The sequence below is a fragment of the Manihot esculenta genome, chromosome 2, assembly GCF_001659605.2.
Source record: "Manihot esculenta cultivar AM560-2 chromosome 2, M.esculenta_v8, whole genome shotgun sequence".
Lineage (NCBI taxonomy): Eukaryota > Viridiplantae > Streptophyta > Magnoliopsida > Malpighiales > Euphorbiaceae > Manihot > Manihot esculenta.
Genome location: NC_035162.2, coordinates 7,177,238 through 7,309,761, shown reverse-complemented (window position 1 = coordinate 7,309,761; position 132,524 = coordinate 7,177,238). Strand labels below are relative to the sequence as shown.

Below are 132,524 nucleotides of genomic sequence, written 5' to 3'. Positions count from 1 at the left end.
CCTCCCTAAAGTTCTTCACATCACTGTGCAGAAAACCACCTACCACCTTGGCATAGCTAATGAAAAGAGAGAAAAAGTATATAAGGCAGGATGACGCCTTAAACACGAGCAAATTCGCTAAGGAGGCAGGAGATAGAGGAAGCACTGGGGAGGATAAGAGACCAGATAGGCTGGAGAGGATGCAGGATTAGGGACCTAAAGCACTAAACAAACATCGATGGGAGAGGAAGGAGCAGAGACCTTACCAATCCCAAATCCCCGCGGAAATCACTCATCTGAATGTGTCCAGAGCTGAAGTGCTCATGGTGGTTCAAGACAAGAATTTCATACAGCAGTCCAAGTCGATGAAAGCAGAAGCAAACAAGAAGGATCCAGATAAGTACTACCAGTACCACCAGACTCATGGTCATGATATGAATGATTATTACCAGTTAATAAATGAGATAAAGAGGCTCATCAAGAGAGGACACCTCAAGAACTTTGTGAAAAAGCCGAAAAGCTAAAGACCACAGCCGAACACAGTAGGGAAAAGGCCTAAGAGACAGACTAGGGCACCATTGAATGACGGCTCCAGTAGAACTATCAATATAATTGTAAGAGGGACTAGAGGCCGTATGAGTCTGTGGGGGAAGAAGAGAAGCAGAAACGGGGAGGGGAGCAACACTGAAGTAATACAGATCGTGGAACATTCCCCAATGATCATCTCTTTTTCTCCAAATGATGCATAGGGAGTGCAAATGCCTCATGACGATGCTTTGGTCATAAAGGTCGTCATTCATAACTTTCGAATTCGAAAGGTTCTGGTAGACAACGGTAGCAAGGTGAACCTACTGCCCTACCAAGTCTTCTAGTAGATGAGTATACCCTATGAATAACTGGTTAGAGACCAGGCTCCAGTCAAGGGAATAGAGAGAACCCTGTGGCAGTGGAAAGAAAAGTAAAAGCGGCTCTTATCTTAGGGGAGCCACCCTTCTCCTGAACTCACTATGCAGTGTTCCTCATGGTGAAGCTACCCCTGAACTACAATGTCATTTTGTGAAGACCAATACTATATGACTTTGAAGTGGTGACTAGCATCCGATATCTGACCATGAAATTTTCAATTGAGGCAATGGTAGGTGTAGTCCGGGCAAGACAGTAGGAGGCCAGAGCTGTGTATTTGGGCACAGTGGAGGAAACAAGTGCCTAACCAGAGGAAGTAAACCCCTAGGTTATGGAGGCCGGGATGAAAATAAGGAGAGCAAGATAATAGATGCAGCACAAAATGCAAAGCAGTAAGTGAAATCAAAAGCGTAACTTTGAAATGGGTGAAGGTGAAGAGAAGACGTTTTGACAAAAGTATTTATAGAGTCACCCAATAATAATTAGAGTTTCAGGATTTACCCTTCATTAATCATGAAATAATTAATGAATGGGTAAATGGGAACTTGATGACTATTGGAACTCATATATCTAGGCTATGACTGAGCCCAAATTGGAAGGTCAGGCCGTAACCCATCAAAGGTCAATACATAGGTCCATTCTCTAGTGTGCAGTCCAGGTCTCACTCGAATAGGCCAGACGGGGTAAGGCTCAGATCCAAGTGAAGAAGGTTCAATCTAATCGACTTGATAGATCTACAGGACAACAGACCCCTATACATCTGGAATCGTGTTTATATAGTGTCGGAGAAAATTAAATAGCCGCCGGATAATGGAAAAGTACACAGCACGTCTGTACGTACAACCCCGTATGACAATGATAAGATGTACATATATAAAATGGCGGTTATACGTCACTAGAGAATAAAAGAGAAAAAAAATAAAAAAAAATGATATAAGCTAATCAGACCAAACTTACCGGAATACATCTTAAGTCTATTCTATTGGATTTCAGAACATCGGTTTAAAATGTTTAAATTTTAATTCAATATTATGAGTTTATTTTAAAAGTAAGAAATGTTTTTTTTTTTCTGAAAAAACAATTATATAACTACAAAATTCCATCTATTGCAAAAGCACTTGAAAATTTCCTCAACCCATATCATAATTCACATTATCAACACAAGTCACATATGAATGATTGAGAGCACATATTAGATTCCTTTCCATCACCAATCAAAATAGCGTAACACGTCAATAGAATGATGGAATTTTAAAGTTCTTTTTTTTCGGCCGCATAGTTTTATTTTTGATAAAAAGTCGAAAAGTTAATAATTTCAAATTTCATATTTTTATTTGGAGTTATTCTTAAATTATTATTAAAATATTAAATATTTTATTTCTTGAACCCAAAATATGAAGGAAATATTGAAAAATAAAAATAAATGTATATATAATAAAAACCATTATTAAAAATATAAATCAAAATAAATTGTTGAAGAAAATATACTAAAAAGATAAAGTGTTACTTTTAGTATTTGCTTCATATTATAGGATGGAGCCCTCGATTTCATTACTCGTAATTTTTTATTATGCCTATACCATTTAGAGAATAGCTAAAGAAGTAATAAAACATTATGTGGAATAATTTAATAAATTTTGAATGACTCCCAAATTCCACATTTATTGATATATAATAATTAATTTTAGTCATGTTTTAATTTCAAAATAATTTGTAAATAAATTATAAAGCTTTTAAAAAAATAAAGCAATAAAAATGAGGCTACTTAGGACAAATGCAGGTTCTGTCAGTGAGTGTCACTGGATAGGATTATATTGTCCAGGAGTGCATGACGTGCCATCCACAGTACAAAGGGAAGTAATCTTCTCGAAATGACAACACCAGACCACTTTTAGAATTTTTAATCTTATTTATTTTTTTATTTTAAAAAAAAACTACTTAATTTATATCAAAAATTAAAATTTTAAATTAATATATAATTCTATTATATTTCATATATATATATATTTTAATTTTAAAATATATGTATATAACTTGGTTAAAAAAAAAATACATGTACATAACCGGTAGAAATTTCCTTTTTTAAACCGTCCCTCCTCCCGCTGTGTTCGGGACCTTGGTATTCTAAGGAGTAGGGTCCACTCTCCACCTTCCTTCTGAAACGTCCATGTAATACGGTGTCGCCGTCTTTGTCTTTATGACGTCATATAGTTGTGATCTTCTTGGGAAGGGTTAAGCAAATCCTCACCGCCCATTTTGGAGATCAGGCGTCCTTATTATCCAAAACGGACATGCTGCGACTGATAGTGACTCTGCCTAGTGCCCACTCTTTTTTTTTTTTTTTTTTTTTTTTAATAAAAAAATAGTAGTTAGCAATAAAATTGAAACCTGATCTTTTATTTTGTACAATAAGGGAAAAATCTTCTGCAATGGTATATATATATATATATGTAACGATAGAAATTAAATGAGGTATGATTTGGGTTGAGATAATTATTTAGCCAAGGTTTTTTATTTGAAATATTATTTAAAAACTATATAATAAACTTTTGGTTGAACATAGTAAAGTGAGTGGAAAAGGAATATGTGAAATAAAGAAGAGATAAAAAGAGGATTGAAAGGTGAAAAATAAAGTGGATGAGGTTTTAGGAAAAGGTGGTTTGTTCTTTTAGGGCGGTTCATTAGCCCAAACGTAAAAATCATGCAGTAGAATCATTATACTACGTAAAATATAAAATTAATAAACTCGAGACATTTAAATAGTTTTTTTTTATTTTATTAATATTTTGAATATAGCATAGGTTCAGCTATGCTAGGGTTGTAGTTGATCGAAGGTTATGTATGAAAACAAAAAAAAGCCAAAAGGGATAATATTAATAGGAGCTGTGAAATAATAGGAGCTGGGAATTTTAATAAAATAATTTATTTTATATTATTAAATTTTAATTTAAAAAATAAAACATTTATGAGATTTGACAGCTTTCGTTTTAGTCCGTTACAGTATGTTGACTGACTTGTAATTTGAACCACTCTCATCTTGTCTTTATAACTGCTAAAATTGGTGAGCAGTTAGAACCTACTCTGCTTTTTTACTAATTGCTTCTATGCCTTTTTAAATTTTAATCAAATTAATTATTTAATTTTTATAATTATAAATTTTAATTAAAATATTTTTATATTTTAAAAGTTATTAATTTTTTTATTAAATTTTATTAATCTATTGATAAAATCATTACTCAAAGGAGAATTAGAAAATGTCAAAATTACTTTCAGTTAAATTCATTTATTAAATTTTAGTCTTTCTCCTTTTCTTTCTTTTTTTTTTTTTTTTGTTTTTCTCCTCCTTTAGGTGTAAACAAACCGAGTCGAGCCAAATTTTGAAAAGCTCAAATTTAGCTTGTTAAAATTTTTTCAAGCTCGAGCCGATTCGAGCTTTACTCATATCGAACTCGAGCCGAGTATTAAGAAACTCAAACTTGACTCGTTTAGCAAATGAACTTAAACGAGTCGAATTTTTATCGAGTTGAGTCGAAAATAGTTCACGAGTAATTTAATTTATTTACATGTATAATAAATTTTAATTTAAAACTAAAATATTAAAACTAAAATAATTTTAGTTAAATAAGTATATCTATAAATTAGCATGTAAACTTATAAAGATTAGTTTTTAAATCTTAATGATCTAAATATATGCAAGTTTAAGAGTTTAACTAAACTATATAGAGCTGAATTTTAAAAAATTCAGATTTGACTAATGAAAATATATGCAGGGTTTGACCTTATTTCTCTTATGATAGTAATTTCAGTTTACTTAACGAGACTGTTCACGAGTCTATTCGCAAGCCTGCTCATGAATTCAGAAACGAGCCGAGCTCACGAGCCTTAACGAGCCGAATACTATGGAGTTCAAGCTTGACTCATTTATCAAACGAGCCTAAAAATTAAGCTCGAACTTGGCTCGTTTAGAAATCGAGTCGAGCTCGGTCGAGCTTTTATTGAATCGAAGCTCAAATAGCTCACGAACGGTTTGGTTCATTTACGCCCTACCTCGCTTCAACCTCACCCACTTTTGCCCTTTCCAGCTCTCTCTTCAGGCTCACCCATCTCTGCCGTCCGATCTGGCCCTGTCCCGTCTCATTTCTCGCCGAATTCTCTATCTCTCCATTTGATACAGCCGCACGCATCTCTCCTCCCTTTCTTCGTCAATCGTTCCTATGCTCTTTACGGTGTTCACATCGTTACTGCGTTCACTGGTCCTGGTTGCTTCTTCACTCTTCTCCACTGCTTGCTCTGGTCCTCATTGCTGGTATTATAAATTAGTCAGCAATTTCCCTCACTTTTTACTCTCCGTCAATAAATCGTCTCCCTCCCTTCTCACTCTTGGTCGACAATTGCTCCCTTCTCACTCTTGGTCGGCAATTGCTATTTTTTGCTGGTCAGCGATGTGTGAGATTTCAAATGCAAATAGTGATTATTTTTTAGTTTAAATTATTTTTCTGTATTTATATTGAGAAATAAATATGAATAAATATATTTTTTAAATTGATGGGTTGTATTTTGCAAATTAGAATTTCATTGATTGTTTGTAAGTTTTATTAATTTTAAGGATTTTTTGTTAGATGGGATGTTGCATGAAATAAAAATTGACGGAATAGAGAAATTGGATAAGATTGAAGTGAGGATTACAAGTGTTCTAATACTGGGTTGAATTAGAGAATAAGGATCATTATAAGTATTTTATAAAAAATTAACAGAAGCGCTTAATAGTTTTTAACAGAAGGAATTAATAGTTGTGCTTTAAATTTCTGAGAGACATTTTAATTGCAACTTATAATTATAAGGATTAAGTAGTTAATTTTGCTAATCCAGAATCTCAGGAGTAATTTTTCCTTAAAGATATTATTATTATTATTTGAATTAATTGTTTTTTTTTAATTTTTGTAATTTTATCGAGTAAATTTATTTTTTTTAACAAAGACTGTTTCAGAGTGATGTGATTAGAGTAAATATTAAATCATATGTAATGGTGGTGATAATGGTAATGAAATTATAGATTTATAGTGGTGGGTCTGTGATAATTTTATTTATTTTATTAAATAATGGAAACGATGATGGTTTAATGAGAAATGAGTTTTTATTGTTTTTTAATACTTGTTCTCCGCCGTTTTTGTATTGAAAAAATTAAAACTCAATTTTATTAAGACTCGATAATTAAGTTTGTCTTATGTATAAGTTCAGAATTTACTTTGATAAATCGAATTAAATTCGAGTCTATGTATGAAAGAATTGATCCTATTTATTTTTTTGACTCGTGAGATAATAAATTTTATAAAATTCAAAATCATATTCACATGGTGTTGAATGTAATTAAATAGCTTATTTATAATAAAAAAAATACAATGAGTTCATAAGTATGATAAGAGTGGTTGTGGCAAAGAATACCAATACAAAATAATGATAAAAATAAAATAAAATAAATAAAATATAAATTAAATTAAATTTATCAAAATACACATTAATTTATTTTTTATTAAATTTTAGAATATTACTTTTCAAAATTATTATAATTTGAAATGAAAAATTGAAAATGGAGATCATAAATTTATCTTTTTTTATTCTCATTTATTTTTTTTAAAATGTATAATTTATTATGTGAATCAATGTTTCTTTTCAAATGTTAACTAACATATCTCGATTCTAATGGGTGTTAAAGAGAATAGTCAAATTCCATTCCATTTGAATTTCTAACAAATAGAAAGACATCGTATTTAAAATTTTATTTATAATATATATAATCTTTATTGGTTTTGGAGAAAACGGAAAAGCGAAAACGACAAATTTGTAATTGGAAGGGGCCCCAACTTCTAGCCTAACAAAACAATGAGAGCTTTTTTCACATTGAAATTATTAAAGATGAGAAATGGGTAGAATATTCAGTCAAATTGGCGATGAATTGATGTATTGATATAAAGAGTTGCTTTTGTGGAATTAGGAGTCCTTTGGGTTTGAATGTGGAAGATGAATAAAGACGTTAAATACTCCTAGTAGTGGAAGGCACTGCTCTTTTGACTTACCAAGTGGCCTACTCATTAGATGGTTTCCCCTTTCATCAATTTCTATATTTTCTGAAAACTAAATATCACTGTCCATTAGTCGTTTTAGAAGACAGCAATCACAACTATTAAACAATGAAATCATGACTTGTGTTATATACACCCACCCACTTGTGTTATAATATTAGATACTCGACTAGATTAGATTAGGGAAAACAACATAAAATTTAATAGTGATTGATGTAGAGACCATTCTCTCTTGATAGTGAATATTTTGATTCAGAGAGATTAAGCTTAATTTTTAGTTTTGTTATCAATTTTGTAAGGAGTGGAACTCAATGAAGTAGTTAGGATCCAAATAAGAGGAAAGCTCACCCTTTCCCTACAGCCAGTAATTTATTAGCAGTTGTAAATACAAGTTCGACATGATTTGCAGATGCTTAATATCGACATTGATGAAAACAACAATTATCACAAAAAATGCCTACTCTTACAACAATTTTATTGCATCCACATGTTTAATTGTTGTCTCCTCGTTAACCATGGCCACTTCTTCAATGAGCAAATGCATCAATAAACACGAGCTTTAGGCGGGAATGACTCAATTTCATCATCTAATGTATTCATGTGTACTGGCCTGTAATCGAGTCGTACCTTCACATTCTCCCAGTATCTGCAAATCAAATAGAACAATGCGGGTTGAATGCAAGGATCATAATCATCTGAAAAGTTTACTGCCCATATCAAAAAATTTCACTGCCCTCTCTAGCACTAAAGCTAAATACTAAAATATTCATAAGCCCTTTTCAGATTCCTAAGCTTGTTGGCCAGATATAACCACCTCTTCCCACTCCCCAATACTAGAGGGTACACGGCAATAGATTTAATCCACAAAATAAAACGCAGGAGCTCATAATACAGGTTTAAACATTGTGGGAAATGGAACTAATCAATTTTCCAACAAAACAACATAATTATGCATTCTAACATAATATATTACATCTTAAACATATTAATTGGAAAGCTGATTTATTTTTCTATCTCACAGCATCATTCCTATTTTGCTTGACCTGCTATTTATAATTTGAGAAAACTTCCAATATCAAATTTATATCGACGTGATGGAGACCCTACTTTACTCTCCAAGGCTTCACCCTATAATACAGATAAATTTAGATCTTAAAGACACATATAACTTTGCTCGCAATAGATGCATGTCACCAAGCATGAGAGCTACCACTTACCCCAAAGTATGCTTCATCCAATTTTCATCATCTCTTTTCTGCAGAATCAGAAAAAATTAATTTATTTCAAGAAAACTGGCAATAAATAGAATATTAGTATCTCATAAATAGAACCAAACTCACAGTGAAGTCTTCACGGGCATGTGCCCCTCTGCTCTCCTTCCGAGCCTCAGCAGAGTGCATTGTGATACAGGCATTTATCAAAAGGTTTTCTAATTCAATGGTTTCTATCAAGTCAGAGTTCCTGTCAAAACAAACCAGGAAGTAAGCTTATCTGATAGGCCAATCAAGAAAATAGTTAGAACATTGGCATCTTCAATAACAACGAACCATATTAGACTGCGATCTTTCAACTTCACATCATGAAAGCTCTCCCATGCTTTGTCAATCAGCTGACAACCTGCAGTAGCAACAAATTAGGAAGAAGCTGCCTTATAAGATAAATACGCTACAATAACCAACAACTGATTAAAGATTGTAACGGTAGTCAATGTAAATAGAAAAGCATAGAAAGAAGAGGGTAAGAGGGGATGGAGAGAGGGGGAGTAAAATAATGGTACAAACAGCACCGATGGAACTCCAGGGTCAAAACAAACTTTCAGTTGTTGTAAAGTAGCATACCTTCTTCCAATGTGTCTTGTGTACGGAAAACAGCTGCATTATTTTGCATTATCCTCTGCATATTTAATCGGATTTGTGAAGTTGGCAATGATCCATTTGAATTCCTCAGTTTGTCTAGCCACACAATGGTCCTCTCTCCAGCATCCTTTTCCAAAGGCTTCTGTTTTTCCCCTATAAGTTAGAGAAAGTCAAATTCCAAGCCTTTTTTCTTCTGATAATTTTTTTTTCATAAAAAAAAAAAGATTCTTTTAGTTCATCAGCTGAAACCTGGTCTATGGATCTCTGCTACTCGATTTGCACAAGCTCGACCAAAAACAACAATGTCAAGCAGAGAATTTGCACCAAGCCGATTGGCACCATGAACAGATGCACAGGCTGCCTCCCCAGCAGCCATTAAACCAGGAACTACAGCATCGGGATCATTGCCTTTAACAGTAACCACCTAAAGAATGAATAAGCACAAATTTTCCAGGGCTTGAAAAGCAGGTGAATGGTGAGTTCCTTATACACATTTGTCTCAATTGATCAATGGAACGTCAAACCCAATGCTAACCATAAAAGTACTGCTGGTGGTAAGAGATTCTGACATATGTGACTCACTACTCACCTCTCCATGGTAATTTGTGGGAATTCCACCCATATTGTAATGCACAGTAGGCAAGACAGGGATGGGTTCCTTTGTAACATCCACACCAGCAAAAATGGCAGCAGTTTCAGAAATACCAGGAAGCCTCTCTTTTAGTACATCTGGGGGCAAGTGGTTTAAATGCAAATAGATATGGTCCTTCAAAGGTCCTGCCAAAAATTGAGATCAAACTTGGTTTTAAATGCTAGAACCACTATCGGTACAAAGCATGGGTAACCATGAGCATGAATATTTACTGCTACATTATTACTAAACAAATAAATTTTCAGTTATGGAAACCATAGATATGAGCAATTAAAGAAAGGCCCACCATCAAATCAATGCTTTAGGCAAGCTTACACAATAAGTAAAACAGTTAATAACTACATATCTCATTGCTAACAAAAAGATAGCACAAAATTGCCTGCATGCAAGATGAAAATATCTAATTATGGGAGACAGTCGTACCTACACCGCGGCCCTCCCGAATCTCCATGGTCATAGATCTTGAAACAACATCCCTTGATGCAAGATCCTTGGCTGTAGGAGCATATCTTTCCATAAATCGTTCACCTTCACTGTTCCTAAGGATACCACCTTCACCACGAGATCCTACAAGGTGCAGAAAAGACTAGTAAGGATGTTTTTCAACTTGTGTTTGAATTGTCATCAGAATTAATTATTGAAGCTGGAATCCAGATGGTAGTGTTCCTGTGAATTAAAAAATAATAATAATAACCTTCAGTGATTAGGCAGCCAGCCCCATATATGCCTGTAGGATGAAACTGAACAAACTCCAAATCCTGCAGAAGGAATATCAAGAATTAAAAAAAAAGGTCTAGAAAAGAAGATATCTATATAAACTCTCTTCAAGATTAAGTAGCACAACAAACCTGGAGAGGAAGCCCAGCCCGTGCAACCATAGAATTGCCATCTCCAGTGCATGTATGAGCTGAGGTTGCCGAAAAGTATGCTCTACCATAGCCCTAAAGACCCAGAATAAAATACAGATTGAAATAGAATAACCTCACTTCAAGCACTACAGTAATCTGAAAAACATTGGGCTACAAATATAGTACCCCTGTGGCCAAGATAGTTGAAGCAGCAAGGAATCTATGCAACGTCCCATCCTCCATATTCAATGCAATTACTCCTTGACAGCTACCTGAATATCAGGAATCAATTATCTGTTAATTTTCCATACACAAAGCCTCCAGGTTTTGACTGCAATAATGCCTTGGACATCAAGCATTATCCAACAGGTTTTTTAAAAGTCCTGTATCATTCTCTAATTAGATCATACTACAAATAAGCTGATCCTAAAATTAAATCATACTACAAATAAGCTGATTGCAAGTCATATCAGTATACATACCATCAGTATTCATTAGTAGATCCAAAGCAAAATATTCCACAAAAAATTGTGTATTGTGTTTCATAGCTTGGCCATAGAGAGTGTGCAAAAGAGCATGCCCAGTTCGATCAGCAGCACAAGCACAACGATATGCCTGTCCACCTATACCAATTACAGCATTGAGAACCCCATGTTAGAAAGCTACTGAAAAATCATCTGATTCAATTATTGGCATTCCAAATTTCAAGTTCCTTTCACCTTTTCCAAAATTTAGACTCTGACCACCAAATGCACGCTGATAAATTCGTCCATCTTCTGTTCTGGAAAATGGCAGCCCATAGTTCTCAAGTTCAATTACTGCCTTTGGTGCCTCCCTACACATGTATTGAATAGCATCCTGATCACCTGTAGATGTATCTTTGGCCATCAATGCACAACCAACAAAATGGGGAAAGAATTCAAACAAAAAGTAACTCATCTATGCAGCAGCATATGAACTGAATGGAGTCAATATTCGAGTTAGCACAAGCTATGTTGCTTGAAAATACAAAGAAACTTCAAATTGGGAAGTAAAGATGGCAGCATCCTGTTCCAGAGAGTAACATTTCAATAATAAGAAACCTCAGTAAGTCCATAGGTTCACTGTGCTTACATACCACTTTACCTCCTAACTTACAAAGAAGATAAGTTCAAAGGAAGAAATTTTCAGTAAACCATCTAATCCAACAAAGCAAACTAATTGATGTATGGCCACATCTCAATTTCCCACTTTCAATCTGTAAATGCCCATCAAAATATTTGAGTTCCAAGCATGAACAACCAACTTACCTAACCAATCACTTCCCTTGACAGTGTCATACATGTGCCACCTCCAATCATCTTCTGTCATATTTCCCAGAGCTGCATTGATTTCTCCCTACAAAATTTTCCCCACGCTTTTAGCAAGATATATTAAACCCAAATATCACAGGATTTATAAAGGGTCACTTAATGGTTTGGCACCAATGATGGTTAGATATGCAGTTACGATGCCCAATCCAACAGATACATAGTTACATCTCACAAAATCATAGCAAACACAGAGAAAATATGCCCTTATGATCCCTGATACGATATAATAACTCCACTTCATAAGATGTTCACACGTCTCCTAAGACCTTATCCAAATCCGCTTGGCAGGGTCAAGGAAGAGTCAAATAGACAGAGCTAATAAGTTGACCGAGTTAGTAGGTCAGCAAGCAATCAGATATCCCTTATACAAGTCAACCCCATAATAAAAGACATGTCATCTTATATCATTTATTGGTCTTACACTGTAAACACTCTTTAGCTGAAATACAATGTCAATGCTGACGACTGTCTTACTAAACAACTTATCTAGCTAGCTAATTATTAAATAGCTAACTGTCCACCAAAAATGATTCGTATGGATATGGCGTGCCATACTGACAACAATTGAGAAATGCCAACCCTAGCAATGATCATCGAGGATATTCAAGGAGGAGAGTTCTTGATCCTATACTTTTAGGGATAATCATAGGGCCTCCATATGAGATCCTCATAGTTTGGTGCAAAAAGATTATTTATACTTCATGTACTAGGTAAGAAGACATTCTTAACATTCCCCTGTTCCATAATTCTATTCCTTGAGCATTCATTTTCTTCTTCCTCCTCATTTACTATCCTTGAACTTACTCAGCCATCGGAGTGCCTAGTGCCATAGGCCCACCGGGCCCTCTAACCCTTGTTATTTTGCAGGACTAATAAAGGACCTTGCAATATCAAACAGCATCAACTACTATTAATCAGATTAAACACCACAAATGCACATGCTCTTGTAAATTGCTATGTCTCACTATGTCAAAGAGCACCCAATTCAAATGATATCACGGGGCATAAAACGATGAATAAATTTTTCAATCAAAACCATCCACGTAGACATGCAATATGCATAATGATGGATTATCCAAATTTCTACCTGAGCTGCAACGGTGTGTGAACGAGTTGGAAAAAGCTTGGTAATGCAAGCAGTGTTAAATCCATGTTCTGAGAGTCCTATGGCAGCTCTCAACCCAGCACCACCTGCTCCTACCACAACTGCATCATATGTATGATCAACAATTGTGTATGAGGATCGTCCACCAGTCTGCTATATCATATCACGAAAATCAAAACCAAATATAGCTTCGTAACAAAACTAAAGCAGACAATAGTGTCAACTCCATAGGAAAGACACGGACATCTACAACAAAACAAGGGAGTAAGGACGGCAGAATTATTCGATACTAAGCAGTAATCTCGGTTTCCTTCAATTGCCAAAAGCTCAACTCTACAGAACCAACAAACATAATAGAGTAAGTTGATTTGCGTTCACATTCGCAATTGCGATCAAATAGAAAGTTGACATTCCTATCTTTTCCAACGTCTTCTCAGCCTTCAAACATAAAAACAAGCAGAAAGGGAAAAAATCTATATTTGATGTTTTTTTTTTCAAGGCAGACCATTAAAACCCTAAATACGAGCTCAAATCAGAAGTCAAGTCGAATCACAAAAGAGGAGAAGCTGAAAATGAATGAGACGACATACGGATTCAGTAGAGAAAAATCTGGAAATGTGAGATCCAAGAGAGTCATTAGAGAGCGGTTTCTTAGAAGAAAAAGAGGAAGGAACGCGAAGACCACGAGCAACGAACCGCCACATCTCTGGACAATTTCTCTACGCTGTGTTTGCTAATGGAAGTAAGCAGTTGGGTTAATGAATAGTGTAGTATGTAGGGTATTGGTTTTAGCAGAGAGAGTTGAATGGAAGAGCTAAAGAGCAAGAGGCCTAGTGAGCCAAGCGGAGGCTCCCTGACCGATGCGCGCGACTCGGCTATCAGTTAAGACTGCCCCTGTGCTTGAGACGATACTACGGAAATGCCACACCACCTTTTTATTTATTATATTTAAGTCAAATAAATCTTTAATTTCTAAAACGCTTATTGGTTTAAAAGACTGCAATTTTACAAATTTTAATATTTATAATTTAAAATTTTAATTTAAAATTAAAAAATATTAATTTTTAAATTTATTATAATCATAATAATTTTTTAAATTGATTTTGATTAGATTTAAATTAGTTAATGTGATACATATATATTATTTTTATAATATAAATAATTTAATTAATTTGAATTAAATTTTAATTAAAATTTTCCACTTTTAATTATTTAAAATTTTTATTTAATTATGAAAAAATTAAGTATTTTAATTATATAATTTAAAATTTTTATATAATTAAGAGTTTAATGTCTCAATTAAGATATAATTCTAATTAATTAAGATTTTTATTTAATTATAAAAAAATTAAATATTTTAATTATATAATTTAAAATTTTTATATAATTAAGAGTTTAATGTCTTAATTTTAATTAATTAAGTTGTTTATATAATAAAAATATCGTGTAAGTTAATTAAAATTAATTATAATTATAATAAATTTAAAATTAGAAATTAAGACTATAAATATAAAAGTTCATAAAATTATAATTTTGTTACCTAATAAATCTTTCTAAAAACATATAAAAAGACACATCATTATTTCAAATTTTAAAATAAAAAATTACACTATTCAACTTTTAGAAATAAATAAAAAAGGTTGTATTATAACTTTAAAAAGATAATATGTGGGGATATATTCTTTAAATTTTAAAATACTTGTTTATTTTATTTTAATAATAATAATAATAATAGTAAAAATTTTAAAAAAACTTTATATACTACTTTAAAGACCAAAATAAACTCTTTGCGTGGGATAAATTATTTTGTAATAAAAAAGTAATTATTTTTTTAAAAAATAAAACTTCTAAAAATTTAAAAACAATTACTTTTATTACGAACATGATGACTAAAGGGAAAGAATCAATGTAATTGAAAATTTTGCATTTTTAATTTCTAACGTTGGGTATAAGTTATGAAATTTAGTTCATGTGTAGTCTAAAAATAACCTTTTCAAAATTAGTAAAGCTTTTCAGTCGTTACCCTTTCTACCCAAACAACCTTTTCTTTCCATCAACCTTTCTTCATTCTCACACATACTCGATTTTATTTTATTTTATTTTTTTCCCTGTTTGAACAAGAAGAAGACAATTGGCCCATAAGGTTTGTGGTAAAGTCTATGGGCTAGTTGATGGGCCAAACCCAAACGGATTGACGGATAACATGTTGTTGATGGCCCATTGATTTTTTATAAATCTAAAGCAAAAATTAGGTTATGAAGATAGCGAAGGTAAAGCTTATAATAGCCACTCTTTATTAGAATTGTTATATTTGTTATTATTGATTATTTATAATTTTTTAAAGAAACTAGAATAGTAACGTTGCCAAAAAAGAAATGAGAATAAACTTTGATAAAATGCATAAATGGGAAGGGACAATGAATTGACTATTCATAGAAGGAAAAAGGAAATTAAAAAACAAACAAACACACACTCTTTAGTCTCCACAGTATGAATCATAAATACAAATAGACTATTCAAAATTTTGTTGCAATTGCTCTTTATTTTTCAATCCTCTATCTCATCTTTTCCTCTCTTTTTCTTCCCCACAAAGTGGTCACCAAATTGAATTTCATTATATTACTCAACAAGTATTTGCTCTATTTATGAGGTCGAGAATTTTGAGAGAAATACAATTTAGAAAATTATTAGTAAACGCGTATCATAATTGTGTGATACACATGTATAGTATCCTAGCAATAAATTCCTAACTAAATTCATAGTTTCTAGATAGAAAATACCAAGGACGTGCATCATACTACAAAACATGAAAAGAAAGGGCGAGGGAGGCAAATGGGTAGCCCCATGAAAAGCCTAATTGCCTAACTAAAACTGGGCCTACTGTACCCCTTGCTCATTTGGGTGAGAGGGGCGAGTCAGAAGAAGACAGCCCCAGTTGAGCTCCCAGAAAACGAAATAATTGCCATTTGCTCAAACATTTGTCTCTCATTGTCGGTAATCCATACAACAAATAATTTAGAGCAATATTTAATATACGATAATGAAGGGCGTGGCATTAGGTAATATGAGAAGAAAAATGACAAAAAGAAGGAAACAGTTAATTTAGGTTGAGTTGCAGTGTGTGTGTGTTTAAGAGTTTGATAAGAGAGCCCACATTTAAAGCCACAACGTGCAGCTTCCCAGACCATAGGGTGAGACCATCCTTGACAGATACTTGTTGCCATAAAAATCCATGAAATCATTGAGAAACAACAAAATAAAACCACCTTGGAAAACGAAAGCAAACCTAACAAGGAGGTGTTGGTTGGCTTGGCTCATACACCTCCCCCCGAGCTAGCTCTCTCTTATCTCCTCTCCACCTTAATTCTCATATTTTATCAAAAATCATGGTCTCACATACACAAGCTTTTCTTCTTATTACGTATCTATATTATTATTATTAAATTGGGTTGTTGTTGGCCTTATCCTCCACCATTTTCTTGGTCTAAGTTGCTGGCTTTAAATGTTTGAAAACATAATTTATGAAATTTCCAAAAAAAATATTAATAAAAAAAATAAAGTTTAACCATATATTTCTGAATTAAAGTTGTAATTTATTATTATTTTTTAAAGAATCCAATCATTCACTGCAGACTGTTGATGGGAAACACCTGACCAAAAACAGTAAACTAAACCAACCTTAGTTAATACATAAGCTTTCCTATACATGAGGCTAAAGAGAGAGAGGGAAAAAAAAAAAAGTAACATTTATTATCACATTTAAAATTATATTTACCATAAGCTTAAGGATGCACATTTCTAAATAACATGGGCACGTGATTTTAGTTACTCGTATGGAGATAATTATGCATGGCCACGTGATTTATTTCATGCAAACTATAAATAACATTAAGTAGGCGATTGTTAGTTGAGTTTCTAAATGATTGGCTTAATTATCTATGGCAATTATGGAATATAGAATTGCATATGTTTTTCATAATTTAGTAATTATTTTTTCTTAATACCTTGATCGATGTCGAATGTGAATTATTGAGCTAATACGTCACATTTTCATAAATGAATATATATTTTTTAAAATCAATGGAGCATCTAGGTTGAAGAAGATTGGAAATTTGGAACTTTGCTAAGTACTCGATGTCGGCTTATAGCCGAATAGTTTGAACAAAAAGGACATGAGATAGATCACATATTCAAATTAATTGATTGCTTTTTAAGTCATTAGGGTTTCTACTTTGCTTTTAGCAATAGGACGTGTCAATAGAATACAGATATTATGGAGTTGGGAAAAAGGCAGAACAAAAAGAAGACAAGTACCCAATTATTAATCGAGCCAACCAGACAAATTGAATCATCATAAGTAATTAAGGCTCCAGGGAGGAATAATGTTACGTTCTCTATGCTACTAATTAGTTATTAGTTTAGTAGTTGGTATGGCAATAAGACAAAGATTCTCAGTTCATATATATATATTTCTTTTGTGAGTTTATGTAATGAAAAAAGAATTAAAATATATAAACTAGATGTTACTTCTATAATTTTTATTTTGTAGGTAATTAAGAATTTAATAATAATATTTTTCTTATTGCTTAAAATGAAAAGACAGTAAATACTTTTTCGTTTGTGGAATTTTTATTAGGAAATAAGAAAGCAAGTCCTGAAGAGGAAAGGAAAAGATGAATAATGAAATAATAAGTTGGGGATGACCCACGAAAACAATCTAAAGATATGCAATGCATGGGTCCATTCTCACCCCCACAAAATTAAGAAACCAAAAATCCTTGTTTTTTTTTTTTTAAAGAAAAAAATTTCAACGGGGGAGTACGAAATTTCGAAACGGGAACGACAAAACAGCCTTTATTTTGGCCCACAGTTTCGTTTCCATATTGTGCACTGCCTAGATCCAAAAGCATCACTTTCCTACAAAGTGGCATTCACCCAAAGAGACATGAGACCCTCTGGGGCTGGGGCTGGGGCTGGACAATGGTTAGGGACTCACCATCACCATACTCATCCTTCTTTCTAATTAATTCATTCTCTTATTTATTTATTATTAAACACCATAATCTAGTCTGTTTGAAGATGTTAATATAACATGTGAATAGTTGCAGAGAGGCAAGGAACTCTATAAATATTTAGAGAAGCATAAAGCAAATAATATTGTATATAAATGAAGAATTGCTCTCTAGTTCCACGTTAACCATGGAGGATCCAAAGGGAGAGTAAGATTTACAGTGCAGATAGAGAGAGAGATCGACCTGGATTCTAGTATTTGTGTACTTTGAATTTGTTCACGTGAGCTGCTATATATAAAAACATCAAATGAAAAAAAGAACTTATACACTAAACCTTTGGATACTCCCAAGCCCACGGGACTCAAAATCTTCACATAAATATTTCGAGATAACCAATCTTCTTCTGTAATATGCATCTAGCTATATATATATATATTATGCAACGTCGTCCATGCATGACAGGCTTCGGCGAAGACGAGAGATTTTTCTGTAATAACAAGTGGGCGGTTTAATTTCTTTTCTTTACTTTATATTGAGTCGTGGAGCTTGACCACCCTGATAGGCAATCCTTTAGGAAAATCGACAAATGGATACGCATAAGCTTGATCATCATTGGCTAACTCCCATTGGTAGTTCAGCACCAAATGGTGAATGAACACAGCCATTTCGAGTTTTGCCAACTCAGACCCAGCGCATAGTCTTGGTCCTCCCCCAAACGGCATGAAGTAATTACTACTACTGCTGCCAATGCTCGGACAACTAGAAGATCCACGAGCAGTGCTACCCTGTCAGAACACATATATTATATATATCAGAAAAAATGGAGCTTGGAAAGAAACAAGCTCACACTTGAACTCACAACAATAAAGCAAAGGCAAATAAAGAAGAATCCTGTTAGTTAAACTCCAGGGATCGATGTGTTTTCTTTCACTTGTTTTTAGATTTAAGCATCTTGTACGTATATGTTTAGCCTATGAAGCTGACAGATACCACCTTCTTTATCATTTAGCTGCGAGAGATAAAATCAAAAGAAAACAAATAGTACGTTGTCGGCCTGATTTGGATATATATATATATAGAAGTTTTGTAAAAAAGAACAGAAAGAAGGTTTTTGTCAATCTTGTGAATGGAAAATTGGACGCTAGTGTGTAGGGAAATTCATATGAGACGCAGGGGGATGTCCATCCGTCCATCCATCCATCGCCATGATGGGATGGGTGGTCAACTTCTAGACCCTTTTCAATGTCTCTTTTTATTTACTGATTCAATTTTTAAAAAAAATTAGGATCACAGTTAAATATTTAAAAAGAAACAAATAAGTAAAAGCAGTGATGTACGTGCACGTGAGAACCCCACATGCACATGGGGCTTTAATCATCTAAAAAGACCCCACTTCCACAGTTCCCCACTCGCCGAGGCAGAAAGAGAAAAAATAGAGTGGGACCAAGGTCATAATATGGAAAACATCCTGTTGAATGATCACGACAGTTCATCATTTGATCTGGTGGGGATAGCCGTAAGATCGTGGTACGTCATTAGCTTATCTTCTGGGTCAGTCTCAATCAACGGCTTTGATCAAATTTTACAAGGATCTACATGATCTCGCTGTCCCCTTTTATCGACCTATTCTGAATTCTGATAAGGAAAATCATAAACTAATGACCCTAATTCTAAAAACAAAATTAAATTTGATTATTGAATGGGTTTTAAATAAAGTAATCCAATAAAACTCGTGATTATTCTCCTTTTAAAAGATTTAAAATAGAGTATTCACTGTCATAATTCAATTTAAATTTGAGTATTCACGGTGATGGTAAATATATCTCTAAATTTTAGAAATTTTAGATAATTTTATTTAAAAAAAATTTAAAATAAAAAAATAAAAAGAAATAATTTAGTGTTAGTATACAAACGCGCATGACGCCAAAGAATTATAGCTCCAACCATGGAAATGTTTTAGAAAGGAGAATAATATATATTATAAATTCCTAATTAATCATGCATGTGGTCCCCTCACTCCCACTTAAAATAATAATAATAATAATTAAACTAATAATAAATAATGAGTTAAGGAAGGCATGTCTGTCCTAACTCCGAAAGCTTACCGACCTGCAGCCATCTCCATGGATTGAAGAGTTGAGGATGGTCAAAAAGAGTAGAATCCAAGTGCACTGCTGAGATCACTGGAAGCACTTTCCATCCACGTGGAATATCAAATCCTTTCAGAATTAATACACAAAAATTAATTAAACCCGCAAACCAAACTTCTTCATTTGTTTCACTGCATTAACAATAATTAATCACTGTATTCTCTTCCTTTACCTTTATATCGAACGTCTTTTAAAGCTTTTCTGTGCAGGAACCTCACCACGTTTCCCAGTCTAAGTGTCTCACTGATAACCTTCACAAAGAAAACCATTGGTTTATTTTTTCTGTCAGCAGAAGTTTTTAGCATATATAATAATAAAGAAGAAGAAGATAATCAAGAATGCTTTGATTAATTACACATTGGGTGAATTCCATTTTCTTGTAATCATCCCAGTTCAAGCCTTTCTCTCCTGATTGCTTCTTGGTTTTTGCAATTTCCAGGTGTTCTTCCTGTTTACAGTCAGAGAAACAGAACAAATGCAATGATAATTCATGGCTGGTTATATATATTGGTAAAAAAACTTCTAGTGGTTGAGAATATAAGATGCTTACTCGTAATTGTTGTATAGTTCTTGGACAAGATTCCAAGAAGTAGATAGCTAAAGCTATGGCGACTGAGGAAGTTTCATGGCCAGCGAAGAGCAAGCTCAGTATTAAGTCGAGGATTTGTTCAGTAGAAAGATTGGAATGCTTCAAAACCCATCCAAGAAGATCATCTTCCTCCAAATTTTCTACTCCTTCCTTCATTTTCTCAATTCTTTCCTCCATCTTTTGCTCTATGAACTTCAGGATGATTGATCGAGACTGCCAGACAGAATTTTTGTCCTGGTTAGGAAATGGGTCCTTGCATCAACTCATGATTTGTTTTACATGAAATTTCTAGCTTATAGTTACCTGTAAGGCCTTCCTATATGCGGTTCCAGGCAAATTTAAAGGAGCAGATACCACTCCTTTCATGAAAGTAACATACTCTTTCTTCAGCTGCTCAGTCTCTGGCTTTCCAGGATCCATGCTCATGATATGTTTGGCCATCAAATTGAAGGTGAACTACAATATTTGTTTTTTTTTCTCCTTGATAAGCTAAGCATTTTCTCTTGAAAAGAGTGCAATAATGAAATTTCATCTGTTTTGTTACTGTAAGTTTGAAGAATTACCTTCTTTGCCTCATCTTGAGCTGAAAATACAGAATTCTCTCTCCATGAGTTGAGAACAAGCAAAGTATGGTTCTCTACCTCTCTCAACAGATGAGTCCTGAGCCTGGCATGGCTGAGAAAATTGAGAGATATGATCCTCATATCTCTATGCATATCTCCAACTAGAACCAACATAGACCACTTCCCAAGAATTCCACCTATACTTCTCGGGTAGCTGCATTCAAATAACCTCCCTTCATTCTGCAGTATAAATCTGTTTAATCCAGCATCTGCAGAGACTATTGTTGGCTCCCCAAACAAATTGGACTTGTATATCTTCCCATATCTGCAGATCAAAATTGAAGCTTGAGTAGCCATAATTTTTCACAATCTACTTCTTGTGATTTGTGGGAATTAAGCATTTAGTTTACCTTGTGATGTGTTGTTCCATGAATTCTCCAATTGAAGTAGCATAGTAGTGCTTCAAGTAACCAAAAGTTTCTCCAATAAAAGGCCAACCCATGTTGCCTGGAGGGAGATTGAATCTGGCTTGCTTTCTTCGAATGAGAACAAGGAAGAGAAGTAGAGATAAAACTGAAGGAAGAAGAAAGATAGGAAGCTGTAAGTCAGTCATGGAGCCTGACTAGTGACTGACTGAGTCTCTCTCCGCGTGTGTGTGTGTGTGTGTGCAGAAATTGCTTAGCTGTTTTAAGCAAAGTAAAATCAGACAGAATCTGCTTTTTTGAAGTTCTCCATCTGAATTGAAAAGGTCGTTAGGAGTTTTTTAAAGGTGGGTTTTGTTTAGACGAGCGGTTTTGAATTTGATGAACCCAAACTCTATGAACCCCATAGGCTGCTTTTATAAGCTTCTCTTTTGTCTCCTAACAATAACAGCGGAAAGTAGCGACGGCCGGTGGTTTGGGCTTTTTCCTTTTCATCTCTCCTTTACCCCCCCCAAAAAAAAATATACCATTTTTATTATACAACTCATCTCTTTTTTTTTTGCTATATGTTTACAAATTATCATATGATCATTGAAAATAAGTGTACTTGTAATAATCTAAGTATCAGTTGGGAGTTGATAGTTAATATTTAATTTGCAAGCTTAACAATGCTAAAATAGGACTAGAAAAGCTAGGCGAGTGGCTACGGGGATATGAACCCCACTGCGTGGAGACAGGGCCTCGTTTTGTCCTGTTTTCTCTCGTAGCGTGGAAATTTTGAGCACTTCTCTTCTCCGTTTTGATTTTCAAGTGCATTGTGTCTCGGAAAAACACACTTCTCCGTTTTTATCGTTGCCTCCCTATACACGTTTTACAAATTATAGTTTATTTATTTTAATTCAGTGATATTAAGTTATTTTTGAGGCTTTAATTTTATTTGAAATTAATTAATTAATTAAATAAATAATATATTTAGCGAAAGTTGAAGATATAACGCATAAACAAAAAAGATGATAGTGGTTTTCATGTAAATGATTGATAATTATGGGCATTAGCTAGTGATAACCTCCATTATTGATGGACATTTTCATTTTGAGCTGTTCTAATCATGAAGAAAATCTATTACATCCCTTGTTCAAGGGTCCTACTATAGTTAAAAGTCCTATTGGGCAGTGCACTTTCATAATTTTTTTTTTTATAATTTAAAAAATCACAAAAATACTTCACATATACTATTCAAAATATTTGAATTCAATTTTTTTTAAATAATATTTTTTTAAAATTAGATTGCATTCTACAAATTTATTATTGTCGTGTAAAATATAAATTATTCTATTACAGTCTCATAGTATTTTTTAATAAATTGAGTGAATTTACTGAAAATTAGGTTTAAGCAATTTATATTAATTAAAGAAAAAGGCTAAAATAATTTTTATTATTTATTTAATTTTGAGGTTTTTTGAAAAGAAAAAAAAAATTGTGAAGTGGTGGTCAAGTCAGCCTTGATTGAAGGGTCATGTTTTGATGTTTTCATTCCAACGCACGTGTGAACATTATTGTACTTCACGTGAATACTTCTTCTTCTCCCTTTTACTTTACCTGTTCCATCTGCTTTAGCCAATGCCTTTGTTTTTCTCTCTCTCTATATATATTTTTTTATTTTAAATTTATTTATTAGTTTATTTATATTTGCTTTACAGTATGGATCTTGATATCTTCACCGACTATAATCACACCGTAAATAACATTATGTTATTTTATATTATTTTTTTTTCAATTAATAGGTTGAAAATTAAAATTAATGTATTAATTTATTTTTAATGCTGAATAAGAACTAAATTAATAATAAATTTAGTAAAATAAAAAAATTTATTAAACAAAATAATCCTAAAATTTATTTTTTTACAATTTTATTTAACTTTAAAATTTTAAACAATAAAATTTTTTTTTAATTTATTACAATTATAATTAAAACTATTAAATTAAATTTGAAAATTTATTAAAAAATTATAATATAATCTTTAAAATTTTATTTAATTAATAAATAGTACTTAAAATATATTTTTTTTATTTTAATAAATTTTTTTAATTATATTATTTACTACTCCAATTAATATATATAATAATTTTTTATACATTAAAAATATGTGATGAGCATAAATTTTTAATGAAATATTTTAATATATAATATCTATATGTGATATTTTATATAATAAAAAATTTATTTATAATAAATATTTATTTAATATTATGTATAATAAATATAAAATAGATGTGTTTTTAATATAAAATTTAAATTAAAAAATTATATATTTATCAATATAAAATGATTATATTATAATTTATTATTACCTTTTTTATATTTAATTTAATATTTTTAATTATAACTATGATAAATTAAAAAAATTTAATTTAATTATTTAAAATTTAAAATTTAAAATATAAATTTAAATTAATATAAAAATTTAAATTTTTTATTGAATAGATATTTTACAAAATAATTTTACGTGTCATATTATGTGAATTATAAAATTTTTATTAAAATGAATTAAAATAAATAATTAAAATTAAGATAAATATAAAATAATTAATTTTTTATTAAAATATAAATATAAAAAGTATTAAATATTTATATTTTTTTATTCAATGACTTAATAGAAAAAATGAAAAAAAGAATAGCAAAGCCAAAGCTAGCCACTCGTGCGGGTGGCCAGCGCCAACAAAGCCAATGATTGCTACCGTAAGACGATAACGGTCTTAGATATCTTACACGTGGGGAAGAAATACACGTGTGGGCGACAAGGCGTAAGCTGATGCACAACTACCGTTTGCTCTTAAACGACACACAACTCTCAAGGGCAGTGGGCCTTTCTTATTTGACCATCCCACTTTTTTCCATATTTTACCGTTATCCTCTCCCTTTCATTTATAAAAAAAATCTTAACTTCAATCTCTTTAATTAATTATATTTAATTCTCTTCATATATATATATATATATATATATATATACTCTTATAGTTTTTCTTAGACTAAATTTTTATAAAATTATTATCCTATTTTTTTACATTATAATAATATATAAATTAATTATTATAATTCTATTTAATTTTATTTTATTTTTAAAATATCTCAAAATATTTTTTAATAAAATTTAATATTTTTAAAATGAGTATAATTAGAAAATTGATAAAAAAAATTATATAAAATGAAGAAAAATTATGAGTATTTTTTTAATCAATGCTAAATATATATAGTATTTCTCTAAAATCCATATTAAAATACCAATTTAAATTAAATTGAATAAGGACATGTTTTTGAAAAAATTTTATCATATATTTTTTTTTCTTTATTTTCCCAGGGGAAAATGTTTTTATTTTTTAATCCTGAGTTTCTTTGAACTCTTATTTTCATTCTCCCCAAACATAAGAGAGAGAAGGGGTTTTTTTTTTTTGTTATTTTTTAAGATGTTAAAGAAATTGGGAAATGGAAGCATGGAGTGGAGGAGCTCCATATTAAGAGTATTGAGTCTGGAAAAGAGAAATCTAAAAGCTTGCCCACGCATGGGTTACATTTCAATGAACGCGGCCGCTGCATGCTTTGCTCTTTATTATTTCTCATTCAAATGATTGCATTTTGGTTCCATTCAACTATATGTTTTTTTATATATATAAATTTAGCAATGCATATATTACTTTTAAGCATTCCTTTTACAAAAATTTAGGATTTAAAATAGTCATTGTATATTAAAATCTCCAAATAAATAATCACATAAAAAATAATTTATTATGTAGTAGTATTTCAAAAATAAAAAATAATAAGAATCAATTCGTTCACTCTTAAATTTAAAATAAAATGTATGTTTTTAATTATCAAGTACGAATGTTTTTTTTCCCAATATGTCCTTTTAGCTTTGGGCTTCCTTCATACCAAAAATTGAAAAGAAAAAAACAAAGAGCAAGATCTTTGACCAGTTTGAAGGCAGCGGCTTAGATATCTCTGAATTAGTAATTTTTAATTTGGGGAGAAATGGATTTTGGAGGGCCTCAATAAATGATGATGTTTCTTTAAATAATACGTATTTGTCTTTCTCTTGGCATCATGATCGAGAAAATTGCTGTCTTCAGGGCCCATTTTGACAAGACAAAGCAATACATTTTTAACTTTTCAACAATTTACTTCTCTAATGGATTGGATGCCTTGCTTAGCACTTCAAATTATGGACTGTTAGCAGTGCAAATATTATATAAGAAAACATGACAAAATATGACATTACATATACACATTTGAAATTCTAATATTTCTTTCATATTTACAAATTTTTTGAAGAACATGGTCAATGAAGGCAATAGAAGGCCTAAAACCTTAAACCTATGTTTGGATGTGCAGAAAATAGAGGGAGAAGAAAATAACTCTTAATATTTCACAAGTAAAGATTACAAAACTATCTTTAAAGTGATTTCATCTTGAAAAATATATAGGAAAATAAAACTTTGTTTTCCTTCCGACCTTTTTTTTCCCCTTTTTATCTAAACAAGCATAAGAAAACTAACAAAAGAAAAATATTATTTATTTTATTTTATATTCTTTATTTCCCTTTTCCTCTAAAAAAATTCCTAAACAGGGTATGCGAAAACAAGTGATAATGTAGAGGGGTTTTAGGACTTGGACAAATTTATAACAATTTCCAGTAACTTAACCATAGGTTAGGAAGCAATAATTCAGGGGAAGAGCATTGATTGATTTGGGTAATGTGATCTTAAACAAATACTTAAACTCACAATTATTTAGACTTAGTGGAAGAGCATTGATTGATTGGCCGAGAATATTGGCCTTTTGTGCATGTGTAACCCAACAACATACTTGCTATTGCTTGTCTTATCAAGTAATAACAAAATTAAAGATAAAAACACTTGTACTTATCCAATCACAATTTAACATAATGCCTAATCTGGCCTTTATTTGTTTTTTTCTTAATAAAACATCTCTTTCAAATGTCTAGATAATGAAAGCTTCCAAGCTCAAGTCTTCCCATCCATCAATACGAATATGTAAAAAAGAAAGGCTACGCAACTGATGATTGCACAACCCATATCGGATAGATCTTCAATCACCATCTTAATCCTGCTAAAGAAGGATTAAAGAAACCCAGGTGCTATATGAAATTGTCACCTTTAGTACATCAATCTTTTCTTTGTGCCTTTGCTTTTGGATAAACTTTTGCAATATCTTCTCCAAGCAAATGCCAAATGGCAATATCCACTTTGTTTTGTACAAGTCGTTGCCACGATTTTATTGAAGACATTTCCTAGCAAAATTCAATCCAGACTTGTCCTCTTCTAACACATCCATTCAAATCAAACTACAACATAATTAATATCTGCACTTCATTTTCTTCACTATCAATTCTAACACAGCACATCTGCCTCCAATTTGATCTTCACGTTCAATTGCTCTTTTACCTTTCAAATATAACCTCATCCCAGCAGTTATTGTGATATACTTGAAAGTATAAAAATTAAAAAATATAAAAAAAAGGATTTTCAATACTTTGAAAAAATTGCATCACATGCAGGCAGCATGTTCTACAAAGGTACTTTTCTAGTACCACTAACATTACCTTTTTCACAAACAGAACACATTCCATTCCCATGCGCCATTAGCATTTAGCAATCACAGCTTACAAATCATATCATAATGAGCCACTACTATCCACATTCCACAGTATAATTAATTCATTTGACTGGCTCATTTATTTTTTTTATATCCAGCCTATAAAGCTGACCATCTCTCATAACTATATAAACAAACCTGTATACTCCAATCAAAATACCTGTAACATATTGACACTTGGGACGAAGAAATAGTTAAAAAGGGGAAATAAAGCTAGAAACTAGAGAGATGAGAATAGATATTATCTGTACTGCACATTAACAAAAGTATAGTTTGAAAAAATGAATAATACTCTCAGAATAATAATCAGTATACATTACCATGGTTTCACTTGCATCACACGAGAAAATATCAACTTCAAATGAGAGTAAATGAAACATCACTTATGAGCATTATTCACGCTCAAGTACAAGGCAAAAGAGGAGGCACCCTGCATTCCTTTTGAAGACATATGGGGGCCATATTAATTATTATTTAAGAAAAATTATGTCACCTGTCGCAATCAGCTTTTCATTTTATTCTCCTACTTTCGTCTTCCCTAGCTTATGACAACTGGTGTCTTAGACCCATGTTTGAGGAAATTAAACAAAATGGTCCCATAGGGGACCACGAGAGAACCATAAACAAGCACAAATACAACTACTTTGCACTTGTGAAATCAGCCAATTAGCCTTCTTATAGTCGATATAGTTTTCTTTAACATATTCAATGGAGATTAAGCATACATGAGAACTCGATGTTATGTCATGGGTCGTCTAGTTGAAGCAAGGAAATTGAAATGTATAATAGCCTCGGCAAGAAAGATGTGTAGACAAATTTCAAAGAGCAAAAACAGCTTTGCTCTGAAAGCCTGATGCGATTCAATGCCTAATCCTAATAAATAAAAGTGCTGATAGAAATCTATGTACAACTCAATGTTACATATTCTAAAATGGTATCATTTTCCATTTCAAAATACCACTTTTCTTCTCCTCAAATAAAAATGCTTTTGTGGTGACAGGTTTTATATTCAGAGAGGATATGTTTATGACCCCTAGGTAGTATGATTATATATTTATAATTATATAACAGTTACTCTAACACACACCTTCAGCTGGTTACTTTAACAATGCACCAGGTGTTTGCCAATTAACATATTAAGTTCATTTGGTTTGATGTCCCACCCAAAGCAGGGGACAGGGGGAGGGTGAGTGGAGAAGCCTTAGGAAAAGCCTAAACAACATAAAGGCCTATGAAGACCTAAAATATAAGCATGGTGAAAGTCACTTGAAATGGAAAATTCTACCAATTAAGTTTTGTTAATAAGATCTGCCTTCCTTGCTGGGTAACTCTCGAGTCAGGTCTGGTCAATACTCAGTAGCCCAGTTGATGATATTATGTGACAGCAGATCAAGGTTCTCTTGCCTAATGCCACAATCTCTTCCTTATGAAATACCTTCCCCAATAAAAGAAGTAAACAACGCAATGAAGTTCTGGCTCCCATCAACCACAAATTCAAATAACAAAATTGTCAAATAATCATACTTTATGGTTTTCATTCTAAAGCCACAAGAGAGGGGAAGCAAACACGATAGATATTAGAGGAGAATAATCAATGGTGGTCCTTGTTGGTTGTTGACAAATAAATCTGCCAAATATATTTGTAGATAGACACAGAGAGATAGAAGAGATAGAGAAAGAGAGCAATGATGACATTGAACAACTCATATGAGTTATGGTCTTGGACATTTACAACAGGACGATTAAGTGCTGCAAACTCATTATAGTACGCACCTCGTATGAAGTAAAATAATTCTTTTAACATATGGGCATATAGCTAATTTCACAAATGGTTGTTTAAAGTCATGATGCCAAATTGAGATATAGCCAGATTTTCAATTTGACAACCAAGTAAGAACTCTTGTGGTTCACCTCTTACCGTCCAATTATATTATAAAAAGAACTTGATTACCGCATACTGAATATCTCTTTAACATGACAACAGTAACCTTATTGAAAACACAAAGGTGTATTAGTGATAAAAAGAAGACTTCAGAAATATAATGAAAGTGAAAATTGCGTGAATTAAGTAGATAATGGGTAATGCAAGGTTAGTTCAAGTAAGGTTAACCAAGTTACCTACTCAGGAGCCAATCTAAAGTTAGAAGACATGAAGATCTAAACTGACATGTCACTAAACCAAATTGACCTTACCAATTCAAATCATATTAACTCAAGTCTCCAGTTACCTAGTGTCTCGTTGCATAGAGTAACGGATTCCCGCACCCTTTTCAGCTATTTAGCCATTGAACTCGGCTGAAGTTAAATTCATAGCTTTGGATCTAAGTTCAGATCTTACTCAAGAAGAGAGAGAGAGAGAGAGAATATACTAATCGTCATAACTTTTGGGGATTAATTTTCTTGGACAATAATGGATTACAAGATTAGTAATGTCCCTTAATGTTGCTCGAGGGTATGGTGGTTGTATGTGAAAAAAGTAGTGGATAAATTCTCAAGGCTTTCACGTATTTGCTATATAGAGAGATAAAAGAGAATCATACCATCTATCCCAGGGAATAGGGACTAGGACCGCTTATGGTTGACCAAAGCAGTGCTCCTCCATGCTTTACAATTGCTCTATAATAAGCCACAACACTGAAATGTAAGTTAAAAATATCATCACTGAGTTATGCCAGAAAAACTATCCTGCTATAGCAAGTTCACGTTGACAAAGGTAACAACAATCTTCTATCCCTCTTCCGGGGCCAGCAACTGCCTAGAACCCCTCAAGCGTATGGGAAGACAAACCCAAGGCAAATTATGACCCAACAAAGCCAAAAAAATTTCTCTGAAACCCCCTTTGCAGGAAACTCAGACTACTTTACTGTAACAGTTTCACTTTATGAAGATACTGACACTTGAAGTAGGTTTACTCCTTCATGTGAAGACCCAACGTTGCAAAAATGAAACTACTCCTGGTTATAGATGTATAAAAGCAACTTGTTCGAGGAAAACAATTTTCTAACTCAAGAGAGAAGCGTTGTATCAGACCCAAAATAGTTAAAGCATTGATGCTTGATATCCTTGTTGGCTTGTGTCCCATCAATTTATACTTGTGGGACTACTGGTAATCCAGCAAAATGATATCATAGTTCATAGAGTAGATAAGTTGGAAATGATATGGATGTACATATAACTCCTAAGATTTTAGTCCACAAATCTTGGAGGTACTATTTCACATAACTTGCCGTATTTAAGGTATCTAAGTCCCATTTTGAGCCTTAGGGTAGGAATATGAAGTTATCAGCCTTCCAACTTTTTAATGAACCCTCAATAGAATGAAAATGGAAATTCAATATTTTAAGGCACAATTCCCTATACCACTATCCCCTAAAGTAGGACAGCATGTGACACACTAAACCAGACATCACTGTTCACGTAACTGGAGTTGCTTGTAAAACTAAACATGACATTCATAGACATTCATAGAACCTCTGTGCTTCAAATTTCGATAGTAGGTAAACAAAAATGGATACATGGTGCTCACACCAGTACCCAAGCCAATCCTGGTGTCTACTCAATATTCTAAAATCTTAAAAGCAGCGAAAAATCCTCGGTTTGATGCATGATCAATTACACAACAATGAGACTACTGAGTATAGAGCATGGAAATTTCCCATTATAACAGATTAAAAGATAAAAATCAAATAATAAAAGAGAAATAGAAAGAATTACCAAGAAGTGATGTGGGGCTTCCGAGAGAAGACAATGCGAGCAGAACATCTGTGCTTGGATCGAATCTGGTAATCTCTGAGTTTCTCAACGAGCTTAGACCGAGTTATCATATGAAGTTCTCGTTTTCGCCTTTCCTTTTTCATAAAAAATTAGTAGCAGCTGCAAGATTTTGAGGCTGGAATTCGGCTGCTCGATCTCAGCGTAATCATTGATAAAAGTAAAAATTTAGCTTTACTGTTTTTATTTGAGTTGAGATCAAAAAATTTTCTTTTTCTTTCAATTTTAAAGGAGAGGAAGAGGGAAAATGAATCATTGAAGCAACCAGCCAGTGGAATTGGCTCTCTTTTGCTCTAGCCTATGATTTTTTGCTGAGGTGCCTGGACGATCCTCGACCCGTATACCATTTTTGGGTCGGTTGGATAATCCGTTTTCACATATATATAAAATTTAATATAAAAAATATTATTAAGGGCCAACACAACGTTCTTTTGAGAAGAACGACAATAGACATAAACGGTGGCGTTTTTCCCAAACGAAAGCCAACAAAAGCGTTTTTACACTTTTATTTCACTTTATTTTTTATTGTTATTTTTTACAAGAAAGTCGTGCGAATTTATATTTCAATTTAATTAAATGTTTGAAATATCTCCTTTACATTTCTTTTTCAAAAAATAATTTACATGTAAAAATAAATTTTGTGGAAAATAGTTTTTTTTTTTTATGAAAAGTAACTATTATTTTATTATTTAATTATAATGTTGAAGAAAAATAATAGAATAGTATCAATGGAATTTTCAAAGTTGAGAAAATATTTTTTTTTATTTTTTCAAAAAGTATTTTTAATTAAGAAATATTTTATATTAATCATCCTAAATGTCAAAATGCCAAAAAAAAAAAATCCATAAAACAAATATAATCTTAACTAATAAAACTTTAATTTAATAATATTAGAGTATTTTTAAAACGATTAAAAAATTGTAACATTCCCAGTTAAGCTAATTTTCTATATAAAAAAAATTATATATTAAAATAAAGGGAGAGTATTTTATTGAAATCGAAAAAATTCATTTAACAAAATTAATTTAAAAATTTGATTAAAATCAACCTCGATTTGATTTTTATAAATAATAAAATTTTAATATTTTAATTTATTCAATTTAGTTTAATTATAAATAAAATTTTAATCTTTTAATTTATTCGATTTAGTTTAATTATAAATTTAATGGACCGAATGCTCTATTAAAATCCATAGAGAGAGTGAAATTAAAAGGAGATATCATTAGTTAATCTTACGGACCATAAACTCCAAAAATAAAGAAGAAAATAAGAAATGGAGACGAGAGAAAGGGATATAGAGCGTTTAATGCCCATTCAAGCAATAAAAAATAGAGATAATAATAACACTGGATTCTCTAATTCATCTTCTGAAACTGTTTCTCCTCTTGTTTCTTCTTCTCATCACTCAGCTGGCAGAGAGGTTTGTTCCTTAATTTCTCTATTTTTTTTTCCATTTATTTATTTTTCTTCTTTTTTGTATCTCATGATATTCTGTGAGACATGCATTTGAAGGTTTTATGATTTAGATTGTTTCTCAATTTGAATCTCTTAGTTAAAATTACTCGCTCGAGTCCTCGACCGTGTGGAAATTTGTAATCATTAGTGCTAACTTAATTCTAATATTCAATGATTCAACATTTAATCATTTGGATGATCGAAGTTATCAAGTACTCTTGAAGTGTAATTGAAGTTGATTTTAGGTTTGTTATTGTTTATGCAGGCATTTTGCAAAGTGATTCGTAGCTGGGCTTCAAAAAAGTTTATGACAGGATGGTTAGCTCTTCTCTACTTGATGACATATAACATTGGTTTTTCCCTTCCTATTCAATTCTAATTCAAATTTTTGATGTCATGTTTATGCTATACACAAACAGAATGGGTTTCTTAAACTTGAAATTTGCATTTACTTTTCTCAAGAAGTTTCACAATTCTTATGAATTACATGTATTTCATTTATCGCACAAAAATATATTTATTTTCCTTAATATTCGTTCCAAGTTACATGTTTCTTTTTAATCCATCCCAATTATATAATTTAGGGTTTGGTGTGTTAAGTGACTAGCATCTGGTGTTGTTTCGCAGTGTAATTTTACTTCCTATAGCCATCACATTCTGTGTGACCTGGTGGTTTATTAGCTTTGTGGATGGATTCTTCTCTCCAATCTATGCTCATCTAGGAATCAATGTATTTGGTTGGTGCATTGTCTTCTCTTATCTGTTACATACATTTGTCATCCTCCATATTTTCCAAAAAAAGAAAAAAAAAGAAAAAAAATTGTACGATGAACTCATTAGCAGGTCTTGGATTTGTGATTTCTATCACTTTTATATTCCTGATTGGTGTGTTCATGTAGCCGTGGTTGGGAGCTTCTGTTCTTAACTTTGGAGAATGGTTCATCAAGAAAATGCCTTTTATTGGCTATCTCTACTCTGCCTCTAAACAAATCAGTGCAGCGATAGATCAGAACTCCAATGCCTTCAAGGACGTGGCCATCATAAGGCATCCGCGTAATGGAGAATACGCATTTGGTTTCATCACATCAAGTGTTATTCTTAGTGGAGGATTGGGAACAGAGGAACTTTGCTCCATTTATGTCTTTACAAATCACCTTTATCTTGGAGACGTCTTCCTCATCAGCTCAACGGATATCCTAAGGCCTAATCTCTCTGTTCGAGAAGGAATTGATGAGAGTTTTTCAACTAAGCAAAACAAGCATATTTATTAGCAGTTTAATTCAATATAATTACCAGTTAGCTAGTAGCAAAGACACTTTCGCAGAATTTTTAATGTTCCAAAGCAAAATATAAAATAGTAATGGAGTTCATGGGTTATCATGTGAGGCAGAAATTGTCATCTCGGGAGGATTGTCGATACCTAAGATACTGACTACATTGGATGCACATTCCATTCGAGCATCAGGAGTTGGCAATGTCATGATCCCACCAGTATAGTTGCAGACTTGCAGCCCTTGTGCAAGTTATGCCTCTTACAGGTTTATTCTTTTTGACATGAAGAGACGGGGGGCGTTCCAAATGAGGTCCACAAACTAGTTGATTTCCGTAGATATGATCTTTCAGGTGGTTTGTCTGACAAGAGTTCATCCTTAAATTCTGGTTTTTTGTAATTAAGCAATATTAGATTTGGCAAGTCGTATTTTACCAATACAAGCGGCCCAGACAAATGTTGACGGCAGTTAAAACGGTCAAAGAACTTTCAAGATTCTCAAATTGTATATCATGATGAAGATACATTAGATTAATTTAAGATCAGCTCTCCTACTAAATAATTACAACCCTTTACAAAATGGAAGGCTTTCCTAGAGCAATATGCCGTCCCACCAATTGTACCTCCAGCGGAAGCCCAAATTGGCTGCTAAGGGAGGTTATAATTGGTGGCAACACTTGAGGACCACTGTGCCCGTGACAAATAGCTCCCAAAAATTAGAAGGAAAGCAAACCTCCTTCCGAGATCAAAAGCAAAATGGCAAAACATCCGAAACCTACATAGCCATTTCAATTCCAATCCACTAAATGTCTAAAGCAACTCATTAACTGCTAAGGGTGGAGAGCATGCCCCCAGTTGCAGTTGGTATTACCACCTCCCAACCAGGTCCTTTGAGGGGGAAAGAGCCAACTGGAGCATCATTTTCTTTGTCATCCACTGGGCATCCAATCAGGTCACTGCGATCCAGTACCCGTTCTAAATCCTCATCACTGATATCTGTCTGTATCAACTTGTCTTCAGCAGTTTCTTCATCTCGAAGCAGCCCTAGTATGTCCTCTTCCTGAAATTTTAATTAGAAAATCCACTAATGACTTGAACAAAACAAGTGAAGCCTGTCATTGTAGTATGCATTTTCTAATGGACAAGGGAAAAAAAAAAAACTCCCAATTTCGAGCTGCTGCACAACATCTCCACTAATAACCAATAGGAAAAGAGGAACAAGGAAGACATAACGAACCTCCACATCAACCATGGCATTAGACTTCATTCTTTCTTGATGAAACTGCCCCTTACCTATGACCACATGCTCAAGCTTCAGCTTACTAAATGCTCTTTTCAAAATGCGACCCTGTACACATATAATATATCACTCTCCCAACCAATTAATGTTGCCTCACATAATTAAGACCAATGAAATACCTCAACGGACTGAGCTGTTGCAAGTCTGTAAACATGAACAGGCTTGGTCTGGCCAATTCTGTGGCATCTATCCATGGCCTGCAGATCCATTTGAGGGTTCTGAAACACAGGTACAACTGAATTAGCTCAACATCATGATTGGTGGAAGGAAAAGTGAATGACATCAAGAAATACCCAGTCACTGTCGTATAGTATGCAGGTATCGGCTGCAGTGAGGTTGATACCCAATCCGCCAGCTCTAGTGCTGAGAAGAAATATTCTATAGTTGCTATTCACATCATTGAATTCCTGAATCTGATGCAGGAAAAGAAATAATTGATAAACTATGATTATTCACTCATGTTGAACGAAACCGCAATTATATCATCACAAAGTAGTAGATAGTAATTAGAGATTAACGGCAGAACAACAATTACTCCACAAGCAATTGATTTTTACAAAATACTTGCTTCCAAAACATTATATCACCTATAAATCTGACTAAAGAAGAGTGGAGGCCTAACCAAGACATACATTGAAATGGACTCTTAAGATTGCATTCATGAAGCAACAGGAAATGGTCGACTACAACCAAAGTTACCTGGAAGGAATAATTGCTGGCTCAATGCTAAAAGAAATATTAAGAAAAAAAAATCATATTCCATAATTATATAAAATAAAACACCAACCTGTCTTTTCCTTTCATCCAACTTCACACTGCCATCAATTCTACAAACTTCATAACCTCTTTCACTAAAATAATAGTCCATTATGTCCAAAATCTTAGTCCATTGAGAAAATATCAGGACCTGTTTATGAGGGCAGTTGAATATGAGTAGGAAACTTTTGAGAAAATTTGAAAATGTTAACTTCTATATCTTACTTTATGCTCAAGTTCAAATAGCCTATTCAACAATTTGTCCAGCAACCTGAACTTGCCACACTGCTCAACTATCTGTTCCACAGGAGGGTAGAACCCTGTCAAGAATGCAGAAAGTCTCGAGTGAATCTGAAAAGCATGAAATCACAATAAAAGTACAAAATGAACTAAAAAAGAAGTACATGAGCCATCAAAAGCCGACTCTAGTAGGTCAGGATGGTTGCAGTTCTTCCGCAGCTGAATCATCAAATTGTTGAGCTTCCCTTTCATACCACGTCCTAAAATTTCATTAATCGGAAGTTGATAAGTCAATTGGAAAACATAATGCAGGAAACAGTATTTAAGGGGGGAAAATAATCTACCAACAGCTACTATAAATTCAATAAAGCAAATGAATCGATCATGCAGCACATTAACTCCACTTCCACCATAATCAGATAATGAAAACAATTGAAAAAAAAAATAACAATCATTAGGACTCAGAATCAAATAACCAATTCTATGCAGAAGTTTTTTTTTTTTCTGAAACAATTCTATCCAGAATTTAATCACTCGAACAGGTAAGTTGTAGTATCTTCCAATGAATGGTAACCATTAATAATAATTCTCACAAAATTGAATTTACAGCTCATGCATTGAAGCACTGGGAAGCCATCATACCTTCCTGATAACAGATTCCACATGCATGTTTTTAAGCATGCATGAGATGCCAACCATTGGCTCTATTCACCAGATCCAAAGGCTAACATCTCCATATGCAATAAATGAATTTCATAATGTAAGTGCCAGCAGTTCTGATACCCAAAATACAACATCAATCCTAAATTACATTCAAAGAAAAATAAAAGTTAATTAAGCAGACTTTCTTCCTTATAAATGAAAGATTATATAGTGGCATTTCCAACAATTGAAAGTAATACAGTACCTGTATCCACCTTCTCTCGTAAATAACCCTCCAAAGTCTTATTAATTAAATGATCCTGAAAGTTCTTTTGATGCTCAGTCAAGGTAGCATATAAAATTATCTCTTTTTTCCGAGGGAGCATCTGCTCAACATCAGCCTTCATTCTCCGGAGAAGAAATGGACGCAATATGGCATGAAGTTTAGCTACCACCTGAAAGTGACAACCCAGGCGTTCAAATCAAGCTGAATGGATACAAGCGAAATTGCTTGTTAGCAAGGACACTTACCTGCGCCCTTCTCTTCTCTTCCAGCTCCTCCTTCAATGCTTCACCATTAGTCTTTCCTGACAGATCAAACCTGAACAAAAAACCATGTCACAAGTTACAGAAAGAGTCGAGCATTCTGTAAGGAATCAGTGCTAGTATGTAATACTATTGACTCTTTCATCGCTAATTAAATCGTTAAGGTTTCACCAATTTCAGCATATTCTTCAACCCGTCCAGGAATTTTACATCCTCAACCTAACCTTTTGGAGAGAGATGCACTATCTAACATATATGGGAAAGCAAAGTTGGGCTTACAGATGAAAGAAAACAACTTTTCTGAAAATGTAACATTCCCACACAACTCAAGCAAAAGAATGTAACATTCCTGGCTCATTCTCAGTGATGGTTCCAGCAACCAAATGCAGACAAATAAAATTGTGACTAAAACATAAATGCAGAAAAATAAAAGGGTGAAATGGAACAGACAGAAAGATTCTCATGGAGACATCAATCACAAACAGAGACTGTTCTAGCTAATGGATGCACACTAAGGTTCCGCCAACTGTTCCTTTAACATACAGTTTGATGAACGAAATAGTCAACATGAGTTTATCAATAGAAAAGTTTACACATTTAATCAGCTACAAAGGAAGCCACTAAAAGCACTTCCATGATGTCCAGAGTCGGGCAAACCAAGAATAATTACATACAAAAAAAATTGCAGGAAAATGCAAGTTTCTCTTAAGAACAAATGATTTCAAGGTTAACAAGATCTTCTGGGGAAAAAAATTACAGAAGACAGAAGACTGAATTAGCTTACCATGACTCAAATTCATCATGGGATTGGAAAATATCAGGCAAAATGAAATTTAACAGTGTCCAAAGCTCAGCCAAATTGTTCTGCAGAGGTGTCCCAGTTAGTAGAAGCTTATTTTCTATAGGCAAGCGTTTCAATTCCTTAAGCAATTTGCACTTTGAGTTCTTCAACCGGTGCCCCTTCAGGAAGAAATTTAGCCAGAATAACCAAAAAAAGAAAAGATGGAGGAATCAGGATTCTTAAAAATAACAAAGCATCACTAGGCCTTAAGGCCTCTAAGAGACTGGGTTCAAAAGACATATTTCAAAATAAATAAATCAATAAAATAGCAAAGACTACATGCATTTATTTCAAATTATTTGCCTTTTTGCAACAAGGTCTAGTGTTATTCCTGCATCTAAATAAATTTCATATTTCAAAACATAATTGAATGATTTTCAGAACACAAATTAGTAATAATTAGAAAAATATCAAGATTGCAAGACTGTTGAACACAATGTGTATAATGTGGTGCCAAAACGTAAGAATGCAAGTAACTGAGCAATTAGTGCTAAATCAGATTTAATTTTGATCAATGACCCAAAATGATTTACTTCCATTTTACTTAAACAGAAAACAATAGAAAGGTACTCTTAGCCCCTTCTGCTTCGACCAATTTGTTTTTGCTACACTGGGTCACCAGTCACAGGAACTCATCATAAAGGAGAACAAAAAGTTCTCTTTGCTTCGGACATTACAGTTTAAACAGAAAAAACAAAATTATGCACCAAGAGAATTAGTAAAATCTACAACCTTGTTAGAGCACTAACCTCATCAACCACAAGATATTTCCAATTGTAATGTCTCAAATACTTTTTCGAGTCTGACAATGCAATCTCATAAGAAGTAACAATAATGGGAAACTTGGGCCCAATAGATCTAGGCATGTATTTACTCCTTATCTCATTCCTTTGTTTCATGTCACCATGGTAGATAATTGCATTTACAGAAGGTGCAAACCTAATTGAACAAATTCATAGGGCATATTAAATTGGATACTAAAAGATAAAAGTTTTAATGTGTGCGAGTTCATATGAAAAAGCTTACCTTGAAAACTCATTTACCCAATTTGAGAGAGTAGAAAGAGGAGCAACTACTAAATATGGACCATGCAACCCATTCCCTTTTAGATGTGCAAGGAAACCAATTGTTTGTATAGTTTTTCCAAGTCCCATTTGATCAGCAAGGATCCCATTGAGCCCATTTTGCCACAAGGAAATCAACCATTTCACACCTTTGATTTGATAGGACTTCAACTTCCCACCAGTCAACAAAGGTACCAGCTCACTCTGCTCTTTCTCAAGGCTTTCTTCCTCGGACAGACTTGTATCTTCATGGTTTTCAGTTTCTTTAGATCTTGTCAGCATTGCAGCAACAGCCCTCTTGGCTTTCCTCTGAGAACATGTTGCAGCAGCAGCATCATGATATTTCAATTATCAAGGACCTTAAAATGCATCCAGACACTAGCGAAGCACATATAAAAACAAAAGTATACACAAAAGATTAAAAAGTCAGGTTTACAGAAAATTCAGATTGTCAATTGTTCTAATAGTGCAGATGAAATCTACATCACCTTGATCAGAAGGAGAAAAACCAAGTTAATTATCCACTATTTTCATCTTTACTTGGCTTTACCTGGCTCAGAAGCTTATTAAGCATATGCAACACCCCTAATCTAATAAATACCTGAATTTCTTACACCCTCGGGCTGCTTTGGTTCCATAACCTTACAAGATGCCAACATAATTATGCTTGGAACCCCTAAAAACTAAGGAGTCTAATGATGTTGATCACTTAAGAATAACACTCAACAGGCAGTACATATAGTCTCTAAAGAAAAAATTGTAAGTCAATTGTTAACTTCCTCATGAGTAATTCATGAACAAAGTAAAGAAGCAGAGGAAGTGTTACAGAATTATATTGTGCAGCAGCTTTTCTTTTTGGGCCACGACCTCTCTTTCTCACAGCTGGTTCGCTCTCCTGCTGCACTCCATTCTATCAAATGAAAAAATATAGATCGAATTTAAACAGGAAAACATGAATAAGAAGTAAAAAAACTTGCTAACCAAAAAAGAAGCTATCTGAAAACATGAGTTTGAGAGGATACACAAGTGATTTCATCCATTTTTTCCAGCAAGAACTCTGAGTAGAGTTGCGTTTGAGTTAGAAGCTCATCTAATTTGGTGAACTGGGTGCTATTCAAATGAGGTGCTACTTCTGGCTGTCCCTCTTCCTTTGCTTCTTGTTTCAGCCGAGCTTCCAACAATTTTTCTTCCTCCTCTGTCATGGCTCTTGAAATAAGAGAAACATCCCCATTTTTTGCATCTAGTAGGATATCATTTTCCAAGGTGTCTCCAGTTTTGTCCTTGCATTTCTCCTTCAGATTAAAAAACATAAATAAATAAATGAAACAAATGAAAAACCTTGTGAGAAAGACCACAACTCTCTAAATTTTAAGGGGAAAAGTTTTAACAGCAAGCATATTAATGAAATGTTAGGTTTGAGCACAAACTTAACAGGACAGACTCCAAAAGTTTAATCTTGATTTCAGATCAAAAGAATGTTAAAGTAATGAAGTAATGAACTAACAAATGCATGCCCATGGATTGGTGTGACGTTAAATCTCAATAAGTTCACAAATGTTGTCTCTTTTGCATCAAATATTCAGGAACAGGTAATACAACTTATCAAAATAAGGGCACAGGAAGAATGCAGAACTGTCAATCAATATTAAGTACCACAACAGAAAATAGTGCGCTAATATCACAGTATAACTTCACTTGATTTGTTCTCTTTTTTCTATTCTAAAAGAAAAAAAAAATCAGAATCCTTAGGCATCAAAAAAGTTATTTTATTTTTTTTAAAAAACCTAATTCTTATGAAAAGTACAAGTGTTTCTTTACTTTTTTCCCGTGAAGCATAATTGATGTCCATTATTAGAAAGCATGCAGTTGAACTAAATGATGCTAACAATACTATTAAGCTCACAAACATAGTCATTAAAGGCAAGCCCAGAGTCGAGGATCAACAAGCTCCAACCTCAGGCCTCTACAAAATGAAAGGCAAGGCACTAGGAGCAAGGCCCCAAATGTGCCTTATTTCCATCTTTGTCAAGCACTTCTATCGGCATACAACACTACCAGTTAACCCATTTATCGATCTATCATTATTTTATAATGTAAGATTAACAAGTTATTTAGGTCCTCTCCTTTTAGGTTATCTAAAATTGCTTTTCTTCTCTTTTTTAATAAGGCTATTTGGATTTATTTGTAAATATTAAAATCCAAGGTGTTTTTTTTGAATTTTTCTTTCTAACAAGTTTTTAAAACAAGAAGGCAACGTTAAAGTCTTTACCTTATGCTATTTTCGTCTTACAGAGAAATTTTTATCCCATGTTATCTATCACTTGAAATTTGAGAATTTCAAGGTAACACTAATTTTTATTTTTCATATATACCCATGCTAGTCTTTAAGTCATATGTGAAAAAAAAATAGGACTATCTACAGAATAATTTAGATAAATTATCATAAACTTTTCTAAAACTAAGCTTATTAATTACTCTTATTGGTTTGGGTGAATAAACCTTAAAAACATATACTATAGGATGGAGGTAGTAGTTTTGTACTTATTAATGCTTTGTAAATTGATAATTTTTTATATGTTTAGTTAAATAGGACTACATCTATTTTTCTTTTACTTTATTTTTTAATTTTTTACAAATTACTCATCTCATTCAGCCATGCCCTAGGCCCCAAGATCCCTTTGAGACTTGGTGGGCATTGAGACTTTAATAACTATGCTAACAAATACAATGAGACATCGCATTTGTGCATCAAACCCCAAACAGATTCAAAACTTAGAACACTTCAAAATAACTAAAATGCTTATAAATCCTAGAAAACGAAGCCATTTTCCAGCACCTTTCTCCCAAAACCAAACAAAGGATCTTCGTTTCCCCGCAGAAAATAGAGTTCTGAACCATTTATTAAAAGAAATGAAAAGGGTATGGGGAGGGCCAAAAAATACCTCTTCTTCAAGAACCGAAGTGGGTGAATCAGCGGAGACGTTCTTCATCTCGCTCTTGGCCACCATTTGAAGCCCTAAAAATATCAAAATTAAAAACAAAAATTACAACTCCAAACAGTAACAAAAAATGGGGAAAAATTTGAGGTTTTCACAGAACAAAAAGATCGTGAAATCAAAAGCGAGAAGGAGACGACAAAAGATAGACAGAGAATTACAGTGAGCTTAGTTTTTCCTCAGTAAGAGAAATAAAAATGGAGATGTGAAGAAGATGAAGAGACCAGATGGAGGAGGGAAATAAACAAACGGGTATTTATTTGTTTTAATTTAATAAATTGGGTCAGAAGGCACTATGGACTACGCGCGGGAAATCGAGGGTTTGAAAGTTTGCCCTCGGAATATGCAGTAAATTACCCACTTGCCCAATGGTACTCTCGCTGGCTGCTGCAGCCGCCGTCTTCAGCGCCTATTAAGGGACACGATGCATGTTTCTTTTTTATCCTTCGGCTTTCCTTTAATACATTAAAAAAACATTTTATAATGGATTAAGTTTTTTACTTAATAAAATTTTTAAAAATATATTTAAAAAAATTATTATTTAATCCATTTAATGTGTAAAATCTAGTTAATTGATTGGTTATTTGATTTTGAAAAACAATATATTAATAAGATTTTAAAAATAATATATTAAATTATTTATAATCCATAAATTATATCAAATTAATATATTCATTCTGTTTTTTTTTTAATTGTTCCAATCCCATTGAAAATTTATAAAAATTTAAAATAGTATATAATAGTGGATAAAAAAGCAAACTACAATATTTGAAAGATTCTATCTTAACTCAATAATTATACTTGATTTAAAATTGTAATAGAAATTAAATAAAAATTGAGTATAAAAATTATATACATAAAAAAATTAAATGTATAAAAATTATGGAATAAAAGTTTTTTTTAATGTGCGAAAAGGAAAAGTGAATAAAAATTATAGAATAATGAAATAAACACGGTTGGATTCAAACTGATTCAAATAATTTTTAAATTCACTTAATTAATTTAAATTAATTAATAATTTTAATATCTAACTATTATATAGAATTTAGATTTTTTGTAATCCGTGTGGGATGGTGAACTGTGTATAAGCAATAATAAACTATGTATAAATATTTTCATTGAGAATCGTGACAGTATTATATTTAAATTTAAATTAAAAAATCTATTGGGTAGATATAAAGCCACTCCCCGTATATAAGAATTTTCATTGAATATTGATTGTAGTTATAAATAAATAATAAATTCATACAATATTTTTGTATTTTATGCCAGAAAGCCTGGAGGCATGAAAAGTGCAAAAAGTATTGTAGAATAAACATTACTAATAGGATGCAAGAGAAGAACATGAAGAATAGCTCAGCTAGAAATGTTCAATCTTTACTTGAAAAAATAAATGGAAAAATTGAAGACTATGGAATCAATTCTTCTTCTCAGAAACTTGCTCTGCTATTCTGACACAATTGAACCTCATTAATGGTAACAAAGATTCTGAAATCCCATGTACTCTTTATTCTCCAGCTTCTCAACCATGTCTGCTATCCCCACTCCACCTGCACCATCACAACAGAAGCAAAGCTTAGCTACCACATGCGTAATAGCTCACTGATCGAGCCCTCTTGCTCTGAAGATTAACAGGCTAAGCCATCTGCTGAAGCTGTGGGATGTAAAAATGCATCAATATATTCTCTTCAAAAATGGAAAAATAAGACTTATACCTAAGCTGATTGCGCTCACAAAAATTGTCAGAGCCAATATGAAGATGATGATTGATGTTCTTCCAAGAAGAGCAATAATCTTCCTGACTACGTGCTGACCGGCAAAGGCAGCAATTGTTGCAACCAAAACAAAATAAGAAGCTGCAGCAACAAGGTCAGTTTGAGTTTGTTTTCAGAATAAGTAATGTAATCCTCTTATCACTTTCACTTACCATATGGGACTGGAAACCGGTTGAGAAGGTAGTATTGTACAACTGACATTGAAGATGAGAATACCATTGCAAAGGTTGACGTTGCACTTGCCACCTGACAACGAGGAACCAGAACTGGTAATGTTTCTGTGACATGTTTAATTTTTTAAGAAGTTAATGTACCTGAGGAGGAATTCCTAGTTCAAGGAAAAGAGGTCCTAAGATGAAGCCACCTCCAAGTCCAAGTAGTCCACCCACCATTCCTGCCACTATCCCACATGAACAGTAAAGCAATATCTGAAGAAATTTCCAGTTTGTAGCTTCTTTTCCTTTGGATGCTATCACCCTGGTTCCTTTGCGCAAGCATATGGCTTCAAAAATTGTAACTGAGGCAGCAATTGGTACCTGTTCAGTATTAAACTGTTATGTTGAACTCTTGCAGTTACACTAGAATCTTCTGTCTCAGTTTATGATCTTAAGAACTGAAAGTGATAAGAGAAGTCTGCTGCTATACGGTTTCAGAAAACATCATCATTGAACTATGTCTAATTTTGGTTTCTTGACAAGAAATGTTGGTATGAGGTTTCAGAATTTACCTGCAAGGCATTCAGAATCCAGTACGTGGTGGAGCACGTTTTAACGTAGGACTGCAAAGAGATGCACATAAAAACAACATGATCAGTAAGCTTGTATGCTTCTTGCTTCAGGTTCTGTAAGTCTTAATTCAGACAAATGAAGAAAAATTTAAACAGCTGAGGGGGAAAAAAAAACGGAATGTCGAGTAATATATAGCTTACTTTAACAATTTGAACAGCAAGAAAGCCCAGCCATACATACGCCAGAAGTGCTGCCTCTTTCCAGTAAATATTTTGCAATATGTGGACCTGGATAAAGCAATGAGAAACAACTGTGATTATGACTTGCTGAAACAAAGTATACAAGCAATTTTCTTGGACTCACGTTATCGTCATCTGGGATTGCAGCTGGACCGCTTGGCAGGGGTTTGTAATCTTCTCCCTCACCATCTGCAAATTGTTGATTGAGTTAACAAAAACTTATATTCAGGATAATGAAAGCAAGTCCTTGATATTTTATGAACTTTTTGATTAGGAGGATTTTTTGGTTAATAACAGATCAGTCAATCTCACAAAATTTCCCAGATATGAAATGTTGAATTCTGATTCAAATATATCTATTGACGGATTTTTGAACTGGGTTCTGCAGCAGGCCAAAAGATGCTGCTTAAAAGGCTTGTATACTAGATTTTTGAATCATGTCCGTTAATTTCTCATTGTAAATTTAAAGAAAGCTATTCTGAGAGGAAGTATCATGGACACTCACCACCTGGTTTGGACTCTGATTCCAATTGCTTGGCTGCTTCCTGAATGTCAACCGGAATCTCCAGCCAATAAGCAAGCAAATATAGAACAGATCACCAAAAACTCAGGAATGAGCAAGTGGAGAACTTTTACCTTTTTCATCATTGTCTCTTTTTTCCATGTATCTATGCCTTTGAATAAAGCTTTAGCTGATGTACCTGCCATGAGTTCAGAGAGATTGATCATGATGTATTCTTCATTTTGTCCTAATTCACAAGTCTCTTTTGTTCAGTAAGAAAACAGATTGTTCAGGAAATGTCTTGACTGATATGATTCTACCTATGAAGAGAATAATAAGCAGAACAGTAACCATCCAATCAGCAAACATGACATTGAAAGCTACTCCAATGCTGATTCCAAGCATAAGCATAGGTTGAAAAAGCAAAGCCAGATCATAGTCTATGAGGGGCATGTCCAGTGTTGGGTGCCTGAGTCTCAGATTGTAATACACTGTTGATCCTGCAGCACCCATTATCATACCTGCAATCGAGAAATCACCACTCTTTACACAAGTGAAAATTCAATAGCTAAATAATTCAAGTAAGTTTGATTTGATAGAAGTTGATACACTTTGAAATGGCAGTGGAAGACTTGGGATCAAAACCAATGATCAAGGCAAGCATTGGCACAAAAATTCCACCACCTCCAACTCCACCAACGCTACCCAATGCTGCACCGAAGAATCCAACTATTGTTCCTACCACGATCTTCCAACCAAACTCCATCTCCTGTTCAGGCAACCAACAAATTTAAAAAAACATTAGACGACAATAACAACTTGTTTCAGATAATCAATACAAGATAATAATGAACTCACAGGCCAAACAGGCTCATAAGAAGTCTTGTCACTCTGCCAGAGAAAATGAGACATTCGCACTAGAAAACCAGGCTTGCTTATTTCTTTGTCAAGCAAATCTTGTGATTTTCGCTCTTTTAGTAGCCTTTCTGCACTAGTGAAACTGCTCATCATGACTATACCAAGGAATAACACTAATGCTGCTATTGTTGAAGCTCTCTGAAGCTTACTGAGCTCCATCTTGGGCCTCTGAGAGCGTTGAAAGAATTAGGAAACGAAGTGGTTTTATGACTTGCAATGATGGCTTTCACTGTAATTGTTTGCTCTTGGGATTAGCTTGCCTCTCTCTCTCTCTCTCTCGCTGTGTGTGTGGTCTGAACAATAGCAAAAGCTAGCTGAAGAGCTGAGAAAAACATGCAAAAAATAAAGAGCGTACTCAACTGAAGAGTACCTCCCCAGCCAGGGTCTACATATATATAATTCTCTTTCTTGTTTTCTCTCTTCCACTGGTTGTGCAACGTCACACATCGTGGGCGTATGAGAATCCTGAAGCATATATATTAGCTAACTTTGAAAATTATTAAATAATTTAAATTAATTATTTTGAGGTAATTAAAAAATTATACGAATATATCTCTAAAAGTCTGATTTTAAATTAACAATTTTACTCTATTAAGTGACAGAGCAATTGAATAATTAGTAAGATAATGATATTTTTGAAAATTATTTAACTATTTTAGAGTTTTTATATATATTAGTGTGAAATTGAATTTTAAACTAATTGTTAATATCTATTATCTTCTTATTAGACTGATTCTCAGGATTTTAATGGTGCATGTCTAATACCACTGTTGTTATTTCTATGATTTTATGCATCACAAAATCTACAATAAAATTATTAAATGATTTATAGATGTTACGCCACAATAATTGATTCCTTGTTCAATTTTGTATTGAAAACTAGAATTATAAAACAGACTGTTGATCTTATTTATGTAAAAAATAAAATAAAATAAAATTGAATCTTCACTGGAACTCCAATGTTGATAAATGATTTTAGCCCAACAACAGCTAACTACTTCCTGTTCTCTATTGATGTTATGGTGGAAGCTTCATGGCTTATATCACTACAAATTCACTTTAACAACCCTTATTAATTTGAAATTAAGTGTTAAAATCTGAAGACTGTGAATGCCATTCATCAAGAGGCAAATCGCCAAATGCAAGGAGATTCCAAAATTAACTTTAATAAATAAAGAGATGTTTTAGATTTAGTCCCCTAGTTTAAATAAATATAATAAGTCAGTCTTCAAATAATAGAATAGCGATGATTTAATTGTATTTTTCATTGTAATTGCTAATAATATAATTTATTTGCTTGTTATGATTAAATAACTCACTTTTAATTTCATTAAAATATATGTTAAATCTAATTCTTGGTTAAACTTTGTTATAAGAAATTGAGGGAGTAAAGACTCAAAAAATAAATTATATGTCTTTAAGTACTCGATTAAATTAGGTTAAATTAATTCTTAATCAAATTTGGATGGAATGAAAGGCCAAGATAAACATGAAAAAAAAAGAGTAGGAAATTTCCAAGAAGCAGCAAAAAAGTTATAGAAGAGTGTCAGAGACTGAACGGTATGAGTAGCAAGAAAAAGCCAAAAGTGTAAACGGAACGCGGCTAAGAAACTTCATAGCTCTTGAATGTTTACTGGCCGCTTCTTTCACTTGCATACGGGATCACCGGAGCATCCATTCCTCCTTTTCTTGATGCTTTCCGACTTCTGCCGTAGATTTGTTGCCTGTTAGATTCGATTAGTGGTTCAGATTGATTGTGGGTCCTTGCTTCTGGTTTTGAATGTAGATCAAACCAATCAATCAGTTTACATGGACCACTTGGATCTGTGAAAGTGAAATGACCATTCTGAGAATTTCCCATGCTTCAGTAGTTAGATTAGGATTTGTGGTGTCCAACCTTTTTTTTTGTTGCTCTTTACAAAATTCCAATATAGACAGTCAGTCCCAATAAACAGTGTTGAAAGGTGAAATGTGCGCAGATGAGAGTTAAAATTTTGCAACTGCGCATGTGTACATAATATACCTCATCAGAAACAAAGGGGAGATTCTTGGTTCATCGGTTGCATTGCGATATCGCCATAACTCATGGGCTCTTTCTTCATCATTCCACTCTCATGTCCAACACCGGTGAATGTTTTGGATTTATTGATGAAGATTTTTGTTTCTCTAAAAAGGGTCTTCACCTCTAATTACATGTCACATATGGGAAATTTTATTTTTTATTTTTTTTAATGAAGTGAAGGATGCTTCAGTTGCGGCTTATTACTAGATTGGTCTCTAAGAACGTCAAGTGGGATTGTTTCATTTATTATCTCTTTCTTTTCTTTGGTCCGGAAAAGAAAAATGTTGCTCATAATAAATCGACTCAATTAGGTGAAGACGAGATGGCAGCTTAACATTCCCATTTACTGGCATTGAGGATGAAACATGGGTGGCCACATAGATTGTAGTTTCTACACTATTTGGACAAAAGGGAAAGCGGAGGTTGGGTCTCTGTAACATGCACGGTGCAAGATGATATCTTTGTCAACAATTGCTTTAGGAACCTGCGTTTACAGAAGACCTCGTATCCCGATTGCGTTAACCATATATACACGACATTGTAAAAAGCTAGTTGTAAACTAAAATCAACCAGAGTCTACGGCCAATCATTGGGATGTTGCACAAAATATATTCTTGCATTTATGTTACCACGATGACCAATAAATAGACTAAATCATAATACAGCACAAGATGATACTGCAATCTGGGAACAGGAAGCTAAGCAATGCAAGCAGCAAGGCAAATGTCCAGTGTCGTTTCAGATTTAGGAAAAAATCCACCAAAAAAATTAAAATACCCTTGAATCCTATTAACTTGAACATAAAATGGAAGTCCAGTAGCAATATTTAAAGCTGAAACCACAAACCACTTTGGCTTCTGAACAAACACGCAGCTAAACTCATTCATATAATTCAAACCACATCACGCAGAAAAAGGCAAAGAGCAATAAAGCAAAGAGGGCTTCTACTATCCTTGGCGACCTTACAGGTAAAGCACAACAGCAGGTTACAGCAAACTTGCACTTTCAGTTATCGTAGTCCCTGGAAAGTGACCTCTCTGAGCGCCGATATTCATGCTCTCTTTCATGTGATTCAGATGCTTCACGATTATAATCATCATCATCCATTCGATCATAACGATCATGACCACGGTCAGGATATTGATCATAGTGGTCATGGTCACCTTGAACTTCCACATGATCATATTGCCCCCTACTTCGGTGATCTTCATAATGACCATAGCGCCGATCATGCTCCGCATCTGGCCTCCTATACCCCTGCTCGGGTTTTTCATACCAACCAATGTTATCCTCTAGCTCAGCATGATCATAGTCCCCGTCAACATGGCGACCCCTCTCATGTTTTGAGTCAACACGGTCATAATCAGAGTCTCTATCACGGGAATGCCCACGATCAATGTCACCAACTTCATAATCCCTCTCACGATGGCGATCACGATCATGATCCCTACTACGGTCTTTGTCACGGTCACGATCATAATCACGACCACGGTCCCGGCCTCGATCACGATCACGTGCACGGTCTCGGTCACGATCCTTGTCTCGTCCACGTTCTCTCTCCCTCTCCCGGTCCTTCTCCCTGTCACGATCTTTGTGATGTCTATCTTCTCTATGGTCTCGATCCCTAGACTTTTCATGGGAGCGCTCATGAGATCTCTCCCGTTCCCTTTCTCTCTCTCTTCCTCCTCTTTCACGAGATTTTTCCCTATCCCTAAGATACATACAGCAACATATCAATAACATATGCGACGTGACATATAACAATAAAATATACAACACACATACTGATGAAAATACCAAAAAATAAAGACTTAGCAAATTTATTTTTCTAAGTAGAAACACAATGATGCGAGCAGGTGAAGACAGAATGCTAATCTAACTGCTAGAACAAACTACAGGAAAAACTTGTGCTGAAATATGAGTCTCATAGCATAGACTTCTGTAAGCTATTCACCATTCAAATAAATGAGTAATAAGTATAGCAAACAGAGGGATATCACCTCGGGAATGTGGCTGTAAGGGGGGGGTGTAGGGGGCAGATGAAAAACTTACCGTTCACCATGACGATCTTCTCGCACCCTTGGCTCCTCAGATAGGGATGATCTTCCTGATTGTTGTAGCTCTCTGATGAAAGTTAAAAGAGTGTTAGATTTTCACAGGGTTACTATGCATCAAATTCCAAGCCAAACGTGCATTGTCATTTCATATTATGTATTTCAATCTTAACATTTATACAATTGAATAACTTGTGATCAGTAGCTAGCCACTGTTGAGCTCATTAAAAGTGGTCAAACAGCATTAAAACAAAAGAATAAATAATGTATATATGTATCCATCTCATACACATGTATAGATCAAACACCCTTTGCAGTCAAAAACTTTTTATGATAGTTACCGCTTTCAGGTAAGAACGATACCAGCAGAAAAAAAAAATGATTATGTAGCAGTTATTTTTCAAATGATATTTAACGTGTCCAGGTAAGAAAGGCACCAGCAGAAAAAAAAAATGATTGTCCACAACTCATTGGAGTTTAAGCATGCAACCATATGTGAAAAGTGCTGTGGATAAGAGTAATTACCTCCCAGAGTGCCTCTGATTAACTTCTTCACCCCCCACCCGTGTAGTTCCAAGTCCACCACCTAGTCTGCGAGGCCGCCAATTTGGAACAGTTCTACCACGCTCAACATCCACAAGTACCCTTCTGCCATCAATCTTCCTCCCATCAGCTTGCTTATATGCAGCTGGAAATGCATAAAATTACTGGTTAAGGAAACACGACAAAGTATATCAACACACACAAAGCGCCCTGTTTATAGAATCCAACCTTTCATGTCTCGAGTATGCACATATTCAATGAAAGCATAGCCTTTAGGTTTATTCGTCACTGTATCAGTTATCAGTCGGACCTGCAAAGCTCAAACCAGAAGAATTAATAAAGTGCATTTATGGGTGAGCTATTTTATGAATGATACCACAATATTTGCTAATCATTTTTATAGAAATGAGTGATAACTCTCACGTATAAAATAGTAAAACCCAAATGGCACGGCAGACAGGCAATATGCCTCATTAGCCGTGCTCACCTTTTAATCACAGGGCTTCCAATTGCGAGATGCATCGCCACCAGTGCTAGAGTTGCAGAAAACACTGATATTTCATGGCAAATATACCAATTCTTGAACAGACTAACATCCCCTTACCAGGGAACAAATGTTTCAATGAATAAAATATACTTATACATAAAAAAATCAAATACCAGGACATCTTCTCAACTGCTGATATGTTTTGATAGCCTTTGAAGCCAAAAAATAAAATTTTTAGTACCAAGGAAATGCATTACAAAAAACTTCAATAAAGAGAAAGAGATGCTAATACTCCCAACGTGTTTTACCCATTGCAGGGAAAAGAACAGATGCCCATCTCCTTTGGTCGCTCGAAAATAAGGCCAAATGGCACAGTACATCACAGTTCTGCTCAACTTAATTTATTAGCTTTGCTGGCAGGATGAAGAACATCATTGGAATTGGAAGATAAGGGAAAGGATAAGAAAATTGTCTATTCATGGAACAGAACAAAGTGAACAGCCCCCCTTACCAGGATCTCTTAACATGAAGAATCTTAATACTAAAAACAGTACCTAGAAACGTAACAACCCCCCACATCTGATGATGATTTCTAAACCAAACTACATATAAGCAGAGTAATCAAAGGATAAGCAGAACAAACCAATGCCTGTACTGGTATATAGGCAGTGATATCTGTGCTATTATTTGCATATTCCAATAGTTCAATGACACTACATGATAGGTAGATGCTCGACGTTCTCCCTTACATATAGATGCTGAAGAAGCACTGTGAACGACTAATTATACTTACCAAAAACACAGAACTGTTGCAACTGTGATACTCTACTGAATTTAGGTTTGGCTAAAAGGGCTTTTTAAAAGCAGCAAAGCTTTATTGCTGAATTATCTTAGGCACAACAAAGGAATATTAGCAAAATACAGCTAGATGATTGGGAGAAACTTTGATGTCCTGAAAATCTTTTATTAAGTTCAAATAAATGAGAACATAATGCATGAACTTTCAGATTTTCAAAAAGCCATAGTTTGGAAAAAGAAAAAAAAAAGGTTAATTTCTGAAAAGTATCACTGCATGACCTCTTACCAAATCTGCTTGGGCATACTTGAAAAAACCTACCCGTTTTATTGGTCCATAAGACTCAAACTCCCTTTTAATTCTACTCTCAGTTGTCTCATAACTCTGCAAGAAGATAATACATATAAATATTAAATGTCATTCCAACATAATATTTTTTCTACACCTGAAAATTGATTGAGATGGGGACAATAGCACTTACAAGCCTAGCGACAAACAATGTCTTGTATGGATCTCCTGAAATATTCGGGTCGCTAATTGGATCATCTGCATGACCAACAAGGATAAAAGAATATTACACTCTGGCATAAATCAAATAACTATTTCTAATTTTCTATAAATAATAAGAATTAAGGCAATCTTACATTTCTGAAGCTCCTCAGCAGCCTTCTCTGCACCTTTCTCAAGTCGTAATTTGTGAATTCTAGCCCTTTTCTGTGCCTGGATCCATTAAAAAATAAATAAATTTGATGAAACAAAAAGCTGGGCTATCCTAAATGAATTAGAGAGAGAGAAAGAGAAAGAGAAGTGCCAAATTGGAAAAGGCAAATACAGCAGGTGTCAAAATACACTCCCTAACTTGAAGATATGATCTGCAAAGTAGAATATATTCTGAGTGAAGCTCAACTCCTTTTTTATATGATCAAATATATACTGACTGATATCTATAGTGTATATGTGTGCTTGAGAATAATATAGAAATGCACTATCAGAATGACTTTTAAGTGTTATGTGCATAGTGAAATTAACAGGTGGGGTCTGGCTATTCATTATTTCCCTCTTCCCACCACCATGCCATAACTGTCAAGTTTATGCCCCAAAAAATTACAAACATACATTTTGCTTCGGCAAAACAAAAAGAATTGAAAGTAAAACAAACATTAAAAAAATAATAAAGGTTAAGATTCACAAACCACAGGTTACATTCACCAACTGAAAGAAAAACTGAGGAATATATATTGGAATAAGCATTAAAGAAGTGAAATCCTCTGGCAAATGAAAACCTACAGGAGTTTCAGCTTTCTGGACAGGTGGAGCATACTCAGGATCCCCAGGCTCAGCAAACTGACTCACAAACTGCCCCATGCCTAAATGAACAACATAAATGAATTAGAATTTGATAAACATCAGTGAAAAGGAAAAGCTTCCAGTTATATACGAAACAAAATAAAAGTTATACCAGTATACGGTGGACATTTTCTCTTCTCTGGAGGGGGTTTATACTCCAGGGGAGGTCGAGGCTCAAATAGCTTCAACAGATTAGCTGTTAAACCAGTTGGATGGCTTTGGCCAATCTGCAAAACAAAGAAAATTGAATTCAATTCCATACGATTTTCCCGATCATCAGTCGCAAACAGGCGCCATCCACATTAAATTTAAGAACCGCAAACAAATCGATATATAGGCAGTATACACCTTCGCTGAAATCTAGGGTTCCACAAACAAATCGATATATAGAAAGATAAAACATTAAGGCACATACCAGTTTGAGCTGGAGAACATTGGCGCGGTTCTGGCCCTTGGTGGTGCCACGAACGGCGGCGTTTTGGTTGCGCATGAAGGCATCGTTGTAGTCACCCATGGCGATGAGATCGGAAGTGCGCTAGGGTTTGTGTTATTTAGCGATAATGGATTAGCTGGGAAGATCAGCTCCAGGAGATGAGATGCATCGATTTGGGTTTGTACTTGGATCGAAGCTTTTGTGCTCCAGTATTAGCCGCGAACCTTTGTAATAGCCAAGCCAATCAGATACTTCCAAAATTACTTAACGCTTTTATTTAATTTGATGTTTATAAATATATAATTTAGGTCATTTTCGATTTAGTAAAATATACTATTTTATTTTATTTTTTTAATAATAATAATTTAGGTGAACTTCTATTTTATTAAGTTTATCATTAGTTAATTAAAAAAATTAATTTAAGAAATTAATTATTATAAATTAAAAAATTAAATTATTATAAAAATAAAAATAAAAATAAAAATTATTATAATTTAACAGTAAATTAAAAAAATTATTTTATTAATAAAATAAAATTTTAAAAATTAAATTATTTTTATTAAAATAGTAGAAATTAAACGGTAAATTTCATTAAATTTAAAATTATATTATAAATTATTTTTTTAATTTAATTAATATTTAAAAAAAACAGAAATTTTAAAATAGGTTGAATAATTAAAGAAAAATGATGTTTTGCTTAATTATTGCAATCAATAGTAATAATGGTTTTATTTAAAATGTTATTAACTATTAATATTCTTTCCTCTCATAATTTTTATTTATTTTTTTATCATTTTAAAATAATTATTTAATTTTTTTAAATTATAACATATTAAATTTACTATTATAATTCTATTTAATTTTATCTATTTTTAAGAAATTTCTCAAAATATATTTATTTAATATATTTAAAATATATATAATTAAAAAATTAATAAAAAATTATTTTTTTAATATATGTAAAAAAATAAAGTAGACAAAAATTATAGTAGGGATAGATATAGTTGTAAAATTATATATAATTAGATAACTAAAAACTTAAAAATCGAAATCGAATTATGTTTTAAGAAAGTGAATTATTGTTCTTAGGGTTGAATATTAGTTTTCTTAATTATTAAAAATTGAAAAAAAAAGACCTACATTATCCTGAAATTAGTGGAAAAAGGATAAACAGAATATGTTAATCAATGATCACATATGGTAAATGTACATAAGATAAGTATTATATCTCAAATTCGAAATCCTAGAATAGAAAAACAAATATTGTTAGTGTGAATTTTAATCCGATATAATAAGTGTACATATTGAAAATATTAATTAAATTTAAATTTAAATTCCATTTATTTAAAAAAAATATTTTTCAAAAAAATATTTTCTATATTTTCTGACATTTGAAATATTTAAAACATTATAAAAAATAAATTAAAAAATATTTTTTATGAAAAAAAAGTTTTACAAGAAAATATTTTTTATAAAAAATATAAATTATTTTCTAGATTTAATATAGACAGCCATAGACGGCCCATAGTGCCCAAGATATTCCATTTCCTTCCATGGCAATAGCTAGATTAGCAAGCATGTTGTTGGCTAAAACACCTCAAGAATGAAGTTAGTATTTCATCATAGTAAGACCAGAGGATGAAGATGAAAAAGGTTTCATTGAAAAAGTTTCTACAAGAAGAAACAGTTTTACAATGAAATAGAAAGAGGGAGAAAAGCAAAATAATCCCAAAGGATTTAACAACTTAATATTCATTGCGTAGCAGTGATGGACTCACATTTTACATAATTATAACACAAACAATACTCATGCTCACAGTAGAAGCTAAATTTGCTCCTCAACTTTGAATCCATGCTATTATGAATGCTACAATTCATCAGACCATGAACGAAGAAACATGTCGATTCCATTACTGCAGAAAGATCCAGAAAGCTTGCGATCTTGGTTTCCATATTTTTCAATCCCCACTTTTTATGTTGAACACTTTGAGCAAAAACAAGTTCCAAATCAACAATGAATTTAAATCAATGGTGATGTAATATTTGTTGTTCTTGACCTCCAAACAGGCCAATACTTGGGCGTTTCAAGCTTTGTGTAAACCTTCGATATATGCTCTCATAGGTTGTTGCCTGCTGCTTATAAATTGTTCATCCGTCCTGCAGGGGACATCTCTCTGGAGTCGGTGCTTGAAGTTGCAAGTTCAGTGCTCTCAAATTCTTGACTTGATAATGCCACTTGTCTAAACTTCTTCATATCTGCATTATATGACTCTGCACCGTATTCTGAGCCAGGCGAACTACTGAACACAGTACTCTGACCAGGCTTCGCTCCTTCACTTAAGTCATCCAGTGAAACATCTCCTTCCAGGCAACGTACAATCTGTTTAATAGTATTCAATCTCATCAGGATGGTTAAAACGTAGTATAAATTCACATTCCTGAATACAAGACTAAGGCATTGAACTACTGAATTACCTGACTCATTTTGGGGCGCTTTCTACCAGAATGGCGAATGCTGGCAGCAGCACAGGCAACCATGCGCTGCATCTCTTCAGGGTTGAAGTTATTCTCCAACCGCAAATCGACCAACTCTCGGCAGTTGCCATCCTCCAAGAACCGAGTTAGAAGTGGTCGAGCCTGTTACAATGCATGTGCAAACAATGCATGTATATATATACACATTTTTTAACTTAGTTCTGCTGAATAGAGCAAAAACATTAAGGATATTTAAAGTGCAAACCCAGTCCACTAAGCTATCTTCCATTGCATTTGTAGGATCCACAGGTCTATTTCCAGTTATGAGTTCCAAAAGCATGACCCCAAATGAGAAAACATCTGATTTCTCCGTCAACTTCCCACTTGATGCGTACTCTGGAGCCAAATACCTGCATATAAATTCATGTCAGCTTCCTTCTTCTGGGCAGTGTTTTAAAGCAACATCACTTACGTCCAACTGGATGGAGTTCTTACACTACAATATGAATTAGAAACCGTGGAAATTAACTTATTTTTATGATATTCACAAACATATATTAATAGAAAATAAATGTTTCATTGTGGTTTTACCCAAATGTACCCATGACACGAGTAGAGACATGAGTATGTGTATCAGAAGACAGCTTAGCCAATCCAAAATCAGCCACCTGAAAAGCAAAAGGAACGCCATAAATTTCCACTACAAGAAATTTTAGAAAACCATACAATCGTTTATAGACGACAGTTTTGTTATAGTACTAATTACCATGGCTTCAAAGTTACAATCAAGAAGAATATTAGAAGCTTTGATATCGCGATGAATAATCCGAGGATGGCCTGCACGTTATTTTTAACAACCGAACATAATTACATAAAACGTGTCCTCGCTCTCCCTCGGAAAGAAAAAGAAAAGAAGCAAGGGCAGGCAATTTCTTACAATCTTCATGAAGATAAGCAAGCCCTTTGGCAGAGCCTAACGCAATACGCAACCTTCTTGACCAGCCCATGACTGGAAGGCCTTTCCCTGCAACCAAGAGATTTGACACCATTAAAAAATATATATAGATAATATGGAAGACTTGGAGAGCTTACCATAGAGGTGATGTTCCAAGTTGTTATTGGGAACAAATTCATAGACCAACATCCGTTGTCCTCCGGCAATACAATATCCGACCAGGGATACAAGATGGCGGTGATGTACGCGGCTAATGATCTCAACTTCAGCCTGGAATTCTCGCTCTCCTTGTCCACTACCTGACTTGAGGCTCTTAACTGCAATTTCCTTTCCACTAGGCAAGACACCCTTGTGCACATAACCAAATCCACCCTGACCCAACAAATTGGCCTGAGAAAAACCTCCTGTAGCTGCTGCAAGCTCATCGTATGTGAAGGTACTTTTGTTGAACCCAAGAGCAATATCTGGCGACGGAGGTGGCAAGGGAGGATGGTGCGGACCCGAGTAATTGCTACTCATCATGTCCTCGGTCATCATCATCTGGTGAGGAGGAGGAGGAGGAGGTCCATGCCAGCCAGCGCCTGGTGATTGAGATAGCTTCATGATGTGCTCTGATCTAGGGGGATCACTCTGCCAGTTTTGGTGAACTGGGCTTTGGTAATATTTAGCACTGCCTGTGCATGAATCAAGGACGCATCCAATTTAATTCCATAACTAAAGCAGAAAATTTTCCAATTGAAATCCCAAAACTAATAAAAAAATGAATATAATTTTAAAAAAATGTTTTTTCAAACGAGTTAAATGAAAAATTGAAAGAAAAGATGCATGTGTTTGTGTTTTAGAGTCGAGCATATGATCCAGCACCTATTACCTCCCTTATAGTTTCCGTAATAATGCATAGGCTCATCCTTTCTCTTCTTCCTCCTGCACAAAGTTGCTGCACAGATGATCAGAAGAGCAATCAATAACCCAATCCCTACGGATACTCCAACTACAATTTTTAGCTGATTTTGACTTATGCTGCTGTCATCTGAAGAAGATGAAGACGAAGAAGAAGAAGATGATGATGATTTGTGTGATGGTGATAATGATTTATGTGGTGGTGGAGATGGCGAAGCTTTGCTGTGCGTTCTATTATGAGATGGTGGTGGAGGGGATCGGTGTGAAGACGAACTTTTTGGTGAAAGCGCTGGTGCGTCAGACGGTGGAGGAGGTGGCGAAGGAGAATCTGATTTGGATGATTTCGGAGGTGGTGCTGGCGGCGACGAAGACGATGAGTTTGATGTTGAAGGTGGAGAGGCAGAATCTGGTGACGCAGCAGCAGCAGTATCAGAGGATGAAGACATTTTTTCTTTATCTCATGAAGAACTTCCGGCTAGTCAAAAAAGTTATTTGCATGGAAACACACAATTTAAGAACCAGCCGGAAAACTCCACCTCTCCCCTAACTGCTGGTCTCTAGATTTGGGTGCCTCTGGAAATAATCACAATATATTATCAGAATCAAACTAGTTATAGCAAGGAACATCAAAAGAAAATTCTAAATTCTTATATATTTTTATCGCTTTGTCCCTGAAAAGGCACCATCATTAGTTTATGCTACCATTTTCCATTAAAGGATCCTATTGCCTATGAGCTGAAAGTCGATAGAGAATGCTAGATAATATCGAGGAAGGGATTGATACCTGAAAGAATGGTGACTTTCCTGATGTATTTCCAGTGCCGGGTTTTCTTAGCATGATTTATCTTAGGCTGAGTGCATGGGTCTAATGTTTGAGTTTAGTTTGGATCTATGCTAATATTTCGGTTTTTTTAATAAAATTTCTCTTTTTCAAAAAGATAACAGAAAGAAGAAGATGTGTGGGATCTCAAAGAAATTAGAAGGAAAAAAGTGTTGCATGGCAAATTACCATTCTAGAAATTGGAAGTTGGTGCTGTTGTCATTCCCTTCAGCTTCCTACGAAGGAGGGATGGAATGGAAGCAATTCTCTCTCTCTTTCTTTTTTCTTTTTCTCTCTCTTCTTCTCAACCTCTTGTCTTAGCTTCCCTTGAATAGTTTTTGAGTCAGTTACTCCTTTTTACCATTTCTTGTGCTTTTTCACCTATTGAAAATGAATGGCCAGAATCTGTTGATGGGTTGAGGCTTCTTTTCACTTTTTCACACTTGTAGCAAAACTTGTATATCCAGCTCAAACCTAAGTATTTCATGACCTATCACACACATCCAAAATAGGGATTGTTGTTTATATATATAAATAAATATAAACTCAATTCACTAAAGATTATAAAATTAAAAACTTATTTATGTACACTGCCTTTTTTAATCACTGAATAGAATAAAGAAAAGGATAGCAGATCAATACAAAACCAATTCATATCATTTGATTGTTGCTTCAGAATCACAAGTAATAAAGAGATTACAAGTTCAATGAATTTTGAATTTGAACAGCCAAAAACTTTATATCAAGAAATCAGCAATTTTCTCAAAGAGAGTAAATTGAAAAAATGTCTTATGGTACCAAAAAGAAAAGTTATACACACGTGGCAGATATGAGGCTCTTCTCAAATGCTAGGCACAGGGTGGGAAACAGTTACAAGGCTGTTCACATATGGTAGATACTTTGCAAATCCTTTATAATCGCTTGCATTTCTCAGGCATTCCACCTTATGTGATGTTGCATTGTAAGCAATAATCTTCCTCTCTAGCTCAAGGATAAATGTGTCATCATTCACAAAAGACAAAGCCCTGCACAACCCATCCATATTCCCCATATCTTTAGGATCAAGTGGAATCACATGCTTCAGGCTCATGTTTATATCCCCATATACTTCAATTGAGCATGCATCTTGTTTGCGAGGCATAAGGTAGTACAAATTCCCTCGCATCTCTGTCAAAGCACCATTTGGTCCACTGCCAGGTGGGAGACTTAACATCCCATAACTTTCATACTTAACATCAAATGCCAAAATTGCATCACATTGTGTTTCCCAATAGGCATATCCCTTCATGTAGAATCCATCACCATTCAATGCCAAAGCATCCAATTCAAAGCATACTGTTTCACTGATTCTCCAAGAGTCTGTTCTTGAGGAGTATATCTCAAAATACAGAACACAAGTATCAGGCATTTTGATCACACAGATGAGCTCATAATTTGCATTAAAGTTGAATATGGCAGGTTCGAAGGCTAATGCTATGGCTGTTTGGCGTCCGTGATACAACTTTGGCTTGGGAAGCATCCACCATCCTTTGTTTACAGGATTGCAAACGTAATAGGCTTGATTTTCACCACGGCCTTGGCAGCAAATCAAACCATTGCAAGTGGTTCTGATGTCGACAGGTTCAGGCAAGAAACTGAGGCCTGCATTAGGAACACCAAAAGCAGTTGTATCAAGTGAGATGAAGGAAGGACTTTCACCAGGGAGCTGACAAAATAGACCAGAAACGCTCTTGAATTGAGTAGTTTGAATGTGGACAAAAAATGGATTGTTTATCCACTGATCCCACTCTTTTGAAACGGTCTTGAACCTGCACAGTGACTTGGCTGGGAGGAAAGCAAGAGCTTGCTCCCTTACAACATCTCCAATCCCAGTGTTCTCCATCAGCTTTATGTGCTTAGGAAATGTAGCATAGTCTTCCGGAATTCGGTCAGCAATCTGATTAGCAACATATTTTAATCGTCTTTGCAAAATACCAATTATCAATCCTTACTCATTATCATCGATATAGCATCTCAGTTTGCAAAATTTATAGAATTTATAGTGATAAAAATTCCAGAACATACATATCTTTCCTTGGCATCGAAGTTGGACAATGGCATACTCATCAGCTGTTTCATGCTAGGTGAAGATACATCTTCTTCAAGGTCATCATCGATTTCTTCCAGATCTTCATACTCAGCAACGGCCATTGTCCTACAATGAAGATGAACTAATCAGTTTCAGGGAAAGAAAAAATACGTATGCATATGATTCAAATGTGTAATAACATTAGAAAGGGAACGAAGCAAAGAAATGGGTTATAACACTAGCTGCAGTTTTTTTTTTCTTTTTTGAAGCTCCAGGTGCAAAAGAACCTCATGAACATTTTGTTGTTGTCAAAAAAACCATTATTCAAAAAAAAGTATCCGATTTTTCTTACAAATCCTACAAATTACAATGGTTCTACGAAAACTCTCATAGTAAACAAGGTCAGGGCTCTGATAGGCGATCCATAATTGTGGGAAAATAAACCCCACAATCTGAACCCACAAAAGGGAAAATAAAGCTCAAGTCTTGTTAAAACAATCACCCCCTTTCTTCTGGGTAAAGAACGTGTTCTACAAGAAAGTAATTTTAGATTTAATTCAAGAAACTATAGATAATAATTAAAGAAAGAAAACTAATAAATTAAGATAAGCAAATAAAATCAGACAAAAACGAAAAATCAGAGATTCTTGATTTTGTGTTACATAATTATAAAAGCATAAACGCAATTACTTTTCTCATCCTTTGATCAAGCCAAGAAAAACCTCTAAAAAAAATGGAAACAAATAAAGGGGCGATAACAAGTTCAAATTTGCAAGCATAGGACAATGTTTATGCTTTATTATTTATCAGTAGACAGTAAAACACTTTTCAGTGTTCACAACAAAATCGCTATACTTGTTCTCATTTCATTCCTTCCTCTGGTGGGTCAAAATAGGAAAAAAAATTCCATCGAAACATTAACGCAAACACAAACAAAGCGATAAAAGATTTCACATTCAACTCCTAAAGAATGGAAGAGGATAAAAAAGAAAAGAAAAGAAAACTCAAGATTCAGGGGAGAAAAAGAAAGAAAGTGGATTCAAAGAACGATAATGCAGGCATAAGAGAAAGAAGAGAACCTTTGGACTTGAAACAAAGCTAGGCGAAGCAATGATTGAACACTACAAAGACTTGGAGAGAAAGAGAGAGGAGTCGACGGTTGCAGAGTGCGGAAGAAGAACCATATAAGTACGAGGTGGATTGTGGTGCAAGAAACGCCTATTTATAAACAAAAAACACGTGCGTGGGATTGTAACAATAACAAAAATTTATTATATTGTATTTTGTAGTAATTTTTTATGCATAGTAATATATTAAAAAGTTAACAAAATAAATTATAATATTAAAAAATTATCTATTATATGAAACAGATGATTTGTAGGGGTGAGCATTCGGTCGGTTCGGTTCAAAACCGAACCGAACCGAATAAACCGAAAACCGAAATTTTAGTTTTTATGAAAACCGAACCGAACCGATTTTGGTCAGAAACCGAATCGAACCGAACCGGTCTGATTCGGTTCGGTTCAGTTCGGTTTGATCGGTTTCGATTTTTAATATTTTTTTAATTTTTTACTCTTTATTTTTAGTATTTTAAAATTTAATTAAAATATTTTAATTTTAATATAATTTAATTTCTCTATATTATTGAAAAAATATATTATTATCCCAAATCGGTTCGGTTCGGTTTTTTCGGTTTTTTTCTGATCAAAACCGAACCGAACCGAAATAACCGAAATTTTTGAAATTTAAAACCGAACCGAACCGAAATGTATAAAAAACCGAACCAAATTTTCAAATCGATTCGGTTCGGTCGGTTTTTTCGGTTTGAACCGGATTCTGCTCAGCCCTAATGATTTGGGAGATAAGAGTATTTTCATAGTGTTTTATCGGATAAAGGTTTTTTTTTTTTTAAAAAAAATAATAGTAATTAAATGACTGTTATTAACATTTTTTTCAAATATTAAATATAGCGTGAACTAAGTTTGGCACGCGTAGAATAAGGCGTAAATTGGCAACTGTTAAAGCACCTCAATGTGTATTATCTCAAATTCAATTAATATTTACATATTCAAATTTAAATTTATTTAATTTTATATACTTTAATAAAGTTTTTGAAATATATATTTAATTATTATTTGATTGAGATAATTCAATTAAAAAATTTAAAATTTTTAAAAAATATTAAAGTTTTATTTATTTAATTATCAATATTTCTTCACTAGAAAGTCAGGTGTTCTTTTGATTATGAGGAAGTAAATTATTTGATTCAATTAAATTGCTTTCTGAAAAATTCACTTTCTAATAAATAACCTTTTTGAACTAAACGAGGTCTAACTTTTTTAATTTATATAAAATATATTTTCTATTAATAATTCATATTTTAAAATTAGAAATTTTATTAAAAAATTTAAATTCTAACTCATTTAATTATAATACATAAAAAATTAAAAAAAATGTAAATATATATTTATTTATCTGTCTAATTAATATATTTCTGTTCGAATTTTTCTATCTATATGACGCAATGACTCATAGCTGATATAAAATGTTTTAACTAACTTATAAAAATAAATATTATCAATCTTTTTTTTTTTTTCCTTATCACAAACGAAACAGAAACACACAACAAAGATATCAATGTCTACTTTCCTAGCGCCGTACCCAATTGAACAAAACAAACTTTCCATTCAATTACAACTGAAAGGATCAAAATATTCAGTGTGCTTTCCTATCAGAATTGGAACTAAAAGGATGAACCCTAAAAGCAGATATCAAATTAGAAAATCACAGACATCTCAGTTGCCAATTGTTTGATATCTTTAGTTTTCATGTTTTAGGAAATGAGAGGATATTCCCCCGAAATATATCCATTTGTCAAGGAACTGCAATGAAAATGGCAAGCAAAAGTATGGTAATTCTTTTACAGCTCCTCGGCCTAGCTAGCAACCCAAATGGACCATTACCATCGGGCAGAATAAATCCAGTTTTAGCCTTGTTGGATAATGTACTATCAGGTAACTCACCCTTGTAATGGCCCTCTAGGCCCTGGTGGAAGCATACACCTTTTCGTCTTCAGAGACCACCAAAATCGCTAGAGTCGCGATTAATCCACCGGTAATCGCAGCTATCTCCATTGCGCTACTGGTCACCTTTGCGGTGCTCGTGACCGTGCGCAGTCGCTGATGTAATCTTCCACTTGTTTTGGTCACTGAACGCCAATGTTGAACCCACACTTGAGATTTACAGAGGCTGCTGCTGGTAGTAATCAAGTAGCAGCAACATATTTCAGATGCTCTTTTTTGGCAGATACAAAATTTCACTAACCGAATATATAACTTGTATAGCGTTAGTAATGATAATTTTATTATTTTTAACATTTGCTTTATTTACCTGAAATATTTTAAACTTTATACTTTGATAGCAAAGCATAATAATATGCATTTAAGGATGTGTAGGTACGATTAATTTTCATATATCTTTTCATTTAGAATGTGTAACAAAAATAAAACCAGTTAATTTATAAGTTTTTTTTAGTATCTTCGTTAAAATTAGTGATAATTTTGACAATATTATGAGAAAATTGCACCTTTTAGTAGTTGCAATTTAAAAAAAAAAAACATGTTTATTTTTTTTAAAGAACAGGGCATGTATAAAAACATATTATAAGAGTTGTTAAAAAAAATAAAAAATAAAACAGTTTAATAAGTGAATTGAAATTCTTTATCTTTTACCTTAATCTTAATGCAGGATATTGTCTTCTTTTTTCAAATAAATAAAAAGAATCTTAAACATTTCTATTCGAAAAGGTTATATGAAAAATTGATATTCCAAAACACATTTTTAGTCCATAACTTGTAAGATGATCTAATTGTAACAGAACTTTTAATAGTGAAAAATATTTTTAATATATAATTCTATAAATGCGAAGGAACACTGGGACAGCGGTCGAAGCCGCAGGAACCCACTTCCTATAAAATTTCACAATTATTAGTTTATTGATGGAAAAAAAAAAAAAAAAAAAAACCAACAAATGAAGCACAATCACGTGGCTCGGGGCTTTAGTGAATAATTTCTCCAGGTTCGCGAAACAAGTAGAACACGCTATCTGACCCTCGAGTGCGAGCACGCTCCAACTAATGAATTAACAGAACCCCTAAGCAAAAGCAACTCTCCACCCGCACTCGAGAACAACGAGGCCAAAATTCCCAAAGCCCAATTCAATTATTCGCTTGGTACAGAAAAGCCTTGCTAGTTTTCCCTCTCGGCCATTTTCAAAACAGCTACCGCCAAATCGAAGGCAAAGTTCTTTTCCCCGCCCTCTTGTCCCTCCAAGTCTCCAATTATTCTACTTCAGAAACAGACCCCGGGGGGTGCACAAAATGGGCGGTGAACTCGTAACTACCTTTTGAATTAACCATCACTAACGGCTATATAAGAAAAGGCTAGCGGGACAATGATACTAACAACTTCTTGAACTAACATCATTCCACCCAACACATACAATTCCTTTCCATCAACATTGCCAAAATCACTACCGTTTGGCATTCTACCAAACAATCTATCTAACAAGTTTCTCTGTTTCCAAGCCAAAGCAGAGGCTTTTAACAAAAACACTTTTCACTCAGCAGATCAACAGTAGCTAGTGGTGCTTCTTCGATGATTTGCTGTACTCAACAACATCATCATCTTCCTCATCTTCATCATCATCCTCGTCCAAATCCAAATCTTCATCTCTCTTCCTTTTATGGTGTGATAATGATGATGATGGCAGTACCTGAACTTCATCATCGTCTTCAACTTCTTCCTCCCCTTCATGATCATCTTCTTCATTTCCTAGCTCCATGTCACTACCTCCAGCATCATGCACTTCAGCCTGCCCCACTGGTTGAACCAAATATCCTGCACCAGAATCTTCTTCATCCTGCCATTGCAGAGAGAAATCCATATCAGTTAGGCGTCTCACAAAAATATATTATCAGCAGTATGTGAATCACAGAAAATAAAATAGACACCCATGCACAAAAGTTTTAACAAATCTCACAAAAGCCAAACATTTTCATTAAAAAGGGGAGGGAAACAACAAAAAGGAGATTAACCAAGAAGCAAAGTACCCATCAAGTAATAAATTATTACTAAACAGTCAAGTCATGTTAATTGATCAAAATGCAGAAAACATGGCTAACATCAACAAGGCATATCTGAACAGGCAATAGATACACTGTTAAAATATATACCAATAAATAAAAACAACTCCATTAAACAAGAAATTACATACAGAAATTGCACTTCAACACATAAATATGGACATATGAAACATTTAACAACAAAACAAAAGAGATGCAGAGGCCACTCAGCTAAAAACATGCATTTTTTTTTAAGAAAAAAGGCCTCTCATAAAAAAGCAGGGGACGAGAAACAAATATAGGCATGAACAGTACCCTGCCAAGCTATCCACTAGCTATTGAAACGGAAACTAAAACAACTTCAAATGTAATTAAGTTCTTGAAATAGTTCAAAGACTAACTTGCTACACTTGTTATGCACAGTAAAGGTAAATTGCACAATATGTTGCATAAAAAGGGCAACTGTACTGCAACCAAACAGCACATTCATTGTCTAGCATATCTTTTCTATAACAGCATATTAGAAAACCACAAGATATAAGAAAGTTGATAAATTACAGCAGATTACAAGCCAGCTCCCAATATTTTACTTACTACATCATGGTTACTAATGAAATATGAAATTTTCCTCTCCTCTTCCCCCCTCCTCCCACCCCCCATTTCCACATCATTCTCAACAGTACAGAAATGCTTTGGTGGGGGGAAGGAAATCATTGAATCCAAAAGGTAATATTTAATTCTCCAGTCTCCTACACATGCTATATGGTCGCGCCTGTTTTTGCATTAAAAACTGCAGGTTACAATTTTTTATAGTGGCCACTTAACAAATTGACCATGACAGCAATCCCAGTAAAAGGAAAAACAATCTCTGTTTACTAACAAAATGGCACAAAGAATGTCTACATCATGTAAACACAATATTAAAAAACGAGTAAAATTTCATATAGAAGAAAATGCAAGAAACCAGCTGGCAATATCAGTCAAAATTCAGACCAAAATGCAAGAAATCAAGTAAGCAGTGAATAAGATGAGAATGGAACAGTAACAGTAGCTATGCACCCCCCACCCCTCCTTCCATAATTCTGAGGAAGAATAGCTATCGAACAGTTAATTCAACTAAACCACACATTTATAGCAAAAGAAACTAAAATGAAGGATCAAATTACATCCTAGAGTATCTTACCTCTTCCTCACCCTCTTCTTCATCGTCAAATTCCCCATCATCGTCAACACCCTGTTCCTCTTCTCCAGTCTCCCCGTTATCATCCTCTTCTACCTCATCCTCTCCTTGATCATGGCCATCAATCTCCCCTTCTGTGCTTGTTAACCTTCCTGTACTCTCTGGCTCTGCAAATTCTGCCTCATCATTGTCCACCTCCTCTTCCTCATCCTCCTCGTCGTCATCATCATCTTCATCATCATCATCCTCATCTTCAACTCCATCCTCCTCATCCTCACTATCGTCAATCTCATGGACCTCCACCACATCATCATCTTCATCTCCCTCCTCATCAATTTCCTCACCAGATTCATTTTCCTCCTCATCGCCCTCCTCCTCCTCATCTCCACCATCTCTTTCCTCCACAGCTGCTACTCTAAAACCATTCTGGTTGGGCCCATTAATCCGCCTTGAAGTCTCCGTCTCCTCCTCATCTGCATCGCTTTCCTCATCCTCATCCACATCAACGATCCCTTCAGCCCCTTCATTGTGCCCATTATTCAACCTATAGGGCCTCTCCTCTCCATCAATCTCGCCACTCCCAGGATCATCCTCCTCGTCCTCTTCTTCATCCTCCTCCTCATCAGATTCAGGCCTCTCATTCTCCTCTGCGTCCATTTTATCCAAATACTTCAAAGATTTGATCAATCCAAAAACCCTAGATCGATAATCCTTCACTCTGGTGACCGGACACTCATAGAGATCAAGAGAAATGAGCTTTAACTGAGCCAATGGTGCAAGATCTTCGATATATTGGATGCGATTATTCGACAAGTCAAGGTCCCGAAGAGAGTCGAGGCCAGCCTCGACAAGGAACTCAAGCCCGCCAGCGATGCGATTGTCAGAGAGTATGAGCTTCTGAAGGTTCCTAAGGCGAGGGAACTGCTCGAGCGTCGAGACTCCTATATTAGCGACGGAGAGGTGCTGAAGGTTCTCGAACTTCTCCAAAAGGCTGGGTGGAGGAAGCCGACCGTGCACACACTTCACCGCGCCGTCTAGGGTTAGGGTTCGAGCCGCCGCGTTGTCCGTTTGGCCGTCTAAAGCTGTATCCACTGCCCTCTCCCAGATCTCATCCATCAAATGCGAAACCCTCTCCTTTATATCAATTAAATTTCTCTGCACCTATAAAATGAAAATTCTCTATCCAATATATCGCTCTCAGTAGAAAGATTCAAAGCATAAATAAGAATTAATCTGCACCATATGACACTAAACAGAGGGAACTTTTCAAAGCCAAACTGAAGAAGAAATTCGTGAAAGAACCAATAACCCTAACCCTAAATTTAAGGATCAAAACAAGAATTGATAATTATCTGTTTGAACCGTTTAAAACCCTAATTCCTTTTCAGATGTACGGTCTCTCTCTCCCTATCCCTCTTTCTTGTAATAAGTAGCAAATTTGCTTCCAAGAGAAAATACGACTGATTTCTATTTTCTCTCTCTTGTTTATAGTCCAAGTTTCTATTGGGTACGAGCGGGCAACTCGAGGATAAAAGTTTGGGCCGGTTTGATTCGCGGTTCGGGAGACTGGCTGGGGCTGGGCTAAGGTTAGCGGGGGCTGGTGCGGGGTTAGGGATTAAGCATGGTCTAGTTAATTATTGGAGGAATATGGACTGTTCGATTGAGTGGGATGGGGATCGGTGACGTGGACAAAATAGACGGTGGTGATCTGAAGTTGGTGTGTTTGTTTTCCAGATGAATGTAGGTAGAGGTAGAGAGAGGGATTTGAGGGAGAGAAACGAGAGAGTGGCTCTTCCGTGCCTTTGCCTCGCCATGTTTGACACGTCACATTTGGTGTAAGTATCAAGGCATGTAAACAAATAGCCACTTATTTATGGACAAATCACAGAAATGCCACGCTAAACGTCGTTTCAGGATGATAATGATCATTCTCTGACTATGATTTTTTTTTTCAAAAAATATAGATAAAAATAGAAATCATTATAAATTAATTTACTTATAATTTTTTATTATTTTTAATTATACTCATTTTATATATATTAAATATTAAAAAGATTTTTTAAAAATTAAATTAAATAAAATTATAATAATTAATTTAAATATTATTATAATGTAAAAAATAAAAAAAATCTATAAAAATTATACAACGAAAGAAACAAAAAAAAATTAAAATCACACATTTTTACATTAACTCTCTTCATAATATTACGTATTATTTAATATTACATTTAATTTAATGAAAGAACTTTTTATGCGTTTGTAATTATACAAAATTTTTAGAAACATATATTAGACAGTAATTTTTGAGCTCTAATTGTCTAGATTGGATTATTAAATTTAAAAAATCATAATTTTAGGTATTTCCATTTAATTTTTCTTTACATAATAATTAAAAATTCCACACTTATAAATACCGCATCCTTTCATAAAAATTAGCTGATCTATACTTTTACATGAATTAAAAATATATAATTAATAAATCTTTGATAATTAAAATAATAATTTTCGTTTAAATTTTTTAATATATTCTGCCCTCATATTATGATTAAAATTAAATAATTCAGATTATTTAAATTAGTATTGATATTAATAAATTTTATTTTCTTGGACATAATAAATAAAAAATATGCCATGAAATTAATAAATAAAATACTATTTAAACAAAGAAAAATGGCTTACAATCCACAATCTCTCATATATTAATTGCAGATGACATAGATTCTTTTTTGGGAAGCTTAGCCTCGAGGAAGCCTTGTAATTTTAATCCAACTTCGGAATTGGAATTGGAATTGGAATCTATCTTTGCCTACACCGCATAACAAAGAAAGAGTCCTTGGCAATTGGCAAATCTACAACACAACAAAGCAGTGTAGAAAATTCAAAGAGTGCTAATTGATAGTGAAATGACAATTCTGAAAAAGATGATGTTACCATTACAACTGTGTTAAATTTGAATATAAACGAGAAACCGGGGGGGGAATTTAGAGGTATCGGTTGGAACAACTTCAAATCAAGGCCAAGCAACAGAATAAGAATCCATGCGGAAGCTCCAATCCCACCAAAAGATAAAGATCGTCCCTGTGGAGGACAGCATGCAAGAATTTCTGTGTGGATTAGACATATCAACACGTCAAAAGGAAAGTGAGATATACAGCTCTCGGCGATGAGTAATGTTTTTCATGAGTTAATCTCGGTAAGAACTGAAAATTTCCTCCAAGAGTGGGATAGGAATCTTTGGAAGATGAGAAAGTAAATTATACTTCCGGTCAATACATCCAAATCCAATAAGAAAGAGCTGATATAGCCAGAATGGCAGCTCATGAATGGTTCGAGATCAACCTCCCCCTTCCAGTCACAACGATCATTCATGCGCCAACGGGCAACAGATACTAATCCTATTCTTGATACTTGGTCCACCACCAGTGGGAACTATCAGTTGTGATGCATTACGTAATGCAAATGACCAAAAATTATAAAAGGTAGATTTGCAGAAATAGTGTCGTTAGCTTCAAAATAGCAGAGTTTTTGCAAATGCAATTCAGGCTTGCCAGTAGAAGCATTATTAGCAATTCCACGGGGCTGCGTGCACGGTAATTAGCTGGAATACCAGAGGAACAATAGTCCGACCCGGCTCTTCAGTGATCATAGAAGCAACACACCCAGAATGAGCTGTTCCATGGTAGAGTGGATTTTGGAGCAACTGGTAGGTAATTCATATGCTAGAAACTTACAAGACTGCTAAGTTAGTTGATGGAGACTAGGAAAAGATAATCCCGGCACAAACAGATCTTAAAATTCTAACCCATCAAATGCCTTGTATCTGCCCATCTAATTTCCAAATCCTATAGGCAATAGCCACCTCTCGCTGTCGTTTATGATGCCCTTACGGGCCACACATGTTTGTTTCTCATATAGAACCAACAAGAGAGAAATTCCTGTCCCAACAAGTGCACAAAGGAAGAAGATGCATGCTTGCTGAATTTTGAAATATTCAACAAAAGTCGCAGATCAGTAAATGCAGAAAGTCATGACCATAGCTTATCACATAACCTAAAATATACAACAGAACAGCATGACCAAAATCACCCCTGCTACTTGTTTTCCCCACTCACATTTGCATTTTTACCACCATTTTGATAGCCAACACCTTTTAGCTCAGCATAACCTGGTGCTAATTTAGGTGGGGGCTGAACAATTGGAGAAGACCCTGATGAAGGTGTGGCACGAAATGGCCAGGTGATTGTACTCACACATGAAGCTGGGGAGCTAGAAATCTGGTTTGGCCTAGCCACAGCTGTTGAGTCTTTATCCATTTTTAGCTTATCTATTTTCTCTTCCAGTTCTTGACAGTCAGACTGCAACTCATTGACATCCCCTCGATTTGTATTTTGAATTTTCTCTCCTGAAGTCCTAGCTCCAGAACTTCCAAATTGAAGCCAGGGCTGTCTGAAAATCGGCCATGCAGGGGCGCGAGCCCCACGAGAATTACTGTTGCTTTCAGCATCCTCCTTGCCCCTGAGCAATACATCATTTGTTTTATTTGGTTTGTTCTCTGGTTGTTTGTCTTTGTCTGAAGATGATGATGTTAATTCAACTGGGTCAACTCTAGGAGTAGATGCACGGCCTGAAGAAATTGTTGTAGTAGGAAATGCTTTTTCTGGAGGGACAGCAGGAGTATAATTGGATGGGAGTAGATCATCCCAATTCTCCAATAGTTCCTTGTAGACTTTTCTGAGTGTGACCTCAGTGAGACCTGTCACCTTACAAATCTCAGCTTGTGTCTTTCGCTTGTCTTCTAATTGGCATGCCAGATATATAGCCGCTGCCGATATGCTAATGGGATTCCTGCGAGTGCAGAAGCATTTGTTGATAACAACTTCTCCGATATGGGTCGCCAATTCCTAGCAAAGTTAATTATTGGCCAATTTCATCAAGTGAAACCAAACGTTTGAAAAAAAAAATTAAAAAAACGTGCACAATCATTCATGTTAAAAGGACAGACAGTTCCAATTCTCTTTCTTTTTTTTTCCATCATCAATATTATGCATAACATTTTTAGTTTAATGAAAGTTTAAGTATCACCAGGTTATAGTTTGCAAATATGTTACTGTAGATTTTTTTTTTCTTTTTATTCTTTCATTTCTTCTTACCAAGTCAAGGTAAAGGTAGGATTTTCTCCTCTCTTTTTTTTCCCTTTCATTTGGTTTACAACTTCCAGGCACTTTCAATCCTTCAAATATGATTGGCCTTTCAGCTAGAATCTAGAAACCTAGCTTTTCTAACTCGGTAAGTAAATTCCATAAAACAAAGTACCTGAGCAGATTTGTTTAATTGGAGGAGCGTGCAGAATCTAGGCATATGCACTGAAATGGAATTACTATTTATAGGCTGACTCAGTTGCAAAGCTTCACCTAGTATCTTGATGTACTTCCCAATCTCCTTTTGAGGAACATTGGCTGCTATTGAGATTTCCTGTTATATCAATTACAGGTTAATTTTAGAGGATACTCGTGACCGAAAACATTTTGAGACCACCTTGACTACTTAATTACACTCAAGTATGACATAAGTAAGCAAACTATCAAACATAAATGAGAAGAATCCAAGATACAGTGCAAAGAAAAAGTTTTACTTTAAGCTGAAATTAAATTCCATCAACACTGAAACAATTAATGATGCTCATTAAATACGTGCTTATCTATTGAACAGCAAAGCAATTTTCTTATTGTCATTAAGACTTGTTATTGTACTGTGATAATTTCCTAGATGACGTTTTTGGACCATTTCTCGGTTTGTGCGTGTCATCCTTGTGCAGGGGCCATTCCAATTTTATTGGATGACATGCACAAATCAAAATTCAGCAGTTGCTAAAAATAGTAATAGGTTTGGAGAATTACCAGCACAAATTGAAAAAGAACGAGAAGCACAAGAGTTGGCACATAAAATAAATTCTTAACCACAAGAAAGTATGCAAGAACAGCCAAGCCCCATCATGTTCCTCAAAGTCTTCAAAGAAGATATAGTCTGTAGTCAGACAACTTCACTGTGATTTCAAACAAGGCAATGAAACAGGATATGTATCAAATAAGATTCAGTACGAGGGAAATTCAGAAGATGGAGAAAAAGGAATCCCGAGAAGCCTACTGAACGGTAATAAAACTGACAAAGATCCTCTGCTTAACAACATATCCACACCACACATCATCAGTTTATTCTTTCAGCGAGAGAACAGAACAGCAATAACTCAATGATGAAACTTGTAATTCTCAATGACTTCGACAACAATATAATGATGCTCATCTATAAAGTACCCTCTACATGGCAGGTAACAAATAAGTGTATGGTATATGACCCCTTTCCTGCTCCTTCGCACCTTTGAATTTCGATCACAGGCTTGCATTAAAAAGACAAGTGCAACATACATACATATATATATATATATTCAGATATGGAATCAAAATGCAGGCTAATTTAATGCATATGAGCATTGAGCAAATATAGGTACTTAAGTCGAGAGCCAAAAGCACCCTGAGAACAATTTGTTTCCCCATGGAAACACTTATTATCACAAAATTTGGTTCAACTCCGACACTAGGGAAGCTGACACGAAACCCATTAACAGGTAATGGGAAAATTCAAGAAAATATTCTATATAACTCCCCAAAAATCCAAGGCATGAACTGGATTATTAACAAAGCAGAAAATTCATTATACCTGAAGGGTTCTGGGCTCCTGAGCCTCCCTAATGGCCTGAACAAGAGCAGCAGTGGCAAGAGCTTCAACGCTGCGGTTCCTCAAGCAAGTAGCCGAACAACAATCCCTAAACAATTGAAACGCATGATCTGAAATATCACAATCCAACCCCAAAATTGAAGCCACATCAATAATCTGCATATAGGCCCTCAGATTATCGACAACCACCGTGGATGAAGTCGGATTCGATGATGAGTTGGTTAATTCAAGAGTGCGCTCCAGCTCAGCGAGGTGACCCGAGAATGAGAGGGAAGAACGGAGGGAGAGTGGGCTCGGCTCAAGAGACCAAGTGGAGAATGCGGTGATGAACCCCGTGGGCTCGAATGGGTCCTCCTCGTCTCCTTGACGAGCATGGAGAGCCTGGTGGTGGAGGCTTGCAAGATCGGATGTAACCAGACAGAGAGGGTTGTCTTGGGCTCGAATGTGAAATAGATGATAAGGTTGGAATTGACGTTCCTCGACGACTCGGCCGCATGATGTGCACTCCGTGATTGAGCGGCCTGAGCTTGTGGTGGCGCACCGCGACTGCGCCGACGAGCAATAAGGGCACTTCATTTTTCTGGTGCTATTGCCGGCAAGAGGCACTTCTACAAGATAAAACAGAGGTTTATGGAGGTTTAAAAGCAACTAATATTCTCTTATAAGAAAAAGTAAATTATTATGAGTTTACAAGCTTTATTAAAATTAGGCGCAAAAGTTTTTTTTTTTTTAAGTTCTAAATATGCATTAGATAAATTAAATAAATTTTTAAATTTTTAAAATAAATAAAATATATATTTCTCATGGGACAAATAAACTCTAGAACTTTTAAAACTAACTAAAAAAAATACTAAATTATAACTTGATTTCAATTAAAGTCTAGCCAAATCACACTTAAAATTTTTTAATGCATGAGATTTTTATTATTTATTTGCATTTATTTACAAAATAACAATAAATATTTAGTGTGTTGTGAAATGAATTAATAAGTTTTTTTTAAATGATTCCTAATAAGACAAGACCACATGGTAAAAATCTATTAAGTAGATAATACAGTCTAGTCTGAAGAAAGAAAATTTGAATATTTTAACACTCGGTTCATCATTAAAGATCCGTTCTTTTCGAAACTCTAATAAGGCGAGTATTGACACAAAATTATTATTATCAAACATAATCCAGCGTATCTCCATTACGCATCTAATCGCAAGATTACCAATCTATTGGCTAGCAATATCTCATATCAAGCAACTGGCCACATCACCTTCAGATTATCGTAAAATGCAAAATTTGTTTCCACCTTCTTACAGTATAAAACGAGAAAAATCACAGAGGCAAAAGTATGTTATTTTCTACTACAAATATTCTAATTAATTCATTACATTCTCTCTATTCTTCGATATACTGACTTGAACATCGGAGTAACTGCCATAGGCAACCACCACCACCTCACTTTCTCTTCCTTGCAGGTTCTAGCCAATCACAGCGTAGCTCCATTCCAGCCACGTAATTGATCAAATATCCGCAATATCATTTGGTTTCGTAGTTGGAAATCCATCGAATTCTCTATATTCATTTGAATGAACACCGAACTCTTGTCCTTCCCTTCTATCTCTTAGAATAGCCGGAATCGTGCATGTCATTACAGGAGGACCTGATAAGGCTAAAGGAAAGAATAAGCGTGTAGCAGAGGACGTTCTGTCAGTTAAACAAGAACTATGGGCCAAGCAAGAGGTAAGGTTCGGCCTTGCAAATAAAGTAATTGGATTCTTTCAGAATGACCCGCTGGTCGTTAAGATCATCTTGAACAGATACGAGGTAAGGCAAGTATTGATAGATATATATGGTTCTATTAACCTTCTCATATTAAATATTTTTAACAAGTTAGGCTTTGACAAAAATAGTCTTGCCAAAGTCTCTTATCTGTTAGTAGGATTAGGTGATGAAAAATATAGGGGAGAGTTGTATGCAAAATTTGCGTTGGTAAACATCCCATTTACATACAATGAAATACTCGGCCGCCCAGTCCTAAACTACCACGGTATTGTTATTAACATGGGTGCCATGTGTCTTAAGCTACCAGCTCCAGGAGGAATAGCCGTAGTTCGAGGATATATGAGGTTGGCCAAACAAGGTTATGAACACCCGCTAACAAGTCTCGGGAAAGCAATGATGCTCATCGATTTGCTGGAAAAGTCAGAATCTCACGTAAAGCCGAAACCGGCAAACTCAGTAGAGGAGGTCTAGATAGGTGAGAAATAAAAAGTACAATTCGGTATTGCATTAACCGGTAATACAAAGACTGTCTAATAGAATTGCTAAAGAGCCGAATAACCACCTTTGCTTGGTCTTCAAAAGATGTAACAGGTGTAGACCTAGCTCTCATCACTTACAAGCTATCTATTGATAAGACTATTAAATTAGTTCAACAAAAGAAAAAAGTTTGCACCAGAGAGGCAACAGGTGATCAAAGAAGAGGTTGGTAAGCTTTTGAGTGCATGGTTGATAAAAGAAGTTCAGTATCCCATAGGGACCGCCAATGCAGTCCAAATGAAGAAAGCTAACGGGAAATAGAGAATGTGTATAGATTTCACTGACCTGAATAAAGCTTGTCCGAAAGATCATTACTTGTTGCCATCCATCAATATTGCCAGGGACAATTCAAAGTCCAAGAAATGAATCTTGTCAAATATGAGAAAAAGTTTCAATTCTTATGGAGTGAATCAAAGAAGGACAGAGCAGCTGCAAACTTTGCCAAGTAGCTAGAGGCAACAATAAAGAGGAGAATCTTCTGGCTAAAATGGCAGCGGCGGGTGAATAACACTTGACTTAATTGTTTCAGCTCGAGAAATTACACACTCCAGCAATAGAAGGGGAGGAGTCTTTTTCCATAGAAAAGGGGGAATCATGGATGACGCTCGTATATAAATTTTTGGCGCAAGATAACCTTCCAACCGATGAGTTATCAGCCAAACAGGTAATAAGGAAGTCTTCTAAATATGCAGGAAGGCAAGAAAATCCTAAAGGATATCCATTGTAACGACCCGAAAATCGGACCGCTACCGGCGCTAGGATCCAGATCGGCTTAAGGCCGCCGGGACCCGTAGCAAGCCTGACATATAACCTGTAAACCTGTATAATCCCATACATGATCCACAACATACATAAAAATTAAAAACTTTTCTTTCCATAAACACCAACCAAACTCAACCTGTGCATAAACATTAACATAACATTGATCCCTCTGTGGGATCTCATCAGTGTCCCCAATGGGTGACATAACATATGCTGAGTTGGTTACATAAACATCATAAAAATCTCTACGATCATGTAATAAAAGGGATAACAACAATCTATGGTCAAGCACACCTCTAACATCCATAAACATCCTTACATAACTATACTGTACTTTTACATTACAATTTGATCATGTCCATTGCTAGCTATTACATAAGCATGACTTCTTTACTCTATCCGGACTCCCGCACTATACTGCACCTGCAAGCCTGGGGGTAAAGGGAGAGGGGTGAGCTAAAAGCCCAGTGAGCAGAACTATAAAACATAATAACACTATGCTCCAATGAAATGCGTCATAACACAGACAATTCACATAAGGGTTGGGTGAACTTGTCACCAATTAGTCCAAGCTAACATTGTGCCAGGCCGTAGCATGGGGTCCTGGTCTTTCCTTACATAGTGCCAGGCCGTAGAATGGGGTCCTGGTCTTCCTGTCATGGACTAATTGGGTCATCCAACATTCACCCACATCAACAACAATCGATGCAATGCGGCATATTCGTGAAACTAATGCAATCATCCTATTGCATAATCATGATGCATGAAACATGATAAAACATTTAATTTAAAAGATTAAGTTTAGTTCCACTCACCTCTGGCTGACTCTGACAACACCGAAGCAGCTGACCTCACTGCTGGGGTTCTCGGTTCCTCGGGTCCGAACCTACACAGGTGGACTCAAATGAGGGACCAAACATACTTGAACATAACTCTAAAATACTCCCCAAAAACCCCCTAAAACATCCTGAAAACATCACATAAAAACATGCAAGAAATGGCTGAACAGGGCACTTTCGGCGGCAGGTTCGGCGGCCGAAAGTCCCTCCAGAGCCGAAAGTCAGGCAGGTTCGGCGGCACCTTCGGCGGCCGAACCTCCCAGACAGATCTGAAAGTCTTCTTTCGGGGGCAAGCTTCGGCAGCCGAATGCTGCCTCCACAAGGGGGTTCGGCGGCCGAAACTCCCTTCGGCGGCCGAACCTGGTTTCTGCCAGAAGGGCAGAAACTTGGTTCACATGAACCCCTTGCCTCCCAAAACCTCAAATCATGCATAAATCTCAACCAAAACATGCATACAAGTTTCTAGGGGTCTCAAACAGTCATATACCCCAACTACAACACTTCAAACACACACAATCAACACACATTGTTCAAAACATCAATATTAACCTAACATGCATTTCTACCCATAGATCTTGCATAAAACTTATTTAAAAACACATAAGGAGCTTAAGATCGGCTCTTACCTCTTGAAGATCGAGAGGGAGACGACCTAAACTTGGAGATCCACGAAAATGAGCTCCTGAGTTCCCAAAGCTCCAAAACTTGGTTTAAATGCTCAAAACTTGCAATGTGAGTTTAAAACTCAAGAAAAATGGAAGAGATTTGGAGGAAGAACACAAGAGTTGCAAAAGGGAAGGTCGGAAGCTTGCTGTGGCCGAAGATGGGAGAAAACTCGCCCATTTCGGCTAAGTGCCCCTTTTATAGGTGGCTGGCCAGGCCACGTTCGGGGGCCGAATGTGCCTCCGCATCCATGCAATGTTCGGCGGCCGAACTTGACTTTCGGCGGCCGAAACTGGACTTCCCTAACTCATGCTTTCGGGGGCCTAACGTGCCTCCAAAACGCATGCATGTTCGGCGGCCGAACTTGACTTTCGGCGGCAAACCTGGGTTTTCCTCCAAGGAATTTTCATGCAAAAACTCATTTAATTTCATACTTAAAATCATAAAACACATTAAAACATTTTTATAAAACATGATTCTACCCTCCTAGAGGTCTCCGGCATCCGAGATTCCACCGGACGGTAGGAATTCCGATACCGGAGTCTAGCCGGGTATTACATTCTCCCCCCCTTAAGAACATTCGTCCCGAATGTTCCTCAACTAGTACATACGTAGCAAACAACATAGCATACATACATGAAATACATAGAGACTAACCTTAAAAGAGATGAGGATATTGCCGGAGCATAGACTCCCGTGTCTCCCAAGTACATTCTTCCAAATTGTGGTGGTTCCAAAGGACTTTCACAATCGGGATTTCCTTGTTCCTTAGCTTTCTGATCTGGGTGTCTATGATCCGTACTGGCTGCTCAACATAGGTGAGATCCTCTTGGATCTCCACATCAGGCTCACTAAGAACCTTGCCCGGATCTGACACGAACTTTCTCAACATAGAAACGTGGAAAACCGGATGGATTCTCTCCATTGAAGCAGGCAAATCTAGCTTGTACGATACATTCCCAATCTTTTGCAAGACTTCAAAGGGTCCGATGTACCGCGGAGCCAGCTTACCCTTCCTCCCGAACCGAACCACTCCTTTCATTGGAGACACCTTGAGCAATACCAGATCCCCCTCCTGAAACTCTACTAGTCTTCTGCGGATGTCTGCATAACTCTTCTGTTTGCTTGCAGCAGTCTTGATTCTTTCTCTGATTAAGGGTACCACCCTGCTGGTGATCTCTACTAGCTCAGGCCCTGCCAAGGCCTTTTCTCCAACTTCTTCCCAGCAAACAGGTGACCTGCACTTCCTCCCGTACAAAGCTTCATATGGAGCCATCCCGATGCTAGCATGATGGCTGTTGTTGTAGGCAAACTCCACCAAAGGTAGATGCTGCCTCCAAGAACCGCCAAAGTCCAGCACACACATTCTAAGCATATCCTCGATAGTCTGGATGGTCCTCTCCGACTGTCCGTCCGTCTGGGGGTGGAAGGCAGTGCTGAAATCCAACCTAGTACCCATGGCATTCTGCAGACTCCGCCAAAACCTGGAGGTGAACTGGGGCCCTCTATCTGACACTATAGAAACAGGAACCCCATGCAGTCTGACTATCTCATCTACATACACCTGCGCCAACTTGTCCACAGAGTAGCCACTCCTGACAGGGATGAAGTGAGCAGATTTGGTGAGTTTGTCCACAATCACCCATATGGAGTCCAATCTGTTGGACGCTGTCGGTAACCCCACTACGAAGTCCATAGCTATATTCTCCCATTTCCACTCTGGAATAGGTAGCGGGTTAAGCATTCCAGCCGGCTTCTGATGTTCCAGCTTCACCCTCTGACACACTTCGCAGGCTGACACAAACTGTGTCACTTCTCTCTTCATAGCTAGCCACCAATAAACCTTTTTCAGATCATGATACATCTTGGTGGCCCCGGGGTGAATGCTGTATCTTGCATTATGAGCCTCTCTCATAATGTCTCCTTTTAGCCCTATGTCATCTGGTACACACAATCGACTCCCATAGCGGAGGATCCCCTTATGGTCGAATCTGAACTCACTGTCCTTGCCTGACTGAACAGTCCTGGCAATCTTCACTAATTCTGGGTCCTCATGCTGTTTCTGAGCCACCTGCTCCAGAAACACGGGTGTCACTTTCATCTGAGCAACCAAGGCGCCTGTACCAAACAACTCCAACTGTAGACCTTCATCAATGATCTTGTAAAACTCCTTCACCACTGGTCTCCTCTCTGCCGTGATGTGGGATAGACTGCCTAGTGACTTCCGGCTTAGGGCGTCTGCCACGACATTCGCCTTACCCGGATGATACTGTGTAACAGCCCGGAAACCGGTACACCTCTTGTAACGGCCCCAAACTGCTCGGCACTAGGATCCAGATCGGCTTAAGGCCGCCGGGACCCATAGCAAGCCTCTAGACATCCTGAACTCTAGGTATAATCCCATACATGATCAGCATTCTCATAAAAACTTAAGCTTTTTCAGAAAGCCTTTAAACTTTTTCTTTATTTCAGCTTGACCTATGTATAGAAACATAGAACTTCATACTAGATGAGTCATTAAGCTAGCTGTAAAAAAACATATCCGCTTTGGGTCAAGGGATTGAGACCCTTTCTTCCCTCACGGCCATACATACTTCAAACCATTAAAACATTTCATATAACTTGAAAACATTCTTAAAACATTTCTTTAACTTTCATATTGATCATGCAAAACCAAGGGATTTACCAACACTAGGCAAAACACAACTCTATACTATACATCTCACATACTTTTCTTAGCTTGGCTCTATCTCTTATAACATACTCATTACTCTTTCCATTCATCATATTCTTTATATACATAAGGACCATACATCAAGTCCATCTATCATGCCCATATATCATCATTATCATCATTATCATCATTATCATCATTATCATCATGTCCACTACTAAGCTAAACAAGCATACAAAACATACATAGCATTGCATAACATATCATCTCTTTAACAACTTCCTTACATAACATCCACTATAACCATAAACATACACATCAAGCCTTACTCAAACATAAACAAAACACAGCTAAGCTATTACAACCAAACATGGCAACCCATGCTTGAACCTCTTCTTTCCCATAGCTCTATCTGACTTACTCTGGCTTACTTACTCTGGCCCTGCAAAACTGGGGTTAAGGGAATGGGGTGAGCTACAAGAGCCCAGTGAGTAGAAACAGAGAAAACAGTTCATTAATTATGATTTCATATTATTATTCATTATTTATTTTTATTTTATTTCATTCTTTCTTTTATTTCATGCTTTCATGAAATGCGTCATATCACAACGAATACACATCAAACATTTCTTCCCCGCTTGAGTTCACGCTAGCAATCTCTTCCTCTTGCGGGTGATTTTTGAGGGTTCTCGAAACGTCCTTCCCCTCAGGGTTAGACATGACCCCAACATTCCCTCTGTCAAAACTTGGTCCCGAAGGAGCTCTCATAGGGCTTTCCTACATGTACTTGCCCGATTGACAAAGACTCATTGACAGACTTGTGGGCTATTGAGGTCGCCTTGGTCCACCCATCACATCATATACACAGCAATTTATGCAATGCGTCATATTCGTGAAACTAGTGCAATCATCCTATTACATATAAACATGATGCATGCATATGCTTTAGGCATTTGAATTCCTTAAAATAAAAGATGCATTAGACATTTGATTTCTTAAAATAAAAGATTTAGTTAGTTCTACTCACCTGAAGCCACTGCTCAGCTAACTCTACTGGCCAACTAGCACTGAAGCTAGACACCTCGATGTCTCAGGTCCGATCCTACATAGATGGATTCACATGAGGTGCCAAACACACTCTAACAACTCATAAGCATACCCCCTAAAACCCCTCTAAACATCACTTAAACATACATAGAAAACAACCATGAAAAGGCTGGACAGGGCACTTTCGGCGGCACCTTCGGCGGCCGAAAGTCCCTTCCAGAGACGAAACTCGGGTAAGTTCGGGGGCAGGTTCGGCGGCCGAAACCCCTGGACAGAAACGAAAGTCCCTCCTTCGGGGGCACGTTCGGCAGCCTAAAGACTGCCTCCCATGCAGGTTCGGCGGCCGAAACTCCTTTCGGCGGCCGAACCTGGTCCCCTCTGGACGACAGGTCCGATTCTGCCAAGCCAAAAACCAAACTCAAATATACCCAAATCCTCACATACTCTCTCCCAATCATGCATACTCACTCCCACAAGCATAAAGGAGCATAAACTAACATAAACTCCTCAACACAAACATCACATAACATACATTGGGTATAAAACCCACATAAACCTTAAACATGCATTTCTACCCAAACTCAACCATCAAACTCTATAAAATTTACTTAAAACTTCATTAAACATAAGGAAAAGCAAGGATCTACACTAACCTCTTGGAGATCGAGGGTTGGTGTGACCCGAACCTTGGAGATGTGGAGGAAACTAGCTCCGGGGTCTCCAAGCTCCAAATCCTTGATCCAAGCTTAAAACTCTTCAAAACCAAGAATGAAACTCATAAAAACCATAGAAGATTGAAGGAAAACGTGAAATCGACCAAGGGAGGACATGAACTCACCTGGGCACGAGAATGGGGAGAAAACTCGCCCATTTTCGGTCTGAGGCCTTTTATAGGCGACCGGCTGAGCCACATTCGGCGGCCAAACCAGCACCCTAAAGTCCCTCATGTTCGGCGGCCGAACTTGAGGTTCGGCAGCCGAACCTGGTTTCTGCCCAACTCAACTTTCGGAAGCCAAAAGTCCATCCGAAACCATCTCATGTTCGGCGGCCGAACATCACCTTCGGCGGCCGAACCTGGGTTTTTCCTCCTTGGCCTTTTTCTCTTCAAAACTCAATTCATTTTCATTTAAAACCATGAAATCATGTGAGAACATTTTAGAAAACACATTCTACCCTTCTAGAGAGATCCAACACCTTAGATTCCGCCGGGAGGCAGGAATCCCGATGCCGGATTCTAGCCGGGTATTACATTCTTCCCCCCTTCAAGAACATTCGTCCCCGAATGTTCCACAAACAAACAGGCAACTGAAACATAGCATCAATCATACATAAACAAGCAAGCGATCAAGCAAGCAAAACCTAAAAACCTCTCTCCTAAAAGAGAGACACGGCACTGCCGGAGTCAAAACTCCCGGTTCTCCTAAGAACACTCTTCCAATAGGAGACACCTCTAGCAATACCCAACTTCCTCTGAAACTCAACGCTTCTACTGCGCTACTCTGATCCTTACTCTTCTCTTCTCTTCTCATCTTTACTAACTGGCTTCTTCTCACTGCTAACCCAAACTAACTCTAACTCTCACAGGTAGTACCCGAATTTCAGATCTATCTTGGAAAAACAAACAGCTCCTACTAGCTGTCCCAATAGATCATCCATCCTGCATGGGAATACCTGCTCTTGGTAGTGACCTTGTTTAACTGCTTACAGTCGTTACAAAATCTCAAGGATCCATCCTTCTTTTCCCACAACCACACTGGAACACTCCAGAGTGAGGTACTAGGTCGGATAAAACCCTTATCTACCAAGCCTCACCTCTATTCTGACAACTCTCAACTACAGGTTTCCCCGACCTGACTGCTAAACTCTTAAACAAGAGCTAGAACCCTCTGACAATCCTTCCTATGCACCCTATGATACCTGATAGGCTGACATCAAACCTCTAGGCATCCCTACTGTGTTCCCTCAACAAACTACCTCTGACCCATCCTGTCCTCTGAACTTGACTACCTCGTCTCTGCAGACCAAGATAGCACCACGAGTAGAAAAACCCAGTCCAACCCTAAACTGACGTCCAGACAGTCAAGTCTAGGACCTCAAAATCGAGTGGAAGGCATCTACCCTCAACTAACACAAAACTGGACCGGCAGACTGACTCTGCCACAGATGGATCACACTCGGGTCTACTGACCCAAAGAGAACACTCTAGCCCAGAAGCTATCAACTCAACCTCTCGACGGCTCCTAGAGTGACTAAAGAAAGAGAAACTCCAGGGTTCACAAAAACACACACATCAGAACATTCAAAAGTGAGCGTACCTGGCGTCACCGTGTTCGATGTGTCTGCTCCCCTTCCTTGCCCACTGGTCTGAGCCACATTACTTGGAGTTAACCGCTGGGACCGTACCATCTTGGGTGCAGTAGGACACTCACGTGCTATGTGTCCCTCCTGTCCGCACCTATAACAAGCTGTTGTCCCATAACGGCAGGCTCCCTTGTGCGGCCCTCCGCACCTCATACATCTTGTCGTGTCTCGACCAGAACTCGAACCATCTTCAGCATCTAGCCTAAACCTCTTCCACACCCTACCCTTCCTAGTTCTGCCCCATTGCTTAGGGGTTCTTCTCCCCCTTCTACCTCTCTTGGCGGCTGTACTCAGCATGGAGGGATCAATTTCCCTTGAACTTGAACTCTCAGAATCTTTAGACTCTCCCATGCAGTCCTCATCCATATTCACTTGCACACCTATGTCCCTCCTCTGCACCACTCCTTCTCTGCTGACATCAACAGACCTTCCAGGGTCTCTTGATGTTTCCCCACTGTCAACCATATCTGACTGTACTCCTGGCAGAACGGGAGGAAAGGTCTCCGTACCTTCACACTCAGACGGATCTGACTCCACAGATCGACTAGCACCTTGCATCTTCAGCTCTTCTGAAAACACAACAAGCGCACTGGTACACATAAGCATCACATCACATAGCATGGCATCATAACACATAGCATGCATCATATCATATGGTCCATGTGACAAACACATGACCCCTCATGCAATATATATATCATGGATGAACCTGTCACCTATAGCTTACAACATAGCAGAACATGCCTCGACCAACTGTGCCAAAGGCCATACCTGGTCTCTCAGCCCATCTCATATCAATACATATTATGCCATTTCGTAGCTAGGGGACTATCAACATCCATAATACAAACATAATTGCACATGCACCACACATGGCATTACACATCATCAAACAAGACGGGACTCCCCATCCGATCCTAGTGGACATGATCTTACTCTGAATCTTTCTTATTGTGCTTGCCCTTCTATGACATCTAAACCAACCTCTTTCCGATGTGGGATATCTCTAATCCTTGAGCATCTTTGCTCAACACACCGTACTTATGAGGCCCAAAGCTCTGATACCAACTGTAACAGCCCGAAAACCGGTACACCTCTTGTAACGGCCCCAAACTGCTCGGCACTAGGATCCAGATCGGCTTAAGGCCGCCGGGACCCGTAGCAAGCCTCTAGACATCCTAAACTCTAGGTATAATCCCATACATGATCAGCATTCTCATAAAAACTTAAGCTTTTTCAGAAAGCCTTTAAACTTTTTCTTTATTTCAGCTTGACCTATGTATAGAAACATAGAACTTCATACTAGATGAGTCATTAAGCTAGCTGTAAAAAAACATATCCGCTTTGGGTCAAGGGATTGAGACCCTTTCTTCCCTCACGGCCATACATACTTCAAACCATTAAAACATTTCATATAACTTGAAAACATTCTTAAAACATTTCTTTAACTTTCATATTGATCATGCAAAACCAAGGGATTTACCAACACTAGGTGATCAAGCATAATTTAGCCACATTTTTATCATAATTATTGTTGCTTATTTACACATTTTTTAGTTTAATTTATGATTTTTATCTTGTTTTTACAGAAAAGGAAGAAATTAGAAAATGGGAGAAAAAGTGCAGAAAAAGTACAGAAGGATGATTTGCCCAGTGATTTGCCCAAGATCACCAGCTAAACTGCTCCAATCATTGCCCAGATCAAGCTAAAGCAGAAACCCGGAGGCAACAGACAGCAGTGATATGGGCAGTGATTTGCCCAAGAAACTCGAAGATCACTGGCCAAATCACTCGCAGAGACATAGAGGACTGACTCACAGAGAAGCGATCTGGTCAGTGATTTGCCCAATCACTTGAAGAAACTGGTCAAATCACCGGGCAAATCACTTCGACAGCAGAAAATACAGCAGAGCGGGAAATTGTTCAGGAAACCGAATTTCAAGTTTTCAGAAGTCCAAATCCAACTCAATCACTACCAAAACAATTCCAAGAGCCACGAAAGAGTTTCTCACCTAAGGAATTCCAGTTGCAATTAAATTCAACATCAAAAGAGGAATCACAAGCCAAATTAAAGAGGGATTTCAAAACCCTAGAAGGATGGAACTCTTCAACTATAAAAGGGCAGCCTCCAAACCAGCAAAGGCATCTTCTGCTGAGGAATTGAACTCGCCAGAAACTCTCCAGCATCTTCCTTTTTCTTTTCCTTTCATCTTTTTGTGTATTTAGTCCACCATGAGTGGCTAAACTCTTTCTTTTCTAGTTGAAGTTGGTGAATTTCAGATTTTGTGATGAATTGGGAGATTTAAATCTCCATTGTTAAACTTCTATTTATTTTCAATATTTATGCAATTTGAGTTTTCCATAATTATTACTTTGCTTTTAGAATCAATAAGGGCCCATTGCTTTTAAATTGCTTAAGTAATATTGTTTGAATGATTTAGGTCCGTAATTGCTTAGGTTGTTCAAATACACATTCAATCAAATTGCATAATCTAAACTTGACCACGCGGTTGGCAAGGATAGAATTGGGTTTCTCTAAGTCTTAATGCAATCAACAGTTGTTCGATGCTATAATGCCCCAAGGACGTTCCTTGGCAACTTGTTGATTAGTGTTTGATTAGCGAACGTTTCCTAATCAAACTAGAACTAAGGAGGAATTTGGATTGTGAGAAGCGTCTTCCACATCCTAAACTAATTTATTGAGATAAATAAGAGTATTAAAGAATCAATGATCAATTCTAAACAATCTGAAATAAGATCCATACTTCAACTAGAAGCTTTTCTCTTATTGATTTACTCATCTTTAAATTATTGCTTTCTTTTGCTATTTAGTTTTAATTCATCAACTCAAACCCCCCTCTTTTAATTATTTGTTATTTACTTATCTTGGTTATTATTAGGAAGATCTTTAGTGTCAATTCCCTGTGGTTCGACCCTGTTGCCACTATCTACAAGTTTATTGTTGATTGTTTAATAGGTTTATTTTTGACGGCTTCGACAACCGCTTATCACTAGGCAAAACACAACTCTATACTATACATCTCACATACTTTTCTTTGCTTGGCTCTATCTCTTATAACATACTCATTACTCTTTCCATTCATCATATTCTTTATATACATAAGGACCATACATCAAGTCCATCTATCATGCCCATATATCATCATTATCATCATTATCATCATTATCATCATTATCATCATTATCATCATGTCCACTACTAAGCTAAACAAGCATACAAAACATACATAGCATTGCATAACATATCATCTCTTTAACAACTTCCTTACATAACATCCACTATAACCATAAACATACACATCAAGCCTTACTCAAACATAAACAAAACACAGCTAAGCTATTACAACCAAACATGGCAACCCATGCTTGAACCTCTTCTTTCCCATAGCTCTATCTGACTTACTCTGGCTTACTTACTCTGGCCCTGCAAAACTGGGGTTAAGGGAATGGGGTGAGCTACAAGAGCCCAGTGAGTAGAAACAGAGAAAACAGTTCATTAATTATGATTTCATATTATTATTCATTATTTATTTTTATTTTATTTCATTCTTTCTTTTATTTCATGCTTTCATGAAATGCGTCATATCACAACGAATACACATCAAACATTTCTTCCCCGCTTGAGTTCACGCTAGCAATCTCTTCCTCTTGCGGGTGATTTTTGAGGGTTCTCGAAACGTCCTTCCCCTCAGGGTTAGACATGACCCCAACATTCCCTCTGTCAAAACTTGGTCCCGAAGGAGCTCTCATAGGGCTTTCCTACATGTACTTGCCCGATTGACAAAGACTCATTGACAGACTTGTGGGCTATTGAGGTCGCCTTGGTCCACCCATCACATCATATACACAGCAATTTATGCAATGCGTCATATTCGTGAAACTAGTGCAATCATCCTATTACATATAAACATGATGCATGCATATGCTTTAGGCATTTGAATTCCTTAAAATAAAAGATGCATTAGACATTTGATTTCTTAAAATAAAAGATTTAGTTAGTTCTACTCACCTGAAGCCACTGCTCAGCTAACTCTACTGGCCAACTAGCACTGAAGCTAGACACCTCGATGTCTCAGGTCCGATCCTACATAGATGGATTCACATGAGGTGCCAAACACACTCTAACAACTCATAAGCATACCCCCTAAAACCCCTCTAAACATCACTTAAACATACATAGAAAACAACCATGAAAAGGCTGGACAGGGCACTTTCGGCGGCACCTTCGGCGGCCGAAAGTCCCTTCCAGAGACGAAACTCGGGTAAGTTCGGGGGCAGGTTCGGCGGCCGAAACCCCTGGACAGAAACGAAAGTCCCTCCTTCGGGGGCACGTTCGGCAGCCTAAAGACTGCCTCCCATGCAGGTTCGGAGGCCGAAACTCCTTTCGGCGGCCGAACCTGGTCCCCTCTGGACGACAGGTCCGATTCTGCCAAGCCAAAAACCAAACTCAAATATACCCAAATCCTCACATACTCTCTCCCAATCATGCATACTCACTCCCACAAGCATAAAGGAGCATAAACTAACATAAACTCCTCAACACAAACATCACATAACATACATTGGGTATAAAACCCACATAAACCTTAAACATGCATTTCTACCCAAACTCAACCATCAAACTCTATAAAATTTACTTAAAACTTCATTAAACATAAGGAAAAGCAAGGATCTACACTAACCTCTTGGAGATCGAGGGTTGGTGTGACCCGAACCTTGGAGATGTGGAGGAAACTAGCTCCGGGGTCTCCAAGCTCCAAATCCTTGATCCAAGCTTAAAACTCTTCAAAACCAAGAATGAAACTCATAAAAACCATAGAAGATTGAAGGAAAACGTGAAATCGACCAAGGGAGGACATGAACTCACCTGGGCACGAGAATGGGGAGAAAACTCGCCCATTTTCGGTCTGAGGCCTTTTATAGGCGACCGGCTGAGCCACATTCGGCGGCCAAACCAGCACCCTAAAGTCCCCCATGTTCGGCGGCCGAACTTGAGGTTCGGCAGCCGAACCTGGTTTCTGCCCAACTCAACTTTCGGAAGCCAAAAGTCCATCCGAAACCATCTCATGTTCGGCGGCCGAACATCACCTTCGGCGGCCGAACCTGGGTTCTTCCTCCTTGGCCTTTTTCTCTTCAAAACTCAATTCATTTTCATTTAAAACCATGAAATCATGTGAGAACATTTTAGAAAACACATTCTACCCTTCTAGAGAGATCCAACACCCTAGATTCCGCCGGGAGGCAGGAATCCCGATGCCGGATTCTAGCCGGGTATTACATACTGAATCTTGCAATCATAGTCACTCAGCAGCTCTACCCATCTCCTCTGTCTCAAGTTCAAATCTCTTTGACTCAGGATGTACTGTAGGCTTTTATGATCTGTAAAGATCTCACATTTTACCCCATAGAGGTAGTGCCTCCACATCTTGAGTGCAAAGATTACTGCTGCCATCTCAAGGTCATGTGTGGGGTAATTGAACTCATGCTTCTTTAGCTGCCTCGAAGCATAAGCAATCACCCTCTCCTTTTGCATCAGTACACAACCCAGTCCCACACGGGACGCATCACAAAAGACTGTAAAGTCCTCATCACTAGATGGCAGAGCTAAAACTGGTGCTGAAGTCAACCTCTTCTTAAGCTCTTCAAAACTCTCTTCGCACTGGTCGGTCCACACAAACTTCTGATTCTTCCTGGTTAGTCTGGTCAGAGGAGTTGCTATTTTCGAGAAGTCCTGAACGAACCTCCTGTAGTAACCTGCCAAACCCAAGAAACTCCTGATCTCCGTCACTGAAGTGGGTCTAGGCCAGTTAGCCACAGCTTCTACCTTCTTGGGGTCTACCTCTATACCATTTTCTGACACCACATGCCCCAAGAAGGAAATGCTCCTCAGCCAGAACTCACACTTGGAGAACTTGGCATATAAGCCATGCTCCCTCAAGGTCTGTAGAACCATCCTCAGATGATGGGCATGCTCCTCTGCATTCCTGGAATACACTAGGATATCATCTATGAAGACAATAACGAAGTGATCCAGGTACTGGCTAAACACTCTATTCATGAGATCCATGAATGCTGCAGGGGTGTTAGTTAACCCGAACGGCATCACAAGGAACTCAAAATGCCCATATCTGGTCCTGAAAGCTGTCTTTGGCACATCCTCTTCCCTGATCCTCAGCTGATGATACCCGGACCTCAGATCTATTTTGGAGAAACAACCCGCTCCTGCTAGCTGGTCGAATAGATCGTCGATCCTTGGCAATGGGTACTTGTTCTTGGTAGTGACTTTGTTCAACTGTCTATAGTCGATACAAAGCCTAAGGGATCCATCCTTCTTTCTCACAAACAAAACTGGAGCACCCCAGGGTGAGGTACTCGGTCGGATGAAGCCCTTGTCTACCAGCTCTTGCAATTGCTCCTTCAACTCTTTCAATTCTGCTGGCGCCATCCTGTAGGGAGGGATAGAGATCGGTCAGGTTCCAGGCATCAGTTCTATCTCGAACTCTATCTCCCTAGCAGGTGGTAAACCTGGCAGCTCGTCTGGGAACACATCTAAGAACTCTCTAACCACTGGCACTGAGGCGGGCTCTCTAACCTGACTGCTAAGCTCTCTCACATGAGCCAAATACCCCTGACATCCCTTCCTAAGCAACCTACGAGCCTGAAGAGCTGATATCAGACCTCTAGGTGTACCCCTCCTGTCTCCTCTGAAGACAACCTCAGACCCATCCTGACCTCTGAACCTGACTACCTTGTCCCTGCAGTCCAAGGTAGCACCATGGGTAGATAACCAGTCCATCCCTAGAATGACGTCAAAATCTGTCAAATCTAGAACCACTAGGTCGGCGGACAAGCATCTTCCCTCAACAAACACATGACTACACTGGCAGACTGACTCTGCCACTGATGGATCACACTTGGGTCCACTGACCCAGAGAGGACACTCTAACCCAGAAGTCATCAGACCTAACCTCCCCACGGCTCTCGGAGCAATAAAAGAATGAGATGCACCACGGGCCATCAAGGCATACACATCTGAACAACCAATGATTAAGTTACCTGCCACCACGGTGTTAGATGCATCTGCCTCCTGCTGAGTCATTGTGAAGATCCGTGCTGGAGCTGATGGACCTTCACCTCTGAAACCCGCTGAAGAAGAGGCTGCTCCTCTCCCTCTGCCTCTGCCACTGGCCTGAGTCATGACTGGAGCTGCTGGTTGCGCTACACTGCCTGAAGCTGTCTGCTGGGACTGAGCCATCGGGACTGCTCTTGGACAATCTCGAGCCATATGCCCCTCTTGACCACATCTGAAACAGGTGTTCGTCCCAAACCGACATACTCCCCTGTGTGGCTTACCACACCTCGCACAAACTGCATTATCCGCACCAGAGCTTGAGCCACTCCCAAATCCCAGACTAGACTTGACTTTATTCCAGAACTTATTCTTCTTACCCTTGGGCTTACCCCATCTCTTACTGCCTCAAGCTGCTGCACTCAAGGTAGAGGGATCTAATCTTCCCCCACCCGGAGTTTTAGAACCGGAAGACTGTGCCACTGACTGCTTAACTGTCCCCTGAACAATGGCACTGGCCTCCATTTTCCTGGCCATATCTACTATGGCATGGAAGCTCTCCCTGTCCACTGACTGAATCAAGGAGGAATACCTGGAATGGAGTTTCATGACATACCTCCTTGACCTCTTTGAATCTATGTCCAGACTCTGTCCAGAAAAAGGCAACAGCTCCATAAATCTGTCGGTGTACTCCTCTACACTCATTTCCTCCGTCTGCCTCAACTGCTCAAACTCTATCATCTTCAGCTCCCTTGAACTATCGGGAAAAGCGCATCCTGCAAACTCGTTTGCAAACTCTTCCCAAGTCATGCTGTCCACTCTCGGGTTCACATAATTCTTGAACCACTCTCGTGCCTTCTTGCACTTAAGCGTGAACCCAGCCATCTGAATGGCTCTACTATCATCAGCCCCAATCTCATCTGTGATTACTTTAACCCTTTCAACATACACAAATGGGTCATCCCCTTTTTCATACTGAGGAGCACCCAGTTTCATGTAGTCAGTCATCTTGACCTTGCTCCCACTGGCTGAGCTAGGTCTAGAAGGTTGAGTAACTGGGGCTGCTGGTTCTGCTGGTGGTGGAGATGGTGCAACATTTTCTGAGGTAGGGTTTGCTGGATTTGGATAGTAGGGCGGAGGTGGATACATTGGGTACTGAGAATATGGTGGGTAGTAAGGTGGGTACGGCATCTGTGTGGGATAAGGAGTGAAGCTAGAGTAATCCGATGTACCTCCCATCGAATACCCGGGGTGTTGTGAGAAGTGTGGGTAGTGAGGTGGCTGTACAAATCCCGAGGCCTGAGTGCCTCCTTGGGATTCTCCCATACCTTCCTCCGACATGCTAACTCCCAGACTGCCATCCCTCCTCTGCTCTACATCCATATCATCCCCCACGTCCTCTGATGCTCCTCCCTGAACTGTTCCTCTGACTAATCTGCTTCTACCCAGATCCAGAGACCTTCTAGGGTCTCTTACTGCTCTGTCCCGGTTGGACCTGCTTGACATTGCCCTAGGCAATGTAGGAGGACGGGCGCTCATGCCCTCATCCTCAGGTGGCACTCCAGTTAATCTCGCTGATCGACGAGTTCCCCTCATCCTGTTTTCTGAAAAACCGTACACATCACAAGCAAACATTAGCATCATATGGTTCATGTGGGCACACATGAACCCGCATCACATACGTATCATATCATAGCATATCATTAATGCACATGCATAAAATCATGGCATTTCACTTCATCATGCAAGATAGGACTCCACATCCTATCCTAGTGGACATGATCTTTCCTATTGTGCTTGACCTTCTATAACACCTATGAGCCCGACACTCTAGGTCCGACCATATGAACCTAGGGCTCTGATACCATTCTGTAACGACCCGAAAATCGGACCGCTACCGGCGTTAGGATCCAGATCGGCTTAAAGCCGCCGGGACCCGTAGCAAGCCTGACATATAACCTGTAAACCTGTATAATCCCATACATGATCCACAACATACATAAAAATTAAAAACTTTTCTTTCCATGAACACCAACCAAACTCAACCTGTGCATAAACATTAACATAACATTGATCCCTCTGTGGGATCTCATCAGTGTCCCCAATGGGTGACATAACATATGCTGAGTTGGTTACATAAACATCATAAAAATCTCTACGATCATGTAATAAAAGGGATAACAACAATCTATGGTCAAGCACACCTCTAACATCCATAAACATCCTTACATAACTATACTGTACTTTTACATTATAATTTGATCATGTCCATTGCTAGCTATTACATAAGCATGACTTCTTTACTCTATCCGGACTCCCGCACTATACTGCACCTGCAAGCCTGGGGGTAAAGGGAGAGGGGTGAGCTAAAAGCCCAGTGAGCAGAACTATAAAACATAATAACACTATGCTCCAATGAAATGCGTCATAACACAGACAATTCACATAAGGGTTGGGTGAACTTGTCACCAATTAGTCCAAGCTAACATTGTGCCAGGCCGTAGCATGGGGTCCTGGTCTTCCTGTCATAACATACATTACTTACCATTTGCCCCAGGGCCTCCTCTGGGCTCCTGGTCTTCGAGTCCCATAACCGTGCCAGGCCGTAGCATGGGGTCCTGGTCTTTCCTTACATAGTGCCAGGCCGTAGAATGGGGTCCTGGTCTTCCTGTCATGGACTAATTGGGTCATCCAACATTCACCCACATCAACAACAATCGATGCAATGCGGCATATTCGTGAAACTAATGCAATCATCCTATTGCATAATCATGATGCATGAAACATGATAAAACATTTAATTTAAAAGATTAAGTTTAGTTCCACTCACCTCTGGCTGACTCTGACAACACCGAAGCAGCTGACCTCACTGCTGGGGTCCTCGGTTCCTCGGGTCCGAACCTACACAGGTGGACTCAAATGAGGGACCAAACATACTTGAACATAACTCTAAAATACTCCCCAAAAACCTCCTAAAACATCCTGAAAACATCACATAAAAACATGCAAGAAATGGCTGAACAGGGCACTTTCGGCGGCAGGTTCGGCGGCCGAAAGTCCCTCCAGAGCCGAAAGTCAGGCAGGTTCGGCGGCACCTTCGGCGGCCGAACCTCCCAGACAGATCCGAAAGTCTTCTTTCGGGGGCAAGCTTCGGCAGCCGAATGCTGCCTCCACAAGGGGGTTCGGCAGCCGAAACTCCCTTCGGCGGCCGAACCTGGTTTCTGCCAGAAGGGCAGAAACTTGGTTCACATGAACCCCTTGCCTCCCAAAACCTCAAATCATGCATAAATCTCAACCAAAACATGCATACAAGTTCCTAGGGGTCTCAAACAGTCATATACCCCAACTACAACACTTCAAACACACACAATCAACACACATTGTTCAAAACATCAATATTAACCTAACATGCATTTCTACCCATAGATCTTGCATAAAACTTATTTAAAAACACATAAGGAGCTTAAGATCGGCTCTTACCTCTTGAAGATCGAGAGGGAGACGACCTAAACTTGGAGATCCACGAAAATGAGCTCCTGAGTTCCCAAAGCTCCAAAACTTGGTTTAAATGCTCAAAACTTGCAATGTGAGTTTAAAACTCAAGAAAAATGGAAGAGATTTGGAGGAAGAACACAAGAGTTGCAAAAGGGAAGGTCGGAAGCTTGCTGTGGCCGAAGATGGGAGAAAACTCGCCCATTTCGGCTAAGTGCCCCTTTTATAGGTGGCTGGCCAGGCCACGTTCAGGGGCCGAATGTGCCTCCGCATCCATGCAATGTTCGGCGGCCGAACTTGACTTTCGGCGGCCGAAACTGGACTTCCCTAACTCATGCTTTCGGGAGCCTAATGTGCCTCCAAAACGCATGCATGTTCGGCGGCCGAACTTGACTTTCGGCGGCCGAACCTGGGTTTTCCTCCAAGGACTTTTCATGCAAAAACTCATTTAATTTCATACTTAAAATCATAAAACACATTAAAACATTTTTATAAAACATGATTCTACCCTTCTAGAGGTCTCCGGCATCCGAGATTCCACCGGACGGTAGGAATTCCGATACCGGAGTCTAACCGGGTATTACATCCATGAAAGTGATTGCAGGAGCTATAAAAGAGCTCATACAATCACTTAAAAAGCATTCAGGCAAGGGTACTACTGGCCGATGATAATGCAAGATACGAAGCAACTTGTCCGAAAGTGTCGAAGATGCCAAATACACACAAACATCCCTAGGACCCCCAGAGAAATGCAAGCAGCTATCAGAATCCCCTGACCTTTCTTTCTGTAAGAGATAGACATTCTTGGTCTATTCTCTAAAGCATCCGGATAAAAAAAGTTCATAATTGTAGTAGTAGATCATTTTAGTAAATGAGCAGAAGCTGAGGCAGTACAATCTATCACTACCAACAAGCAATCTCTTTCATCAGCAAAAACATATCCATTTGATTCAGAATATCAAAAATAGTAATCACCAATAATAGAACTCATTTTGCAAGCTCCAAGTTTAAAGACTTCTCCAATAAATGGGAAATAGACTTAAGGTTCAGTTCAGCTTATCACCCCAGACTAATGGTATGACAGAGGTGACAAACAAGACCATCCTACAGGGGCTAAAGAAAATACTCGACCAAGTCAAAGGCAATTGGTCCGAGGAGTTACCTTACATACTGTGAGCATATGGGACCACTCCCAGAATAGCTACAGGAGAAACGCCATTTTCTCTTGTATATGAGGCCGAGGCAATCATCCCCATAGAAATCCTAGCAAGCATCTTCAAGATACAATACCCGAAAAATTCAGGAGATTCCGAAGAGATGCAATTCAATTTTGGACCAAGCCAAATTTCTAAAAGAAAAGGTCACAATCAGAATGGTAATTTACAGAAATAGAATATCCAGAATATTCAACAGTAAGGTTAGACTATGAGCTTTTAATGTGGGGGACCTAGTCCTTAAAAGAGCATATATAACAAGTGGCAATGTCAGACCTAGTAAGTTGGGCGAGATTAGAAAGGATTGTTTAAGATCTCGAAGGTTATTCAGATGATCAAGTCATGTCCCATGCCTGGAATATCTATAATATGAAAAAGTTTTATCAATAACAAGTTAACAAGATATTTCTTTCCTATGTTGTGTTTTTCAGTGGTAAGGGACGATGAGATTGCCTTTCTCAAAAGGAAAAGATTAAGAAGATAATAAGAGGCTGCAAGACGGGTTTACCAAGTCAGGTCACAAGGCAGTTTCTACTAAACCATATGGGCATTAGTCTCACTAAACAAGACCAGAGATGGGTTCTACCAAGTCAGGTCACAAGATGATTTCCGTCAGACCATCCGGACGTTGATCCTACTTAGGCTTGAGCATTCGGTAGGTTCGATTTTGAATCGAACTAAAATCAAAAAACTGAAAAATAGATTTTATAAAAAATCACAATCAAAATTGAACTGAAATTAAAAAATAACCAAATCAAATTGATCCAAATCGGTCGATTTGGTTCAAAAAGCACAAAACCAACGTTGAAAAAACCACAAACCCATTATTGGCCACTGTCTCATTTCTCGACCCCATGTTCTCCCAAATCTTCCTCACTTTCATTTTCGGTCTAAGCAAACCATAACAAAGCTATCAAATAAGATCACAAACAAAAATAATGAAATTTCCAAATTATACACAAACATATTATCAAATTTAACAGAAACATCAAATTTCAAAAATATCAAATTTCCATTATTTAAAACCGCCAAAACCCTTTGATTGCTTTGCAATAAACAATTGAGTGAACAAAAATTTACACAATACAACTAAAATTTCCACCAAACTCTCAATAAATCTTTTCAAATCTAAAGGCGACAATAATATATCTAAAGACGCTTCAAGCTCACTCTCCTCGCAGAAGAAGCAACTAAACAATGACTAAAAAAAAAGCTCAATCCTCCAAGAAGAAGAAACCAATGACACAATAAGCTCGCTCAATTTTATTTCGATCTCATCTCATATGTCAGTTCGAGAAAGAGCAGTCGTGGAAAGGAAGAGGTGCCATAATCATGTAGAAAGAAGAAGCTTGGGTGAGGGAGGAGGGTCTTCTTGTGTCGTTCAAAGAGAGAAGAAGGAATGGGAGAGGTGGCTGAACAAAATGAATGAGGGGGATTAGGGTCTTTTTGAGATATATCTACACACATGGTCGGTTTGATTTTTCTTTGATTTCGATTAATAAACCAAACCGAATTAAAAATTGAATATTTTTAAATTTAATAACTGAACCAAACTGAAAAAACTAAATAATCGAATCGAATGGTTTGATTTAGTTTGATTCAGTTCAGTTTTCGATTTAGACTGAAAAATGCTCACACCACAAGGCAGGTTCCGCCAGGTCAGGTCACAAGGTAGTTTTTGCTAGACCATTCGGGCGTTGGTCCCACTAAACAAAGCCACAAGGTGGGTTTAGCCAGGCTAAGTCACATGGTGGATTTCGCCAGGCCATCCGGGCATTAGTCTCAGCAAATAAGACCACAAGACGGGTTTTGTCAGGCCATAATCTAAGCGTTGGTCCCTACAAATAGGTCATCTATGCCAGGCAGTCACAAGGCGAGTATACCAATCCCCAAAAGGCGAATGTGTCAATTAAAAATTAATGTTGATGAGACGAGTCTTATGACCAAGAGTCAAGACGAGTGACTGGGTGAAAATCCCTTATTACAAAAGTGCCCAAGGCGTTTTATGGTACAAAGGCGGGAGTCTGCCAAGCCATGAGTTCAAGTATTAATCATATTTGGCATAAATTCTATAAATTATATTTGTTAGACCGAGCATTAAGCCCCGCAAAATGAATATGTTTTAGCATCCTCTTTCGGAGGCAAAAAAAGAGGGGTCACCGAATTCGTAGTTTGAGATATAACTTCTTGTTTAAATTATTGATAGCAAAAACTAAGAAATAGATATGCAAAATATGCATTTTCATTACAAAAGATCACAAGAAGACTTGGACAAGTCTTTATTAATAAAAAATCTTCTAAAAATCTATTAGCAGAGACACAATTGGCAGAGTTCTCCTTAGACTCTCGCTTTATATTATCCTCTGGGAAGACGTCGTCTGTCCAAGAAAAGCCACATGAATGACTGCTTCTCCAACTACCTTACTATGCTGGCCTTCAAAATCAATCTTGCACAATTCAACCCTTCTCCTTGGGGTCGTAACGCTGAAAAGACATTATAGTTGGGCTAGTTACAGTCTTCAGAACTAAGCAGTATGCTTGCACTTTCATAAAGACCTGCCTTCAGCTGTTTTTCGTAGACCATGATGATATACTCCATACAGATATAGTTATTCTCAAGAAAAAAAAAGAGAGTATCCCCATTCATGTCTCCCGCAGATGATAGTCGTAAACAAAAAGAAGAGAAATGATGATTCTTATATAGTGACATAGTTGATAAGACTTTAATTATGGCTCAAAAAATAAGGCAATCATTGTGACCAAGTGTAGATGAGATAACGCAAGCAGTAAAGGCTTGTCAAAACATGCTACATAACCAAAAAAGACAAACTGTCACCTTCAAACCTAAAAAATCGAAGACCAATAGAGGGATCTCTAATACTACATAACAATCGCCCAAAGTAAGCTATGAGCTATCACCACAAGACAAAGTCATGTAACAAGGATGTGATAAGTAGAAAATGCAGTATAGCCTAAGGAAAGAAAGACTTGGACGCCTTAACACCTGGTTCATCCTCAAAGACCCATCCTTCTCTCGACAGGGCGAGTCTCGGCACAAAGTTATAATTATCAAACATAACCCAGCGTATCCCCATTAAGCCTGTAATTGCGGGATTACCAACCTATTGGCTGGCGATATTTCATATCAAGCAACCGGCCACATTACTATCAGATTATCAGAACATACCAAATTTATCTCTACTCTATTATAGTATAAAATGAGAAGGATCACATATGCAAATGTACGTTATTCTTTACTACAAAAGTTTTAAGCAATTCATTGCATTTTCTCTATTGTTCGATATACTGACTTGAGCGTTGAAATAGCTGCCATGAGCATCCACCTCCACTTCTCTTTCTCTTCCTTGTAGGTTCTAGTCTATCGTAGTATAGTTTCATTCTGACCACATCATCAATCTAATATCTACAATATCAATTCTAAAGATTTTCCTTTGTTACAATCAATACAACTAAGTTATTATAATATAATGAGATATGATATTGATAATTTTATTAATTAATAAATAGATAATATAAACTCATAAATATTATTAAATTCAATGATTATTAAATTTTCTATTATATAGGAAAATTTGTATAAAATCGGAATTAACTAATATTAAGAACATTTTTGAAAGTATCTATAATTTTAATGTTACTTACAAAATATATAGTTAAATTTTGTAGAGACTGACAATACAATTGTTTTTTTTGGTGGAAGACTGGCAAGACAATTGTCTATTAGATTATCGGAAAATCCATCACTAGCATAGAGAGGATTCCGTGGCTTAATCAGGCTTATCTATCATACTGCTATGTATGCAGTCTCAAGGATTAATCTACGTTTGTATGTTTAAGAAATACACAATACTAAAATCGTAATATGGTTTAACCATAAAATAAACATAAAAGTTTAATATGATTTGATTAAAATTTATATTTATAAATAAAATAAAGATAAAATTATACAATTATAAAAAAAATAATACAACTCTAACTCTAATTTCTATGGCTCTCAAATAATCTCAAATACAACTCAGATTAAAAAACACAAATTGTAGCAACACAAATCTCCAACCATTCAATTAAGGAAAGCTCGACAAAAAAAAAAAAAAGAAGGGAGCATGTCGCAGCCAGGTCGTGTGAACTCGCAAAGTAGATCAGTGTACAAAATATTGTTTAAATATGGTGGCCCACAAAATATGTAAAACCGGCCCCTCCTTCCTCGAAACAGGAAATCCATTGCAACCGGATCCAAAATTCCAAACTAAGTTTTCCTTGCGCGTGCAGAAAAGGAAAAGAAAACTAGAAGAAAAAAAAAGTAAAATCTCAATCCTCACTATTTTCCAGTTCTCCACGGCACTCTACGTAAAAGCCACACGATAAGATAAATAACAAATTTGAGAAATTGAGTTGATCTGACGTCGAAATGAAGGATGTAGATTCTCTCCCAACATCCACGACGGCAGCGACGGTAACGGTAACGGCAACGGCGACGGCGACTAGTGCAAAGAAGGAAACCTCTGATTCTAATCTATTTGGTAAGGGCCGCTATAAATTCTGGGCTTTAGCTGCCATTTTGCTTTTGGCATTTTGGTCAATGTTCACTGGAACTGTCACTCTTCGTTGGTCCGCCGGCAACCTCAACAGTCTATCCGATGACCTTGACGCTCCTATCCACGACGATCTCGACGTCCTTGTCAGTCTCTCTTACTGTATCCGTTTACATGTATTTGTGTATTTATAGGTGGTTGCCTGGATCTTGGCTGATTTTAGGTTGGAAACTGTAGGAAATGGAGGAAAGGGAGAAGGTGGTAAAGCATATGTGGGATGTATACACCAATAGCCGTCGGATCAGATTACCTCGATTTTGGCAGGAGGCTTTTGAGGCTGCATACGAGGAGTTGACTAGCGATGTCCCTGAGATTAGAGATGCTGCCATTTGTGAGATCGCCAAGATGTCTGTCCGCTCCATTGTTCTCGATCCGCCGCCCTTTCAATCAACGGTGAGCATTTCTTTTCAGGGCTTTGTTAACATGCATCTAGTTTTCAGTTGCTGAGTTAGAAGCTTTTTGCATATGGATTGTGAATGGATTGGTTTATTTACTTCATTTTGCTCTAGTTGTTTTGGCAAATACTCATTACCATTAACCATCACCTGATTAGTGGCTAGGAGTTGGTTTTGCTTCTGAGTCGTTACTTGCCAGTTAAAGTTTAGATAATTTATGGCCCAGCCAATGGATATTCTCAATATGTTCAGAGCTGAAGTTAGCAATTAAATTAGTGTATAAGTTGCTAAGGATACTGGAAGAAGCTTTGTATATATATTTGAAGGTTATTTACTTTTTCAGAATGCTTGGCTTTTGGTAATGTCAGCATGGATTTGTTAGATTTCTAGCTGATTCTGTACTGTATCTAAAACTATTAATCTACTGTTATTCGTATTTGAGTGCTGTACCCTATGGTGCAGCAGGTTAGTTGAAGTCCCTCTCATAAGAATGTGGGCATATGTGAATTATTGTAGGTAAATTCATGAACTATCCTCCCTCCCTCTTTCTAGTCTACTAGATTTGAAATAAGTGAACTGTTATTGTATAGGACAACTGCAGATTTAATGAGGCAACTAGTTTGCACAGCTGTAAATATGTTTAGTTCATTTTAGTTCTAATGCCCATACTGATAATGATTGATTGATGATGGATTTCTAAGTTGCATGAGATAAGATCGAATGAAAGCAAGTGTAGAATTGGGGTAGGTTATGCTGGAGACTTAACAGGGTCTGGTTACTCCTTGTCACGATCTTTCACCTATCACATAATCAAAGCTGTAGGATAGGAAATTTTCTTTGCCTATCTGGTTGCCATTTTTATGAGTTTAACTTCAGTTGGGTGATTCTCTTAGAAAACCATTATTTAGCATTATGTTTATAGAGCAGGGCATGATAAATTGATGAAAAATTATAGAGTTTAGACTGCTTTCTTCAGCAATTTTGATCCTTTTAATCCCATGGCCAAAACTAGATAAACTAGAAGTGTAGGTTTAGCATCCTCAACCACTTAAGCAGTGTAGCACACTTGCATTGATTAAAGTCACAAATTTAGATTAGGTTCATAAGTTTGGGGAGAACCTTATTTCAGTATGGAAATGTGGATTCAAAAATATTTGTGATAAGGTTTCTTTTTAAATATACTTCGAATGAGTTTTTAACCACATTGATTTATAAAATATTTGTGAGCAAACAATAAGTTAAACTTTTATTTGAATGATTTACTCTAAAATCAATCCAAATGCCTTATTTCAAATCATCACATCCAAACATGGATTCCACTCTATAAATATGTCAGGATATCTGCTTTTAGATTGCTCTTAGGTAATTCAAGTTTATCAAGTTCCTTTCTAGTTCCATTGCTATTCTTAGATGAATAAATTTTTGTTCCTTTCACTCAATGTTCACAATTCTAACTTAGTATTAATCCTTGACCTAGTACATGATTCTAAGAACCCTAGTGAATTCATGCCTTCTAATGCAACAGAACTTTCCATAGAAGTCATATTAATTTATCCCCAAGATCTATGCAACCCATGTGAAGATTTTCCTCTTTTTTATTTTTATTTTTTAATTTGTACATTCATCTAAAAGAACATTGTTTATACTTATGTTATACTTATATCTCCAGGGCTATAAAATGTAATGACCTTAGGTATCACCATACGAAGCACAAGTTTTGCCGGCACATTCTAATGTCCACTATTTTAATATTTATGGCATCACTTTTTAGGTTTTGTTCACAATTATACTTTTTTTTTTTTTAAATATACATCTATCTTATAAGATACATATGCATCTATCTTATACTTGAGTTTTATACTGCATTGTCCCATTTTTCTAACCCTCCTTTCTTAAAGTGCCAACTAGCATCTCCCTCCCTGTTGATAAATATCTATTCAAGTGGCTCGAGACTTCCTAACCTGATCATTTGGACTAAGTATTTAACCTTTAACCAAACCTGCCCCTCACTACCTAAAGATCGGATGTAGCATATCACTCCTAGCAAAAACTTGGTTAACTTGACCTAGTTTTCACTCTACTTGTGTAGTGAATTCTTTTCAGGATTTATGCTCATAGTTATTATCTTTTGACTAGTCATCTGCTTTCCACAAACCTTCATCTTTGTTTGGGACCAATTATTGACATATAGGCATAGCGTGCTGGCAGAGTTACCTGTGGGCCTCATAATTTAATTTGATAGTTATTTTTCCAAATCAGGTGCAAGGTTGAATCAGGGCATTTGATTGTTGTATTCTATTTTTTATGCCTTTCAGTTTTGCAAGCAAATAATAAAGACTATGAAGTCGCAAAATAATTAATGCTTACAACAGATTCAAATGTAATGATATTTAAATATATACTCTGCATTGTCATATTTTGAGAGTGAATTTCACTGGCCGTCCTTGAATTTAGAGTGTTATAAACATAAAATCCCTTTAATATCAATTTGATTAACAATATAATCCTTTTGACCAATTCTCCAATTTTCCAGTTATAGAATTAGTCCGACATTCTTTCTTTTATGAAATTATTTAAATGCCCTTAATAAAATAACCCATTTTCTCCTACCCTCTCTTTCCCTCTTTCATCCCCACCCACCAGACCGTCTTTTTATTTTTTTCTCAATCCTTTTTTCATCATCTCTTCCATTCCTCACCTGATGACACCATCTTTAGCCATCTTCAACGGCTACCCAAAACAAGTAGCCACAAAGAATAATGCCAAATATTAGATGCTACTGATGGTGTTGAAGCTGAAGCCAAAAGAGAACATGGATGGCCTTTGTATTTAATTTTATATTTGATTCAAAAGTAACTCATTAAACCATACTCATAAAATAAATTAATTGATTGTTATAATATGGCCGTTGTTGAAAGAAATTGAAAAGTCAAAAAAAGGAAGCTATATTCCTGATTTGAGCTATATTATTATAATGGGGTCAAGGATGTTCTTCAAACCAACAAATTGTGATTTGATTTGATTTGTGATTTTGCAACTTGTAAATTGTTGTCTTTTTTAACTGCATTGATTAAGTTTCCAATTTGCAAATTTGTTTTGCAATTGTAATTTTAACTTGTGATTGAAGGTTACATCACCCACACTTTTCTTCTCGGTTGTCTTGGTCTATTTCTCCACCATTTTATTTCTCTTCTTAAATGTCCTTCATTTCTTTGTTTTAAGTCCCTTATACTGTATCTAGTGTTGTAGAGACAAATGGGTGAGAGAGGGGATATAGAAGAGAGGGTTATTGGAGTAAAATGGATGAGATGGACAAAGATAGGAGAGATGTGGTGAAAGAGGATGAATTATGAGGGTATTTTAGTAAAGTAGTGTTGTAAACAGGAAACTGGTAATAACAAATTAGAAGGGCTTCATTTCTACTCAAATCAATGTTAAGTGGGTTTTATATTACAAATTAAAGTTCTAGGATGATATTGCTATAGCATGTGAAAATTATCTCATATTTTGGGTTTGAAATCTATTTCATTCAGATTTTTATGATAGATAACAAAAAGCTTGTTATACCTGTATAGTTTTGCTTGATGATGGAGACTTAACTATATCTTGGCCCTGTATTTTTCTGATCTATAATCAGAGTGCACAAGAATTAAACAAGAGCCTGAAGTTAGCAGGGAAAGGTGCGGCTATTGCAACTTCAAGGAGGAGCGATGAATGATGGTTGAGAAAATCAAGAACCTTAGGCGTCCATCTACGTTATTATTATGTAATGGCAATTGTACTTAATTAGGTTCTTGTTCTTCCAAGATTTTGCTGTCACAATCTTGTCTTGTGGGTGGACCTTGTAAAACCTTTTTCAGTAGATAAATTCAGTGAGAAATTTTGATATTTCTTTCATATAAATTAATTAAAGTGAAATAATTACTTTTTAATTCGACAACGTTGTTCCTGAATGAATATTAACGGCAGCTGCAAATGTATTCTAGGATTTACATCTACGTAATAAATTAAAATATATATATATACAAGGCAAAACAATGGAATAGCTGGTTTAATGTATTGGAAAGATCCAGATGGATAAATGAGCAACTTCCATTAAATTAATATTGAGCTGGTTTAATGTATTGGAAAGATCCAGATGGATAAATGAGCAACTTCCATTAAATTAATATTGAACTTTTTCAAGCATTTCGCGCATGGCCACCCTACCTAGGGGGCAAGGGATGGCAACGGAGTATTACGGATTTGAATATTTGAATAGTTATGATTAAGTTTGAGATAAGTTTGGATTTTAAAAATAATATCCGTTGCGGGTTCAGATCGGATTTGGATTTTATATACTGAGTATCTACTATCCGAACCCATTTATATCCAAACTCATTTATATAAATAATTAATTTAATATAAAAAATATATTTTATAATAATATTTATAATTTTTTTATATATTTTTATTTAAAAATTTAAATTTAAATATTTTTTAAAAATATTAAATTTTTTAAATAAAAATTATTAATAAAAAATATTTTTTATATAAATTATTAATTAAAATATATAAGATTAAATGAATTCAGATTTTATTCGGATAATAATAAGGTTTGAGACGGATTCAGATAGTTTAAATTAATTTTTAATCGGATTCAAAATGAATTCGGATATTATTAATATAAATTGAGATCGAATTCGGATAATTTAATTTTTACGGATACCTTACTTACATCTCTAACCCTACCCATTAAGATGGAGCTGATTCTTGGCTATCCTTCTAACTAACAACTTGAATTCTACGCAGAGGTTACTTTTACTTGTAGTAGTTTGGAGTTGCTTTAATTTTGAGATTCAACTTTTTTCATTTTAATCCATTAAAGGATATAATAGGATAAAAAAATTCATTAGAGATTCAATTGAAATTTAACCTCCATTTGCTTTGTAAAAAATATTTTTTCAGGAAAATTTTTTAGCATCTTTTGTTATTTGGAGAATTTAAGAAAACTGGTGTGGAAAAATATTCTTTTAGTCAATGAAAAAGTTGATGAAAGGGGATTTTTTAAAAAAAAGATTTTGAGCATTTTATAATGCCATTGAATTTTCTATCAATTACTTTTTTAATACTCTTTATTTTAATATTGAAATAAATACTAATAGAAACTAGATTCTTATGTTTTTGGTATAAATTATTTCTTTTTATAAAAATTTAGAAATTAATAATTATTTTTATCAATTCTTATGCTTAAAATTAATAAATAAAACAAGTCAATTATTTTAACTTAAAAAATTTAATATAAAAAATGGGACCACTGCTTAAAAATATACCATTGGGATCTTAAATGAAGCTTAATTTGTTTTAAGTGGAAAAAATATTGATGGAGACCATATATATATATATATATATATTGTATTAAAAGAGAGAGAGTTTTAGTTTAATATTTATTATTTTCAAAATTGTAACATTGATTTTTCACTGTAAAATAACTTACTTGAACATAAGAAAATATTGTTGCTGAAAAACTAACCTTTGTAATTTAAAGTTAAAACACTATACGTATGTATATCACATAAATTACAAAAAATTATTTAATTGATATTTTTATTTCAAAAATATATTAAATAATTCTATAATTTTATATAATTAATTAAATAGCCCTTCACGTTAAATTAAATATTTTTTTTCTTTTTTCTTTTGGATATATATATATATATATATATAAGCAAAAAAAGCAAGAAACGAAACCGCCACGAGAGTTAACGCGTCTGTTTTACGCAGTCCAAACGCGTCTCTATCTATGTATAGGTAGGTACACACCGTCTATTGGGATTACATCGATTCATTGGTTATTGAAGCTTTTTCTCTGTTGCCGCCTCAACAAAGGATCGGAAAAACTTTGGTGGCCTGTATCGCTGATCTGAAGAGCTTTCGCTTTGTCGGTATTTGAAAATTAGATCGTAGTATCAAACTCTCTTGTGGAAAACTTGGCGGGGGCGGTAATTGAAGATTAGATCGTAGTGTCCTACTCTATTGGAAGGAAACTTGATGGCGGAAATTCAAGATTAGCACTGCCTATAATTTAAGACTGGCGTTTTACACATCGGAATATCGTCAAAATCGTCGATTCTGAAGAAAGCGAACCACAATTTTTCGCTCCGAGTTTTTTGATATCACAGATTCTTTAAATTCACTTCGCAATTCGATTATATTTTCATAATATATATTAATCCTCGTTTATGCGAGTTAAATATAATAAATCTCGTAATATTCAAATTCAATGCCTATATATTTTAAATTTTTCAGTGCCAAAGAATATGATTTCATCCCGGTGGATGGCTCTGTTATTTCTGTTGATGCTCTGAAACGGAAATTTTTTGAATCCAAGTATAAACAAAAGTCTAAAGGCTCGTGTTTGGGAACTGATTTGGACCTTGTGGTCGTTAATGCCCAGACCAATGATTGTTACGTTGATGATATGTTGATCCCTAACAATACTAGGGTTTTGATTCGCCGTGTTCCCGGAACGCGGTTTCGCAAGCCCATTAGCACTGCAACTATTGTCGTTATTGGAACGCAACAGCCACTTAGTTCTCATTTTACTGGTTCTAGTTCTTCCAGGACTGGCTCTGAAGCTGCTGTTACTGCTGCATGTAGAAGTGACGCAGTAAATGCTAGTGTTAGTTCTGTTCATGGAAGTACTGTTACTAGTTTGTCCTCAACAAAATATAGTGAAGATATTACATTTGAAGATGACGATGGGTTTGGAGATGATGATGTGCTTGTGATTCCAAGAATGCAGCCAGTTCAGTCTAGCAAATCAACTGTAGATGAAGAATTTGATGAGGACAGCAAGATTAAGGCTTTAGTCAATACTCCAGCCTTGGACTGGCAGCCTAAAGGGTCTAATGGTGTGGGTTTTGGGAGCCGAGGTGTGATTGGCGGATTGAGGAAGAAAATACCTCCGCAGGGTTACATATGTCACAGGTGTAAGGTACCAGGTCACTTTATTCAGCATTGCCCAACAAATGGAGATCCAAAGTACGATTTCAAAAGAGTGAAGCCTCCTACTGGTATTCCTAAGTCGATGCTGATGCCAAACCCAGATGGCTCTTATAAGTTGTCAAGTGGTGCAACTGCTGTTTTGCAGCCAAATAATGATGCTTTTGAGAAGGAAATTTTGGGCTGCTTTCCATCAAAGATATCTGTTGATAACCTTCCACCAGAACTTCTCTGTCCCTTGTGCAAGCAAGTAATGAGAGATGCTGTCTTGACTAGCAAATGCTGTTTCAAGAGCTTTTGTGATACATGTATTAGGGTCCATCTAATCACCTCTAAGTTGACATGTGCTTGTGGAGCGACAAATGTCCTTACTGATTATCTGATTCCTAACATGACGCTTAGGGATACAATTAATTGCTTCGTGCAATCTGGTTCTAGTTATAGCAGCACTGTTGAAAATGCCAAAAGCAACTCCTTTCCAGTTAAGGATATGGAATCTTCTCACTGCTCACAGGCTCAGATCTCTACAACAAAACTATCTGCAGAATCGTTTGAGGAAGAGCAGAAGCCCTCTCCTAGTAATGTAGAAGATAAGGCAAATGAAAGGAAACCTCTTGACGCTCCACGCCAGATGGCTAAGAAAGCTAGAACTGAAGGGGCAGCTGATGTATCTGAAGCAACTATTGGGTCAATAAGAACGAAAGATACAGCATCACAGGGAAGTATTCTGGTGGTTGGGGAAGAAGTGCAGCAAAAGGATGTCTCTGTTGAGGGAGAGAAGAAAAGGAAAGAGAGGAAAGTGATCAAGTATGAAGTTCAGCAAAAGGAGGGTTCTGGTGAGAGAAGAAAGAAAAAGAGAGGAAGAAATTCCCAAGATGTTGAGGCAGAGAGCTATATGATGCCTGTTGGTTCTTATGCATATAATCCACACTGGATAGGCATGCAGGCAGGTTTGCAAGGATATATGGCACCTTATTATGCTGCTGGTGCGATGAGCTACGGGTGGAGCCCCTTTGGAACAACATTCAATGGTGCATAAATCAGGACATTTTCAGTATGCAGTGAACGGGTGCCAGGAGATGAAGCTGTTGTTGCAAAGCTCGGATGCTTCTTTCAGGGCTAGTTTAACCCAACACTGTTAGTTTCTTTCAGGGCTACATGTTTAGTAGGAGAATATGGGTCATATAGTCAGTCTTGTAATTGCTCTTTGATATTTTAATAAAATTCCAATATTTTTTTCGATAATTTTGTTGGTTATTTTATTTCCTCTATTCTCTAAATGAAACAAGGCATTTGCGAATAGACACACAAGGGCCGTAATGAAGCCAAGGGACCTGAACAAACAGTAGATCAAACTGCGGTATGATGAATCTTTTGGACGGTTATTGATAGTGATGATCTGAGATCCAATAGAATAGGGTTTTACAATGGTTTTGGTATTGAAAAATAAAACTTAAACTTTCTGGGGGGTTCCCCCCCTTTTATCCATTTCGCTATGCTTGCTGATAACGTGTAAAGGCCTTTCCATGATTGGGACACGTGTCTCTGACATACAGATTCGGGTGTACGAGGGTATCAGCAGCCTGCTTCATGCGTAACGGCCTCTGATTCTCCTCGTGCGTACGTTCGAGCGGATCTGCTAGGTTGTCCTAGTATGGCTCTGGATATTGGGCTGGGCCGAGAGTCGGGCCGGACGCTGAGTCTGAGAGGAGAGGGCCTACTAGTCACGGACTGGGCCGTTCTAAGTGAAGAAGCTGGGTTGAGCCCGGCCTTGAAGGTGGCACGAACCAGACTTGTTTCGTGTAGCAGGTGTGTTGGCCTTTGCAAGATGGGCTTTTGGCTATGATCCAGGCCCTGGGCCAGGATGGAGAAATCCAGCGGTCATCAATTGCCCCTTCACCTTCTCGGTAGTTATCGCCCCTACTGCCGAGGGGGTGAATATCAAGAACCATTATGACCGCGCCCGTTCGTGGTGAGGTGCCTTAATAACATCCTTTCATCTTTCTGTCGTTGTGCAGTTTCCGAGTCCTATCTACTCTTTCCCTTTTCTGGCTTTTCTTCATTCTTCGTGTTCTTTGCTGTCTTTGTTTTCCTGTCATCATTATCTGGACATGTCCTTTCTTTCCTTTTCCATGACTATCTTTTAAAATTCTGACACCGTTAGTTTAGAGCATAGCTCTGCTCCGTGCTAAGGCCTCAGGCTCCGAGTACATATCAACGCTAACTTTTCTTCATTCTCAAATCTTCTGCTGGAACAAGAGGTTCTTCCTTTCCGTTTCTCTGCAAAGGATCCATTTGATGCCTTCTTCAAACGGAATGAGGTGAGCTTGAGTTTGCATTGCTTTGTTGCCCCAAAGGTTAATCTTGCTTTTATCATCTTTATGGAGAATTGTTTCTGACTTGTCTCTGTTTTGAAACTTTTTGCAGTACCTGAGATAAGAATGGGTCAGTTCAAAATTCTTGAAAATTTGATGTTACCTCTAAGGAGTCTGGACAGTGCTTTGGAGATCCTGCTGGTAGGACGGCCGATGTATGGGATTATTCGGCAAGCTATGGAAACTGTTTTACCCAGGTTGTCTGGCCGGCCTCCTCTTCAGTTTGTTGTCCGAGCTCCAAAGAGGTTCTGGGCCGATGAAAGGTCTGCTCCTTCTTCCGAGAAGAAAAAGGAAATTTCCTTAATGCCCCCGTCGCCTTCTTTTGATATAAATGGAAGTGGAGAGAATGATCAACTTATTGTTCCCTTTGATGTGAAGTACCAGTATTATGCAAGACTTTGGTGTGAAGCACCAGTATTATGCGGGACTGAGATCTGCTGCGCTCAGTCAAGCTTCTGGCGATAACTTCGAATGTATGCTCAGCGATCTCCTTGGAGCCGTAACTTGAAAGCTCGTGTTTTCATGGTTCATACGGACAAGCTCAGATATTATATCCTGTCCGTCTGTATCGTGAATCACATCTGGGCAATCAGGGTGTCGACCTATTATAGGGGAACAGTGAGAAATACTTATGGGAATCAACTTGTTCAATTCCCCTATGATAGCGAGACAGATCTTGGCCTTTTCTGCCAAACTCACATTCTGAGCTGCGAGAGTTCTTCCGAGCTGAAGATTAGAGTAGTGAGGTAGGTGATGACGATATAATTGTAGATGGTGAAGTATCCGGATATGTAAATCCTTTAAGGATAGTCTTCCATTCTGTAGGCCCGGATATGTAAATCCTTTAAGGATAGTCTTCCATTCTGTAGGCCCAGATATGTAAATCCTTTAAGGATAGTCTTCCATTCTGTAATGTACTTTTCTTTTAATGAAATTCTTGTTTTTCGTTCATACTTGAGCTTGTTCTTTTCTTTGTTGTGGATGGAGTACTGATACTGCTTTCTTTATAGCCTTAGCCAACTAAACTTTGTTTCGTTTCTTCCGAGCTGAACTGACCGTACTTATGAACTCTCGCTTTTAATCAATGAGCCGAGCTTTGGACCTACTTAGCCAACTGGGAGGTCAGTTTGCTTTTCCGAGCTGAACCAACCGACCTGTAAGCTCGGCCGTTATTTGATGGATTGAGCTCTGAACCTCCTTAGCCGGCTGAGCTCTCAAGTTTCATTTTCCGAACTGGACTGGCCGACCTGTGAGCTCTATTTCGGTTTGCTTTTTCCGAGCTAGAATACCGACTTGTGAGCTCTATAAGTTGAACTCAGAGCCCTTAGCTCTGTATGATTTCGAGGTGCCCTTATTGCCTCCGATCTCGCAGTATTTGTTCAATAACAATCGAGTCAGAACTTATAACTTTTTAAATAGTAAGCAGGTCTGACCTTTATCATGCTTCCATCTGTGGGCTAAGTTGCTCTGATTGCCGAGTTGGGCTTGTGGACAGCAAATGGGCTCTTGAGTGATGGGCTGTTATCACGAATTTGGCCCTTAACGGATGTGGAGAAGTCTAGCGATTATCTCTTTGCCCCTTTACCTTCTCACCAGTTATTTATCTAACTGTTGAGAGGGTAAACTTCGAGAGTAATTAATGATCGCGCCGCTCCAAGACAAAACCGTTCAGATCAACGTTCCGTCTCATTATTGCCTTTCATTTCGAATTCCTTCTGTCTTCTGAAGAAACAAGTTCTTTTCTGCTCTCTGTCTCCCTGCAACTCCTTCTGCTTTTTTCACCTTATTGCATTTTCAGGTACGCTTCCTTGTTCTTCTATGGCCCTTTCAGAGCTTCCTGATGTTGTTAACATTGAATCACATATTACTCCTTCCAACATAACTAAGTACATTTCTCGAAGGCTCTTAGATACTCCTCTGTATCTGATTCGAGCCCCCCTTTCAAACGAAAGGATAGTCCTTCCTTATCCTCCCCCTCCGGGTTTGGTGGATCCCCAAGAGAATCGTAGTATAGTGTTTTTCTTGAAGCAGAGTGTAATACCCGGCTAGACTCCGATATCGGAATCCCTACCGTCCGGTGGGACCTCGGATGTCGGAAACCTCTAGAAGGGTAAAACTATGATTTTATGAAATGTTTTCATGTATTTCATGTTTTTAAGTAAGAATTAAATGAGTTTTTGCATGAAAAATCTTTGGAGGAAAACCCAGGTTCGGCCGCCGAACTTTGAGGTTCGGCCGCCGAACATACATGCTTTCGGAGGGACTTTAGGCGCCCGAAAATTTGGAGTGAGGGAAATGCAGGTTCGGCCGCCGAACTCCAAGTTCGGCCGCCGAACCTTGCATGCATGCGGAGGCACCTTCGGCCCCCGAACGTGGCCTGGCCAGCCACCTATAAAAGGGGCACTTAGCCGAAATGGGAGAGTTTTCTCCCATTTTCGACCTCAGCGAGCTTCCGACCTCCCTCTCCCAAATCTTGTGTTTTTCCTTCAATCCCCACCATTTTCTTTGAGTTTTAAGGTTCCACAAAGGTTTTTGAGTGTTTTTAAGCAAGTTTGGAGCTTGGAAGTCTTGGAGCTAAATCCCTCCATTTTCCGAGCTAGGGTTGTTCTTCCTCTCGATCTTCAAGAGGTAAGCTTCGATCTATGCTTCTTTTATGTTTTATGAAAGTTTTATGCAAGATCTATGGGTAGAAATGCATGTTAGGTTACATGTTGAGTTTATGGGTTATTTTGATGATTTGAACAATGTATGTTGGAAATGTGATGTTTGAAGTGTTGTAGTTGGGGTATATTATAGTTTGAAGACCCCTAGGTGTGATGTATGAGGTGTATGCATGTGTAGAAACAAGTTTATGCATGTTTTGAGGTGTTTTGGAGGCTGTGGACACAAGGGAGCCAAGTTTCTGCCCTTCGGCAGAAACTCAGGTTCGGCCGCCGAAGTGACTTTCGGCCGCCGAACCCCCTTGTGGAGGCAGTTTCGGCTGCCGAAGCCTGCCCCCGAAACTCAAGTTTCGTCTCTGTCTGGGAGGTTCGGCCGCCGAAAGTGCCGCCGAACCTGCATGACTTTCGGCTGCACAGGGACTTTCGGCCGCCGAACCTGCCGCCGAAAGTGCCCTGTTCTGCCATTTCTTGCATGTTTTCATGTGATGTTTTCAGGATGTTTTAGGGGGTTTTTGGGGAGCATTTTAGAGTCAGATTTATGTATGTTTGGTCCCTCATTTGAGTCCACCTGTGTAGGTTCGGACCCGAGGAACCGAGACCCCCAGCAGTGAGCCAGCTGCTTCAGAGCTTCTTCAGAGCTAGCCAGAGGTGAGTGGAACAACCCCTTAAGCTTTAAAGTAAAGGAATAAATGAATGAATCATAAAGCATTGCCCATGCATCATTATGCTATGCAATATTAGGTTGTATGCATTAGAATTCACGAATATGTTGCATTGCATACTTTGTTGTTGATGTGGATGAATGTTGAATGATCCATTAGCCCTTGTATGTCATGATAGCCTATGTGAGTCCAGGTGTGCCCGCTACGGCTCTACGCCCCTGGCACTATGACTGATTATGAAAGTCCGGGTGTGCCTGCTACGGCTCTACGCCCCCGGCATGTATAAGTAAGAAAGATAGGGGCTAGATGGTGACAAGTTCATCCTTGTTGTGAAATGTTTGTGTTATGGCGCATACATGAAAGCATGAATAAGAAAAAGTTAAATGATAATAATAATAATAAAATGAATAATAATATACCTAAAAATGGAGGAATTAAAACAAATGTTTTTAGTTTCTGCTCACTGGGCTCTAGTAGCTCACCCCACTCCCTTTATCCCCAAAGTTGCAGGTACAGGATAGATCAAGAAGTCGGCTAGAGTGAAGTCAAGCCTTGCATGTTGTAATAGATAGTAGTGGACATGAATATGAAGTAATGAGTAATTATGACTATGTACTGTAATGAATGTTTTGATGATGTATTGAGGATTATAGTAGTGCTTGACCTAGAGGTGTGTGAATCCCCATTATGTACAGAGTGTTTAATGAGTAATGATGTTAATGACCATGATTATCCAAGCTGATATGTATGATGATGATACCCCATTGGAGTATTTGATGAGGACTCCAGTGTGGGGTTTATGTATGATTTTGTGCATGCACAGGTTTTGCTTGGATAAGAGAAAAGAAAATTTTTTACAGATCATGTATATGTTGTTATGTATGGGATTCCACAGGTTTACAGAAGGTATGTAGGCTTGCTACGGGTCCCGGCGGCCTTAAGCCGATCTGGATCCTAGCGCCGGTAACGGGTCGGATTTCCGGGTCGTTACAGAGTGGTATCAGAGCCCTAGGTTCATATGATCGGACCTAGAGTGTCGGGCTCATAGATGTTCTAGAAGGTCAAGCACACTAGGAAAATCATGTCCACTAGGATAGGATGTAGAGTCCTGTCTATATGATGATATGATATGCCATGATGATATGCATGTGCATAAATGCTATGATGTGATGCTATGTATGTGATGAGGGTTCATGTGTTTCCACATGAACCATATGATGCTAATGATTGTTTATGCTATGTGCTGTTTTTCAGAAGATAGAATGAGAGGAACTCGTCGATCTGCACGATTGACTGGAGTGCCACCTCAGGACGAAGGCGCTGATGCCCGTCCTCCAGCATTGCCTAGGGCAATGTCCAGTAGGTCCAACAGAGACAGAGTAGCTAGAGACCCTAGAAGGTCTTTGGATCTGGGTAGAAGCAGATCAGTAAGGGGAACAGTGCAGGGAGGAATGTCTGAGGATATGGAGTAGATTAGAGGCGGGATGGCAGTCTCGGTGTGAGCATGCCGGAAGAGGGCATGGGAGAATCAGAAGGAGGCGCTCAGGCCTCGAGTTATGTCCAGCCACATCACTACCCACCCTATTCACACCATCCAGGGTATTCGATGGGAGGTACATCGGATTACCCCAGTTTTAGCCCTTATCCTCCACACATGCCATACCCACCTTACTACCCACCATACTCTCAGTACCCCACGTACCCACCTCCACCTCCCTATACCAGTACAGCAAACCCTACCCCAGGGGATGTTGCACCTCCACCACCACCAGTACCTACTGTCCCGGAAACACAAGTACCCAAACCTACCTCATCTGGAGGGAGCAAGGTCAAGATGACCGATTACATGAAGTTGGGTGCTCCTCAGTACAGAACAGGCGATGACCCATTTGAGTATCTGAGCAGGGTCAAGACTATTACAGATGAGATAGGGGCTGATGACAGTAGAGCCATTCAGATGGCTGGGTTCACACTCGAGTGCAAGAAGGCACGTGGTTGGTTCAAGAACTATGTGAACCCAAGAGCAGACAGTATGTCCTGGGAGGAGTTCGCAAATGAGTTTGCAGGATGGGCTTTCCCTGAGAGCTCTAGAGAGCAGAAGATAATAGAATTTGAACAGTTGAGGCAGACTGAACAGATGAGTGTGGAGGAGTACACAGACAGGTTCCTGGAGTTGTTGCCATATGCTGGGCAGAATTTGGACACAGATCAAAAGAAGTCAAGTAGATATATTATGAGACTGCACTCCAGGTATTCCTCTTTGATACAATCAGCAGAGAGGGAGAGTTTCCATACCATAGTGGATATGGCTAGGAGAATGGAGGCTTGTGCTATCGTTGAGGGGAAGGTAAAACAGTCAGTGGCACAGTCTTCTGGTTCCAAGACCCCAGGTGGGGAAAGGTTAGACTCTTCTTCTCTGAGTGCAGCAGTTGCAGGCAGTAAGAAGTGGGACAGAGGCCACAGAAAATCTAAGAAGAATAAGTTCTGGAACAAGATCAAGTCAGGTCTGGGATTAGGCAGTGGCTCAAGCTCTGGCGCAGAGGTTACAGCATGTATGAGATGTGGGAGACCACACAAGGGAGTATGTCTGGCAGGGACAAACACATGTTTCAGGTGCGGACAGGCGGGTCATTTGGCTCGAGATTGTCCTAGAGCAGTCTTTGCAGCACCGTCTCAGCAGACAGCCTCCGGCAGTGTAGTGCAGCCAGTAGCTCCAGCCGCAACACAGGCCAGTGGCAGAGGCAGAGGGAGAGGGTCAGCCTCTTCATCAGCAGGATACAGAGGTGAAGGTCCATCAGCTCCGGCACGGATCTTCACTATGACTCAGCAGGAGGCCAACACATCCAACACCGTGGTGGCAGGTAATCTCATCATTGGATGTTCTGATGTGTATGCCTTAATGGACCCAGGTGCATCTCATTCTTTTATTGCTCCGAGAGTCTTGGAGAGGGTAGGATTGATGGTCTCTGGGTTAGAGTGTCCCCTATGGGTCAGTGGACCCAAGTGTGACCCGTCGGTGGCAGAGGCAGTCTGCCAATGTAGTCCAGTTTTCATAGAGGGAAGATGCCTTTCCGCCGACCTTGTGGTTCTAGATTTGACAGATTTTGACGTCATTCTAGGGATGGATTGGTTATCGACCCATGGTGCTACCTTGGACTGTAGAGACAAGGTAGTCAGATTCAGAGATCAGGATGGGTCAGAGGTCGTCTTCAGAGGAGACAAGAGGGGTACACCTAGAGGTCTGATCTCAGCTCTTCAGGCTCGTAGGTTGCTTAGGAAGGGATGTCAGGGGTTTCTAGCTCATGTGAGGGAGTTAGATAGTCATGTCAGAGAGCCCGCCTCAGTGCCTGTGGTGAGTGAATTCTTAGATGTTTTCCCAGACGAGCTGCCAGGGTTACCACCTGCTAGGGAGATAGAGTTCGAGATTGAGTTAATGCCTGGTACCAGACCGATCTCTATCCCTCCCTACAGGATGGCACCAGCTGAATTGAAAGAACTGAAGGAACAGTTGCAAGAGCTGGTAGATAAGGGTTTCATCCGACCGAGTACTTCACCTTGGGGTGCTCCGGTTTTGTTTGTGAGGAAGAAGGATGGATCCCTCAGACTTTGTATCGACTACAGACAGTTGAACAAGGTCACTACCAAGAACAAGTACCCTTTGCCGAGGATCGACGATCTATTCGACCAGCTAGCAGGAGCAGGTTGTTTCTCCAAAATAGATCTGAGATCAGGGTACCATCAGTTGAGGATAAGGAATGAAGATGTACCGAAGACAGCTTTCAGGACCAGGTATGGGCACTATGAGTTCCTTGTGATGCCGTTTGGGTTGACCAACGCCCCTGCAGCATTCATGGACCTCATGAACAGAGTATTCAGTCAGTATCTGGATCACTTCGTTATTGTCTTCATAGATGACATCTTAGTGTATTCCAGAAATGCAGAGGAGCATGCCCATCACCTGAGGACAGTTTTGCAGACCTTGAGAGAGCATGGCTTGTATGCCAAGTTCTCCAAGTGTGAGTTTTGGCTTAGGAGCATATCATTCTTGGGGCACATTGTGTCAGAACAGGGTATTGAAGTAGACCCCAAGAAGGTAGAGGCTGTAGCTAACTGGCCTAGACCCACCACAGTGACCGAGATCAAGGGTTTTCTGGGTTTAGCAGGTTACTACAGGAGGTTCGTTCAGGACTTCTCAAAGATTGCTGCTCCTATGACCAAATTGACAAAGAAGAATCAGAAGTTCATATGGACCGATCAGTGTGAGGAAAGCTTTGAGGAGCTTAAGAGGAGGTTGACTTCAGCACCAGTGTTAGCTCTGCCAAAAAGTGATGATGACTTCTCAGTATATTGTGATGCGTCCCGTGTGGGACTGGGTTGTGTGCTAATGCAAAATGAGAGGGTGATCGCTTATGCTTCTAGGCAGCTGAAGAAGCATGAGTTGAATTACCCCACACACGATCTTGAGATGGCAGCAGTCATCTTTGCACTCAAGATGTGGAGGCATTACCTCTATGGGGTAAAATGTGAGATCTTCACAGATCATAAGAGCCTGCAGCACATCTTGAGTCAGAGAGATTTGAATTTGAGGCAGAGGAGATGGGTAGAGCTGTTGAGTGACTATGATTGCAAGATTCAGTACCATCCGGGTAGGGCGAATGTTGTGGCAGACGCCCTAAGCCGGAAATCACTCGGCAGTCTATCCCACATTTCAGCAGAGAGGAGGCCGGTGGTGAAGGAGTTCCACAGACTTATGAGTGAGGGATTACAGTTGGAGTTGTCTGGCACAGGTGCCTTAGTGGCTCAGATGAGAGTGACACCCGTGTTTCTAGAGCAGGTAGCTCAGAAACAGCATGAGGACCCAGAGTTGGTCAGGATAGCCCGAACGGTTCAGTCAGGCCAGAGTAATGAGTACAGGTTTGATGATAAGGGGATCCTCCGCTACGGGAACAGATTATGTGTGCCAGATGACATTGGTCTGAAGGGGGATATTATGGGGGAAGCCCATAATACCAGGTATAGTGTTCACCCTGGAGCCACCAAGATGTATCAGGATCTGAAGAGAGTGTATTGGTGGCCAGCTATGAAGAAGGACGTGGCACTGTTCGTGTCAGCCTGCGATGTGTGTCAGAGGGTGAAACTAGAGCATCAGAAGCCGGCTGGAATGTTGAATCCACTACCGATTCCAGAATGGAAATGGGAGAATATAGCTATGGACTTCGTAGTGGGGTTACCGGCGACGTCCAACAGATTGGACTCCATATGGGTGATTGTGGACAGACTCACCAAATCTGCTCACTTCATCCCTGTCAGGAGTGGTTACTCTGTGGACAAGTTGGCGCAGGTGTACGTAGATGAGATTGTCAGACTGCATGGGGTCCCGGTATCTATAGTGTCAGATAGAGGGCCCCAGTTCACCTCCAGGTTTTGGCGGAGTCTGCAGAACGCTATGGGTACCAGATTAGACTTCAGTACTGCCTTCCACCCACAGACAGACGGACAGTCAGAGAGGACCATCCAGACAATAGAGGATATGCTCAGAATGTGTGTGCTAGATTTTGGCGGTTCTTGGAGGCAGCATCTACCTTTGGTGGAGTTTGCCTACAATAACAGTTATCATGCTAGCATAGGGATGGCTCCATATGAAGCTTTGTATGGGAGGAAGTGCAGATCACCTATCTGCTGGGAGGAAGTAGGAGAGAGGACTCTTGCGGGTCCGGAATTAGTAGAGCTTACCAGCAGGGTGGTACCCATAATCAGAGAGAGAATCAGGACTGCTGCTAGTCGGCAGAAGAGTTATGCAGATATCCGCAGAAGACAGCTAGAGTTTCAGGAGGGGGATTTGGTTTTGCTCAAGGTGTCTCCTATGAAAGGAGTGGTTCGGTTCGGGAAGAAGGGTAAGTTAGCTCCACGGTACATCGGCCCTTTCGAGGTGCTTCAGAGGGTCGGTAACGTGTCGTACAAGCTAGACTTGCCTGCTTCGATGGAGAGAATCCATCCGGTTTTCCATGTTTCTCTGTTACGGAAGTTCGTGTCGGATCCTGGAAAGGTTCTTAGTGAGCCTGATATGGAGATCCATGAGGATCTCACCTATGTAGAACAGCCAGTGCGGATCCTAGACACTCAGATCAGAAAGCTGAGGAACAAGGAAATCCCGATGGTGAAAGTGCTTTGGAACCACCACAATATTGAAGAATGCACCTGGGAGACACGGGAGTCCATGCTCCAGCAATACCCCCATCTGTTTTGAGGTGAGTGTTAGTTGTTCTATGTGTTGCATGTATGATATGTTGTATGTTATGATTGATGCCATGCTTTGTATGTTAGTTGAGGAACATTCGGGGACGAATGTTCTTAAGGGGGGGAGAATGTAATACCCGGCTAGACTCCGATATCGGAATCCCTACCGTCCGGTGGGACCTCGGATGTCGGAAACCTCTAGAAGGGTAAAACTATGATTTTATGAAATGTTTTCATGTATTTCATGTTTTTAAGTAAGAATTAAATGAGTTTTTGCATGAAAAATCTTTGGAGGAAAACCCAGGTTCGGCCGCCGAACTTTGAGGTTCGGCCGCCGAACATACATGCTTTCGGAGGGACTTTAGGCGCCCGAAAATTTGGAGTGAGGGAAATGCAGGTTCGGCCGCCGAACTCCAAGTTCGGCCGCCGAACCTTGCATGCATGCGGAGGCACCTTCGGCCCCCGAACGTGGCCTGGCCAGCCACCTATAAAAGGGGCACTTAGCCGAAATGGGAGAGTTTTCTCCCATTTTCGACCTCAGCGAGCTTCCGACCTCCCTCTCCCAAATCTTGTGTTTTTCCTTCAATCCCCACCATTTTCTTTGAGTTTTAAGGTTCCACAAAGGTTTTTGAGTGTTTTTAAGCAAGTTTGGAGCTTGGAAGTCTTGGAGCTAAATCCCTCCATTTTCCGAGCTAGGGTTGTTCTTCCTCTCGATCTTCAAGAGGTAAGCTTCGATCTATGCTTCTTTTATGTTTTATGAAAGTTTTATGCAAGATCTATGGGTAGAAATGCATGTTAGGTTACATGTTGAGTTTATGGGTTATTTTGATGATTTGAACAATGTATGTTGGAAATGTGATGTTTGAAGTGTTGTAGTTGGGGTATATTATAGTTTGAAGACCCCTAGGTGTGATGTATGAGGTGTATGCATGTGTAGAAACAAGTTTATGCATGTTTTGAGGTGTTTTGGAGGCTGTGGACACAAGGGAGCCAAGTTTCTGCCCTTCGGCAGAAACTCAGGTTCGGCCGCCGAAGTGACTTTCGGCCGCCGAACCCCCTTGTGGAGGCAGTTTCGGCTGCCGAAGCCTGCCCCCGAAACTCAAGTTTCGTCTCTGTCTGGGAGGTTCGGCCGCCGAAAGTGCCGCCGAACCTGCATGACTTTCGGCTGCACAGGGACTTTCGGCCGCCGAACCTGCCGCCGAAAGTGCCCTGTTCTGCCATTTCTTGCATGTTTTCATGTGATGTTTTCAGGATGTTTTAGGGGGTTTTTTGGGGAGCATTTTAGAGTCAGATTTATGTATGTTTGGTCCCTCATTTGAGTCCACCTGTGTAGGTTCGGACCCGAGGAACCGAGACCCCCAGCAGTGAGCCAGCTGCTTCAGAGCTTCTTCAGAGCTAGCCAGAGGTGAGTGGAACAACCCCTTAAGCTTTAAAGTAAAGGAATAAATGAATGAATCATAAAGCATTGCCCATGCATCATTATGCTATGCAATATTAGGTTGTATGCATTAGAATTCACGAATATGTTGCATTGCATACTTTGTTGTTGATGTGGATGAATGTTGAATGATCCATTAGCCCTTGTATGTCATGATAGCCTATGTGAGTCCAGGTGTGCCCGCTACGGCTCTACGCCCCTGGCACTATGACTGATTATGAAAGTCCGGGTGTGCCTGCTACGGCTCTACGCCCCCGGCATGTATAAGTAAGAAAGATAGGGGCTAGATGGTGACAAGTTCATCCTTGTTGTGAAATGTTTGTGTTATGGCGCATACATGAAAGCATGAATAAGAAAAAGTTAAATGATAATAATAATAATAAAATGAATAATAATATACCTAAAAATGGAGGAATTAAAACAAATGTTTTTAGTTTCTGCTCACTGGGCTCTAGTAGCTCACCCCACTCCCTTTATCCCCAAAGTTGCAGGTACAGGATAGATCAAGAAGTCGGCTAGAGTGAAGTCAAGCCTTGCATGTTGTAATAGATAGTAGTGGACATGAATATGAAGTAATGAGTAATTATGACTATGTACTGTAATGAATGTTTTGATGATGTATTGAGGATTATAGTAGTGCTTGACCTAGAGGTGTGTGAATCCCCATTATGTACAGAGTGTTTAATGAGTAATGATGTTAATGACCATGATTATCCAAGCTGATATGTATGATGATGATACCCCATTGGAGTATTTGATGAGGACTCCAGTGTGGGGTTTATGTATGATTTTGTGCATGCACAGGTTTTGCTTGGATAAGAGAAAAGAAAATTTTTTACAGATCATGTATATGTTGTTATGTATGGGATTCCACAGGTTTACAGAAGGTATGTAGGCTTGCTACGGGTCCCGGCGGCCTTAAGCCGATCTGGATCCTAGCGCCGGTAACGGGTCGGATTTCCGGGTCGTTATGGAACAACTGGTACTCACTCTCACCAGACTATTCCCTTAAAGTGGGAGGTCAAGGGTTCGAGCAGTGGGGGAGGCGACCTAATTTCCTAAGGGAAATTTGGGCCAAATCCACTTGGGGAAGGATGCGTTTGACGAGAACCCAAGGGGACAAATCCTGCCTGGAACCCGTGAGGGTGAAGGGATGTTAAGAGCTGCTCACGACGCCAGTGGAAAGCCCGAGGTGGCAAGAGGCCAGGCGAGGGATAGCCCTGGGCCGTGAGTGGTAACAGTGCCGTGCGTACGGGCCGGGCTGTTACACAGAGAGAATTCGGTTTATCGCTTCCTTTTACCCCTTTCTTTGTTGAGGTTTTTGAATACTTCGGGGTGACTCCTCGGATGTTATCCCCAAACTCTATTTTGTTCATGTCCTGTTTCGAGTCCATCTGCCTGAGTTGGGGTTTTACACCCACAGCATGTCTGTTTGTTACTTTTTTCCGCTTGGTTAAGGCGGTTCAAAACTTCTATTACTTTTCCCCCCGTAGGGGGTTATCTCTTCTCACGGGCTACAAGGATTCTATAAAGGGATGGGTAGAGAATTTCCTTGTGGCGGAGCTGAAATTAGGGTCCGCTCGGACGTGGGAGGTGGATCTAAGTTGGGGAGAGATTTATCCGGGTTGCAACGACCTGCCCCAATTGAGTCTTATTGAGCAAGTGGGGTTGCTTCGACTGACGTCCGTTGAAAGGAAGTATGATGTCGAGAAGTGTTTGTTCGTGTCCAATCGTAGGGACGTCCGGGCCATGGGTATAGCACTTTGTCCAGTTATTCTGTTTTCTCTTTGCCCGTAATATCAGAAAGTATGCTGACTCTTCATAATTTTGTATTTTTGCAGCTTCCGAAGTAAAAATGGACGACATAAAGTTTTCCAAGAACTTTGTCCTCTCTCGGGACAATATGCATGCAATTTTTGATGCCTTTGGGGATGGGCGTTCGGTAACTGAGATTGCTGCGGAGTTGGTTCAGGCTGCTTCCTCCAAGGAGGTTAGCCGACCTCCCGCCAAAGCTTCTTCTCAAGCTTCAAAGCCGAACTCCCGCAGCACCAAGTCGTCTCGGCCATCTAGCCGTGGTGGGTCGAGCTCAGCTCTTAGGCCTGTTGAAGGGTCTAGGTCTGCTCCAGCCTCCTCAGAGGGCGTGAGGGAAGCTTCCCTGGCTATTGCGGAGCAGACCTCCGTTGTTGAACAAGTGGAGCGGGGTACTGCCCATTCTTCTGGAGAGGTATCGGGGGGAAAATCTAAGTCCCCTATTGAAGACAAAGAGGCCTCAGGGACAGGGCTGGAGATCGTCCTTATAGAGGACTCAGCTCCAGAGGTTCCTACCCAAGATGCCCCTGCCCCTGTGAGGACTGAACCTGAGGGTTCTGAGGGCGTTCCGTCAAAGACCGGGGACAAGCGCCCAACCCCTTCTGGAACAGCTGCCCCATCTCCTGCTCGGAAGAAGTCCAGGGCTGCTGCAGGGTCTTCTCCGGCTCTTCCTTCCATTGGGAAAGGAAAAAGTGTGGTTGTCGAGCCTCCGTTGTTTTCTTCTGACAACTCTCTGAAAGCATCGGACATTACTTCCGGGTCTCCAGCCAGTGCTGTTGCCGAACTTCTTAAAGAGCGAATGTTCGGCGGAACCACAGAGGCTTCGAATCCTCGTCTTCTGGCCCTGACTGGTCTTTTAGCCAGTTCCACCAAGGAGCAAGTGTCTTTCCGATCTCGTTCTCGTGAGGAGCTCGGATCTTCAATTAGGGAAATGCTTCTGATGGTAAGTTACTTTTTCACCTCTCTTTTGCTTCGTTTCTTTTTCTTGACAGTTGTTCTTCCTTTTTAGGTGCTGGGCCTCTTTATGGAGGTGGATGCTCGTGATCGCTTCCTCCAGGAGTCCGTAGACCGCCGGATCGAAGAGGCGCGTCTGGAGGAGAACTTGTCTGCAATCAGCGATGCGAGGGGTAATCTGGCAGCTGCTCGGGAGCAGATCCAGTCCCTCCAGGTGAAGCTGCATTCTGCGCTGGAGGCCCTTAAGAAGGCTGATGAGAAGGCTGAGACAGCAAAGCATACCGAGTCTTTAGAAGCAGAGCTGTCTCAGACTCGTAAAGTTCTCAAAGTGGCTGATGAGAGGGCAGCTGCCTTGGAAGTTCGCTGTGAAGGAGTTTTGGAGCAGCTGTCCTCTATGACAGAGGCTCTTCAAGAGAGGAATGAGGCTTTGAGCCAAAAAGCTGAGGTCCAGCGCCAATATGATGCCTTAAAGGCTGATTTTGAAGGACTGCAGGCTCATCTGAATGAGGTGAAAGCTCAGAAGGACACGACCCTAGCGCGGGTGGAGGTCCTTGAGCAGGAGTTGAGCACGAGCTCTGATTGTATCAGAGACCTGGCTTCATCGGCTGAAGAGTTCAACCTTCGCCACCAGCAGCTCAATCACGAAGTCAGGACCTTGGAGCGCAAGTGCTCAGCCCTGCTTGAGGTAGTAAAGCACTCTGAAGATAAGGCTCGGCTAGTGCGCGAGCAATGCACAGCGGAGTATCAGGAGTCTGATGAGCTGAAAAGGAAGATCGAGCAGGCCTGTGAGGCTCATCTGCAGGACTACAAAGACTCTTCTGAGTTTAAAGAATTTGTGGCTGAGGCCTGCGAAGCACATCTTAATGAGTATAAAGCCTCTGGTGAAATGGGAGCGGCTATTCTTAAGAAAGCCTTCCGCATGTATGTGACCGGCTATAATCGTGGTTTAAGAGAAGCCAGACACGCTCCTGATACTCCTTTGGCCGAGCTTCGCAAGTACGAAGCGGACTCAGATGGCGAGCCAGTGTTGTATGGGGAGGATGATTTCCCTATGCCTCGAGGAGATTGCCGGAGGAACATATGCCGGCCAGCTGAGTCTTCTTCGGAAGAGTCCGAGCTAGAGGGGGAGGATAAGGAAGGACTTGAGTCAGGGAAGGATGACCCTAACTCTGTGAAGGAGGATCTCCACCTTGAGTTAGAGATAGCTCCTGTTGTAAACGTTGAGGGCTTTGATCCAAGGGATTCCGAGCTTCCTTCAGATGTGACTGCAAGTAGAAATAATGTAGGCGAGGGTGTTCTTACTGATGTAAGTCCTTTAAGGACTATTTATCCCCCCACTTCGTCAGAAGGATAATTTGTAATAGTTAATTGTAATAAAATATCAGTTTTCTTTTTCCTCAAAGTACTCTAATATCTTTTTTCTCATATTTATACACTATGTATTCTTATTCATAAGCTCTGGATTGCTCCTGAGTTGTAAGCTCAGCTAATAGTCTGAGAGATCAAATCTCATACCTTTTAATGGTGACTAGCATGTCTGCTTTTTGCTTTTAGCCCCTTCTTCTTGGTTGTAAATTTGGATGTTTTGTTCTCTTTGGCCTTCATATCTTTGAGCTTTTGAGGATATAAGTCTATCCGAGCTGGGAGCCCGACTTTGAGCTTTTGAGAATATAGGTCCGTCCGAGCTAGGAGTTCGGCTTTTTGTTCTATAGCCATACTTTTAGCGTTAGCATCTGTTTTTGAGGTCGGCGCCTCTTTAACTATTGTGCCCCGAACCTCTTCATGAGGTCGGAACCTGCTTTTGCCTCGATGGCTCTGGGCTCCTTTTTTTTTTTTTTTTTTTTTTTTTTTGAGGTCGGAACTGTGTTTTTATGAGTTTGTCCCTGCATGGAAAATTTTCATTTTCGAGAGGCTTTTAAGCCCTTCACCGACCATTTTTGTTTTCAGGGGATCTTATGAGATCCTGGCTGTTGTTGTTCCGGGGTGACCTCAGGGCCCTTCCCGCAATTTTTTGTTTTTCCGGGAGTTCTGGGGGATCCCGGTCTTCTTTGTTTACCCGGAAGTTCTAGGGGATCCCGGTCTTCATGCTCCGGGAGGCATCTTTATGATCCTCACCGGCCGTTCCGGGGTGACCTCGGGGCCCCGCCGGCTGTTTTTTGTTTTGTTTTGTTTTCCCGGGAGTTCTGGGGGATCCCGGTCTTCTTTGTTTACCCGGGAGTTCTAGGGGATCCCGGTCTTCATGCTCCGGGAGGCATCTTTATGATCCTCACCGGCCGTTCCGGGGTGACCTCGGGGCCCCGCCGGCTGTTTTTTGTTTTGTTTTGTTTTCCCGGGAGTTCTGGGGGATCCCGGTCTTCTTTGTTTACCCGGGAGTTCTAGGAGATCCCGATCTTCATGCTCCGGGAGGCATCTTTATGATCCTCACCGGCCGTTCCGGGGTGACCTCGGGGCCCCGCCGGCTGTTTTTTGTACCTCTTTGAGGTTTTACGCAAGATTCAGGCTCATTGGCCTTACTGTCGCTTCGTCATCTCAGCTGGTTTTGGACCTAACTGAGGTCTTGTTTTTTCAAGGGATCTCTCTGAGCCCTGTTCTTTTCTTTTTTATGGAAGAATATTATTCATAGAGACAATCATGTTGAATAAACAATTTTATTTACTCATATTCATCAAAATACAATGTTTTTCTTTACAATTACTTCAAGGAAAATACCTCTTTAGGTGCTGGATGTTCCAAGCGTGGGGCTCGGGGTTTCCTTGCATATCTTCGATTCGGTATACCCCTGGCTTGATCACTTTTGTCACCTTGAAAGGACCTTCCCAGGTCGGCGCTAACTTGCCCGCGGCCACTCTTTTTCCTGTAGCTTCCAGGTTTCTTAGGGTCAGGTCTCCCACTTTTAAGCTTCTTTCTCTGACTTTTTGGTTGTAATATCTTGCTGCGCGTTGTTGATAAGCGGCAGTTCGGACTTGGGCTTCTTCCCTGACTTCCTCAAGAGCATCCAGGTTGCTTCTTAACTTATCCTCATTGGTATTCTCATCAGCAAATTGGACTCGATGAGTGGGGATCTGTAGTTCAACTGGGACTACGGCTTCTGTGCCATAAGCAAGTGCAAACGGTGTTTCTTTAGTGGGCGCTCTGGGAGTGGTTCGGAGTGCCCATAGTATGCTATTGAGTTCTTCTGCCCAATTCTCCTTTGCACCATCCAGCCGTTTCTTTAATCCTTGAAGGATAGCTCTGTTGGTGACTTCTGTTTGACCATTAGTCTGAGGATGAGCCACGGAGGAGAACTTATGCTAGATGCCTATGTTCGTCGTGAAGGCTCTGAAAATACTGCAGTCAAATTGTCTGCCGTTGTCTGAGATAAGTACTCTAGGTATGCCAAATCTGCAGATGATATGCCCCCATACGAAATCTATCATCTTGCGAGCTGTGATTGTGGCTATTGCTTCTGCCTCTGGCCATTTCGAGAAGTATTCCACAGCCACCACGATAAATTTTCTTTGCCCCGTAGTCTTGGGGAAAGGTCCCAGAATGTCGATTCCCCATTGTGAGAAAGGCCATGGACTGGATATGCTTGCTTGAGGAGTGGCGGGGGTTCTGATGGCATTAGCAAATCGCTGACATACGTCGCACCTCCGGACAAACTCTTCTGCTTCTTTTTTGACAGTAGGCCAGTAGTACCCTTGCCTGAATATTTTGTTGGCTAATGTCCCTACTCCCTCGTGAGCCCCACATAGGCCTCTATGTATTTCCTCCATTACCTTTGCAGCTTCTTCCGGACTCACACACCGGAGCCATGGGCTGGACTTCCCTTTTCTGTATAATGTTCCCCTTATTGTTTGGTAGTTGGCAGCACGAGCTGCTATCTTTCTGGCTTCATCTTTATCGTCGGGGAGCTCACCCTCCTCCAAGTATCTCAGGTATGGGGTCATCCAAGTTGGGCTCTGTTCTACCTGTAGTACCGTGTTTGTCTTTTTAAAAGCAGGTGTGCGGACATGCTGTATATATACTTCATCAGGAAGCTGTTCTAACTCTTCTTTGGTCAATCGACTAAGCAGGTCTGCTTCCTCATTTTCATCCCGGGGTATTCTTTGAAATTTGACGATAACTCCCCGACCCGTGAGCTCAGCTTCTATAGTTTTTACTTTATCGAGATAATTCTGCATGATGGGGTCCCTAGCCTGATATACTCCCTTCACCTGGTTGATCACCAACTGAGAGTCGCTATTCACCTCGAGGTCTGTTACCCCGACCTCCGAAGCTACCAACATTCCATTTACCAGGGCTTCATATTCGGCCATATTGTTAGAAGCTGTGAATTCTAGACGCAAGGCATAACATACTTTAAAACCTTCTGGCCCTTTAAGCATTATCCCAGCGCCACTACCCTCAGCACCTGATGCTCCGTCTACATACAGCTTCCAGCTAAATTCTTGGGGGGGCTCTCTCTCTTCCTCCGTTCTTGATAACTTTGAGGATGATCCTCCTTTCTCCTCATTGAATGTGCATTCTGCTATGAAGTCGGCCAGAGCTTGGGATTTTATAGCTGTTCGAGGTCGGTACTCTAGACAGTAAGGGCTAATCTCTACAGACCATGCCAACATCCGTCCTGAGGTTTCCGGCCTATGTAGAATTTTCTTTAAGGGTTGGTCTGTCATCACGACTCCTTGGTGGCCTTCTAGATAAACTCTGAATTTCCGGACTGCTAACAATAAGGCGTAAGCCAATTTTTCAATGTTTGAATATCTGACCTCAGTGTCTCTGAGTACCTTGCTAACGTAGAAAACAGGCTTCTGTTCTTCTTCTTCCACCCTTACTAGCACTGCGCTGATCGCTTGTTCTGAGGCCGCCAGGTATATCAGAAGTTCTTCTCCTTTTATGGGACTGCTGAGTACGTGAGGCGAGCTGAGATATTTTTTAAGCTCTACGAAGGCCTTTTGGCAATCTTCTGTCCATTCGAAATTCGGTACTTTTCTCAACTTTTTGAAGAATGGCAAGCATTTCTCTGCCGACCTCGACATGAATCGGTTAAGCGCTACTACTCTCCCGGTTAGTCTCTGAACATCTCTTACACAGGTCGGTTCTGGCATATTCAGTATGGCTTCCACTTTCTCCGGATTAGGCTCGATGCCTTTACCGCTCACCATGTACCCCAAAAATTTTCCTCCCCTAATGAAAAAGGCACATTTTGTCGGGTTCAACTTCATTCTGTACTGATCTAACACCCCGAATACCTCCCTCAGATCTGCTATGTGTTGTTGGAAAGTGGAACTTTTGACCACCATATCGTCTACATACACTTCCAGATTTCTACCGATCTGGTTTTTGAAGATTTTATTCATCAACCTCTGATACGTTGCCCCAGCATTTCTCAATCCAAAGGGCATAGCCCTATAACAATAAGTTCCATCTTCAGTTATAAATGAGGTCTTTTCCTCATCCGACCTTTCCATTGGGATTTGATGATAACCCGACATAGCATCCAAAGAAGACATATAATCAAAACCGGCCGTTGAGTCGACCATTTTATTAATATCGGGTAAGGGATAACAATCTTTAGGGCAGGCCTTATTTAGGTCGGTAAAATCTATACACATCCTGTATTTGCCATTGGCTTTCTTGACTAACACAGGATTTGCCAACCACTGTGGGTACATGATTTCCCTAATAAAGCCTGCCTCTTCTAGCTTCTGCACTTCTTCCCGGGTGGCTTGCTGCTTCTCTTTTCCCACTACTCTCTTCTTTTGCTTTACTGGTCTGGCCTCGGGGAGGACATTCAATTGGTGTGTCATCACTTTGGGGTCAATTCCCGGCATGTCTGAAGGCTTCCATGCGAAGGTCTGCGCGTGACTTCGAATCAGGGCCATAACTTCACCTTTTTGTTCTTTGGTGAGGCTGGCATTAAGACTGAAAACCTTGTTTGCATCTGCTCCTGATAAGGAGAAGGTTTCCAACTCTTCAACTGGCTCTGTCCGGGCTTCTTTTGTTTCATCCCTGACCTCCAGAACTTCTGAGTCGAGTCCTTCTCCAGCTGAGCTCGGCTCTGTTACTTCGGCCAAGTATACCGCCCTTGCTTCTTCCTGGCTGCCCCAGACCATTCCCACTCCTTCTTCCGTTGGGAATTTGAGTGCCAAATACCTGATGCTAGTGACAACTTCAAAGTCAAACAACGCCGGTCTCCCCAAAATCGCATTGTAGCTCAGTGGGAGTTTGACCACCAAAAATACCTCATGATGGGTGCGATCTCTGGGTGCTTCTCCCAAGGTAAGAGCCAGCTTTACCTTTCCCTCTACAAGAACCGGTGCTCCTCCGATCCCCTTGATTGGTGACTGGTCCCGAACCAGCTGTTCCTCTGGAATTCCCATCTGCTGAAACACTCGGTATGGTAGCAAGTTGACTTTACTCCCATCATCCACTAAGACCTTCTTTACCCGATAATTATGAATGACAACTTCAATGACAAGCGCATCATCATGGGGCATCTGAATACCCTGAGCATCTTCTGGGGAGAAAGTGATGATCATGGGAGAGTGGTTAACGATTTGCATGACTTCACTACTGCTAGTCTCTCCTTCCCGGTTTCTCTTCTTTCCTCGGCGGCTCATCCGTCCTCCCGTTCCTCCAACAATCATGTGGATGGTCCCACTGGACCCATCATTCACTGGTCCAGGTCCTATTCTTCTAGGCGTCTGAGTTGTCGGACCAGACTGAGGCCTCTGTCCCTCTGGTTTTTTCACAAAATTTTTGAGGTGTCCCCTTTTTATTAGCCTCTCAATCTCCGCGATTAACTGAAAACAGTTATTCGTATCGTGCCCATGGCTCCGGTGGTACTGACAATACTTGTCAGGATTTCTTTGATCTGCTTCCGACTTCATGGGTTTGGGCCACTGGAGGAACTCCTCATCCTGGACTGCCATGAGCACTTCGGCTCTGGAAGCGTTGAGGGGGGTTGGTTTCTCGGGAACCCAAGGAGGGAGCACTCTTGGTTCAAGAGCCCGAGGAGGAGGTGGAGGCCTTTGATCCCTTTTCTCCCAAGCCTGTTTGTACGGCTCAGGCCTCTTTCCATGTTTCTTCTCATGTCTCTCCGGCCTTCTCTCCTCCGGGGCTTTTTCTTTTCCGGCCATCCCTTTAGCAAATCTACTCGTCACCAAGGCGTCATCCTGCCTTATATACTTCTCCGCCCTCTTCATCAACTCAGCCAGTGAGGTCGGAGGTCTTCTGCTCAAAGAACCAAAGAACTCGGCAGAGATTGTTCCCTTTTGCATGGCCTCCACCGCTCTTCCTTCATCCAGCTCGGGAATCTGCAGGGCCTCCGTATTGAAGCGGGCAACATACTCTCTGAGTGATTCACCTTCTTTCTGTTTCACTGTTTCTAGATAGCTCGTCTTCCTATCAGCTGACACCCCGGCTATGAACCGGCTGATGAAGCGGGTGGCAAGATCTCCAAAACTTCTAATGCTTTCGGCCTCCAGGCTGTTGAACCACGCCCGCGCCGGTCCCGAGAGTGTTGTTGGGAACACCTTACACATTAAGGCATCTGACAGGGTTTGCAACTCCATAAAGGTATTATAGTTCATGACATGCTCTCTCGGGTTACCAGCTCCATTATAGGCCGCCATTGGCGGCATCATAAACTTCTTGGGAACGGTCTCCTGCTGCACTATCTTTGAGAAAGGAGACGAGGTGGGCAAAGAGGTTTGGCTCTGATCTTTCTTACCTAGCTCGGCTAAGAGTTGCTCTTTCAACCT

The 132,524-nt window shown here is 38.1% G+C and overlaps 12 protein-coding genes across 27 annotated transcripts; 3 read left to right on the top strand and 9 right to left on the bottom strand.

The window, feature by feature from the left end:
• Positions 1-7,285: 7,285 nt before the first annotated feature.
• LOC110610042 (succinate dehydrogenase [ubiquinone] flavoprotein subunit, mitochondrial) lies at positions 7,286-13,677 on the bottom strand. Of its 4 annotated transcripts, none has more exons than XR_006350065.1 (16): positions 13,366-13,677; positions 12,758-12,928; positions 11,608-11,695; positions 11,038-11,184; positions 10,801-10,941; positions 10,505-10,590; positions 10,319-10,411; positions 10,165-10,228; positions 9,894-10,037; positions 9,408-9,595; positions 9,068-9,242; positions 8,801-8,960; positions 8,510-8,579; positions 8,303-8,423; positions 8,180-8,217; positions 7,286-7,608 (listed from the first exon to the last, which is right to left on the bottom strand). XR_006350065.1 is itself a non-coding variant. In XM_021749909.2 (16 exons), the coding sequence occupies exons 1-16, from the start codon at positions 13,477-13,479 to the stop codon at positions 7,506-7,508; spliced, it is 1,914 nt and encodes a 637-aa protein (XP_021605601.1). In that variant the 5' UTR covers positions 13,480-13,673; the 3' UTR covers positions 7,286-7,505. The 4 variants fall into 4 exon arrangements, 3 of the variants coding, with proteins under 3 accessions (XP_021605601.1, XP_021605602.1, XP_021605603.1); XM_021749909.2 differs by having other exon boundaries at positions 8,801-8,971; positions 13,366-13,673; XM_021749910.2 differs by having other exon boundaries at positions 8,801-8,971; positions 12,758-12,925; positions 13,366-13,673.
• A 4,241-nt stretch (positions 13,678-17,918) lies between these two features.
• Positions 17,919-22,125, bottom strand: LOC110603714 (cytochrome P450 90B1). Its single transcript, XM_021741586.2, has 8 exons — positions 21,500-22,125; positions 21,090-21,414; positions 20,830-20,982; positions 20,488-20,739; positions 20,293-20,385; positions 20,110-20,188; positions 19,897-20,006; positions 17,919-18,572 (listed from the first exon to the last, which is right to left on the bottom strand). Exons 1-8 carry the CDS (start codon positions 21,700-21,702, stop codon positions 18,315-18,317), a joined length of 1,473 nt encoding a protein of 490 aa, XP_021597278.1. The 5' UTR covers positions 21,703-22,125; the 3' UTR covers positions 17,919-18,314.
• Positions 22,126-32,200: 10,075 nt separating this feature from the next.
• On the top strand, positions 32,201-34,153 carry LOC110609911 (protein LIKE COV 3). Of its 4 annotated transcripts, XM_021749750.2 has the most exons (4): positions 32,201-32,373; positions 32,674-32,726; positions 33,036-33,145; positions 33,308-34,153. In XM_021749750.2, exons 1-4 carry the CDS (start codon positions 32,227-32,229, stop codon positions 33,331-33,333), a joined length of 336 nt encoding a protein of 111 aa, XP_021605442.1. In that variant the 5' UTR covers positions 32,201-32,226; the 3' UTR covers positions 33,334-34,153. The 4 variants fall into 4 exon arrangements, with proteins under 4 accessions (XP_021605442.1, XP_021605443.1, XP_021605439.1 ...); XM_021749751.2 differs by lacking the exon at positions 33,036-33,145; XM_021749747.2 differs by having other exon boundaries at positions 33,036-34,153.
• Positions 34,154-34,163: 10 nt separating this feature from the next.
• On the bottom strand, positions 34,164-42,344 carry LOC110609910 (ATP-dependent DNA helicase DDM1). 2 transcript variants are annotated; one of them, XM_021749746.2, is made up of 16 exons: positions 42,225-42,344; positions 42,010-42,083; positions 40,090-40,359; positions 39,894-39,977; positions 39,030-39,376; positions 38,753-38,942; positions 37,947-38,122; positions 37,148-37,217; positions 36,882-37,071; positions 36,139-36,234; positions 35,960-36,054; positions 35,766-35,885; positions 35,272-35,391; positions 35,098-35,196; positions 34,916-35,026; positions 34,164-34,738 (listed from the first exon to the last, which is right to left on the bottom strand). In XM_021749746.2, exons 2-16 carry the CDS (start codon positions 42,073-42,075, stop codon positions 34,502-34,504), a joined length of 2,271 nt encoding a protein of 756 aa, XP_021605438.1. In that variant the 5' UTR covers positions 42,076-42,083; positions 42,225-42,344; the 3' UTR covers positions 34,164-34,501. The 2 variants fall into 2 exon arrangements, with proteins under 2 accessions (XP_021605438.1, XP_043810079.1); XM_043954144.1 differs by lacking the exons at positions 42,010-42,083; positions 42,225-42,344 and having other exon boundaries at positions 39,030-39,445; positions 39,556-39,977; positions 40,090-40,155.
• A 1,021-nt stretch (positions 42,345-43,365) lies between these two features.
• On the bottom strand, positions 43,366-46,662 carry LOC110608449 (sulfite exporter TauE/SafE family protein 3). Of its 2 annotated transcripts, none has more exons than XM_021747668.2 (12): positions 46,166-46,662; positions 45,917-46,076; positions 45,628-45,828; positions 45,442-45,506; positions 45,311-45,350; positions 44,930-44,994; positions 44,767-44,853; positions 44,566-44,616; positions 44,153-44,374; positions 43,991-44,084; positions 43,779-43,919; positions 43,366-43,613 (listed from the first exon to the last, which is right to left on the bottom strand). In XM_021747668.2, exons 1-12 carry the CDS (start codon positions 46,382-46,384, stop codon positions 43,534-43,536), a joined length of 1,425 nt encoding a protein of 474 aa, XP_021603360.1. In that variant the 5' UTR covers positions 46,385-46,662; the 3' UTR covers positions 43,366-43,533. The 2 variants fall into 2 exon arrangements, with proteins under 2 accessions (XP_021603360.1, XP_043809319.1); XM_043953384.1 differs by having other exon boundaries at positions 44,203-44,374.
• Positions 46,663-48,993: 2,331 nt separating this feature from the next.
• LOC110606289 (U1 small nuclear ribonucleoprotein 70 kDa) lies at positions 48,994-54,170 on the bottom strand. 2 transcript variants are annotated; one of them, XM_043954074.1, is made up of 11 exons: positions 53,930-54,160; positions 53,627-53,741; positions 53,455-53,534; positions 52,979-53,039; positions 52,812-52,887; positions 52,649-52,713; positions 52,489-52,551; positions 51,113-51,194; positions 50,867-51,029; positions 50,340-50,411; positions 48,994-49,998 (listed from the first exon to the last, which is right to left on the bottom strand). In XM_043954074.1, the coding sequence occupies exons 3-11, from the start codon at positions 53,484-53,486 to the stop codon at positions 49,293-49,295; spliced, it is 1,320 nt and encodes a 439-aa protein (XP_043810009.1). In that variant the 5' UTR covers positions 53,487-53,534; positions 53,627-53,741; positions 53,930-54,160; the 3' UTR covers positions 48,994-49,292. The 2 variants fall into 2 exon arrangements, with proteins under 2 accessions (XP_043810009.1, XP_021600731.1); XM_021745039.2 differs by lacking the exon at positions 52,979-53,039 and having other exon boundaries at positions 53,930-54,170.
• Positions 54,171-55,586: 1,416 nt separating this feature from the next.
• On the bottom strand, positions 55,587-59,528 carry LOC110606401 (proline-rich receptor-like protein kinase PERK4). Of its 6 annotated transcripts, XM_021745213.2 has the most exons (10): positions 59,062-59,527; positions 58,552-58,850; positions 58,249-58,314; positions 57,515-58,051; positions 57,360-57,446; positions 57,189-57,259; positions 57,014-57,090; positions 56,688-56,832; positions 56,423-56,584; positions 55,587-56,327 (listed from the first exon to the last, which is right to left on the bottom strand). In XM_021745213.2, exons 2-10 carry the CDS (start codon positions 58,721-58,723, stop codon positions 56,085-56,087), a joined length of 1,560 nt encoding a protein of 519 aa, XP_021600905.1. In that variant the 5' UTR covers positions 58,724-58,850; positions 59,062-59,527; the 3' UTR covers positions 55,587-56,084. The 6 variants fall into 6 exon arrangements, with proteins under 6 accessions (XP_021600905.1, XP_021600912.1, XP_021600926.1 ...); XM_021745220.2 differs by lacking the exon at positions 58,552-58,850 and having other exon boundaries at positions 58,242-58,314; positions 59,287-59,528; XM_021745234.2 differs by lacking the exon at positions 58,552-58,850 and having other exon boundaries at positions 59,287-59,525.
• A 204-nt stretch (positions 59,529-59,732) lies between these two features.
• LOC110606438 (F-box protein At5g49610) lies at positions 59,733-62,337 on the bottom strand. The gene is made up of 3 exons (XM_021745242.2): positions 62,245-62,337; positions 61,162-61,291; positions 59,733-61,033 (listed from the first exon to the last, which is right to left on the bottom strand). The coding sequence occupies exons 2-3, from the start codon at positions 61,285-61,287 to the stop codon at positions 59,939-59,941; spliced, it is 1,221 nt and encodes a 406-aa protein (XP_021600934.1). The 5' UTR covers positions 61,288-61,291; positions 62,245-62,337; the 3' UTR covers positions 59,733-59,938.
• A 3,271-nt stretch (positions 62,338-65,608) lies between these two features.
• LOC110609122 (acidic leucine-rich nuclear phosphoprotein 32-related protein) lies at positions 65,609-68,944 on the bottom strand. Its single transcript, XM_021748479.2, has 2 exons — positions 67,472-68,944; positions 65,609-66,086 (listed from the first exon to the last, which is right to left on the bottom strand). The coding sequence occupies exons 1-2, from the start codon at positions 68,582-68,584 to the stop codon at positions 65,805-65,807; spliced, it is 1,395 nt and encodes a 464-aa protein (XP_021604171.1). The 5' UTR covers positions 68,585-68,944; the 3' UTR covers positions 65,609-65,804.
• A 2,472-nt stretch (positions 68,945-71,416) lies between these two features.
• Positions 71,417-74,858, bottom strand: LOC110609435 (plant-specific TFIIB-related protein 1). 2 transcript variants are annotated; one of them, XM_021749002.2, is made up of 3 exons: positions 74,183-74,856; positions 72,782-72,940; positions 71,417-72,369 (listed from the first exon to the last, which is right to left on the bottom strand). In XM_021749002.2, the coding sequence occupies exons 1-3, from the start codon at positions 74,774-74,776 to the stop codon at positions 71,560-71,562; spliced, it is 1,563 nt and encodes a 520-aa protein (XP_021604694.1). In that variant the 5' UTR covers positions 74,777-74,856; the 3' UTR covers positions 71,417-71,559. The 2 variants fall into 2 exon arrangements, with proteins under 2 accessions (XP_021604694.1, XP_043810008.1); XM_043954073.1 differs by lacking the exon at positions 72,782-72,940 and having other exon boundaries at positions 74,183-74,858.
• A 26,038-nt stretch (positions 74,859-100,896) lies between these two features.
• LOC110609778 lies at positions 100,897-105,596 on the top strand. The gene is made up of 3 exons (XM_021749573.2): positions 100,897-101,351; positions 101,443-101,658; positions 105,298-105,596. The coding sequence occupies exons 1-3, from the start codon at positions 101,082-101,084 to the stop codon at positions 105,376-105,378; spliced, it is 567 nt and encodes a 188-aa protein (XP_021605265.1). The 5' UTR covers positions 100,897-101,081; the 3' UTR covers positions 105,379-105,596.
• Positions 105,597-107,401: 1,805 nt separating this feature from the next.
• LOC110609777 (E3 ubiquitin ligase PQT3-like) lies at positions 107,402-109,884 on the top strand. The gene has a single exon (XM_021749572.2). It carries the CDS (start codon positions 107,923-107,925, stop codon positions 109,681-109,683), a length of 1,761 nt encoding a protein of 586 aa, XP_021605264.1. The 5' UTR covers positions 107,402-107,922; the 3' UTR covers positions 109,684-109,884.
• The last annotated feature ends 22,640 nt before the right edge of the window (positions 109,885-132,524 follow it).

Coding starts and splice junctions, on each gene's coding strand:
- LOC110609778 (XM_021749573.2), top strand. CDS start 101,082: ATGAAGGATGTAGATTCTCTCCCAACATCCACGACGGCAGCGACGGTA. Junction 101,352..101,442: donor ACGACGATCTCGACGTCCTT/GTCAGTCTCTCT, acceptor TGGAAACTGTAG/GAAATGGAGGAAAGGGAGAA. Junction 101,659..105,297: donor CGCCGCCCTTTCAATCAACG/GTGAGCATTTCT, acceptor ATCTATAATCAG/AGTGCACAAGAATTAAACAA.
- LOC110609435 (XM_021749002.2), bottom strand. CDS start 74,776: ATGAAGTGCCCTTATTGCTCGTCGGCGCAGTCGCGGTGCGCCACCACA. Junction 72,941..74,182: donor AGGAGCCCAGAACCCTTCAG/GTATAATGAATT, acceptor TTGATATAACAG/GAAATCTCAATAGCAGCCAA. Junction 72,370..72,781: donor AATTAAACAAATCTGCTCAG/GTACTTTGTTTT, acceptor TAACTTTGCTAG/GAATTGGCGACCCATATCGG.
- LOC110609777 (XM_021749572.2), top strand. CDS start 107,923: ATGCCTATATATTTTAAATTTTTCAGTGCCAAAGAATATGATTTCATC.
- LOC110609910 (XM_021749746.2), bottom strand. CDS start 42,075: ATGGTGGCCAAGAGCGAGATGAAGAACGTCTCCGCTGATTCACCCACT. Junction 39,377..39,893: donor CTGCTGCACAATATAATTCT/GTAACACTTCCT, acceptor ACATGTTCTCAG/AGGAAAGCCAAGAGGGCTGT. Junction 35,027..35,097: donor CAACAGCTCAGTCCGTTGAG/GTATTTCATTGG, acceptor ATATGTGTACAG/GGTCGCATTTTGAAAAGAGC.
- LOC110606401 (XM_021745196.2), bottom strand. CDS start 58,723: ATGTCTTCATCCTCTGATACTGCTGCTGCTGCGTCACCAGATTCTGCC. Junction 56,833..57,013: donor CGTGTCATGGGTACATTTGG/GTAAAACCACAA, acceptor ATTTATATGCAG/GTATTTGGCTCCAGAGTACG. Junction 56,328..56,422: donor AGCGCCCCAAAATGAGTCAG/GTAATTCAGTAG, acceptor ACTATTAAACAG/ATTGTACGTTGCCTGGAAGG.
- LOC110609122 (XM_021748479.2), bottom strand. CDS start 68,584: ATGGATGAGATCTGGGAGAGGGCAGTGGATACAGCTTTAGACGGCCAA. Junction 66,087..67,471: donor AAGAAGAGGGTGAGGAAGAG/GTAAGATACTCT, acceptor CTGCAATGGCAG/GATGAAGAAGATTCTGGTGC.
- LOC110608449 (XM_021747668.2), bottom strand. CDS start 46,384: ATGGAGCTCAGTAAGCTTCAGAGAGCTTCAACAATAGCAGCATTAGTG. Junction 45,829..45,916: donor TTCCACTGCCATTTCAAAGT/GTATCAACTTCT, acceptor TCTCGATTGCAG/GTATGATAATGGGTGCTGCA. Junction 45,507..45,627: donor GCTTATTATTCTCTTCATAG/GTAGAATCATAT, acceptor AACTCATGGCAG/GTACATCAGCTAAAGCTTTA.
- LOC110606289 (XM_021745039.2), bottom strand. CDS start 54,028: ATGGGTGACTACAACGATGCCTTCATGCGCAACCAAAACGCCGCCGTT. Junction 52,888..53,454: donor TCCAGAAAGCTGAAACTCCT/GTAGGTTTTCAT, acceptor TAATGGATCCAG/GCACAGAAAAGGGCTAGAAT. Junction 51,030..51,112: donor GCATACTCGAGACATGAAAG/GTTGGATTCTAT, acceptor ATGCATTTCCAG/CTGCATATAAGCAAGCTGAT.
- LOC110606438 (XM_021745242.2), bottom strand. CDS start 61,287: ATGGCCGTTGCTGAGTATGAAGATCTGGAAGAAATCGATGATGACCTT. Junction 61,034..61,161: donor TCGATGCCAAGGAAAGATAT/GTATGTTCTGGA, acceptor GTTGCTAATCAG/ATTGCTGACCGAATTCCGGA.
- LOC110603714 (XM_021741586.2), bottom strand. CDS start 21,702: ATGACTGACTTACAGCTTCCTATCTTTCTTCTTCCTTCAGTTTTATCT. Junction 20,189..20,292: donor AAATGGAATTCACCCAATGT/GTAATTAATCAA, acceptor TTCTTTGTGAAG/GTTATCAGTGAGACACTTAG. Junction 18,573..19,896: donor ATCCATGGAGATGGCTGCAG/GTCGGTAAGCTT, acceptor GTGTTCTGACAG/GGTAGCACTGCTCGTGGATC.
- LOC110610042 (XM_021749909.2), bottom strand. CDS start 13,479: ATGTGGCGGTTCGTTGCTCGTGGTCTTCGCGTTCCTTCCTCTTTTTCT. Junction 10,942..11,037: donor GAGTCTAAATTTTGGAAAAG/GTGAAAGGAACT, acceptor TAATTGGTATAG/GTGGACAGGCATATCGTTGT. Junction 7,609..8,179: donor TGGATGAAGCATACTTTGGG/GTAAGTGGTAGC, acceptor TTTGATTTGCAG/ATACTGGGAGAATGTGAAGG.
- LOC110609911 (XM_021749747.2), top strand. CDS start 32,227: ATGGAGACGAGAGAAAGGGATATAGAGCGTTTAATGCCCATTCAAGCA. Junction 32,374..32,673: donor ATCACTCAGCTGGCAGAGAG/GTTTGTTCCTTA, acceptor TTGTTTATGCAG/GCATTTTGCAAAGTGATTCG. Junction 32,727..33,035: donor AAAAAGTTTATGACAGGATG/GTTAGCTCTTCT, acceptor GTTGTTTCGCAG/TGTAATTTTACTTCCTATAG.